General features: G+C 50.5%; 1 protein-coding gene across 4 annotated transcripts; it reads left to right on the top strand.

Moving 5' to 3' along the window:
- The first annotated feature begins 19,120 nt into the window (after positions 1-19,120).
- On the top strand, positions 19,121-92,130 carry ETS1 (ETS proto-oncogene 1, transcription factor). Of its 4 annotated transcripts, XM_032201871.1 has the most exons (10): positions 19,121-19,199; positions 25,841-25,923; positions 28,191-28,335; positions 71,770-71,889; positions 72,543-72,743; positions 76,224-76,301; positions 77,248-77,493; positions 81,102-81,362; positions 91,306-91,424; positions 91,865-92,130. In XM_032201871.1, the coding sequence occupies exons 2-10, from the start codon at positions 25,852-25,854 to the stop codon at positions 92,078-92,080; spliced, it is 1,458 nt and encodes a 485-aa protein (XP_032057762.1). In that variant the 5' UTR covers positions 19,121-19,199; positions 25,841-25,851; the 3' UTR covers positions 92,081-92,130. The 4 variants fall into 4 exon arrangements, with proteins under 4 accessions (XP_032057762.1, XP_032057764.1, XP_032057763.1 ...); XM_032201873.1 differs by lacking the exons at positions 25,841-25,923; positions 28,191-28,335; XM_032201872.1 differs by lacking the exons at positions 19,121-19,199; positions 25,841-25,923; positions 28,191-28,335 and adding an exon at positions 48,175-48,367.
- Positions 92,131-134,240: the final 42,110 nt, after the last annotated feature.

The following is a 134,240-nucleotide window of genomic DNA, read 5'->3' as shown; positions in this document are numbered from 1 at the left end:
CAGTAAAAGTGGTTTACAAGAACATCTGGTTTTGCACACTCCCATACAGTCTGATGGCACTGGGAGCAAAGCAGGGAGATAATGTGCAGCTTTTGTCCACAGGAAGAGACCTCTGGGTGTCAGTGGGGCAAAACCTTGGTCTTGAAGTCCAAGATGAAGTCCAAGCACATCCCCTGTCAGCTATGAGGGGAGCCTGGGATTAAGGATGAAACCCAGCCAGTGGCAGAAGCGGACACATGTCCTCCCTCCAAGGCACAGTCGTGCTTGTCATCAGCTCTCCCAAATGCTTCCTCCTGCTCACCAGTGCTGACTGTCCTGCCTGGGCTGGGGCTCAGCCAGCTGGCCTGTGGCCCAGGGCTGCCTCGCTTGGACACTGTGAGATGCAAACTTGAGCAACCTGGAGAATGACACGGCCCCAGGTGTCCATGTGGCTGCCCCAATTACCTGGTGGTGCTGCGAGCAGCCATCTCCTCCCTGCTGCCCGTGCTTCATGCCTTAGCTTCGAGGTAGGAGGACAGGAAGGTGTCACACGGATGGGGAGGCATGGAGGTGTTTTTGGCAGAGCATCACCTTGTCTCATAGCTGGTGGAGGCTGGAAGGACTAGGGTGGCTACACACTCCCAGGGAAGGCTGCTTGTGAAATGTGTGTGTTTGCAAAATGGGCTGGGTTACTTCTGAAAAAGATAAGCAACTTATAATGAACGTGCGGGCTTGCTGAAGCAACAGCACTGATGGGCTATGAAAGGTGATGCTTGTAGAGGAAAGATCATCTTCAGATAAGTCAAAGAGTAGAGGCACTTTTGGGATGAGATCCTTCTTCAGGGACTGCTTTGTGCTTTTATTTTACTGGAGAGACAGTCGGTGAGCACTTCTTTACCCAGAGAGGCTTCTGACATATAAACCCAGCTCTAAATAGCTTCCTTCTTTATTAGAAATAACCATTGGCACAAGCTGCCACGGGAAGTGATGGATTCTCCATCTCTTGAAGTCTTTAAATCAAGACCGGATGCCTTTTTGGAAGAGATGTATAGCCAAACAGAAATTATTGGGCTCACTGTAGGAATAAGGGGATGGACTCATATGGCCTGTGTTAGACAGGAAGTCAGCCTGGATAATCTATGGTCCTTTCTGGCTTTAAGATCTATGAAAGTTCAGATCTGTAGCCAAAGTATGGGACTCTTCATGTGCCTTTAAAACAAAAGCGCCCCAGGGTGTGGGAGAGCCTCAGAAGTGCTTGGAAAGCACCCATGGCTTTATTTTGACTGGTACCTGAAGCTATGTCATTTCCCTGGAAATTCCCTCTTCCCTCAGATTCGGATGGGGAGAAGAGCCCAGAGGGCCAGCGGGAGGCTGGGAGGCTGTCAGGGCACCGCAGGATTTGCCCTCAGTGGGTCACACTCCCTGCTGGGGAGGTAACGGCTCTGCTGCTATGGGGTAACCACGGGGAGAGCTGGGGCATTGCCCCAGGTGCTGGCAAGTGTCTGGCTCTGCTCCTTGGCTTGCCACAAAGCAAACACCTGCTGCAGGGGGACCCCAGAAGGAAAAGGAGTGAGATGGCTGCTCAGTCTGCCACAGCCAAATGGTAAAGAAAGCAAGGCTTCACTGCTCAGAAACAGGAGGGCAGACAGGCAGGGCTGGGGTTCAGGAATGAGTCAGGGTGAGCTCGGTGCATGCAGCCGGGTATGTCACCGTGCGGGGCCACGTGCTGGGCCCCCTGTCCCCGGCTGTCGTTGCCCCACACCTGCCTCCAGCCCAGGTGGTGGCTGCGGTGGTTGGAGCTGAAGCCAGACCGAGCCTCCACCAAGCTCCCTTCTGCTACCCACCAAAAAAACTCCAAACAATCGTGGCTATGGGCTCCCAGGGTTGTCTCTCAAGCCATGATTGCAACTGTGGCTTCTCAGCCATCCATCCTTTTTCCAGGCCTTTGGCATTTGGGAGCCCCTCTCCTTCACCCCCTTCTTCCAAGTGGTCCCATCTCACAGCAATGACAGCAGTGGAAGCTGGTGCAGAAGTCCTGGTCTTGCAAGCTGAGCAGCCAAAACAAGAGGAGCTCAGAGAATATATTTTTGGCTCCATCACCTCTTTTCAGCACTCAGGAGATGAATGTGGAAGGCAGGCCAGCAAAGCCAGTGGTGAATGAATCCAGTGGGTGAAAAATCAAGATGAAAAGCATGATCCAGATCTGTTAACAGTGACGTTGTGCTTCAGATCTTGCAAAGGTGAACTGAAACAAACGGAGGCCAAAGAGGAGTTTACGAGTTTGCACCCGTTGTGCACATTTAACTGCTGATCTAATAAGAAGGGAGCGTGTTGCCCTGTGACTTTTGCCTCCTGAAGGAGAGCAGGGGACAGCGAGGGACTGTTTCTTCAGCTATGAGTCTGTCTGCACCTGCCAGATCTTGTGATCTCAGCCGGCGAGGAAGGCGGCTTTGCGCTCCCCTTGGCTGGGGCTCGCTCATCCCGAACCTCCCGGCGCCTTTGCTGGCTGCAGCCCAGCGCTTGCAGTGCCGGGCGGGTGGCGGCAGGCGGCTCCCAGGGATGCTTTTCAGGCCACAGCTTGCTGCAGGTTTCACACAAATCCAGAAACGCAGGGAAGCTGAGGGTGTCAAAGCAGAAATGAAAGAATAGGCATATATTTAGTTCTGCAGAAAAAGAAAGCATGCTGAAATGGAAACGTGTGCGTGTTTTCAGCAGAGAGAAGCACCCGGGGTGCACCCGGCTCTTGCTGCAGCTCGGCTGCTGTTTCATGTAGCACGTGTCTTTTAAGTGAAGTCTCCAGATGACAGTTTAGAAACTGTCTTAAAGCACCCAGATCCACCCTAGCCTTACAAACAAGCTTCTTCATTACCAAATAAATGCCTCTGCATTTTCCCCTCCTCTCTTTAATTTAAATGATAACATTATAATGTTGCAACCCAAACACTGCAGCCTTGTGCTAGTAGATGAGAACTTAAAAGTGGCATTGACTCGCTGCTGATAGTAAAAGGAAGTGAAACTGGTTAAAATGTTTTCTTTCATTGCCCAAGCAGAAAGAAAGAAAGAAAGAAAGAAAGAAAGAAAGAAAGAAAGAAAGAGGAATGCATTATGATTTTTTATTTGTAGGAAGGGAAGGGCTTCACTGTAATGCCAGTGAGAATTGTATTTACTTTTAGTTGGACAGTGTGCTATGAATGTACCCAAATTAAGTATCAGAAAAGCATGCTTGCTGCAGGGGGTGCACTGGCAGCATGCTGCACTGAGCCTGGGCAGGTTTCAGAGGTGCCAAGGAATGGGTTTCTGCCCTGCTCAGCAATGGAGGGCAAATCCTTCCTTTTCTTCTTGCTTCAGTTTCCAGCAGCATGAAGGGGAAAACAAAATCCTCATTGTGCACTGAATTGTGCTGAGGATGAGCACTGCAGCAAAACTGAGGATTTGTCCTGCAGGACATTGTGCCCATGGACACGTGGACACACACTCAGAATGCCCTGCATGGACCTGCTGGGAGGTAGGGTCCCTCCAGGTACCACGATGATCTGGCACTGCTCCATGGAGGTGCCCATGCTGGCTCTGCTATTTTTGGAGCAAGTCCCTTGACCCCTCACTGCAGCTCAGCTCCTGACTATTTGGAAAGTAAATCCACTCCTTCCCTGCAGCAGGACCGAGGGCACTTCCCTGCCCTACAGATGTGTAGCGAAGATAAACAGCCTGCAGGCTGTGAGCTTCTCCAGATGCCGTGATGGGGGAGAGTGGAGGCAGAGATAACCCAGAGAAGCAGGATCCTACCCCAGCTGGGCGCTCCAGACTTCCCCAAACATCATTTTTCCTTTAGGCTTGCCTCATTGCAGAACAGTGATTTTATTTGTTTACTTATTTATTTTTTGCTGAAGCAAGGACTTGCTTGTGCACAATACCCCTTCTTTATCAGAGGACCCTGAAGCCCTTGCTTTGCCCCCACAGGGAGCTGTGGGTTGCCTTCAGGAGGCGTGCTTGTACTTTCTGCAGTGCAGCCACCCTACGAGAGAGGTGAAGCAGCGAGGCAATCCCGCCTGCTTACAGCAAAACGTGTCTCGAAAACACAGTGCCTTCACTGCAGGAGTTGTGGCTTTCTGGGAAGGTGCTGCCTGCCACCAGTGTGAATTCAAAAGAAAAAAAAAAAAAAAAAAAAAAAGAAGTGTGCTCATAATGGCAAACTGCAAAGTTTTGAGGTTTTTGAAAAAGGAAAAATACTTCTAGGTAGCCCAAGGGTGGGAGCAAGCTGTGGGCTTCAACACAACAAGTAACTGCGCTGAGGGAGAGCAGAGCTCATTGCCTGTAAGAGGTGGAGATGCTGCTCCAGCTTGGGTGGGGAAGGTGCCCCAAAACGGGTGCCCACTTCTTGCTCGGGTGAAGGCCATGCTCATCTCCACTTCCCAGGCAGGGCAGTTGGCCAGAGGTGTTCATTGTGCTGTGCCCCAAGGTGGCTGTGCTGACCTAACTTGCACCGTCACCTCCATAGGGCGAGACATGCAGAGCGCAGGGAGTGGGAATGGAAATGGGAGAGGGAATTGGCAGCTCCTGAGCATGACTGGAGGAAAAATAAAATTAAACTGGAGAAAGCCCCAGCCCCAGCTCCCCTTGTTGCTGCCCCCATGCTTGGGCAAGGCTGGCTGCTGCATCCCCTCGGTGCTTACAGACCAGCCCCGGCAGTACTTGATCCCATGGGGCCAGGGCTCCACCACGACCCCAGGGAGACGGCCAAGGAGGTGTCCAGGCGAAGCCAGGGGGGTCACATTATTTTTGCTATGACTCCTCTTGATGAAAGCCAGTGGGGCGTTTCACCACTGAGAGAGGAGTGAAAGCAGGGCCGCAGCGTTCGGCTCCTTGTTATTAAATTGCTCGTAATTCTAGGCAATGTCCCAAGGCTTGCCAAAAGGGCTGTATTCATCATACAACAAAATAATAGCCATCATAATGAATAAACTCTAATGGGGAAACACAGAAGCCAGAGCGCAGGTAAGTGACAGGGGCAGAGCATCCTTTTAATGACTGCAGGACTAACGCTGCGCACTTCCCTCGCCGACATCCCACAGACAAACGCACTTCACGCATTTTCCTATCGTTCATGCATTCTTTGCTTACAGCCTTGTCTTTCCATCTGAGAATTGCCTTTGCCATGCTAAAACCAGACAAGAGCTGAGATTTCCAGGGCTGAGGCATGGGATGCATCCATGGCTTCCCTTCCTGGCTGTATCCCCCGTGGTCCTCACCCTTCCCCGCCAGCCCCATCCCCACCATGTCTGGCCCCAGAGCAGGAATGCTTAAAATAAACCTGGTGTGTGCTGCGGTGTTATTGCAGCCAGGCTGGGTAAGGCCAGGGCTGCGTTCTCCTGAGACGAGTCCTGGCCGCCAGCAAAAATCCTCTTAACAATTAATGGCATCTAATTACTCTTTCCTTTGTCTTTTATTTAGCAGCGGGGCTCAGCCCAGGAAGTCCTGGCTTCCACTGTCGGAGTGTTTTGACTCCAGGACTGTGAGCAGCCTCATTTCTTGCACAAACACAGCCACAAATGTCCCCAGACCCTCGCCAGCCCCTTCTGCCAACCATGTACACCCAAGGACCCCGTGCTTGTGGTGAGCCTGGTGTGGGCATGACCCCCTGTGCCATCAGCATCCCCTCTACCACACCGTGTTTCTGCATGGGCCAAGATGGAAAGATTTCCCTGCTTCCCTCCCCAGGTCCCTTTTTGCCTCATGTCCCCCCTGGTGCTGTATCTGTTCAAGGAAGGAAGCCACCAGCTCAGAGGTTTGCGATGAAGCAGTCACATTGGGCCAAACCAGTGGCCCCACTGATGGCTCATACTGGGAGCCAGAGGGGAAATACAAGAAAAGGGCCTGATCTTTCCCTGTTATCCTCTCTGAGCACTGATAACCACAGCACTGGGATTTCCTGACCCCAAAGTGGTTTCTTTAGAGGCCTTCAATGGATTTTTCTTCCTTGACTGTCTTTAGCTGCTTCTTGACCCCATGGCAGCCTTTCATCTCCCCCAGCTCAGTGCTGGGCACCGCGTGTTCCTCGTGCTCCCAGGGCATGTGGGCAGGCTGCGAGGTGGGGTACGGCCAGACCCAGCCCTGGCAGAGCATCTCCACAGACACGGGGTGTGGGAGTGGGACAGTCACCGTGGGGACATGCAGGGACAGAGGACGGCAAGCATCGGCTTTAACCACGTCATTTCGGATGCTGAGCAGCAGCATAGCTGGCACGAGTGGGTATAGGGGTCTGGGGTGCACATGCAGCTCATTGCAGATCACAGTTTTTTTGGGGAAATTAAAAACCCACAAGGTTTTCAGCCCTTAGAGAGGAGAAGGCTGCAGGGATTTGCTGTGCCCTGCAGTGTGCATAGGAAGGGTGCAGGAGTTTGTGCTCCTGCCTCAGTTGACTGGCCTCAATCATTTGGAAAGCAGGAAAATGGGGCAAAATGGTGCCCCGGAGTGGAGGGCAGGAGGCTGACCCCCTTCTGGCTGGAGATGTTGTGGAGGGGGCACGGGAGGAGACGGGCAGGGAGCAGCCACACGTGCAGGCAGGAAGAGGCAGCTAAAATAAGCAGATGGGTGGAAAAGGGAGGAGAGAGTATTAGGGAGATAACACAAAGGTTAGAGAGGAAAGTCAGAGGAAGTGAGCTGAAAACAGCTGAATGTCATGAAAAGGTGAAGCTGAGCCTCACGAGCAGTGCCGAGCAGCGAGATTAGCGGTACCGAGATGCACAAAGATGGGTTGTGGTGCACAAAAAGCTGCCCCCACCATCACCCCCCTTCTGGCACCTCCCAGGGGTCATTTGGAAACTGTCTGCAATGTCCCGGCTGTGCAGGTCCCTCTTGGGCTCCTGGGGCTGTGCAGGTAGCGACACTGTCTGGCCTGCCTGGGATTTCTTGTTTATTCTCCCCGGAAGAAAGTCTGGTGTTAATTTGTGTGCAAAACAGCATTGGCATTTGGGAACGAAGCACAAATAAATGATTGGCTCCAAGCATTTCTCATGTGGGCTGGTTTTTGTTTCAATGGCTCATCCACGTGTGGGAACGGAGCCTGTGTAATGCTTTGCTGCTGCTTCAACAAAAACTGGACATTACTGTGAGCCAGATTCAAATACTCCAGGGCTTTGTGTTTTCCAAATCCAGAGCAAGCTCACGACTAAGCCCCCAGGTGCCATTACCTCATGTTTGTTTGCTTGGGCTGGGAATAACACCAGCAGCAGTTGGTGTCAGAGCCCTGCCAGACACCTTTTTGCTTGATGTAATTCTTGCAGCAGCCACCCCAGCACCGAGGATGCTCTTTGGCCCTTACGGTTTACTCCCATTTCCTGGCTGCCAATCTTCATTTAACTCACTGGGCTCTGCGTCACGCCGCAGCCGAGGGATGAGCCTCGCTCGTGGCCTCGGCAGAGGGTCTGGGGCCGCAGCAGCTGGCGTGAAAGGAAGAGTGGGGACGGGGGGGAGATAAAGCCCCCTGCCCAGCAAGCCTGCGCTGCAGCTGATAAGAGCCCTGACGGGCTGTAATGGGAGCCCTGGCTGCCTGTTTCCTCACAAAGTCATGACTCAGGGATAATTTTCACATCCTCTGAACGGCGAGGGAGCTAAAAATACAGCCAGGAAAACAAGAATGAGCGAGCGAGCATGAATGAGAGCGTGAGTGAGAAATGCACTGGGGAAAAGAGAGAGGAAGCATGAATGAAAGAGGCTGGGAGAGAGAGAGTGAAAACAGCCGGGCCCTTCCAAGTTTCCAAGCTGCAAACCTTCGCCTGCAATCAACGCTCTGGCGGAGGTGCGCTTCGGGAGCACAAGCCCGTGCCGTGAATTCAGCTCTGCGAGGCAGCCTGCGGCCATCCTGCCCCAGGGGCTGAGCCCTTGTGCTGCACCAGGCTGGGGTGCAGCTGGGCAGCCCCCATTCTCCCCCAGGTCCCGTTTCTCCAGCATTTCCCAGTGCTTTTGGGGTGAGATAATTGCTGTGAATTCCTGCCCCACTCTCCCATGCACCCACGTGCACACAAGCTCTCATTCTCCCCCCCAAAAAATGATTTCGCCACTGAGTGTTGCCTTACAATGCCCCTCCTCTCCCCCCCCCCCCCCCCCCCAACATGTTACAAACGGCCCCTGGGGGCTGCAGTGCATTTCACACATCTATTGCAGGGCTGCAGCCTCAGCCCCTTGGTACTTGGTCCAAACGCAGAGGAAAGGATGCTCCTGGTCCTCTGAGCTCTCCAGCTCCCTTCCTGCAAAGCTGCTGTGCATACCTGACCCTTGAAGCATGTCTTTATGTCATGACACCCTTTTTGCCCAGAGTAGGTATATATATATATATATATACAGATACTCACCTGATATGTATATAAATTTATTATATATACCTGAGCAGTGTATAAGAAGTGGTTCTGGGGGCTTTGCAAACACCTACCACCGTCTCTTCCTCTCCATGAAGGGCTTTGGCAAGACTGGCTGGGGTAAAGTTCAGCAGAAAGCAAAGTCTCTGTTGTGTAAGTTCAGTTATGGAGAGGTTTTCCACCAAAATGCCATTTTCTGGTGCTTCCACTGCCTCGGCAGCACCAACCACGTGGGCTGGGGTGGCCAGCGGCAGGTCCCTGCCTGCGACACCCAAAGAGGGCTGGCAGTGAACGGGGTCCCCGACACCTCCTGTCTCCAGCACGGGCTGGAGCCTTGTTTCAATTATTTCCTCCTGGGGATCCGGCCGCTCTGCCACAGGCCTTCGCCTGCCACTTCCTCGCTCCTGGTTTTTGTTCTGAGTTTCTTTTGTCCCAGATTTCCTCCACGGGGTTGGACCGGGAGGGGGAGAACGCAGCCCCTGCATAGCCCTGGGTTTGCCCATGGGATCTGGTCCCTGAGTGCCATTAGGTGTGTGCTGACCATGTTTAACACATCCCTTGGAGCGTGCAGACGTTGCAAGGGTGCTGGGATCAGTAGGAGTCAGGGGCCAAGCTGAAAGATGGGGGAAAGAAATGGGGGGACATGCTGTTATCCTGGCCCTGGCCCCGGGAGCTAATGGCATGGGCATCCTCATGCTGGGTCTGAAAGGTGCTTGGCATCCCCAGCTCATCCAGCTCACCCAGAGAGCCCCAAGCCTCTCTTGGCCTCATGTCCTATTGCTGCATGAACACCAGCATGAACAAGAGGGTTTCTGCCACTGTCTATCTGAGATTTTTCTAATAAGAGCAAATCTAGCCCCAAATATTCTCAAGCCATGTAAAAGAGCAATTCTTGCACACCCCTTCTCCAGAGCTACCCAGAAATGGGTTCCCCCATGCTGTTGGTTTCCTAAGTAACTTTTTTTTTTGGGGGGGGAGGTGGGGGTAGGAGGGTGGGGAAGAAATGGGTAAAAAAGGAGTGCAGACTTCCAAGTCCCACAGGTCATACTGGCACCGCACACCTCTAACAGTGGGAAGTCGCTCCCAGTGATGGCCGGCTGCTGTCTGGCCGCACAGCTCAGTGTACCGGGATGCCAGAGGGTCAGGAGGGACGAGCAGGGCTAAATTCAACCCGTGCTGCAGATGGGAAGTGAGATTAAGCCCTCCTCCGTCACCGCTCCTGTGCCCGGCTCTCCTGACAAAGGCTGGGGGCCGAGCCTGGTGCTAATCCAAGGAGTCAATTTTAGAGCGCATGCCGCAGACAATCTCCAATTGTTTGCCCTGGTTTGAAGTTTTCCCAGCCACACCGTCATCGCATCCTGTGGCTTGGCAGGAAGGGCTTTGCGCAGGCACTGCTGTGCCAAGCAGCCCCCGAGGTGGGACAGCACGGCCCCCCCACTATTCCCTCCACCAGCCTCAGGAAGGGCTGGGTGACCTCTGTGGAGGCAGTGGGGAAAGCACCTTGGAATTGGCTCCGCTGAGGGGACCCCGCGTGGAGGTGGCAGCTCAAGGGCCATGAGGCTGATGTGGGGACCACTGCAGGTGGCTCCAACTGGACACAGCTCTGGGGTGCCTGGGGAAGCCAGGACATGGCCGTGGGATGCTGCAAGGAGCAGGGGGTTTGCCCCTGGGCTGCACATCCATGTGGGAGAGCCATTGCAATCTCAACAGAACTCCTCCCCTTCCTTCTGCTTCAAAATAATGCCTTTTTCCTCCCAGCCCGCTACCAGCCCCGCGCCCCCAGTGCCCTCTGCCCCCTTTTTTTTCTTCCCCTCTGCCCCACCAGCCTCCAGTGCCTGTGTTCCCTTTTGGCTGTCAGCGGTTTTGCCAGCTCTACCCCAAAATGGGGCATGGCCACGGCAGGCAGAGGTACCTGAACCTGCTCCCCACACACTTCTTGTCTGGGCTCAAGATGTTTCAAAGCTTCCCCACTTCTATTTCTATCCTCATTGTCATCCTGCTTTGAGAGGAAGGTCTATTCTTCCCCCCCTCCTTTTCTCTCTACCAAAATGGGACATTGTTTCTTCTTTCTTTGATTCAAAAGCCAAAACAGTTATAGGAAACTGTTCAGCAGATGTTTTACAGTATGAACCTAGAAAAAAAAATAAAAAATAATAAAAAAGCTCTCTGATTTTGCTTGAGGATCTATATTTAGCCTAATGCTTCCTCCGATTCAGGGTTTGTGTTGGCATAGACGAGGCGTAGGTTTAAGCACTTTGATTGTAGTATTTATTTTATTCCTCCCATTTGCTGCATCCATTAAAACCTGGAGCAGGAGCAAAAGCAGCTCAGTCAGTGAGGAGGTAAAGTCAGGCTGCTCTGGGTTTCACCAAGGTCCCTGCAGCCCACAGATGCTGAGGCTGGGACTGAAAAAGAGAATTTCTCATCCCATTTGTATTAGGATAAGTGAGGTTGTGTCCATCATCACTGCGGTGCCTGGTGTTTCTGCCCAGGGTGGCAGCACAGTGGGGGCACAATAAAAACTGCCAGCTGAGTTTTATAAAGTCTCTGGGGGAGGGAGGCTTACAGGCACTGAAGTGAATGGATGTTGTGAGCTCTGGTTCCCTGTGATGTGTTGAAAGTTTCATGCTCTGATTTTTGGAAACGGCTTCAAGCAGGCCAGCCAAAAATCATCCTGCAAGGCAAATCAGCCTTCCTCAGGCCAGACTCCCGCTGACTTCAGAAACCTGGGGAGCTGGTACCGGCTGGGCGGATGGGGCTGGTGTCAGTGACAGCGGCCGCGTGTGTTCGTCGACCAGAAGTGATGGGGGAAACCTCTCACCGTGAGCTTGTAGAAAACTATTGCATGTGGGAAACAGAGCAGCCACCCGCTACCTGTGCCCGTGGGCAGCGATGGCACCTACCACCCTGCGACGTGCCTGACGCACGGTGACAGAGCTGTGACAGTGCAGTGACAGCACAGTGACGCCACGCCGCCGTGCTCTGAATCAGCCCTTCCTGCAAGCCCAGCTCCTTGCTTTCCCAAGCCAAAATTTCCGTCTCCTGCTGCAGGGCATCCGCTCTGAGCTGCTGGCCTCGTCCCGTCTGCCACCGCCCTTAGTCACGGCTGAGCTGGCATTTTTAAATCCTGCCCTTAGGAAAAACCTAAGGGATGTGTGCGTAGGCGGACAAGGCAGCAAGCTGGCTTGCAGAGGTGTAGCGTGCCCCAGATGTGCATTCAGGTCCCTGGATATGGAAGCAGGAGAAAGAGGCTCAGAAGTGCCCTCAGGATGCAGTTTTTTTTCCCATTTTTATGCTGAAAACCCATGGGTTCAGAGTCTATGAATAGAGGGAAGAGTAGGACTTAGTGCTGGGTCTCCTAAGACTGATCTGCAGTGGGACAAAACTATGCAGGAACTGTGCAGTAGAAAATGGAGAATCATCATCAGAAGAAACCTGGGAATTGAATGTTGTTTGAGGGTACATAAAATGCATGTTAATGGAGATTTCTTCTGCAGCTGATGCAGTGACTTAGCTCAGAGATCCTTGGAAAACTTCCTTAACCCAGTGTAGAGCCAAATCTGCGACCAAAACCAAACCCCACACTCACTTCTTGATGGAAGCTTTCAATGAGAAAAGGCCCTGCTGAGGTGTTATCTCCAGGGCTGCAGACCCAAAGCAGGGGGAGCAGAGTGCCCCCAGGTGTAAGGGCAGGGGGGATTGCTCGGTGCTGGGACGTGGGCTGGACCCGAATGGGGCACTGGGCAGAGATCTGTACGGCAGTCTCCAAATCAAAATCAAAGCTATGTTTCCAGACATTAATGGCTTGTTTGTAGTCTAAGATGGTGGAAAACCAGATAAAGTCGTAGCCCAAATGACCTGTTTGATTTCCAATAGGGCATTGTTTGAGCAGTTTCTAAATAGCCTGCATTAGAAAGACAGAGCAATTAAAAAGGCAAACTCACCCAAATTCATGGGCTGTGCTCTGGGATGGTGGAAGGATAAAGATCTAATTCATAGAAACATCTTTGGCTCCTTTATTTAGGGTTTCTGTATATTATATATGCAGACAAGCAGGAATGTCAGTTTTTCCAGACTGCTTTTTGCATAAATTAGGATCGCTCGCTGTTCATCAGCTAACCCTGCCGTGACCCCCTCCCAGCCATCCCCCGTCGCTCTGCCTAAAACCAGTGGGCCCTTGCTGGCTGCTGGGGACTTCTGCAAGCACTGGGCAGGGGGGAGCTGGGGCAGCCCAAGGAGACTTTTTGGAGCTGTGGTAAAGATGGGGAGGTCACTGCACCCCCAAATGGTACAGGTCCCCTGTGTGCCTGCCTTGCCCAGCCTCACAGGATGGCTGCTGGGTTGTTTTCCCCAGGTAGTGCATGGATGAGTGCCTGAGGACATCTGAGTGTGGGGGACATCTGAATTGCCCCCAGAGACGCTTCTCCTTGCACTGTGGTGTGGTAGGGTCCTGTGTGTGCCCCAGCACCCGCTCACCACATCTCTCGGCAGGCTCTGGAGCACAGATGAGCTCCAGCGGCAGCTGGGCGAGGACGCCTTGGGAGATGCGGAGCCTGTGTCTGGGTGGAAACCTGCTCGGGCCGCTGATAAATGAGATGCTGCTGCTTCCCCTCCCACCCACACACTTCCACTTTCACTTCACATGTGGGACCCAGCACTGCGATCTGGAGCCGGGCCGTAAATAACCCTGCCATTAGCAGTCAGCCACAGTGACAGCGCGTGTTATCCTGCCCCTGCGGGCGCTGCTTTTTGTCCTCCTGGGGCGCTCGGTGTCCTGCATGGCCGGGATGGGCACACTACTCCGGGGGTGCCACCTGTGTTCCATTATCTGCCGCTCCCCTGGCAATGGATGGAGGATACAGAAGAGAATCCATCTGAACGTGCTTGGTGGACGACCTAAATATGGGCTTAAATATGAGAAGACACAGCTGCTCACAAAGCCGGCTCCTTTCCCAGTGTCACAGACAAACTTTCCTTGACCTGGAACCATGTGGAAAATAAACAGAGAGGTAAAGGACATGTTAATAACTCATTTCCACAAAACCAAGCCTCACATTTCTGCTACTGTTTCCCCCTCCTCTGCGTGCTGTAACAACAAGAAGCATTTTGTACGACATCCACCTTTTGGCGTTGGCTTGGACGCGCAGCGAGAGCACTGCACCGAAATGTCTCCCGACTGTGCTCAGTGCCTGGGTTCCCTGCACAGTTCCCTGGCCCTCTGGCTCCTTGCATGTCAGCACAGAATGATAATATTTTCTTGGTGCAGTCCAGGCACAGCCTGTTTCTGGTGGTGTGGTGGTACCCAGGAGGGTGCAGATTTTGGCTGGGCCTCCAGAGAGCATTGTAAAAACCACAGCACCGTTGTTACACACCAGTGTGCGTTGTCTGATGGATAACAAAAAGATCTGCTTGATATTGGAAAGAAAATGAGCGTTCCTCAGGTTTATCAGCTAACCATGTAAAAAACTTTTTTTTTTTTACAGCATTTTAACCCAATGATAATCTTATTTTTTAAAAGAAGAGGCAAAGGGAAGCAGTTAAGTGATAGCAACTCATTTTCTGCATTGCTACACCAGCCTGAGAAACGGTTGACTTTTTAAAAATGTCAACATTTTCACCAATGTTTTGAATTTTACTACAGCAAGATGCAGGGAACATTTTATCTGATAAAAGAAAATAAAAATCTCTCTCTTTTTTTTTTTTTTTTTTTTTTTTTTTTTTTTTTTTAATAAAGAGCAAGTAATTATCTGGCTGCTGAATTCATTTGGAAATCTGTCCAGATGTGTTCTAGCAGGAATTATTAGTTGACAGCATTTTGTAAATCTGATTTTTATTTATATGCTTGCCTGGGAAACGAGCACTTCTGAAATCTGGCTTTATAGTCCTAGTTTAAAAGATTTTGGATGAGGATTTTAATTTACAGATTTGAAGAGGTTATGCGTGACACAATCATATCTGCTTTTCTCCCAGTACATCAGATAGTCTAATAAAAGATTCCCCTCCCAGCCAACAGGCCTAATATTTCTTGAAATCAGAACTGGCAAGCGATAACTGATTTTCCAGTTAACATATTCATAAATGATAATGAATTTACCTTTTTATTACAGCCTTCAAGATCTCCTGAGAACCTTTCCCCTGTGTTATTTAATGGCATGAGTGGGGCAGACACCTGCACAAAGGAGATTACACTGATAATATTTATGTTGGCTTTTAGAAAAGTGATTATTCTTTGTGCCTACAAGGCAAAATTTGCAAATTTACATATTAAGGGCACAGACTGGCAATGTTATGGCTAGAACTTCCCTAGAGATGTTGCTTCACTTCAGACTTAGAGCTGAGTGGAAATTTCTCACTTCCTCTTCCAGAATTAAAAGATGGATGGCACTTGGTGTTATTTCTGGTTTTATCATGTGTATATATGTATGCATATTTATAGTCATACGTAGAGAGGGAGATTGTACTAAAAATGAAAACTCAGAGTAGAACGAAGGAATTTTTCTGCACATTGTATCACACACAAGCCAGTCTCACATCTTCAGACACCAGCATTATTTAAAGCTGGTTTCTGCACGGTTCTCATGCCCCTTACAGAAGTAAGATAAACCATGTATGAGCAGGTTTATAGCAATTAACTCAATCCATATGAAGGAGAATTAGCTGTAGCAGCTTCTAACCTAATGTAGACCCACTAAAGTCACGTGTGGACCAGTTTTAAGCATTCAGGATGTTCCTGTGCCCCCAAACTGCCTCTCTTTTTAGTGTATATCCTAAATCCATCACATTATGTCTGAGATGATGGATCTGAGCTCCTGCTTGACCCAAGGATGGAAAAAAAAAAAAGTTCTGTTGAGTTGGGGACAAACATTTCCTCTCGACGTGGGTAAGGCATACCATACACTTGGGCTCCATCCAAGGAGGCAATGAATCGGGTCCTCGTCCCATGCCAGTGGGGCCAAAAGGGCTGAGCCCTGGTGGAGCCTCTGCTTTGCTTTTTGGGCCAGGCAGCAATGGAAAGCCTCAGCACCTGGAGGCCAGATGTGCACAGCTCTTGGGGGACTGCAGCTGAACCATCTGTGGCACAGGCTGTGTGTCATCATCTTGATTTTGAGGAGGGTCAGGAGGGAATGCTGCAGCAGCCTGGACTAACCTGCCAGGACATTCACAAGCACAGACACCACCCTGATCTGACCATATCACCTTTTCCCAAGGCAAACAGTGGCCAGGCAGGTAACCCTCCAAAACAGATCCTCACTTGTTGCTTTCCTGTACTGGGGGTCACCCTGTAATGCCAGCTGAGAGCAGATACTCAAGCACTCAGGGCCCTTTTATCAGTTCCTGCTCTGTTTTTGCAGCATGACATGGAAATGACTATACTTACAGATCCATAAAGTGATGTGGAGGTTTATAACACGCAGCTTCTCACCCTTGGTTGTTTACAGCCCTCTGGTGGACCACGAGTCTGAGGGATCTCTCCCTGGCAAGGAGTCTGGGGGCTGCAGGGGGTGAATCGGGGCAGACATCAGCCAGGGTAGCCCCAGCACTCTGGCTGGGATGAATTTTGCCCAGGGGATCAGTGTTCGTTGTCCAGCTCTGGGACACAAGCTGTGAACTCCCCCAGTCGCAGCCATCCTCAGGGTGATTCTAATCTCACTTTCCATCCATTCCTCTACCTGAAAAGTGCAGATAAGGATTTCTCAGCATACTGGGTTGGAGTTTCCAGGAGGAGCCCAGGGGTCATTTGTGTGCCCCTGAAGTTAATCAGCCTACCTGTGCACAACCTGTAAAACATCCCCGAGACATCTCAGATTCAGTAAAAACATTAATAAATGCTTTAATTAGACACTAATGAATCATTTTATTTTTTTTATGAGTATGAAGAAAATCCAAACCATCTGGAATGGAAAGTACTCTGCGTGCACTACGGTTTTATAAGTTCCATGAACTACCCTAAATTTAACCCGACTTTTTGGTGCCAACTGCAGCACCTGGCTGAAGTGGCAGCAGTGACCCCAAAATCAGCTGGCCACGTGCAAGCAGCGCCTCAGCCGAGTGAGGTGACCTGCACGCAGCAGCCGTGTGCTGCCTCGGAAGAGACACCTCCAGCCAGAAGCCTCTCCATTTTGCAGACACACAGTCGATTGGCCAGCCATAATACAGAGGCTATTAATATATAGATTGCTGTATTGGAAAGACCGTCTGCTGCAGAGCAAAGCCTCCACCCCAGGGAAAGACATCTTGCTCGCAGCTGCCAGCGGGGTTATCCTGCAGCCTCGGGAAGAGTTGCCCAGATAAAAATTGATTGCTGGATGCATTCCACTCCTTTGGCGCTCAGACGTGACCGAGCCTTTGTACCAAAGCCCAGGAGGCTGGAAACCTTCCTGAGAAGATGGAGCCCTGTAAATAATTTCCTGAGTTAAAATAGCTACAGGAGCGATCTGTGCCGTACGGCTGCAAGTTCAGCAGGTAACGTGTGCTCGTGCCACCTGTTGCTGGGCACTTCCAAGTCCCAGCAAAGGCTAACACACAGATCCATTCTTCACTTAGGAGCTTGTGAAAATCCTTGAATGATCCATTAATGGGTTTATGTGCATAAATACTGCGGGTGGGCAGTTTGTTGCTTCCTGCATTTGAGCAACCTGGTTCTCCTGGGCTGGGAGGTGAAGAACAGGAGGGTCCTTCATGCCTGCAAACATGGCAGTTTTGCACATTTGGTTTCTCTGGGAAGCATTTGGCAGTGGTAGATGCCACAGAAGCCTTGTACAGGCAGAAATTAAGAAATTATCCACGTGACAGGTTCTGCAAATATTGTTTCAAACTGTGCTTTGTAAATGTCCACTTAGTTGGGAGTAGCCAAAATACTAGGTTTTGGACTAGGAAAGGAGGTCCCTGAGAGTTACTTCTCTCCGCAGTGTTTCAGTGTTTCAGCCTGGATACCCAGTGATGGCACTTAGATACAAATACTGCTATTATTATTATTATTATTATTATTATTATTATTATTATTATTATTGTTATTATTATTATTATTATTATTATTATTATTATTATTATTATTATTATTATTATTATTATTTTATTGTGAGGATGCTGCAAACTTCCTTGTAAACTGACCTCTTCTGCAAGTTTTCTGGCGTCAGTGCATTGAGGCAATAAAGGCTGAATCCCATGGCTGTGTCCTCGCACTGTTATATTAAACTTTACTACCAGGATTTCAGGGAGAAATCAGAGCAGCTGTTCCTGGCCTCCCATTTTATCCATAAGCAAAATGTCCCAGAATGGCACATTTTGGTGTTTGGGCTGCCAACACTGAGGGGACAGCGAGAGCCTGGGGCTGCTGTAGGACAAGAGCAACCGGGGCAAAGCAGGAGCTGTGCAGAGTGGAGATGGGAACATACCAAAGGGGAAATCAGGTCCTTGGGGGTGATTCTGGGCTGCAGAGCTGAATCTTGTGCCCAGATCCCAGAGGCTCAGCCAGCTGCCCTGTGCTGGCTGGACTGAGGGATGCAAGAGGGGCTGGGACCCCATGCTTTACCCCGCTGCTGGTGCTGCTGGCTGGGGCTCAGCCGAGCAGGAGCTCAGGAAGGCGGTGTGGCAGGGACGTGTGCTGGAGCAGAGCGCATTTCCAGCCTGGAGCCCTCTCCTGGAGGAAAAGGTAGCTCCACAGGACGGGTGCATCCTCCTGCATTCAGGGGCTGGGGGTGGCACTGGGAGCATGGGCATCCCGGCCGGGCTGAGAGGCTTGGGCAGGCCAGGAGAAAGGAGGCAGAGCTGTTTGGAGTAGAGCGGGTAATTTAACCCCAGGTTTTAGGAGTGAGACCGCTGCAACCTGTGTTTCTGCATCGTCCCTTTCTCTGCCCAGCTGGGAGAGCGCTCGCCTGCTCTCCAAGCCCTGGCAGCCTCCTGTCTATGCACAGCATCCCCGGAGAGCCCCTGCCCTCTGGTACTGCCTGGGTTAAAGCCACCTGGGGGGTGATGCAGGATGGAACCATCCACCTCCAGCAGAGGAAGAGGCTGACCCAGGGGCTCCCAGAGCTGCTTGAGTGCTCTCCCCGCTATGGGTCTGTGTGTAAGTGGAGATTGCTCCAGTCTTTATGATTTTAAAAGGAAGCAGCAGCTACCCTGGCTTTTTTTGGCATGCCTGGTACCAGGAGCACACGGTGAGGGTTTTGGGGCACAGCAGGCTCTGCCTGTGGCAGCAGGGGAGCCTGCTGGCTGGAAACTGCCCATGCTTGGGAGTGAGGTGGGCACCCAAAAGCACAGCGGTGCCATGGGGTGTGCGCGGAAACCCAGAGGTGCCCAGGGGACCTTGGAGGAAACAGCAGTTTCTGGCGTCAGGCACTGCCAGGCTGAGCTGAGGTTTTGGGGCTCAGCGCTCGGGCTGTTGCTGGATAAACCTTGCCCAGGTTGTGCCCTGAATGCCTTTTTTCTTAGCCTCCCTGCAAGAATAACTCCCACCTTATGGGGACTCGGTGGGGCCGGCTGACCCCTGCATAGCACATCGAAACCCCAGGACAGCTTTGCAGAAGCCCCCAGCACAGCAGCAGCCGTGTGGACCCAGCAGCCACCGCCGAGGCCGGGCACCCTGCGGTGGGGTCGCGGCGTGACATCTGCCAGAGGTGCTGGCCCTTCCTGGCTGGCGGTGGCGGCCAGAGCGTGAGCGGCGTGGAGCTCGCCTTTCCCACCGCCCTGGATGCGGGGCTGACCACTCCCCCTCCCTTTGAATAGGCGGCCCTGCCGCAAACACTATGGTATTTCCATCCTCTCCAGCTCCAGCGCAGAGGATAGCACCAGGTAGCTGGAGAGAGATCGGAGACAAGTGTGGGAAGCCGTGGAGGACATAAGCTTTTTCCCTGGTCTTCCAGATAAGTAGTAAGTGGCGGTGGGGAGATAGTCGCTTTAAACTCTTCTGTGGGCTGTAGGTACCTGTGTTCATTTTCAGGATACGTCTAAGATTTGTTTTGCCGGTGATTTACTTTTTCTCTCCCCATTCCCAGTTTCACCCAGTAACTGATTGATGTGTTTGCTAATGGTACCGCAGGGTCTTATAAATGTCTGAGCTGATGCTTCCCTTAAAAAATCCTTTTTATTTTTATATAGAGAGTACATAAAGTTTATATGCATGTTTTGGAGAATGCTATTGTGTTCCTCATCTAGGCAGAAGGCTGCGCCTTGGCATTATTACAGTGGATTGCATTTGCAGTTCCTCCTATTTTTTGAGTTAGTTTTTTGTTTTCTGGGTGGTGGTTTCTTGGTTATCGCTGTGAGGAGGGGGAGAAGCGAGGTGCCCGGGCTCAGATGCTCTCTCGGCTCACTGCAGCCAGTGCAGCCGGGGGCACAGACACACGGATGGGGTGCAGACAGGCTGATGTTCACCCCTCAGATGGGGCTCGTTTCTGTCTAGGGAGATGCTATAGGGGGTTCGCTGCTGCAGTTCTGTGCATTTGCAATAGCAATGGCATCCTCCAAAGGGCAGAAAGTGCCACAGGTGCCAGTGTTTGCGTTTGGTAGGGGCTGGAGTAAGGAGCCCTTAGCGTGGCAGCTGTGGGGATTTGCGGCTGTGCCGTTGTGGTTCCTTGGGAAGGGCACAACCCTGCACCCCTTGCCCAGCCACAAGGAGCCAGCAGGAGCCGTGAGTCCCTGAGACATGCACCCAAGGCCTTCCCCCTTCCCTTTAGCCTCCAAATCCTCGCTTTGCATGTGGCCACTCGCTCGGTATTGCAGTTACCATCAACTTCCCATCCTGTGCTGTCAACTGACACCTTTGGGGGCTGTGGGCTGGGTCCGGAGCTGTTTCCTGGTTGCAGCCTCATTCATGCTGCCTCTAATCTGGCTGCATTTTGGAGCTGGCCGCTGCCTGTCTTGTAAACAATTTTCTGGCAAGCCAGATATTTGGGGCTACCCAGATATTTGCACCTTGGGCAGCAGGGAATGACTGCTCTCATCCAGTGGTTGTGAGGTTTTTGGAAGATTGCAGAGCGTTTTGTGCACCTGGCATTAGGACCTGTGCATGTCCCCAGCCCTCAGCTTTACCACTGGGCTTTTGGGGTACCATGCATATCTCCAAACCAGAAAACGCCCCTGCGCTATTGTCACCTTTCTACATCTGGCAATGTGCAGACAAACTGGTTTCTCTTTGCTAACTTTCTACAGCTGTTTGAATATTTAATGCTTAGCATTTTCAAAGCACCAGCAGATTTGGGCAGTCTGGTCCCAAGCATCCTTCCACAGGTCAAACAGAGAGTCTGGAGCAAAACACCAAAGCACAGCTGGGTCTTTGATCCCACAGGGCAGTTTGGGCTCTGTGACATGGGCAGTGCATAATCCTTGTGGCACCAGATCCTTTCCCAGGGTAGGGGACCCCTTGCAGAACAGTCAGAAACAAGTCCTGTTCTTTCCCCATTTGCTTTGCCCCACCTGGGGATCTGGCCCATGACGCTGTGCTGTAAGTCTGTTATTTCACAGAGGGAAATACATGAGTGAAATAACAGATGACCTAATTAACCCCCCCACCCATTCACATCTTCCTGCTGCTGCAGATAGCTGCTCTGATCCAGGAGCAGCAGTGTGATTATTGGCAACCGCCTCCCTGCTTTAGCATCCCACCCAAACCCCCTCCTGAGCACCACCTGCAGGTGTCACTTCGCTATAGATTTGGTGATGCCGTCGACGGTGGCATTACTTTAGCTAGATTTTAATATAGAGGCTTAGTAATAGATGAATGACCAGGGTAAAGGAGAAGTCTGAAGCAGAAAGCAGCCCACACCCAAGCGCAGAGAACAAGGGTGTGTGCGTGTGCCTATGAGACTGATCTGAACCACAACCGTGCTGGTGCTGCCTTGTCAGCAGCCATCCTGCCCAGCTAGGGTTTGTCTGGCCACATAGGTAGGCTGCCGAGCCACCACCAAATCTCCTTCAGGTCTGGCACCTACCGAAAAAAGCAAAGGCATGGCGTTAGCACAGTGAGTTATGTGCAGACAAGCAACCCCCCACCCCATGAACTGCACCAGACCCAGACCCAGCACCGAAAAACTTCTTAGGGCAGCGCCAACCCCGCTGCAGTCACTACTACAAAGTTAAGGTAGAGGCTTAGGGGCACAGATACTCAGTCTCTCACCCTCACTTTCTCTACATGAGCTTGGGCAAGTCCTTTAATTTACTGAAGGTGCAGAAAAGCAATTAATATATTGCTCTATTTACTATAGCACCATTATTTCCCACCCTGCCTGGCTTCCCTTCAGTAAATGAAGTATTATCTTTGAGAACACTGCAAAGTTTCTAAATCAGAATAAATGTAGGAGCCCCTGATATGAAGCAGAGACAGGAGGTGGCCAATCTGTTAAAAAGCATGTTTTGTAAATAGCTGGCAGCAAGAGAAACATGCTCATTTCTATTGCTTGTATCCCTTCACCAGGGATGCTCCTTTTATTTTAAGCTGGTGCCAGGGTTTGATGAATTGAATGAGCTTTTTAACATGCCAGCAGATCAACAAACACTATTCCCCCGGAAAACTGAATTGGCAGGCAGCCTGGAAAGTGTTAGGGTTTCAAGGGTTAAAACCTTGCGGAAGAATGTCATTTCTATGAGCTATTTTCCCCACCCCCTCAAAGATGATAAATTATTACTTGATGAAAAAATAAAATGGCTATCACTAAGCAACTTTGGGGCAGTGAGCTGCCAGCACAGCAGCCCGTGGAGGATGGGCACGTCAGAGGTACTCCTTTGCATTTTTAAAGTCTTCACTCCTGTTCTTGAAAACTAGAAATATTTTGATGAGGTTACTAATGCTGCCCTTTCCTCCTGAATCCCCATCTAACCGCAAGGAAAGGGAACCTTGTTGGTTTACTGGGATGGAAAAAAACACCCAAATACTGATTGCAGCTGTCCCAGTCATGCTGCCCTTCAGTGAGACCTCTGCTGGGCTGCCAGCCTGGGGATGAAGGATATGGCGTGGGCAGAAGCCTAGCATGGGCCAAGAGCTCAGAAACTGTGGAGAACTCTGAGCCACGGGGTCTTACAGAACACAGGGAGACCAGTGCACAGGGTGCTAAACTGGGAAACAGAGATGGGAGTCTCGTCTCTGCCACAGGAAAGTCACCGTGGTCTCACTCGACTTCCCTTTCCCCATTCAAACAATGTAATACTTAGACACTACAAGGGAATCTTGTAAAGGGTCTTCAGATATCCAACAGATACAGTTCACCTTTGCTTTTAAACTTTTCCCTAATGTCACAAAGGTGTGCATTTAACCAAGAGGACAAATCATTTTTCCCCTTTTAAACTAAACTTGGTAATTTGTTTTAAAAACCTCTCATGTAAGGAGGGACAGTTCTCAGGGAAGGATGTTGAAATGAAATTAAAACTTTAATTTGGTTTAGAAATGACCCAAGAGTCTAATAGCTTCGGCTGGTAGTTGATCAAGCCCCAGAATAAATACTGCTTTTCCCACACATGTTTTCACAATAAGACAGGAATAATAAGAGCAAACAATAAGACTGAAGTCAAGCTGTTAAGTCATTAAGGATTTTACCAAATGGCTCTGATTCCTCTCTATTTATTAACAGTCTGCAGCGAGCTGTGGACCTTGATTATCTCAGTGTAAATCTGCAGTGATTTCCTTAATTTTGGCCAACTTACCTGACACAAAGAATGCTATCATTTAATTCAGTTCAGCTGCAAGCTCCTGAGTGGTCATTAAAGCTATCTAATGGCATCCAAGGGGAGGAGAGGAACTATTTAGGCTCTTATTAGAGAAAGCTCAAGAGAAGAAAAATATGGCTTGAACATCAGGGAAACTTGCTGACAGTGAGAGATGTATTGGGCTGTGAAGTAGTTTCCTATGGGAAGTGGTGGAAGTTCTGTTAAAATTAGCCCGGACAAAGCACTCCTGAGCTCCCTTTCTGCTTTTGTCTTGCCTCCTGTTGCTGGCTTTGCACACCTAATTTTCCAGAGCATAATTTGTCTTCTGTCTGCGTGGACTCTGCTCACCTGCCTTTTCCTAGCAGGGCTTGTCTTCCAGCTCTATTTCACTGTCTAAAAATCTGCATCAGGCTGGTGTGTGTGTGTGTGTGTCTGAATTTAACTTGCGTTTGGACTGGAGCCGCCTTAAACTGCCAGGGGTGGAAGTGCGACCGACTACTGAATTTGCACTGTCCTTCTGCACCCCAAATTGTTCTTTCTAGCAGTAAACTTGCCTTGAGCACAGTGTGCAGGGGAAGAAAAACAGAAGAGTAAGCTGTCCTTGGAAATTTATTGGAGGCACCGGACTCTGTCTAGAGATGATAACTCCTCTTTTGCAGTGCAGGGCTCAGGAGGGAGCTGCTGGTACCGTATTGCAGCTGTGTAGCGATCTTATTGATATTCTTTATTGCATGAAGCCTTGTCCCGGGTGTCAGGAGGGGTTAGTGCTTCTCCCATGACTGAGTGTGTATTGCTCTGAGTGTAGACATGTGGTACTTTGCTGGAAGGTTCAACTGGCAACAGTATCTTGAAAAAAAATAAAAAAATCAGTGAGGCATGAAAACAGTTTATGAGAACTGGTGTGACTTAGGTGATTTGATTAAAGGAGAAAAACAAAGCCAAGCCCCAACTGCCTACTGCACAAGCTGCAAAGCAGGAAAAAGAGCTGCTCGTGGGTACTGCTGGTTCAGTGCCGTAACTCCTTGCTCTCAGGCGTGTGTGCTATTGAAGTAGGTGGATTGGGCTGACGATTTCTCTGTTTCCCTTCATTTGCCAATGTCTATCATGTTTTGATGCAAAGAGTTTGGTAGTGCTGAGGCTTCGACTAGCATAAGGGAGATCAGTCATGTCTAGATGAGATGGTTATGCTTGTTTAAGGCTACAAGCAGGGGACAGGCATGTGACTGAACGGGATGAGGTGACTTTCCCTTTGTTAGCTGAGTCACAGAAACAGGCTCCATGTACCTTCTTTGTTTTCTCCAGCTGCAATGAGATTAAGCAAACATGTTTTAACGCCTAGTTAGAGCAGGCTGGGAGGGTGTGCTCAGATGCTAAGATTAGTTAAGGCTTCTCAGCCACAGTAACTTGCAATGTGTGCTTTTGGGTTTGCTCTAAGTGCAAAGAGAAATGGGGTTGCTGTTCTTTCACCACATCGGTAGTTCTCAGCTTTGAGAATTAAAAAGAGAAGTAAAAAAAAAAAAAAAAATGGTGTTAGAGCAAAAGTTAGTAATAATAAGCAGGAAATGATGATAATAATTTAATACGCATACACATGCAGGTGTTTCACATTTGGCAATTAGTCACACTGTGTGGTGGGAGACTCTATCTGCAGTCCCTGGTTGCTGAAGCAGTGAGTGAGGCACAGCAGAGGCAGGCTCTGCCCTTGGCCTCAATGTTTGCTGGCCCGGGCAGCAGCAAAGCCCCCAGCCTTGTGAGCAGGGAAGATGCAGGGGGAGGCTGCCAATGCCTCTGGGGGCTATTTGTGGGTGCTGCTTAGAGGTGGAGGCTGATGGTAGTGTGGCTCTGGCTGGATGACAACTCGGATGAGGGTTTGCACCTGCAGCAGTTACAGGAGGTCTCCAGAAATCCCAGGGCAGGTATTCTGGAGGAGCTGGAGTTGCTGTGTCCTCAGAGCGGTTAAAGCAGCAGCAGCTCCTCTGTCTCTTGGGCTATGCCCTGTATTAGTCTGATGAAAATAGCCATTCCCTTTGGCTCCAAGTCATATCCTGCTTGAGTGAGCCCTTCTGAGCTCAGGCAACTCCCCTTTTACTCTTTCCTCCCAGTGCCTTTATGTTATATCCTTCAAAACACAGAAGGTTCACTGGCCCTTTGTCCTCTGCTGCGTGTTTAAAGGAGAGGAGGTAAAATGACTACTTATTGGAAAACAGAACTAGATTTCAGATACTCAGCTCTGAAAATGGGCTAACCGGTGATTAAAAATTGTATCCAGCAAATAGCACTGGAGGGAGGACTTGCTCAGAGGAGTATGTCCCATGGCAGGAATGACATTAGTCAGGAATATGAACCTAGGTCTCAGCAATACAGAGCTTTAGCAAGGGGGACTGAAGCTAAGTCAGGTAAACAGAAGATATTTCTGGAAAATAGAAGTTTTTTTGGTGAGACGGATTGCTTTTGATGAAAATTTTACAGGAAAGGTGTTGATCTCAACAAATTGGAGGGGGGAAAAAAATTGGCAACAATTTCCCACTAGTTCTCCAGCAAAGGAAATATGATCTCATCCACCCCCAGAGCAGCTCCATCAGCTTCCAGGTGATAATTCATTCAGCATTGTCCGGCTCCCATCAGTTTACACTAATGGATTTGTATTTGCTTTGTTGATATGTACACATCCAATCACAACACCAATTATTAATACAGATTTTTTTCCCCTTTTACGTTTGCAGCTTAAAGTCATTAAGATGATAGCCTGGTCCCACCTTAATATGGTTGTGAGAAAACACAGGTTATGCAGTGGGTCTAGCTGCTGCTGTCAATTTTTATGCCATGCCAGACTCCTGCAGCAGAGCATCTAATGTCTGTCTCCATTTCTGCAGGCACCTCAGAGATGATGAGTTACTATATGGACACAGCCATTGGCAGTGCAGGCCCTTATCCTTTGGCTCGCCCTGGAGTGATGGTAAGAAGAGAGATTGGGTTATTTTTCTATCCCTAGAAGTAGGTTTTCTCTTTGGCTGTTGTGACATTGCGAGACCATTCATTGACACAGCTCAGTGTTGACCGCTAAATCGTTCCAAGGTTTCATGTAGTTCAGAGCAGTGTCCAAATGCTGAGTGTTTACCCAGAGCTTATCTCAACCTCTCGAGCTTGCAAGCCCAAGCTGGAAATAGGATCGCTGCATCGGATTTCCTGTGCTTGTCGTCAGAGGAGGATTGTTAGGGTAACCATTGTCCCGCAGCCTCCGCTCTCCGCACTGACCTTCACCTGCTGTGGATGAATGTAGCGGCATCAGCACAAAGCAGACCAAGCTTTGGAAAAGGTTCAGTTGGTTTGGCTAGAGTTTTTTTGGACAAATACGGGGCTTTCTCTCCCCAGGCAGTTCCTTTCTGTTTGTGCAGTTGACGGGTGGTTGTGTGTAATATACGTTACAGTGTGATGCTGGGCATGCCTGTGCCAACTGCCAGCAGCTGTGGGATGGGTTTGACAGTGCCTTGCGTTGCTCCTGAGCTGGGACTGTGCTTTCTTTGTGCTGCCCGTCATCTTATGTTTATACGTGACTTTTATTTAGAGAAATCACAGTAATGGACATTTGTCCAAAGAAATTATGGCTAGTGTTAAAGATCCTAGATGAGGTTGGATGTAAGCCATAGCTGAGCTGACACAGCAGGGGATACAGACAACTTGCTAGAAAGCAAAATTTTCACCAAATTAGGAAGAAAATGCCACTATGACACATGAAAAATGTCTAATACAGCTCGATATCTTCTTTTTAAATGTTTCCAAGAATTTATTAGGCATTTAAATATTGATTGGAAATGAAGCAAAACTATTTCTGTGGGAAATAATAAATTAAATGACTGAAAGCATCCTGAATTTATTTAGAGGTTTCACTACACATATGTATATGTTATTCTCTTATCAATGTATTCATATATATGTAAAATCCTATGTGGATTTTACATACATGTGGTATACATGCACATACATCTATGTATGTATATATGCCATGTGTTTTTATAGGGTATATGTGTGTGTATATATATATTACAGCTGTATATATAAAATTATATCCTGTTATTATTTCCATATATATATATGTTTGTGTGTGTGTGTATATATAAATTTTTACACATCCATATAAACAAGGATGTGGATTACATATAGCGACGATCACAACCTAGGACTATATGCATGCCTATATAACACATGATCCACACATGTATCTGTGTGGCATAAGTAATGTATATAGGGCATAAGCATGTAACAGTCTATTATGTGAAGTATATGCAATAATACATTTTTATGCACATATATGCATTTATATGCATACCTATCAATAAGATAAATAATTATCACAACAACTAACGAACAATGCACGCATCAATGAATATCAATGCAAGCAACCATGAATGTACAGTGCTGAGGGCCAGCACTTCCCTCACTGTGGGTCCCCCCACAATTTTGGGGAGACTGTTGGATCTTTTGCCTCAAATTGTCCAAAAAACCAAAAGTGTCTAGTTGGCAGGGATGAAATAACAGTCCTTTTTTTGGGGTGTCCTTCAATGGCACCTCAGCTTGCCCTGGGACCCTCTCTGAGGAGGGCAGCAGGCCAGGCCCCTGCCTGCTGCCATTTTGGTCACCACAGCCCCCCCTTCCTCCTCTTTTCCTCCATTTTATTTTTAAAAGGAGCTTTTTGACCTTGTCATGACCTGCTTGCTCCTCAGCTGGGTGAGTTTTGAGGTGAATTACACCAGATGACACTGTTTCTTCAGCTGCTTGACTCCTGGCTGCTCCTTGAGCCTGTTCGGCCCAGGCAGTGCTTTACCTGGGAAACAACCAGGTTTAATAAGAGGGAGCACAACTATGGAAAATAATATTTTCTCTGGAGGTGCAGATAGGTGGAATAAACAGGTTCTGTGGGTGGTGTGGTGGCTACAATTGGCATGTCTGATATCCTGGGGATGGGTCTTGCTGCTCCATTAACTGCTGCGGCTTTGCCTTGCTTGTTGGCAACAAAAATTGTAGAACCATTTAAGTGTGAAAAGACCTCTAAGATCAAGATCGCTGCCAAGTCCACCATTAAAAATGCAAACTCTTCCTCCCATTTGCTGTTATTTTGCACCTGAATGGGTAGGGAAATGCTTTGTGACTTTCAGATAAAGGGGGTGGATGGTTTGGGGTTTGCTTTGCTTGCTGAGGTGACATTTTCCCTTCTCCCATGGCCAGAAGCAAGGTGCTGTCGGCTCCTGTGAGGATCCCTGGATGACCTGCGGGTTCCAGTCTGCCTGCTACCAGCCCAGGGCTTGCTACCCGCTCTGGGATGAGTCTGCCATACAGGAGGTGCCCACCGGCCTGGAGCACTACAGCACGGGTAGGACCCCTCGTCTGGGGGTGTGTGAGGAGGGGTGGCATGTTCCTCCTTTGTTGCTGGGGCTTGGCAGCATGCTCAAGTGGGAAGTTGAGGTTTAAAGTCCTGGTTTAATGTGCTTGAGGAGTGTATATCTCATGAGTCCATAGAAGAGCTAACAGCATCACTTCTGGAAAGCAGATCTCTATCTCCCTTGCTGGCCATCAAGGGTCTCCCTCAGAGGAGATGAGACTAGAAAGTGGATAAAAGCCTTAAAGCTGCTTTGCTTCACTAAAAATTCTCGTGCTGGAAGTGATGTTAGTCCTCCCTGCTTTCAGGTGGGGACTTCTGTGAGGTGTGCAGGGATGTGCACGCACAGACCCTTACATCCAGGGATTGCTGCCCTGTTTTTTTACTCCCTGGGGTCTTGATAGACGCAGGGTTTACAAGAGGATACTGTGTGCTGTAGCAAGGCAGAACTGCCCAGCTTCTGGTTGCATCATCAGTGCTTCTAACGTGTCTAATGGCATTAGCACAGTCTTCAGCTGGTTTCCTTTGAATGATGATGGAGCCTCTGTGGAGCATGGAGTGGAGCCTGGGTCTCCCGAGTTTTAATTCTGCTATTACAATAATTTTGGCTCTCTTGCCCTTGTAGTTCAGATCTGTTCCCTTGCTCCGGGGATGGTGGTGTACAGTATTCAGGTGGTGCAAAATAACCACAACTGGAGCTGTGTGGCCGTGCTGTGCTGTCAGGGTTGGATGGTTGTGGTGTGCGGTACAGTTAAGCCAATTCACTGGCTTTGACTAGATGATACTAGTCTCTAATGCATTCATACTTTCAAAGTTGTTACAAAATCGCCTGTGACTAATTCTTGCCATGCACATCATTCAACCTGTGAATCTCGAAGCAGAGCTTTGCAGTTTGGGCTGCTGCTTATATACTCAGCTGGTAGTGGAGATATCAAATGGGTGGTGAAGGATTTCCCAGAGACAAGGCATGGGCAAAGAGCTTTGGACCTTGGTGCAAGGCCTGTTTCCACTGCAGTGTGGTGTGTTCCCTAACCCTGTGTGCTGCTTTTCTTGGAGGCTTTGCCTGTCCACAGCAGTGTGATTGGTTTTGGGAAGAGCTTCCACCAGATATCACTTCCCCATTTGTGCCGTGGCAAAGGAGAGGGCTTGGGTACACCGTGGCACAAGCCGACCACAAAACTGAGTGAAAGAGCTCAAGTTGCACGAATGTGACCTTTGCCAAGGGCCAATATGAAGTTTATGTTTCACTTAAGTCCCACATAAGCCTATCATGAAGCACATAAATCCCATGTAAGCTTTTGCATGGCATGTGCTGGTCTTCTGTGACTTGTTCCCGGCTCGTTAGTTATGCACATTGGTCCCTTGGGAGGGGAAAAGCCCTGATGTTTAGAGACTTTTTGCAGCTAAAGAGTTCAGCAGAACCAGTAACTGTTGCGGTCAAATGTACAGTTTGAAATCTCTCCTTGGCAAATATTCAGGCATTTTGATTTTTTTTTTTCCTTTGGTGAGCACTTGTGTGTTAGCTGGAGATGGACACAGAGAGCTGTGGCTGGAGAAAAACTCTGCTGTCTATTCCCAGCCGTTCTTATTTCAGCTATTTGCTCAACTCCTGTGGGTGACCTCTCTCAGCGTGATGTCAACTCTGCTCTGATGAAATCTGCCCTTGCAGCATTTGGATTTACTCAAACATTTTGCAAATCTGTGCCTGGAAAGTTTTCTTTTTTTTTTTTTTTTTTTTTCTTTTTTTCTTTTTTTCCTACCCTCTCCCCTTTTCTGTGAAAGTGCTCTCCCCAGGGACCAACGTATCTGCAACCCAGATCTTCATTACCCCATGCTGGGTCTGTGAAATTTCTTGCTGCAAAGTCTGGAGCCTGGTTCAAAGCTCAGTGAAGACAGAAAAAAAAAAAAAGTCATTGTCTTCAACAGGTTTTTGATCCAACTTTCATTACACCGGGACTGGTAGGACAGACCTCTCAATCTCTTGCAATACCTAAGAATTATCTTTCAGTTCTTCGTGTTGCAGTGCAAGGTACTCTTTCTCTGATATTTTTTTAATATACTATCGTTTCTTCACAGTCTAGAGCAGTTTCTAATTTTAAATGAGAGGAAACTCTCATTTGTATACACTGCTAGGAACGGTCTTTCATTTCTCCTTTGTGCACATTAAAACCATTTGTCATCTATTCTTCTGGTGTACTGGAGGCTATTTTGGTTTTCATGGTCCTGGTGTTGGTGAAAGAAACAAGTCAACAAGGAAAATGCAAGTGTGAATATATCCTCTTGTAATAGAAACCCGCAATACTTCTAAAAGTTCTAGAGCTGCTTGCCTTTAGAGAAGGTATTTTGCCTTGGTGTTTATTTATGTTGCACTTAGTCTGCTAAGATTATTTGGTAATAAGTATAAAGGAAAGCTTGATGTGAATTTAGTTTGTCAATAGAGACAAGGAGAGAGTGTTTATTATTATTATTATTACTATTATATTTTTAATTTAGGCAAGAAATCGGAAATGTATGTAGTCAGTTTTATCTGCTACTTTGCTATCACAACCTGCAATGCATAGGTGGGGGCTATTACTGCCCGGAGAACAAACTATGATTGGGTCCATAGCAAGTAAAAAGGCACATCCTCAAGGTGTTAGGAAATAACTAGCAAGAGCTGCTTGGTTATGAAAACTAGCTCCTATGGGAACAGGAGAGTAGAAGCCATTGGTTCTTAGTTGCATTATCTGGTGAGCTAAAATTAAGGGTGCTCTGCATCTACCTGATGCACCAGGGCCACTGAAAGGATGCTGTCACACTTAGCACTCAGATGTTTAGTGCCTGGAGCAATAGTATCCTAATATTACCCTTTGGTAATATTTTTTGGCTGATACAATGTTAGGCACAAAACTGGAGTGGAGGAAAAGATTTGATAGCAGTATCGTAACTTCAGCACTGACATAGTCCTGGCTGCACTGCCTTTTTGAGCCAAGGTCATTTTGACAACCCCTTCCACTATGAACTGGTTTATTTTTCTTAGTGTTAGGGGAGATAAAACTGTTGTTAATGGCAAGAGAAAGATGAAATGACTATAGCGGAAGAAGTTTCTATGATTGTTGTTGTGCTGAGTTAGCATTCTTGGACTGAAGGTGTTTCCAGCATTTTGGACACTACAGGAGCCTTTGGGTGAGTGATTCTGTTTTCACTCAAGCAAATGGGCTTGAGTTTGAGGTTTGCAAGACGAGGAATGGAATTAAAGCTTCTAGAGGAGAAATTAGAGCTGTGGGTCTGACCCTGCTTCTCTAGTTTATGCTGCTGTGAAAGCAATGCTGCTGATTTTGATCAGGCTCCAGGCACTGAGACGCTGTCAGAAATAAAAGGCACCATGTTGGGCTGATCCCCAGCACCCAGAGCAGTTCAGACCAGTGCTGTGGGAGGGCACGGTGCAGAGAGGACAGACTGACCCAGTCTGTGGCCGTGCTGTCTGGCCACATTGCCTTGGTGTCACCTCTCAACCCAGAATGTTTTGGGGTTGTTAGCTTGGGGGCAGTGTGTCCCTAAGGCTGCAAGCCTGCATCCAAGTGGACATCTTAGGTTGGGGGCCTGCAGCCTGGGCCACCGTGGTGTCACAATGGGCTTGGTAGGAAAATAAAGCCCTTGGAGCTGAAACAAAGCATTGCAGCTTGATGCCTTGCCCCATGCAGACAAAGTAGAGATGCCCTTCCCTTTGCACCCACCCTGCTCTGGCTGTGATCTTTCTCGAAGCCCCGCTCTCAGCTCAGACCGGGCTGCAGGCAGAAATCCCCCAGGTGCTGCCTGCATCCATCGCAGGCTGTCCCTGCTTTTCCCCACGTTGCCCTCCTTTGCAGCAAGACCTGCTCTCTCCCCTTCTGGGTCCCGTTGGATATCCCCGGAGGAAAGCTCTTTCTGTGAGCATTTTCTGGGCTGTCTTCCAGGCCCACGCACGGAGGAAGGGAGCCTGGGGAGGGGGAGAGAGGGGGAAGGTGAAAGCCGACCAGGCTCAGCCCGATGGCTTCTCCAGCTGCAGCACATTTTCCAAGTGAAGCTTAAAAAAAAAAAAAAAAATCTGCATTTTTTTCATGTCCTTTTATCCTATTTTTAACTGCGGCCTCCTTCCTTTTCTCAGCCTCCTCCAACACTTCCCCCCTCCCCTGCGCCGCTGCCTCCCCCGCACGCTCTCCGCAGAGATGAATGGGCGTCTTTTCACAGGGCACGCACATCTGCTTGCGGCTGCGAGACCTAGCAGGACTTCTCAGGCAGCTCGTGACGGCTCTGCTGGACCGGCCCGCCTGTCCTCTCCCTCCTAAATAAATGAGGAGCGGGCAAGGGAGGACGTGGAGGAAGGTGAAGGGAAACAGCAGGTGGGGGGAAAAGGAGTGAGCCACCATGGGGAGGGACCAGAGAGTGCCGAGGCGGTGGATGCTAATTCATTTCAAGGCTCAACAAAAGCCATGAACAAAATCCTCTGTGTAGCTGCCTCTGCCCAGCCCATGGCTGCTTGATTCCCCCGCACTTGCAGCTCACCCTGCCTGGTCCTTGGGGTCCTATTGCCACGGGGCATGAACGAGGCCTTTCTGCTGGGCACCGCTGTCATCCTCTGGCCAGTGAGGCAGCGCAGCTTCTTGCAAGCCTTAGGGTCTGGAGCTGTTTATAGCTGGCTGGAATGGTTTTTTTTTGACCCTTTTTCTTCCTGGCAGCCTTTGGGTTTTTCATTGGCTCTAGTTCAAGTCATGTCACATCTACTACAAATGAGTGCTCTGGGTTTGTTGAAGGGCATACACAATTTTCTCCATTAAGAGCACTTACTTGGATCTAGCGGTGAAGAGAAAAGATCCTTCTACGCCTTGTGAATGAATTGTGCCACTGGCTGCCAGGGGTGTCTGCATCTCTCCTGGCCCTTTTACAAGGGCCCTCTGAAGGATGCTGAGCAATTCCTGGTTAGTTCTTCATATTAGTGGGAGCTGAGCAGTTACTGGTTTGCTCTTCACGTTAGTGGGAACTGAACTGAGTGCCAGAGTAGTGTGGATCTTCATTTTGCAGGTGAGGAAAACACATGCAGGCGACCCTTTGATACCTACTTACATTCCCTCTGCACCCCTGCTGTAACCTGCTGCAAGTCGGAACATGGAGAGGTTTATTTGCACTGAAGCAACAGAATGACAAAAATCCAGGCTTTCACTTTTCTATTTGTTTCCTGCCTGACTCTGGAAAAATCCCTGTCTCGCCTCAGAGACAAAACCCCAGGGAGATCCCTGCATGTTGGGTCATCACCAGAGAATGAGCACTGAGTACTTTTCCCACTTGAGCTGCAGACTCGTGTCAGCTGGGGATCGGCTGCCGCGCAGGGAGGAATTGTGCTCTGAACAGGGAGTCGGTGCTGGATGAGGCTGGGAGAAAATGGGAAGGCTGTTGCATGTTTTTGGGGGTGCTACCTGCAGATTTGCTAAGGGTCTCCAGCATAACAGGGGGGCTGGAGCTCAGCACGAGGCAAGGTGTGAGGCTCTGGTAGTGTACTGCACCAGGAACATCATGAAAATGAGCAGCAGCACTGGCAGCTTTGGTATGCTGTGGGGAAGGAGTAACTCGATGCAGAAGGGACTAAGCCACAGGCTGGTCCTTAGTGCCTCGAGGGTGGCTGCAGATGCCTCGTTTGTCATTGCTCTTGGAGTAGCATGGATCCCTCTGTAGGGATGGAGTGAATCTCCCTCTGGATATACTTGTTTCCATCCTGTGCCACCAAACACTTGCTTCAGGAAGGCTATGCAAAGCACAGATGCTTCTTTGAGCTTTCCCAACCCCCTTTGACTGCACAAATGTGCTGAGACCCAGGAGCGTTTGCTTCAGGGGATACTGGGCAGCAGAACACCTTCTCCAGGGAGTTTGGGATGCACATGGCCAGCCCTTCTTGCAGCAGTGCCCTCGGTGGGCTTTGCTGTGCTGACTGGAGCAGGGAGGGCAGCAGGAGCGAGACCAGCTCCTGTTTTCTCTCTGGATGGACAGGGCTGGCTGGGTGATGCTGGGTATGCGCAGGGCACGCAGAGGGGGACGTGGAGAGCATGGGGGGCTGGGACCCTGAAAACAGCCTGTTTCTTTCAGCTCCTGGCAGCGTGAAGCACCTCTCTCTCCCTCCAGATGTTCACTGTGTTTATAGCTGCTGAAGCAAGAGGCTGAACTCTCTCATTAATACATTTCTCTCTCCCTCTCTCACATTGAAGCCAGAAGTCTCAGCTCAGAGGTTGCAGCTGGAAAGGAGCTGGGGGTGAGGGGTGGGAGAGAGAAGGGAGGTGTATGCGAGCCTCCCATCCCATTCAGCTCCCCCCTCCGCTTCCCTCCCCCTGAATCCTCCCAAAATACACATGCCCCGAAAAAAGAAAAACACTGGCAGATTTTTTATTTCAGAAAGTAAACACTTAGGCCATGGGGGTCTGGAGGTTATGGGAAAAGAGGAAACCATTGGGCTAATCAGGCCGGGACACACTTCCCCTGCTGAAATAAACCAGAAATCATTGCATTACAGGGCGCCGCCGCGGTTAACCCTGGTGCTGCCAACACAGCTGAGCGCTGGGGAGCTGCGGAGAGCTCGCACCCTGCCCACGCGTTCCTTCCCTGCTCCCTGGTTTTGAAGCCAGAGCGAAGAGCTGCTGCGGAAGGGGAGCCAGCACTCTGCAGCGGCCCTTTGGCATGCCAGCCCTTTGGGAATGAGTCGTTGGGAATTTTTAGTAGGAAATTAAACCTTTTTTTTCTATGGTTTATGAGCTGTCCTATAGAATTTCATAGCTATTCTTGCCTGAGAACTCTGCCTGACTGCTGCAGACATCTACAGAAAGGAAAGCTGTCTCTGCTTGGGTCAGCAGAATTTGGGGGTAAAGTCTGCAGACCCTCGAACAGTTCTCAGAAAGCTTTCCACCCTTATTAGGATTGCATTAGGTGTATAAATTATGAGATTACTGATTACTTGGTTGCAAACCCTTTGGGAAGGAATCCTTCCTGCTTTCTTTTATGCCTGTGTTTGCAGAGCACACAGCATGTGGGATCTGCCTGTGAGATGGGGGACCCTTGATGCTCCTCAGGCTGAATAGCTGTAGTCCAGGTGTAAGTGAGCTAATTGGCCTTTTGTAGCTACTTCACAAAGAGCTCGATTTTCTCTCTCTAAGCCAGGTGTTGGGCTTCCCCTGGCTCCTTTCACACTCTGAGTTGCGTGCTATAAATGGATACCCGCTACCAGGTCTCACGCATCTTACGACTGCTGCAGCTATCTGGGTTTCAGAAGGGCTGGATCTCTGAGCATGAATGTTTATCACTGTAAATGGGTATTAGAGATCATCTGTTACCACAAGCCCGGGTCAGTTTCATCAGCGCTCCTTGCTGTGATTGCTAATATCCTTTCCATCCTGCCAGGCTGAGATTTCAGAGGAGCCCCGTGTGCTCAGCACGATGCCCATGCTGACACAGTCCTTGGTGGGGTTCGTGGTGCTGCGCTTCGGCACCCTGGGACTGTGCTCTCCCTGCAAGCCTCTGCTGGCAATCACCGGGAGGGAGCACAGCCGAGAGGAAAACCCAGCACAGAGCACTTTGTAGCCAAGGGAAAGTGATCTTCCCAATGACACCGCTGCAGGAGGCTTTACCTCATCTGTTACAGCGTAAGCGCTGGCGGTGAAAGGTGCCGTCACCGGTTCCTTGAGCCGTCAGCCAGGCCCTTGCAGTGTTCCCACCAGAAGGCAAAGCCCCCGATAGCGTACAATAGGGCAGTGCTGCAGACCTGCGTGTCCCACCCCGCTATCTCAAGAATGCATTTGAACAGGAGCTGTTACTGCAGCCTCTGGAGGTCGAAGCTTCAGATGGAAATCAGGCCGTATGGAGATAGTCCCACAGGGCAAATTTCAGAATTTTTCGAGTTGGTGTTCAGCTCAGATAAGCCCTGGAGAGCTCAGATACTTTATCTGAGCCTTATCTGAGCTATTTGCATCACTTCAGTCTGAGAAACCATGCTGTCAGACGTTTGGGGCGGGGGTGAGTTGCCTTAGGATGGTCTGTCTGTCTTTTTTTTATTATTTCTAACACACAGACACCTCCAGGACGGGGCTGTGGTGTGCCATGTGCAGCTCAAAGAGCTTGTGGGTAGGCTGGATAGATGGAGAGCAGGAAGGAGAAATGCCCTGCTCAGATCCATGCGGTTGTAAGGGCAGGGTTAGGACTGATGTTCCCTGAAAGCTCTATGAGGGATGGCATCTCTCTGCTCCTTTGCTAAAATTGAGTAGAAATAAGGTTGAGCTGCCTGTGTGGTCAACTGTGAATGGATGTGATTCCTCCTTTTCAGAGCAGAGCCAGGTCTGAGATTTCTCAAATGTGGTTTGCTTTCTGTGCCTTGTTTCCTAGACCCTGCTTTGTGCAAGTGAAGTTCCTTACCTTGCCCGGAGTTCCTGGGGGCTGTTTGGGGTTGGTGCTCTCTTGTTACTCTTGTAGAATCTCCTTTCTTCGTTCCTGCTTTGCAGCCATGATCTGTTTGACTGAAAGCACCCCAGGGCCCCCAGACTGTATAAAGCACCATCCTCTTCCCTTCCCAGCCTGTTGGGTGGTTTCATTCACCTGAGCTCCCAGTCCTGGTGGCTCTTCCACAACAGTGATCTTCTGGAGGAAGGGTTCTGGGGGAAAAGGAAAGTGGATTTAGGAGATCTGACCGAGTCTAAAAGCTGGAGTTTGGAAGACCTTAGCTACACGACTTAACAGAAAATCTTTAGGCATTTAAACCATGCTGATTTCTATTGGAGTTAGATGCCTCAGTCATTCAGAAGCCTGCCTGTGAGCAGTTTCTCACGTCGGAGATACAGATGATTAATTCATTGCACATTTTATTGCAATGCTTAATTCATTGAGGTCAGGCAAGTGGCTGGAAGTCTCCAGAGAATGGTGTTGTAGAAGTGCTCAATACTGGGAAAAAAACAGAACAGACATCTGAAGTGAAGAGGCACTGGCGGGGCTGTCCCCTTGAAGCTATGTATAGCTGCTGGAACACGTGCTGAAGTTTACGCAGCCCACCGGATGGGCCTTCCCCGGTGGGGATTTGTATCAATAGGCTTTGAAAAAAGTTGCAGCGGGTCAATTGTTGGCTGGTTCACAATGGAGTAAATACCGCTTCTCTCCTGCAGCTGGCTCAGGGAGGGGAGGCTGCCCGTGGCAGGCAGGGCTGTTGAGGCTGAGCGCGTCGGGAGGATGGTTTCTCTGCCAGCAAGCGGAGTTGCCTTGGGGAGCTGCAGTGGGAGGCTCACCGGCTTCCAAGTGGCTCGTGTTAGGTGTGGGAAAGGCTTGGGATGAAGCCTGAGGTGGGATTTGCATGTAGGCTTCTTTGTGGCATGAGGAGATTCTTAGCTGACATGAGTCAGTGCTGGTCCATCCTTCAAGAGCTGCATTTGGAGACCTCTGGTCCCCTCCCCTCTTGGAGGCAGGGTTCCCTCTTGGTGGTTTTCCTTCCCCTGCCATGCTGCAAGGGCAGCTGAAGGTTCAAGGCCAGGATCCAGTCTTGAAACCCCAAAGCCAGCTGTAGCGTGTCTGAAAAGCAGGCCGGCTTCTCCCCGCTCAGTGGGAACGCTGCCATTGATTTCGGTGAAGGGGAGTGGGTGCGTGCACTGCAAAGCAATACAGTGAAGATCAACAGTTCATGGCAGGACTTCCCTTCCTGGAAAGGGAAACAAGGCCGCTGACATGGCATATGCTGTGTGAGCAGCACTACATGGCAAAAACACTTGTAGATATTTGTGCTTCCCGTTGAGGGAGTGGGACGGAGCAAAATAAATTGCTCTGCCAAAGTTGGTTGAGATTTTAAAAAAGCAATGGCTCAAGCTGCTTCTCCCTAACTTATCAGCGATGACTTTTCAGGAGTCAGAAATGCCTTTCTTCCCTGGTTTGCATGATTCACTCTCCACATGTAAAGTTCAAGGGGGCAGAGGGCACTTGGTTTAGCTGGAGCGATGTCAGCATTGAGGTAGAATAGGAAAAAAGGAGGAGGTGCCCCAAGGGAGCCTGCTCATGGAAAATTTCTAATTTGGTCAGCTACAGGCATCTCACTGAGGAGCCTGCGCTTGGGAGATTTCAACCCAGTTTTGCAGGCTGGAGAGGCATGAATAATTATGGAAGGCTGGGATGGAAATTAAGCTGGCATCTTAGTCCTGCCCTGGACCAGCTCTTCACCGCGCTGCAAGCCTGGGGTACCCGTGTGTGCTGTGAGATGGCTCCAGGGGTGCTCAAACCTTCTCTTCCCCTGCTCTGCATCCAGTTACTGCCTCACCCTATGAGACCAGAGGCTCCCTTTGTCTGGCAGCTTTTGTTGTGTTCCTATCCAGGCAAACAGCTACTAGATGAAAGTAGGAGCAGTTTCCCTCGCTTTACAGTAATCGAAGTGACAGGATAACAAGGCAAGTGTGTAGCCTGCTTCGCCTTCCACTTGTGCTGAGTTCCAGGCTGGGTGTCAGCTCTGTCCCTATCTAGATGAAATACTGCTTTTTGTCTTTTTTTTTTTTTTTTTTTTTTTTTTCTCTGTTGTTACTGCCAAAAGTGACGGATTGTTCTGCAGAAATCATCAATGTTTTGTCAAAACGAAATCCAAACATTTCCAGGCAAAACTCAGCGTTTTCTGGTGCTGGCTGAGTTGATGCAAAAGCAAATCTCCGTGGGAAATGCCAACATGGAACAAAAATGGGGAAATACATTGGAGTGCTCTGCAGAATGCTTCCCCTGGCTCTCACGTTTAAATGTGTGTCCGAGGGGCGGTGAGGCTGAGGTGGTTGAACCCAGGAAGTTAATCTGGATCGCTCGGAGTGCTCATTCAGACCAGAGTGGTTCAAGCAGCCCCGCAGGCACACGGGAAGAGCCCAGTCTGTGCCACGAGGTGTGCACAGTGAGCAGCAATGCTCATTCCCTCCTTCCCAGCCACCGGGATGTGAAGCCTCATCCGAGCCACAGCTTCAAGCTATGAGATCCGTTGTTTTTGGGTCTCATCAATCTGTTCCCGCGTTTCTGTGTGTCGCCCCATCTTCCTTTCCCCCACACTCGCACCCCGTGAGACTGTCGGTCCAGCTCTGTGTTTGGTGTAGCAGATGCTTTTTTTACCATCCGTCTTCCAACATGCCTCTGGGGCCTCGCCGGGGAGCAGTGAGCAGCGAGCGGTGGCACCAGGCTGCAGCGGGGGCACTTTGTGCTCCGCACCCACCTGAAGCGAAATGGGTTCATCGGGGCTCTCCCACGCCTGCCAAGTGCATCCTGCCGCTCCCCTCCCCGCCGCTGCTGCTCCTCACTTCATTAGCACTGGAGATGTTTATAAATGGAAGAGATAATATTTTTCGTTTCCAGTTTGGGTTTCCAGGGCAGCCACTTTCTGAAGCACTTAGGAAGTTTAGAGAAGACGAGGTTATATAAACGATTTTTCCCCCCTGGGCTCTTATTAATCAAGTGGCCTGTGGAGCCATTCCCATAGCTTTGGGATAAAGGGCACTAGCTGGGTGAGGGGAGGCAGGCAGTTAACACAAGGCATCTTTTTTTTTTTTCTTCCCCTTTTTTTGTACGTTTCCGATGAGTGGAGCAGTCAGACCTGGCTGCTTGGGTTTGAAAGTGGACAGAGAGCTGAGTGGCATGCTGAGGCTGTGTTTTGGGCTTCACTCCTGTACTAGCCCCTCGTAGGCCTTGAACCAAGTCGTATAGCACCTTTCAATGACAATTTACCCGGCCCTGTTGATAAATCCTTTTAAAATTTGATTATCTGGTGTAAAATGTTAGCATTGCCTGAGCATAGGGGAAATACGGTTTAGATAACAATGAGCTGATCCTTGTGCTTTCTACAATAACACCCTATGGACGTGCACACGCACACAAACACTAATTAATACATTTCCTGGCAAGCTCTGATGTGTTTCCAGAGCTTCCCAGCACTTTCCCACCCAGGCTGCAGCAGCAGCTGCTGCCCAGCATGGCTGCGAGCAGCGAGGGCAGCTCGTGGGTTGGGAAACCAGGAGCAAGCTTCATGTCAGCTCTCCCCGTTCCCATCAGAAGGAAACCAAGCTCTGCCTCCTCCTCCGGGCCCTTCCTCCCACTGCCTCCCCACCAGCAGAGCCGAGGGCTGGGGTCTTTCTGTTTTCCTTGGGTGGAAAGAGCCCTGGCTGTTGCGCGGGTCCAGCTGTTCCAGTCCTGGAGCCGCAGGTCCACAGGAAATCAGCTCATTTGTCTGCTGACCCACATTCCAGTTCTCCAGCCATGCTCTCTTGGTGTGAAAATAATGATTTAAATAGCCAAGGGTGGAAAATAATGATTTAAAGGAGGTAAAGGGAATATTTGCAGCTATTGCTGACTGTAGACTTGGCAGAGAGAAGCTGTATTTCTTCCGGGTCTGGGGAGCGTGTGGGAAGCGGTGGGTTGAGGTGTTGAACATCTGGAGTGATTTAGCAGTTTTGAGCTGTCGTGCAAGGCTGCGGGGTGCAGGAGTAACTCATCCTAAAGAATTGGGGAGGATGAATGGAGAGAAAAGGTGCTCGGCAAGTTCGGCTGGAGCAGGTGCAGGTCGGGCTTGGCAGAAGAGCCGTGGTGATCCCCTCCAGGGACAGGGGATGGGTGGGGGTGGCCCCAGCATCCAGCAGCACCGCTCAGGATGCTTCAGGCAGCTCCTGTGATGTTTGATGATCTCTGAACGACTTGGCTTGCCTGGCCAGAACTGATTTGCAGACTGGGAGGAAACCTCAAGCACCGTGTTACAACGCAGAGCCACGTGTTTTGTTTCATCTCACTCTTGATGCTAAAACATGAATTGGGCTTCCCTGCTGAAAATGCATCTGAGACCTGTCCCTTCCTTGGAAACTTTGGTGAAGTAACTAACAGAGTGCAAAGGGGGCTTGTTAATGGATTATTTTTAATTGACCTTTTTCTTCATTTTGAAATTTCTTCCCATTTGAAAAGTGCAAAAATGAATACTTTGAGCTCAGATGAATGACACGTGATTTTCGTTATTTTCTTTTAGCTACTTTAGCCCAATGAAAAGCGTGTGAAAAAAAAAAATGGTTTGCGTTAACCCAGAACATATTTAGAAAAAACATTTGTGTCTACTTTTTTTTCTTTCTGACTACCAGCAAAGCAAAAAATAAAAAAAAAAAATAAAAAATCAGCTATTTGCACAACTTTGGCTGCAGGCGGTGGGCAAGCGGACATGAAGCAAACCAGTTTGTGTGAAGAACCCCTTGTATCTCTAGATCTCCATTCAACAGCTTTCAGAAGATAATTAAAAAACTGAAATAACGGGTGATGATGATAGCTGTATAATGGGTGACGATGCTTGGAGTCGCAGGCCCCTACCGACCAGCTGTCTCTTGCCCATTTACACCACCGAGGATTTAGGGCTGAGGCGAGCTAATCAGGAGACCCTCATGGGGAGAGAGGCGTGTTATTTAATTAGCTGCACAATGGACTGACTGGGAGGCACGTGGTGGCTCTAATAGAAGGAGATAGATGTCCTTTTAGCTGGGCTAATTGTTAGGAAATAGCAGAGGCTTTGTTCAGCCCCAGCATGTGGCCTGTGATCTCGCAGAGCCTAGGGGCTGCCCGCTTATAATTTTAGACAGATCTATTCAAGCCTGCTCTGCAGCGCGGGGCCAAACAAGACGGGTATTGTTGGAGAGCCAGGACCGCTGTCCAAGAAAACCACCCCGAAAAACCCAAACACGTGTAGAGCGGAATAGTTTCTGTCGTTTATTCACTAGCGGGCCCGGCTGCCAAGTGAAGACAATTGGAAGTGAGGAGGTTTCCGACGCGGGGTGCGGGTTTTGCTCTTTGAAACACACACGCGGGCGAATCCTTCCTCCAAGGAGCACGACAGCATGCAGGAGGAAGGCCCTGCCGGCACAGCGTGCCCTGGGCGGGCGGCTTTGGGTGCCGAGGGGCCCCATCCTGCCACCCCCTCCTGACCAGCCGCCGCTCAGGATGTGACCCTGGTGTGCTGGGCCGACCGGGCCCATCTCCGTGGGTTTGCTGTAGGCACTGCCGTGATCACGGTGGGACGGTTGGTGTGGAGGGACCGTCTCCGTCCTGAGCTGCCCCCTCAAATCTCCCTGTGGCTTGACCCCGTCATGGTCCCCATCCCCTGAGCTTTTCCTTCGGGACCGCTGAGCCGATGCTCCTGACCCTTTGTGAAGCGAGAAAGCAGCCTTCCATTAAAGCAGGGGGATGGAGGCACAAAGGTTTGTAAGAGGTCATGTGGAAATATTGACCAGGAATTAAACTTCCATGTCTTGAGCCTCTCTGTCCTGGCCACAGAGTTAACCTGAGGGTCATCGCACTCCAGGGTTTGATCCTCCCACCGCCAACTGGCTGCGTGCAGGCGCCTTGTTCTTGTGCCTGCTGTTCCTCAGGCTCTCGGTTCGTATCCTAGAGGTTGGCACCGGGCTGACCTTCCCAGGAAGGTGCTTGTGTGGCTTCTGGCACCTCTGTAAAAATAAAATGTTGCTTAATACTTTCTGCAGCTTCGTGTTCTGAAACAGTGGCTTTTCTGCTTGCTGTTGCTTGCAAAAGATGAAAGGAGCAGAGAAATGTTAGTGACTGGTATTTAGCTGTGCAGGAGATTTGCTTTATGGGAGTATTAGCAATGATCCCACTGCCTCTCCTTTGTGATCCCTCACCTCTTTCCAAGGGAAGGGAGTTCAGAGACCAGCAGAAGTCAGTTCAGCAGCCTCTGTTGCCAGAGATCAGTGAATGCCATGGGTGAAGCTGTGAACAGAGATGTGCTGCCTGAGTCTGATCTGACTGCATCTGTTTCTGTTGCGGAGGAGGCTGCCTGGGAGATCTGACCAAAGATGAGAGGCCCTACAAATGAGGTTTGATGTGTACGGGCTGTGCGTGCTCAGGGTAATCGTGAGCATCATGAGTTAAACAGCAAAAGTCCTCAGGTTATGTTTACCAAAAACTCGGTGCTGTTACTTGAGGAGGAGAGGGGAACAAACAGCGCTGGAGAACAGCTTACAAGGATTTTCCATGCAGCCAGCTCTTCCAGCGGGGTAACAAGTGAGTGACAGCACCCCCCGCCAACGAAATTCAAGGCAGAATTACATCGCTTGAGCCCAGATTAGCTAATCAGGTTAAGAAGCAGCGTGGGATCGCTGGGAAACCAATAGCAGGAGACACTCGAAGATGCTTAGGCAGCCTGCGGGAGCACTGATTGAGGTACCCACGGTGTGCCGGCCGGGCTGGGGCTCCGTGGCAGCCGCGCGGGGCTCTGTGAGCTGGGCTCCTGACGCCAAGCTGGCCACAAAGATGCTTTTGTGAGCCATCTCCGCTGGGAAGCTAATGAGAGCAGGAGTCGTGGAGGCTCGGAGGCGGCTTCCTCTGCTCGCGCCTGGAGGGCAATCAGAGGACGTTATTGTGGCAGTGCTGTCTGGGCTGCTCGGGGCTGAAGTCTGCGTCTCCGCAGCGTGAACACAAACTGGCTTTTAGTGCAGGCGCTGCAGAGGACGGGGACCCTCCGTGACTCCGGGCACAGAGCGGCCAGGGGACGCCAGAGGCTGTAGCCATCTGGGTCACGCAGCAGCCAGTGCTCTCGTGATGGCCACCATCTCCTGGCCACGAACGCTGGATGCGAGAGCTGCCTGCCCTCCCCATGGGGAGTGCAGGGGCACCAGCAGTGCGTGCTGGCTGACAGGCTCTACTTCCATGCCAGCCACTGAGCCAACAAGGGGAGGCTGCAGCCGCCAGCTACTAACCCAGCCTCCCTTTACCAGTGTAAAACAACTCCCTCGGATGCTTCCCAGCTCTTGCGGTGCTTGAAAGAATTTCTCATATAATTTTAAATTCCAGGAAAGGTATCTCCCCGGGGAATGGTCATGGCAGCTGCTTGCTCTTTCCTCTCATTGCAGCGGGCCACCTCCACACCCAGAGCCACCTCCCTGCTCCTTCCTTTCTTGGAGTGGTGGCTGCTGCTCTTTCCAACAATGACCCCCTTGCGATAAGTCCTTTCATGTCTCTGCTTCTCCCTGGGATTGCAGGACACTCTTGTGTTATTTTTTTCCTTCCCCTTTGCTCCTGATTTTTGCCTCCTGCCCTCTGGATATTGTTTACTTGACAAAACATCAAACTGAGGCCCTGACCGCTTGCAGTCATTAAAAATCCCATGGCAGTTTTGGGGAAGGCTCCAATTTGGCTAATTACGTTCTGCCATAAATATCCCCCTGCAGTTTTAATTGGCTATGGTGTTCTTCATTTCCTGTCCATAACAGCTGGGCGGTGTTGCTCCGCGTTGGTACGTAGCCCTTGTATTTCACCCCAAAGGTGGCTGCGCTTCAGTGCTAGGAGAGCGCCTTCTTCACTCAGCCAGCAGCCGAGCGGGTGAATCCCAGAAGCCGTCACAGCCACGCCACGTCTGGAGGAGGGCCAGCAGCTGCCAGTTTGCAGAAGGGCCGTGGCAGGAGTGAATTTGGCCCTGCTAAATGGAAAGAGCCAGCCCCAGGTTGGAAAAAGGTGGTGGAAAGGCAGTCCTGCCCTCCCTGAGCCCTTGGACATCACAGCAAAGGCTCTGCAATACCTTTTCTCGGTGCTAAATGAATAATAATTATTATTCTTTTAGACCAAGGTTAGTCAGCGTCCCTGGGAACAATGTGGCATTATTGCCTGTCCTTTCTTTGTTCCAAACTGTTGAAAAACAATCAGACTGCATTGTGGAGAGAGGGCAGATGGTTATCTCCGATCAACGGCAAGATCTTTTGACTATATTAATGGCAGGAGGGCTGTTGTCCACAACCCAGCACCCTCCCTCAACAGGAGAGAGCGCGAATAGATATTAATGGTGAATAACGACAGAATGGAAAAGGAGGGTGAGACTTGGATGTTGAAGAGGAAAGATTTTTCTGAAGGCTGTAAGCAGCAAATAGGAACCAGTTGCTGAGGCAAAGTCATGTTTGGCAGGTCTTGGACTCCAAATGGTCACATCCCAGCTGAAGAAACTAATCAATGGATTCCTTCCATGCCTTCTGCGAACACTGAGCCATTGAGCGGCTCAGCTGGAGTTCAGAGCCAGGGCTTTCATGTTGCAGGCTCTGAAGTGAACACAAATTAAGGCAGCCGCTAGGACGGAGTTGAGTTCGAAGGAGAGATTCAGCTGCCCTGGGAGGAAATTTCTGTCCACAGCCTCTCCATTCTTTTCCCTCTCCTTTCCTCCACTTTGACTTCTTTTGCCCCAGAGGTGCTTCTGGAAATGTTCTCCTGGTCCTGCAGGGAGGGGGGGCTGTGCATCGCAGGAGTAAGATGAAACAGAAATTTGGGGAGCAGGGGTGGGGGCGAGGTGGGGGAGTGGAAGAGCTCAAAGCCTCGCCGCAGCCATGCTGCACCAAGCTGTGGCTTCATGTCATCAGCTTTGCGGGATCAGTGCTGAGCCGGCATGCCAAGAGTGTGTGTATCTTCTCTAATAAAAAACACACAAGCTGCAAGAAAGGTCTTTATTAGAGCCTTTGTACTGGTCCAGAAGAGAAGGAGCCTCATTACAGGTGCATTGGACTCGAGCCAGTCCTTAGGACTGTAACACTCAGAGGCGAGGCCGAGCCAAACACATCAGCCCACGGGAGCAGGGCTGAAGTGCAGGCACTGGAGAGGCAGCTGAAGCCTCTGGTGCAGATTTTTAATCTTTTTTTTTAATCTTAATTTTTAATTTTTATAATCAGCGGCTACTCTGCTCCATGTGGGACCATCTCTGCTGGTGGGAACCTTCTCCTGCACCGTGTCAGCAGCTTGTCCCTATCAGCTTGGGCGCGACACTGCGGCCTCACTGCGTGCCTCGTCTTGTGTGTGTGTCTGGGGACTGTGGTTTGCTGCAGGAGGCTGCGCTCGCTCTGAGCAGCGAGGATTACCAAGCACCACCGAGCCGGGGGAGCAGTCGGGTCATTTCAATACGGTTGGGACCGCAGGTGCTTTCTGATGGCTTCGCCGCCGCAGCCAGCTGCGTAGCTGGGCCCCCCGCGCCCTCCCAGCCCGGCCCCGCTCCCCTCCGTGCACCGCAGCCTGCCTGAGCGGGGACCTGGTGCTCACAGCGCTCCGAGAGAAGTGTGGGAAGGGAAAGGAAGGGAAAGGAAAGGAAGGGCCCTCAGGCTGCAATCGCTGCCTCAGGTTTCTCTTCCCAAGCTGCTCTGGAAGGGCGCCTACAGAGAGGCAGCTGCTGCTTCTGAATCCCCTTTTGGTTTTGAACTAGAAACGTTCTGCTCAGCCTCCTCTCTGCAGTCTCTTCCTTCAGTCACTGCTGTCCATCGTGTATGGGGAAGAGGGGAAAAAAACAAACACAGGACAGGTGCAAGCCCATTATCCTACATGGGGAGAGGCAGTGGGGACCACTCTTTACTCTTGCAGCCATTGTCTTTGCACTCTCAGATTCCTGTGGTGGGTTCCAAACAGGGATGCTCAGCCTTGTGCCCTGCCTGCTGCACCGAGCACAGCTCAGAGGTTCTCCAAAGCATGCAGGGATCCGTGGGGAGCGGTTGTGTACTGGTCACACGGTGAATCACTGGTCCTACCCTGCTGCTGCTGGTTTTCTGTAAGAATGAGGAACTGAACTTGCAAGTGGATGGTGACTGGGAAACAGAGCTGCCTGTAAAATTGGAAATACAAGTGCTTGTCAGCAGGTGAGGCACCTGGAGCTCGCTGCCCCCCTGGCCTTGCCAGCATTGGAGCATCCTGAGTGATCTGCTTAGGTAAAAGCAGCGACTAGCAGCAGGCTCTCACTTTCTGGCCCCGCACCTCACAGCTTCCTTTAGTTACACTGACTTTTCTTCTATAAATACGCCTCAGGCGAATGAGAAAGGCTGCTCTGAAGCAGCTAGAAATAATTCTGAGCTGTAACATTTGCATCCGCAGCCAATCTCTATGTTTGAAGGTTTCTATTGTGCTTGCAAGTGGGACCCTGGCTCCTGCTGGGGGCTGCAGGCGGCCCCAAAGCCCGGCTGCTGACGCACTGGGCCCCGATCACCCCGTTACAGCCGGGACGTTCCCCTGAGCCCAGCTTTGATCAGAGCTGGTCCCTGCCAGCGTCTCGGAGGCTGTTGAGACTTTCTGAGTGAGAGAACCACAAACGCTGGTTGCTAATGTCTTTTTTTTTTTTTTTTTTTTTTTTTTTTTACACTTGTACCGGTAAATTGCCATCTGTGAGTCATAATCTCCTTTCTGCTCTGCCGTTTGTGGTCTGAAGTTTTTGCTACCTAAATATAATAAAACATATTTTGTGTGAAAACCGATATTCTTCTGTTAAGCTCCCGGCCCGCCGGCACGATACTCATCGCGCATCTCTAGGAGCGTTTTTGCCCCGCTTGCTTCCCAAACTTCGCTTTGGCTCCCCCGGCACCGTGTGTGCCCTGAATCCCCCCCGGACCACCCAGGCTCGGGGCGCACCCGTGGGTGGGAGGGGGGCACCCAGAAGCGGGGCAGCACCCACGGAGGGGACAGGGGCGGGGATCGCCACCCGAGCCCTCGTTCCTGCTGGGACCGGGGGGTGGCCTCAGCCCCGCTTCTCGCCCCCCGGCCCCGCTCCGCTCCCCACCGAGCCGGGGCCGCCTCCGGGGCGGGGGCCGGGGCAGGACAGGGGCAGAGGCAGGGCAGGGCAGGGGAGGGGAGGGCCAGGCGGGTCCCTCCCCGCCGCTGTCACCGCTCGGGGCCGGCCCCCAGCGCCCTCCCCTCGGCGGCTCAGCCCGGGCCGGGGCGGCGGCGGCGGCGGCGGCGGGGGGGCGAGGCGGAGCGGAGCCGAGCGGCGAGGAGCGGAGCGGAGGAGAGGGGAGAGAGGGGAGCGAAGGCGCAGGGGAAGGAGGAGGAAGAGGAGGAGGAGGAAGGCGAGGAAGAGGAGGGAGGAGGAGGAAGCAGGCGCCCGGGCGCCCCGCTCCGCGCACGGCGGGGCGCAGCAGCCGCCCCCCGCTCCCGGTCCTGGTCCCGGTCCCAGCCCCAGCCCCAGCCATGAAGGCGGCGGTGGACCTGAAGCCCACCCTGACCATCATCAAGACGGAGAAGGTGGACATCGATCTCTTCCCGTCCGCCGGTAAGCGCCCCATTGCCCCCGGGGGCTGCGGGAATCCCTTCTCGCCTCCCCGCTTCAGCGCCCGGGGAGGCCGGGGGGATGGAGATCTGTGTTTTTTTTTTTTTTTTGGGGGGGGGTCCTTCCGAAGGGGACCCGCGAGCTGCAGGGGAGCGGCGCTGCCCGGCAGCACCGCTGGGGGAAGGCGAAGTTGCTTTCGGAGCACTTTCAAGACTTCCCTCCCTCCTCCAAAAGAAGAACCGCCGCACCCCAGCCGCCTTGTCTCACGCTTTTGGACCCCGAGCGGGGACGGGACAAGCCCCCCGGGGGAGGGAGGGAGGCGACGACGACCCCCGCCGGGCTTTTAGGAGCCCCCACGAAGCGTCCCCAAGGAGGGGGGCGCGGGGAACCCCGGTCCCCGCTGCAAACGCCCCGAGCGGTCCGAGCACGGCTCGGGCGGTGCTGAGGATGCACCGCGTTTAAATCCGGAGAGCCCGAGGCTCTGATTTTTTTTTTTTACTTTTTATTTTCCACCCCTTTCTGAAGAAATGGGTGGAGGAAGGGTGCTGGAGCTCTCGGGGATGATAGCAGCGGGTTACTGCAGCGAGGCGTGTTTTTTTGTTGTTGTTGTCGTCCTAGCGATAAGTTAAGCTGCTGCTGGCTGTGGTTAATGCTGGTAGCTGAGTTTTTACCATAATAAGGGCTGTTGGGCACGTCCTGGTGCCGGCTGACCTCAGGCTCTCAGCGGTGGCTTTTGCCTCGCTCTCGGGGCAGGGAATGGTGCTGGGAGCCTGCAGGGACAGAACTTGGCCTTGGGGACAAGACGCGGTCCCACTGCTTCCCTCTCCCTGCCACAGCTCCCGCAAGGCTCAAGGGGAGGCTGCTGGGTTTTGCACAGCGCTGGTGTGCTGAAGGAAATGAAAACAGAGCTGTGCGTGTCTTTGGCAGTTAGTGAACTTCTAGGAAATCCAGCAAGGGGATCATGTCCCACCAGGCGATGATTTCAGGCTGCCGAGGGGACATGGAGTGACAGCTGGCTGCTGGAGCGCGGGGGGCCGCGGCCGCGCAGCGGTTAGCGCTCAGGCTTAAAATAGAGCCTTGTGTGGGATCAGCTTGTCTGCAGAGAGCCCCAGTAAGTCTGCACACGTCTGTGGGATCCACACCGATGGGCTGCACGGGGTCTGATGTGGGGACAGCATCTTGTGCGTGACCCATCTCACAACAGCAGCACGTAGAGGACCTGGCCGCTGGTTATGGCTGTTGCCCCTGACCAGGCTGAGCCTGGCTTTCAGGTGTGGGCTCCGAAGGGTCAGGCTTCAAAACGCAGTGGAGATGCTGAGGAATAATTTTCCAAAGCACCTTTGCAGGTTAAGCGAGAGGCTCTGGTGCAGCTGAGGGTCTGACTGTGTCTATTTCCTAAAGCTTGGGTTAAAAGAAGGTTTACTGGAGACTCACTGCCGTGCTTCAGGCCGTGACTGCAGGTTTCTTGCTCGCAGAGGAAGAAAATGGGATAGGAAGAACACCTGGTTCATTGGGGCAGGGCCGGGAGGATGTGGGGTTTGTTTGTCTTTCAATTCAGACCAAATATCTGCTGAAATTTAAACATCTCCTGGCATGGGTGACAGCGTGTTACTGAGGCGTCTTTGTTGTTTAGGTGTTGGAGCATGGGATCAATGTAATTGCCTTTTCCCTCAAGTGAGGACACAGCATTTCGTGCTGCCTTAAGTTCATTTTCTTCTGAGAAAGCTCTTTTGCAGCTTATGTCAGCAAGCAGTTTTTAGCGTTGACCCAAAGTTTAAACTTTGGCAGGAAGAGCGCTGAAAAACAAAAACCAAAAAGGTAAAAAAGAGCTGACTCCCTATCGACTTCAGCTGCAGTTGCTTCTGTTTTGGTGGCTGTGCTAACACTGAGCCAGAAAGGTCAGTGTTGTCAATTAGCTGGCTTAACCTCATTTCCCCTGTAACTTTTTAGAGAATGCTGCAGCTTTCTTGCACGGTCGGACTGATGCTGAGAGAGGGAGCATGGATGCTGGCAGCTTCTGTTTCAGGCATCCATAGGAGATAGATGTCAAGTTTTCTCTACTCCTGTCTGTTTGGGAGTGCTGCTGAGCTCTTGCTCACCCAGCCCTTGGTCTCCTTGAGGAATCTGCCACTAAGTGTGCCCATTGTCCTTCTTTTGAAATGGGCATTGGCCTCAAAATGAGTCTGGCCTCTCATTCCTTACATGCCAGCAAGGCAGTGAATCTGCTCCACAGCATCCATAGGGTTAATCCTAGGCAGGGAGAATTGTTCCAGGCAGAGGTTTTCAATTGTGCGAGATGTTTCATGTGCCAGGTGCTTGATGCCCTATAAAACTGTAGAGATGCGTTGGCTGCACTGCAACGTCCCTTCCATGCCTTGAAATAAAAGCCTGCACGTGCAGGCAGCCCCTGTGTGTAGGAGCGAGGTTTGCAGCGTGTCCAAAGGGCTTAAAAATAACCTAAAGGGGATGTGAAGTTTTACAAAGCTCCAAAGCCAAGTTCCCCTGCTGTTGCCAGCAAGAATGTGTGAGGAAGATGAGTAGGTCAGGAACCCAAATACCACAGTGGTGGGCTCCTGCTTTAATGTGCAGGCTGTGTGTGTGGGTTTTCCTCGTAATGGTATGATGGACCGTATGCTAACACAGTTTTGATTGCAAATATGTGGCTGATCCACCAGTGGGTTGGTGGGATTTAGTTTACAGCCTTTTTTTTTGTTTTTTAATCACAGACAGTTGAAAGTTCATCCTCTGAAGTCAGAACCCAAACCAGGTGAAAATCAACCCTAATGGGAACTTAACATTGCAACTGGTAAATGCTGCCTGCTGCAAATCAATTTGTTTCCTCCAGTTCTGCAGAGCTCTGTTTGTTCTCTGCGGTCAGAGTTAAAAGCAGCTCCGCAACCCTCCCTGGAAGCTGGCAGTGTGTAATTGGGACTCCCAAGTGCTGAGAGATAACTGCATTTCTTGCTAATGAGGCTGCTGACTTGCTGCCCCAGGGCTTCCCACAAGGTACTGCAGGAGGGCTGCAATGGCAGGCAGAGATGCTGGGCTCCCTTCTCCTGCATCCACTCCCCTCTCGCTTCCTTCCCCTGTAGGTGCAGCTTGGTGCTGGGCCTGCTCCTGCCTGGCATGAAACCAGGACTCAGTCTGCCTCGAAATCCCAGCTCCAGGAGGCGGCAGGACCCCGTCCATCCCTTTTGGTGCTTCCCATGTGGATCCCAAGGACATCCGGGAGATGGGCGCGTTGTTTCCATTCGCCAGTGTGTGGGTGGGATCCCAGGGGTGTGTTTTTATCTGGCAGGAGCCCTTCCCTCTCTTTGGGGTTTGGGACATGGTCAGTACAGGGCTGAAGCAAGGTAACTCCTGCTGCAGGGTGCAGGGAAGTGGACAGGCTCTGAGCAGTGTGTATTTGGGTGGAGGACCTGCTACATCACACAGCCTCCCCTAGACAGGTCAATCTCTTCTTCTTGTCCTTTGCTTTCACTTTTAACATACACAAATGAGGGAGTTCGTATTTAATGCAAATGTTCTGTCAAGCATCTGCCCACCTGTGCTGTGCCTTGCTGCAGGGAAATAGCCAAGTGCTTTACAAGCCAGAATGTGTCTTCATTACACATCTTAGGATGGCGTCCTGGAGAGCCCAGCTTCCCAAACACGCCTCTGCTCTGCAGTCTGTGTGTGCACAGAACAGGGTCACAGCAGCAGCGACCCATCCGAGGGACTACTCCTATTTCTGCCTGACTCAGTTTCCCTGTTGCTGTCTGGAGACTGGTCCTGGTGGCTTGCATGGCCACGTTCTTGCATACAAGGTGAAACCCAGCAGCAAAAAAAACCAGCAGTTGCCTCTCTCTGCTTCAAGTTATCCTCTAACCCCTCTCTCCTCTGCGTACTGGTGCTGGAGGAGCATTTGCTTGCCTGCACCCATTGGGACAGGCTGTGTGCATGCAAACTGAGAGAGGGTTTGCCTGGAAACCCAGGAAAGCCCGGAGAAAGGAAACGCTGAAGGGTGAAGAGATTTCAGGGCAGCACAGAATTTTATCCGGCATCTTTCTGAATGTTTTTGCATCTGCATTGGCAGCAAAGGTGAGAGCTCCTCTTCGGTTGTGGATTGTTCAGTGTGGGCATGAATCCTCAGCCGGCAAGAGGGAGACTCTAATAAATTGAGGGCCTCTGGCTCCTGAGGTATTTTCGATGCTGATTGCCGGTGGAGGAGGTGAGAATTTGAGCTGAAAAAGAGCAATTATCTTCCTATGCACTTACAAAATGCCCATCACTGTGGTATCCAGCTAGGATGGGGGAACAGTTTCCCAGGAGGGAGGAGACTGCATCTGTCTTTCACCAGCTTTTTTAGTGTCAACTTGTGTCTACTTAAGGAACAAAGCTGTGAAAAGAGCTGGGAAGGGGGCAGCTGATGATGCCCTGTGCAGCCTTCTCTCACCCTTCATCCTTCAGGGATCCACGGCATGAAGTACGCCCCGGACTGCGGCGTTCTTAGCTTCGGTACAGAGGGCAGTGATATTTGCAAGAAAGAGGAGCAAAGCCCCATTTCTTCCTCTTTTTCATCGTGTACTCCCCAAAGCATGTAACAACTGTGCAATTGCAGTGTAGTTACACGAAGTGGCCTCTAATTTGCCATGTAATTATGGCGTGCTATGCTTTGATAAGCCTTATAAAATGAAGGGATAACACAGTCCTGTGCAGGAGCAAGCTCTCCAAAGGGAGCTGAGGAGCAAGCTAGCTGCCATTCCGCTACCCCAAATCCCGAAGAGATTGCTGCAGTTAGACCTGGAGATGCCAGCTTGATGCTGGAGGTGAGATGGAAGGCGGCTTGGTGTCCTCCTGTGCTGTTGTGGTGAGAGCAGACATGTCTCAGGCACTCAGATGCATCTCAGGTGCTACCTCTCAGGGAAGAGGTAGGTGTGAGTCAGAGCAGACTTGTCTGAATCTGGTGTAGGGGTGTAAGCAGGCAGGGCTGTCAGGCCGAGTGACTGCTTTCAGTTGTAGTACTTCAGTCGGGATTTGGGGGAAGAAAGGAACAAATCCATGTGGATTTGTCTCAGGCAATTAAAGAGAGTCTTTTCCTCTCTACACCATTAGCTGGTACCTGCGTGGGCACGTGAGCTGTATTAAGGTGAGCAAACCTTATCTAGGATAGATTTAGGAGAGCAAGTGTCACTGCTATCCCTGGGATGAACTGAAAGGATCGAGCTGCTGGCATCCTACAGGCTTATGCATTTTGCTCAGGGGAAGACCTGAGCTTGGTAGGGTGGTGCCAGGGCACCAACTGAAGTGAAGACGGGAGGGATGATCAGCTTTGCTTGAAGGTGAAGATTCCTCTGGGAGCAGGGGCTGACCATTCATGGCACTGTGAAGCTGGGGATCCCGACAGGAACGGTGGGGACCGACTGAAATCTGTCTTCCCCGGATTCACTTGTCGGCTGTGAGTTACGGGCCAGTTTGCAGCTTGTCCAAATCAGCTTTGCTCTGCTGAAGCCAGGGATATATGCTCTGATCCAGCGTAAAGCCTCAGCGCTGTAGCTGATACAAACTGTACAGCTGTCTGGCAGCCAAAAATTGGGCCTGTGTCCCTTTTTTTTTTTAACCCGCGACATAGTTATGCATCGCAGCTCTTTTGTTCCTCTTCCGTGACTAAGCTGCTCACTGCCTTGTTTCTTCTTCTTCTTTTTTTTTTTTTTTTTTCCTTCGTTGTGTAGTTTATAATCTCCCAACTAGATACAGAAAAAAAAAAATTTGTTTGCAATGCTGGCCAAGAAGGCTCTGGTTTCACTGGCATCGGGCCATGCTTACATCCCCAGTCAAAATACTGCTGGTTAAACAATAAATATTTATTGATTCTCCTACAAGCTTCTACATTTTTCCCAGGTGCGGTGGAATTTGGGGGGGTGGAGAGCACTTGAGTCCCAAAGCGGCTTCTTTTGGGCTGCAGCGGCTGTGCCGGGTTTCTGTGGAATTTACTTTTGCTCCTCCTGATGACAAAACCGTGAGATGGCTCTGGAGATAGCAGCTCTCCTGCGGGCTGGGATGCGAAGGGGAGCCTCGCAGGCTGGTTTTGGTACCGCTCTGTGTCTCCAGGCATTCAGCCTGTAGTTCTGCTCCATTCAGCTGCCTGTCTGGACTGCCCCAGGTTGCAGGATTTGTGCCCGTGACTGCTGCAGGCTCTGGTGGTAATTATGTGAAAATGTGCAAATCTACAAGTCGCTTTATCTGCCTGAATATCTCCTTGAATAAGGGAGTGACTCCTGTCCAGAGGCGATCCGTAGTTCAATGTCTGGTCCAGAGAGATGGCAAAAAATAAAAATGAAAAAAAAAAAAAAACACAAATCAGGGTGGTTTCAGTTAGTAATTTGGTTAAAGGGCTCAGCCTTCATATCTAGACTGTAGAGAACTGCTGGGTCTGAAAGCATGTGCCTGTAACATTAAGAGACTGCAAAAGTTTGCATGCAAAACCTGAGCTTCTGCAGGGCTGTGAGTGTTCAGAAGGCAGCAAAACTCGCGGTGCTTGCGTTCAGAAGTGCTCAGAGTTATTCTGTTCTCTTGTGGTGGGTGGCTCAGTAACTTCTGGCTTATTTAGCTGGGGAGCAAACCCAGGGCTGCTCACCGTTGCTCGCCTCTTTCTGAACTGTGAGGTGAAACTGCACATCTTTGGTGTATTTTTTTTTTTTTAGTTTATTTTTTTGCCACTCAACCGGCAAATATATAAGGTTTGGTTTGGTCTTGGTGACATGAATGGCATCAAGTCACTGACGACGTCTGCCTGTGCAGGGCCATGTTTGCATGATACGTTTTTCCCCATCACCTCCCCGATCTCGCTGATCTTGCACAGCTTTGGGGCATGTCTTGAATTGTGGGTGATGCCCAGCACCCTCCGTTCAGCGCCCTGCTCCAAGCACTGCGTGCCAGCTTTGCTGTATATCTGCAAGAAGCCGGGCTGCTGTGCTGTGCAGTCTTGCATCTGGGTCCTGTGGAGCAAAACATTGGCCTGAAAAATACCCTCCTAGATCTCAGTCGCGTGCAAACACGAGGAATAGATAGCAGCTTTCCTTCCTAGAAAGGAAACCCCCTTGTTTCTGTGGTTCTCTCTGGGATACCACTGTTGTGGGTCTTTAGAGGATTTTGGAGACCTCCTGTGCACGGGGAAGCTGCATCGCAGGTTGTTGGAGTCTCTAGTTTTGACCCATGATCGCTGTGTGCTACATTAGGAAACTGTCCTCACTGGATGTTGGGAGCTTCCACAATCCCCTCTGAAACACCTCTTCAGCTTAATTATAGATCGAGAGGCTGCACCTTTTGCTTGAGATGCTTGATGTAGCAGGGCAGCAGCTTCTCTGCAGGAACAAGTCAGCTGCAAATGAGATGGAGCAGCCATCCCCTGCTCCAGGTGTTCAACTTCTCCTGGCCTTACTGGAAAAGCAGAGCCCTCCATCCATCTCAGGTGGTCGGTGCACGCACTCACGGCACAACTCGGGCTGCGACAAGTGCCTGCGGTGCACCGAGCCCTGCACCCTGGGTGGGTTTGTAGCATGGGACTGGTCCCCTGGAGGATGTGGCCCTGCCCCAGAGCAGTGTAGGAACACCTCCCTCTTGCTGGGATGGCTGCGGAGCTGCAGGCCAGCTCCTCGCCCCAGCTAAGCATTCAGAGCTTGTTAATGAATGAAACGCATTTTCTTACATGGAGGGGATTTTAAATTGGCTCCACATGGATTATGTATGTTGTCGCACTTTCCCGGAGGGTGATGGCATGATTAGGAATGTGGGTTTGATGAAAGAAGCCAGACACTGAGTCAAAAGCCGAGCGGCTCCCCGCTCCCTCCCCTGCCAGTGCCCCCTCTCCCCCCATCTCATTTAAAATATTTGACGTGGTTCCAGGGCATTCTTCAGATGGCTGCAAGAGGAACAAGCCAGTGGGGCTTTGCCGTGTGTTCATGTGTACCATGCATGGGGTGCTCAGCCCCAAAACCTCAGGGGAACTGATTCTGTCATCTGACACCAGAAGATGTCAAGGAGAAGGGCTCAGAGACCTATTTTCTAGGGGAAACTGAGGCACGGTTTCACCATTATGCTGCAGCAAGGGCATGGGGACATCCCCTGCTGCATGCTCCCGGTCACCCCCTGCTTTCCATGTGTAGGTTTTCTGGTTCCCCCTGGGAAGCAAGAGTCCTGCGCAGCAGGATGAGGGCTGTGTGTCCTCTTGGTGGCACTGGGCTGGGATTTGCACTCCCAGAGGTGAGGATGCTGCCTCTGGAGGGAGGTCTGTGGATGAAAAGTGCTGACTAAGGGAAAGCTGCCCCAGAAACTGGAGCCGGACACTGGGAAGTGCTTTGGGGTTTGTTTTGTGTTGCTTTCTTTTCTTTCCTGTTAGCACCATCTATCACAGTAATCAAAATGTGGCTTTTTGACCCACATGAAAGTTTTTTCTCTCTTTTTTTTTTTTTTTTCATAGGTGTCTGCATGTGTTTGTGCAAAACCACTCTGTTTTGGTCAATGTTCTGGAAGTTGTCGAACAGCAAGGCTTTTTTTTTTTTCTCTTTTTTTTCTTTTTTTTACCTTTTAGCTTTGAGAAATTGTTTACCGAAACCTGAACCGTCATAAGAAACAACTTGCAAAAGCTGAGCACTCCTGGCTTTTTCCACTGAAAAAAATTAAAAAAAGCTGTAGTGGAACACGTGAAGTTCAGGCTTTTTTTACACATCATTGTTAGAAGCAGTTTTCCAGCGCAGTGCCAAGTGCTTTCTCTTTTAAACCGCTCAAGGCTCATTACCCATCCCTGCGTCCCTCCAAACAGCTCAGTGGGGTCCGTAAATGCAATTACCCCAGCTTTGGAGCTGGAGCAGGAGAAAAATTCACCTGCTCCATCCTCGTCGGGCAGATGCAGTGGCATTTCTCAGAGCCCTGCCCGTGAAGGGAAGCGGTGAGATCCGGGCTCGCCGTCGCGGTCCCGTCCCCGGTTCTGGGAAGCGCGGTGCCACCACGAAGCCGCGCGCGCCTGGTGCCGCGGTGCTGGGAAAGTTTCGATTTCCAACGTCAGCAGTGGGGTTTCGGGGCTGTCACGGTAGCCGTAGCCCAGCAGGGTACTTAGTCACTGGCGCTGTTTTCCATCCCTTTAAGCGGCTCCAGATTTGGAGCTGGCTCTAAAGCTCGCGACTTGAAAGGCCCCGGCCGTGCGTGTGTTTTGCCTTCAAGCTGGATGACTCTTGCATGTTCCTGCGTTCAAACGGCTGAACCCCGAGCAGCCGCTGCCATATGGATCCTATAGAGTGACCCGGCGTAACCAGCGGAGGAGTGGGTTACGTCAACAGGGCTCGGAGGGACAGGGCTGGCAGGGGCTGCTGGTGCCAGGGCTGCACCAGCACCAAGCCTGCGCCCCTTGGCATCTGCAGGCGTGCTTTGAGTGTGCTTGGGCTGCCAGTCCCAAGCGTTCGTTGAAAGCCTAAAAAAAAAATAAATTAGAAAGGGAAGTTGGAAATAAAAATAAAATCCAGAAAAAGAAGAAAAGCGAAGGGGAGGGATAGTGTGCCTTTAAACAGCTGCGCGCCAGCGCGTGTAGCTGCGCTCGCTAACCCGGTGACTAATTCCCCGCACAGCCCGCGGCCAAGCCCGGCCGTGTCCCGCCGAATGCGTGCGCGGGGCCCGAGGAGTCATCGCAGCCGACCCCTCCCTCCTTTCATCCCGCTGCCGCCCCGCCACTCCCCGTGGCAATTTATTTACTCATCTGGAGGGCACAGCCCGGCGGTCTCTTGACTCAGCAGTCCGGGGCCGATGGGAGCCGCGGGAGCGAATTCCAGGCAAGAAACAATCTCATGACTTGTCTCGGAAAAGATTGCTCCGAAAAGATCCCCTTACGGTCACGGAGTGCTCCATGCCCGCGCCTTCGTCAGAGCCCTGACGAGGATTGTGATTTCCCAACCTTGGGGAGCGAGCCAAGGCAGCCTGGGGCACTTGGTGGGAGTTGCTCCTCGGAAAGGAGAGGGGGAGACAACGGGGCCCTGCAGCCGGTGCCTGTCCCCCCCCCACCCCCGGGGCATGGGGGTGTGGGGATGTAGAGCTGGCTTGCCAGGGCAGGGAGCCCAGAGCCGGGCTTTGTGTTGCTTTTTGGGTCATTCAAACTTTTACTTCCCCCACTTCCCAGGGTTTTTAAAACCCTTCCTTTGCCTCCAGGCAATTTTGTTTCTTCCATCAGTGTTTGCTAGCTGCCTGTCGGGCACCAGCCTTAGGCACCGTGGGCAACTTATGAACCATATTTATGCTTTTTAGCCTTTTTTTTTTTTTTTTTTTTTTTCTTTTGATACTGCATGTCTCTCTCACCCTGGCCATTTCCCCCCACCTCCTCCCCATCGAGTGTCCCTTGAGTCCCATCCTCTTCTGAAAGGCACTTTGGGAGGTCTGCCCAGTGCTTTCCCACTGCCTCTGGGGACGGGCTGGGATGAGACCAGGTCGGTAAGCAAGGACCTTTGCAAACCTGCATTTTGCTGGCCCCATGGGAGGGCAGGGCTGCCGAGCTGACAGCTCTGGGTGCCTCGTCCTCCTCCTGTCCCTGCCTCGAGACTCGGGAGGCTGCAACCTCAGGGACTGTGCCGGCGTCCCTGCTGCCTTTGGAGATGCCTGCAGGCAGGAACCAGCCCGTGGCTCCTGCTCCCTGTACCCTTACTGGTTTCACCCCAGCCCCTGAGCATCCTGGGGCTGAGGGCAGCGGGGATGTTCGCTGCCCCGAGCCACCCAGCCCGGTCCCTGCTGCAGCACCCCAGGGCTTGTTTCGGAGGATTCCCGGAGTTCCTGACACCAGCTCCCGGCTCCTGAGTAGCCGAATGACACCCCCACCCCCTTCTCCATTTGCGGCTCCTCCTAATAGCCTCTTGGCCCGAGCAGCCGAATTCAATCAGCCCTTTCACCATCTGCTCCCAGGCACTTCTGCCGGGGAAGGCTCGGGGCCAGCGAGGCTGTAATTCCTTAATAGCTTCCGGATGCTGCGCGCAGGGTGGATGTGAGGCTGCGAGCATCTCAGCCTCTCCCCCCTCTTCTCCGCAGCCCATGCTGAGGTTTCCAAACTTGGGGCTTCCTCTGGGCAGGTCGGAGCACCTCCAGCCCCCCAGCTTGTCCCTGCCAGCCTTCAGCTGTCCGGGCTGAGGCCAGTAGGTGACATAATCCCCGTCCTGGACAGCCCTTGGCGCCGGGATGGGGATGACTGAAGCCGATGGGGCAGCCCAGCCTGCCTTTGGCTGCCTTCCCCCGCTCACTCCCACCTCCCTCGTCTGGCCCAGTCGCTGCTCTGGTCCCTGTCCCGGTGGGAAGTTTCCTAGAAGTCAGAGCTGGAAGAGGAGACCTTCCTGGGGTCATTTGGGAAAACCCCTGCTCTCCTTCGTGGGACTGCTTGAGAGTCTGCATGGGGCAGCCTGAATGGGGCAAAGCTCTGTGTTTTGGGAGGGCTGTGCTCCTGCCTACCTGGTGTCTGAAACACAGCTGGGGGGAGCGATGGAGGAGGTTTATTTCCAGGGCTTTTCAGCCGCCTTTGTGCTTGGGAAAATCCCCTTGTTCTTTGTCTTTGTTTCCTTGTCTGCTTCAAAACAATAAAACCAGAAGGAGAACTAGAACTGTTCTGGGACATTGTGAAATGAGCTCTGTCTGGCACCAGTGTTCCCGAGGACTGTCCAGCGCGGGCTGGAGAGCTCTGCAGCCTAGGTTTCTCCCAGGGCTGTTTCTGGCCTCCACCACTGCAGGAGCTGAGCTTGGTTCACTCTCCTCTTACCCCAGATGGAAAACCTGTAGTGTGGAGAAAAGAAAGTGGGGCTGGATTCATGCTTCCCGTCTTAAACCAAGGTGATTTCCTGCACACTTGGTCTCCTCCGTGCCTGACACCAACGCAGGGTCCCCTCCAGCGGATGCATCAGCTCTCTGAGGTGGATGGAGAAGAGAAGTCAGGCTCTTTCTGTGGACTTCAGGGAGCTCTGCACAGCTGGGGATGGGAGCGGGCTGTGTGCCAGCCGGCCTGGTGCTGCCCTTGGCCCCGCAGAGGCGCCGTGCGACCCAGCAGCGGGGACAGGGAGGTGAAACAGTGCCCGGCTGGCAGGCAGTGTCCCAGCGTGGCCTTGTCCCTTGTCCCCTCGCTGCCCCAAGGCCAACTGCAGCCGATCCCTGTGCACCTTTCCGCAGCAATACTTTCACTTGTCCGGCTTTTAGCCCAGCCAGAAAAATCCTCCCCGTTTTTTTGGCTGCTGAGATGGTCTGTTGGAGCCTGCCTGTGTCCCGGCTGCTACATGGAAATGTTTTAGCTGCAGCGGGTGTAGGGCACATGTGATTCTTGTTTGTGGGATGGGACGGGACAGCATGGAGCTGGCTGCTGCTGTGGTGCTCGTAGTGCTCATGGAGGTGTCCTTTGGGGCTCAGGACCTCTCGCAGCTGTGGGGTGGCAGTAGTGGAGTCACGGCCCTGAGGGGTTCCTGATTCCTGATGCTTGTGGTGCTGGGGGAGCCCAGGAGATGATTTTTTTTTTTTTGTCCAGGCACCAAGCAAGAGAAGAGCTCCTTTGCTTTGAGGATCTCCAGCCCCTTCTGTTGGGTTGTTTTTTCTCCCCTCCTGTTAAATGATGCTGCTCCGAGGGATGCAGCTAGCTCAGGGGAGATGCGTGGGCCGTGCAATGAACATTGCAAGCTACTTTGGTTTTGATTTCAGTTGCAGGGGGCTGTTGTGTGTATTTGTGAGTCACTGAAAGGGAGGGAGGATACCTCCAGAGTGGAGAGCTCATGGTACTAGCCAATGCAAGCCTTCATTGGCAGTAAATCCAGTGATGCAAAGAAGTAAGTTCACGTACAGAGCAGGGGAGTTGGAGGTATACAGATCGTTACGCTACCTGCGATCTCTTGGCAGCAGCCAGCAGAGTTGACTGTTTGTTCTAAAGAGTTATAAATAATTTTGTAGATTAAAATGATTGATTATCCTTGGTCTAATATTATTTAGTCAGAGCAAACAGTGCTGAGATTTACCAGCCGCGCTCTGACCTCCCAACCCCAATCTGTTTGCCAAAGCCTGTGCAATTATTTGATTTCAAAGCTAAATACTCTAATCTCTCCTCTTCTCCTTTTGTAACTGCATAGCCGGACGGCTCGGCCTGATACGGGAGGGCAGACCTGGAGTCCTCGTGCCCCGTGACAGGTCCCTGGGCAGAGAGGGTCGAGGTGACGCAGCGGGACGGGGTCCTGGTGGTCGCGGTGTGACCGGGCTCCTTGTCCTCCTCCGTGGGTGCTGCCCGTGCTTCCTGGGCTGAGCCAAAACCCTGCTACATGGGGAGAAAAAGATGCTATCACATGCTTAATAATGGACGAAGGGCTTTCTCCGGGTAAGGCAGCGGCGGTCCCTGTGCAATCCACGGGGATGTGATACGCTGCGACTTGCGCTGTCCCGTTGAGCAATCGGCAGCGGTTTATCACAGGCTTGGCTCTGCGTCTGCCTGGCGCTGCCCCGGAGCAAAGGGTTGGCTGGGGAGGTTGCGGAGGTGGGGTGGGCTGGGCGGCAGGAATCTGCAGCTGCAGAGCGATGTGGCAAGCTTCGCCCCCGTACCCTGCTGCCCCGGGGCAGCGTGCGTGCTCGGGAGGTGACCCAGAGCTGCCGAGCCTTCCTTCCTCGCCAGAGGCTTGGTCGCTTCTGGCTGGCTGGCTTCGTGCTTCCTGCATCACGTGGACGTGTCCTGGGCACGAGGAATGCCGTAGGAGTATCCGTAGGCACCTTCCCCTCGAGGTCTGTCTGTGTTTTGCTTTCGCGGACACCAGCACCGAGCTGTCTGCGGCAGGTCCTGCCCTTCAGCTCGGACACGCCGTGGTGTGTGGAGGAGAGCTGGCGAGTGGAGGAGAGCAGCTTTGATGTGGAGGGAGATATTCCAGGGCTCGAACCTTATCCTGGCCCGAGGGCACTTCAGCCTGTGCCATGCCATGTGGGACCCACGTGTCGGGTGTGACGTGGCACCGACACAGCCCGGGGCAAGGGCTGATGCTGAGACACAGAGATCCGTTTACGCAGGACTTGGGCTGGAAATCGAGTGAAGGTTGGGGAATTCCTTGGGACAGATTGGAGGGGAAGGAAAAGCAGACACGCAGCCAAGCCCCTCCTTTCATGTCTAATCCCGTTCTGAGGCCAGGAGAATTCGCGATCCCTTACAGGACCAGTCTGGCAGTGGACTCCCAGTAGCAGGGACATCCTTGGAGTCCGTCTGCACTGTGGGGGTGTCGTGTCCTGGTGCTGGATGGCACAAACGGCCGCTCCATTTTTCATTCTGGGCACAGAGTCATTGCTTGTGACCACGGATATGCAGCAAAACCATCTCGGGTTGTGAGATTGTGTGTAGCTGCTAACAAAACGTGTTGGCACACACATTGTTCAGGTGTGTCGGAGCAGACTTGGGGGTTGGGATCTGTTTGTGGGGTGGTGGAAGGCCTAAACATGACCGAAAGTCCCTTGGCCCGTATCCCTGCTGCGAGAGGACAGCCCTGCCAAGAGATCTCAGCCTTCCCTTTTCACACTTCCTATCCTGACAGCATCTTCCTCACACAACGTACTGCTGATTAACCTCAGCCCTGGCTTGCGACATCGCTGCTCTCCCTTTTTGGGAGGCTGTCACGTGCAGTTTGGCAGCACGATGCCTCCACGGGGCAGATCGGAGCGAGAAGCTGGAGGCGATGTAGCCGAATGCCCACTGCACGTCTGACCTGCCTGCGTGTCCAGGAGGCGGAGGAGAGAGATTGGTATCTGGAGGAGAGAGGCAGGGCTCGTTTGGACGGAGATGTGCATTCTGAACTGCTTGGGTGCAATTACAGCAGTGCCTTGATAGCACCTGTGCGTGCTCGTGCAGTCCCCAACAAATCTGTGCCACGGTGCTGGGGTGCCTCGTGCACCAGGGATGAACCCTCCGGTCATGTCACTTCATCAGGGGTGCCCAAGGTGGCATTGCCAGCCTGAGGCCCGAGGTGAGAACAGCACGAGGCCTGTTTTTCACCTGGTTGGGAAGAAAGGAGGCTCTGGTGGACGGTGGGAAGTGCTGAGCACAGACCTGGACCTCTGTCTCCTCCTTGCAGCGCCCCAGCCCAGACATGGGTTTGTCTTGGGATGGGCTCAGGCCATGCTCCTGTGGGTGCGCAAACCTCAAGGGCCATTAAACCTCGCAGGGCTTCCAGCCGAACCAGCAGTGAGCAGGGAATTTCAAGAGGCTTCTGGGCCCAGGGGTGAGCCATTTGAATACCTTGGGCACCAATCCAAGCAGCGAACGCATATCTGGTTGTTTGCTCAGTCAGAATCACTGGCTTTGGGGAGTGTTTTTTTTTTTTTTTTCCCTTCCCCCCCCTCATTGCTGTTGAGCAATTTGAGCTTTGCTGCAGGGACACGGGGTGTGAGAAGCTGGGTTTTCGCTGCTGGTTTGTGGGGGAGCATCTCCCCGAGCCGGGGCGCTGATGCGGGGCGGCTGACACAGGCGTGACCTGGGCTCGCTATTCACACTTGACCTCCTTCCAGCCGGGGCTGGGTGTCCATTACAGGCTTTGCTGAGCCCACCCCGCGCTCCCATTAGTGTGTGTCTGCCTGTGCATGAGGATTAGAGCTATTTAGCAAAGCGGTTAGTGGGGATTAGAGTGAATTAGCACAGGGGAAACACGTCTCGCAGGAGAGCCTTAGCTTCGGGAGAGGCAGGGAACGTCCTCCCGGCCCTGCTATGGGGGGCTTGAAGGCAAAGCAGCCCACAAGTGAGATGCTAATCCCATAATCAGAGGGATGCCCTGGCTCATGCGATGTTTGCAAGGAAAATTAGGAGTGTGTAGGGTGATAAGGGCCTGACCACCAAATGAAGAGGCTCGCACACCTGGGCAGGAGTGGCTGGGGCACATGGAGAGGATTTTTGCTGGCTCTCTTGGCTGCACCTCTTCTTAGCCTCCCGCCGTGGCCACCTGCGAGGTGCTGACCCGCGGGTTCAGCCTGCACACGCGTGGGCTTTGCACGAGTTGAATGAAACCCGGGCTTTGCGGTCAGGCCAGCCAGCGTGTTCGGGAAAGGCTTGCACAAGTTTTGAATCATGATGCTCTGAGACGTAAAGCCAGAGGAGTTGTTTCGAAGCTGCTTCACGAGTGTTTGTTTGTGGGGGGCTCTCGCTGGGTTGACAGTGATGCTGCTGCAGCTAAACCGCTGCGACCAGCCTGCCTCATAGCGTGGCCTAACCTCTGCCATTGCTTCATCTTGGTGGAAAAATCTTTCTGCTTGCCTTCGCTGACTGCTTTGCATAGTTTTGACGGGTGTCGTTAAACCTTGGCCGCGTTTGCTAACCCCAGAGTTGGCTGCATCTTCTCAGTGCTTGCTCTTAGCCATCTGCACTCCTTCCAGCAGCCGGGACAGGGAGGATGGAGCGACACCCTGCACCAGGGGAAGCCCAGCTCCCAGTTGCTGCAGGAGGACAATCCATAGGTCCTGTGCTGCCTGCTGAGGCGGGGGAAACTTTCCCATAATTGCAGTGAACGTTGACTCAAACCCTGTGGTTTTGCTTTGCTTCAATCCAGGGGTTTCTCTTGTGCTTCTCCCCCATGAAAGCCGGGGAGGAGCGAGCCCCTGTGACTGCAGGGGATGCCACTTTCCCAGGATCTCTGTCCAACACCCACATTATAAAGCTGTGATTGAGGGGAAAAAAAAAAAAAAAAAACATTAACAAGGGCAGCAGGCAGGCTTGGAGGGCGAAGCAGGGTCTGCCGGTGAGCGTGATGGCACTTGAATGGCGGGTGAAGCATCCTTTCACCAGCCGGTGCTGCTGCCTGCTTCCTTGGCAGCCGCACAAAACCAGAGCCAGAAAAATCCTGACACCCCCTCCCTCTCTTTTAGGTTGCTCCGTGTCCCATTTTCCTCTCTATCCTTGCTTTAAAGCTAGTCCTCTTCAGAATGAGGATTTTTGAGCTGAAACACCCTGGTGGTGAGATGGTCTGGGGGGCCATCACCCTGCGGGTGAGAGGGACTTCTTCCCCAAGCCCGTCTGCCTGCGGGGCAGAGCCTGGGATGGCAGGGCTGTTCTTGTGTTTCCTGGGGGCTTTGGTGAGCAGGGCAGGGAGGTGGAAATCCAGCAGGTTTGGAAATCCAGTGCCGGGCAGCTTTTCTCTGAGTGCAGGACGTGGCAGCAGCTGCTAAAGCCCTCCTGCCCCACCGTGCTGCAGTGGGCACACGGCTGCATCGAGTACCCTCTCAGAAGATGCTCTAAGCCCTGTGAGCCCGGCTGCCTGTCGCAGAGGAGTGACACAATTTATCCCAAAGCCTGAGGCTGAACAGCGAGAGCATCCCATCCCAGAGCATCCCACCCCGACAGCCAGTCCCACCCGCCTCTTAACCTTTCCCATTCCCCACTCGCTGTGATGCTCCAAGTGCAAACTTGGAAGAAATGCTTTCATCTGCCTTTAGGAAAGACAAGTTTCCAGGCCCTTTATTTAGTGGGAGAACTGGCCCCCATGACACATGGCATCTCCATAAGAAAGCTGCTGAATGCCGGAAGAAAGCTGGCTTTGTTGTTCTTTTTGCAGCGCTAAGCAGTGCGGGCTTTCGGTTTCCTCTCTTGTTTTTCTCTTCAAGCCCAGCTTTCATCTCAGAGTATTTATTTTTCACTTCTTGAAGGGGAAAAAAAAACTTTATTTTTCTTTTTTTTTAAAAAAATGTATTTATTTTAAATTAAAATAGCAACTCTCAGTCCCTTTTGTGCCATGCCTTGGAGAGAGAACGAGGGCCGGTCTCTGGCAGGGTGCTGCAGGAAGGGGTACCAAGTCTCTCTCCTCTCCCTGCCCTCTGTCCCCAACATCTCCCTGTCCTTGTCCTTCCTCCTCAGTCCTCCTTGTTCCCCAATTTTCCCTCTATTCCTTTTTCCAGCTTTCTGTCCCGTTTTTCCTTTCTTCCCCCTGAGTTTCACTGCCCTTTCGGTCCAAGGAGCCCTAATTGGAACAGGCCGGCTCCGCTCCTGCTTCCTGCGTGGGAGTGAGAGGCTACGCTTGTGAAAACAGTTCAAAAGTGCAGACAAATTTTTGCCTAATCCTGCCTAAATAACTGGGGCTCAGCTGGGGTTATGCGCCAAGGCGCTCCTGCCCTGCTGCTGAGCCGGGTACCTGGGAAAGGCAAACCTTGCCCTGGGGGGGAAAACCTGAGATGGGAGGTGGTGGGAGGTGGTGGGAGGTGATGGGAGATGGTGCTGCCGTGCCCCGGCTGCCTCTGCTCCATCGGGGGGCGTGGGAAGGGTCTCAGCTCCCGGCCCCCCTCTCTCCAGCCTCCTCTCTTCCTGAGAAAGGTTTCTCAGCTGCTGAACCCTGCCAGCTGGGAGACTTTGGGAATTGTCCGTGTTTCAGCCTCCCCCATCACTAGCTCTACCCTAGTTTTGCTCCTGGTGCCTGTGGTAGAGGAGCCCCAGGGTGGTGGGTTTGGGTGAGCTGGAGATGGAGATGGAGAGGGCTGGAGCTGGGTGCTCACAGGCTAAGGTAGGAGAGCAAATCCTCGTGTCTCCTTGCTGGGCCTCTGAGAAACTCATTTCACTCCATCACAGGCATCCAGAAGTGGAGACTTGTGCAGGACTGTGGGCACCTCGAGGTGGGCAGCACTGGGACAACCCAGGGGTGGCAGAAGCCTTTAGCTGAGGAGGACGATGCTGTGAGTGAGGCTTCTGGAGGACACAGCCTCTTTGCTGCCCTGGGGCCTTTGGTTGCCCTCCAGCAGAGCCAAATGGTGCTTGTAGGAGCATCCCGGAGCTCTGGGTGCTCACAGGAGCATCTTGGCTAGCTCAGGACACACGCTGGGGCTCGAGGGCTGAGCTCTTACGAGGAATTCAGGAGTAAATCAGCAGCCGTTGGATGCGTGGTCCTGGAGAGCTGATTTTCTTGACTTGACCTGGTTCGACGCCATCACACACCTTCCCCAAAATTTACCCCATGCCTCCTTCAGGCCTTCAAGGTGCCCCAAATTCTGGCAATGCCAGCAGGCTGTGGGATTTGCCTCCACCCCAGGAGAGGAGGCTGGGCAGGGAGCGGGCTTTTACCTGCGACAGCAGCGTGCTGGGTTCCTGACCCGGGTGTCCATCCATCAGAGCAAGGGCAGGAGGGGGCTGCCGGGTCAGCTGCCCCCGCTCTGACCCGCTGGGCATCCATTTACACGCAGGCTACTGTGTAAAATTGCGGGGACTGGACAAGGCCACACTGGGGCTTTTGATGGGAAACAAAGTGAGTGGCTGCAGGGAGCTTAAAGGGGGCATTGACTCCGAGTGGAAATTCAGGAGAAAAATGACTTTGCTCCCATCCTCCCACTTTTTTTCTTTACTGCCATTTATTTTGCTTATGCAATCAGATGCTAATGTTTTGACGTGCAGCGGAGTCGCTTGTGTTTTAAGGTCAAAATCCCTAAAGTTTGTAAATCGTAGCCCTTTAAAAAGATCAGAAGTGTAGAAATAGTTTATACATGCGGAGCCTGGTGAGAGCAGGATAGGAATTTGGCTGGGAGATGAACTCGGTGATCTTGGCCTCTTGGTCCGTTTGCCATCTGGTTTTCTCACAGGCTCCACGTCCATCTGCCCAACAGCCAGCGCAGCGGGGTGGTGGGTTTGGGGTAGCTCCCCTTTAGCTTAAAAGCCATGTAGGGATGCAGTGCTCTTGGCCGTGGCAGGATTGTTAGCATCCTTTTGCCCTTCTGAAGTTTGGTCCCCAAGGATGTCAGGGAGCTGGAGGAAGAGCAGGGATCTGGTTTTGAGAAGCTTCCATGTCTTAAATTGAGCCCCCAGACCCCTCCTTGCTTTGCAAAGCTGTAGCCACTTGCATAGATGTCCCTCCCTGCTTTCCCACCGTGTAAGGCAAATTACTTATCTCTGCTCTACACATGCTGGAGATGATGTGACATAATTTTCCAGAGTGCCTGCAACTCCTGTTAGTATTTAAAACTCAAACCATAATACCCTGCCTGGTCTCCCAGGAGGAAAATCAAATGCAGTTCCCTGTCGGTACAACGGCAGCAGCAGGAGACGTGGCATCGAGGCAGCATGCTGCACGCGCGAGCCGTGTAGATGAGGCTTTAATGGGCGTCGTAAAAACGAGGCAGCAACCCCAGCCCGGGATGCAAAGCTGGCCCCCGCTGCTGTGCTTGCTTTTCGGATTGAAACTCGACATTTCCCAGCCAGGCTTGGGTGCAGCAGCTGTGCTCAGCGCTGGCCGATGCTCTGTGCCCGTGCGTTCTTCGTGAGCAGCCCGTGTGCATGCACGCGTGTGTGCGTGCGTGTGCTTTGTGGGCAGTGGGAGGTACACGAAAGGGGACATTTTATTTGTGTAAGATTTGATTAAAATCTTGGAAACGGGTTTCAGATGACAGTGAAAGCTGAAACCAGGGGAGCTAAGCCTGGCCTTGCTTTTGTTACCGAAGTTCTGCTTGGCTCTGACCTTTGCACAGCCCAGGCTGCAGGCGAGCGGCTCCTCTGTGGGCGCTGGAGGACAGCACCAGGGCTCGATCCTGCTGCCAGGTCCCTGTGCCCAGCAAAGTCACACCGGGCAGAGCAGGATAAAGCCCTTTGTAATCTTGGCACACACAGGAATCAGCAAAGAAAATGCCACCGAGGTAAATTCAGTATCTCAAAACCAGTGAAGGCAGAACTGAGATAAAAACTGTCCATCCCCCCAGTCCCTCCTCCCCCCCCAGCCGCGATCACGCAGCCAGGACTTGTCCACAAACACGTATGCAGAGCTTTACAAACCCATTTAATTTTACACATGTGAGCTCTTCTATAGATGTGGGACACTGCTGACTAAAATTAGGCTTCTGCAAGCGTTTGCAGGCTTGGGGCTTTTTGGCTGTTTTGTGTTCTGAAGAAATTTCAACTAGCGGTCTAACAGGAAAAAATGCAGATGATGTTTCAATTCTGAATTTTCCCAACGCAACTTGTTTTGAAGGAGAAGCCTCGAAATGCACATTTTGGTTTGTTTTGGTGTTTAAATAGAAAACCTCCTTTGGCACTTGGCCTTTTTTTTGAATTTGAAAATAGGGCGTTTGCTTCTCTGGTGACCTCTCTCTGGGAATCGCTTTTAAGTGTTCCCTGTTTTGACATTTTGTTTGTGCAGAGCTCAGCGTTCACCTAACTAAACCGAAACCCTATCCCCCGCTACTGAAAAACTGAGTCCGCTGGCTCTGTGCAAACCCCAGCGCGTGGATCCTGCAGGAGAAGGCAGGAGCGATGAGCGGTCGGTGCTCGTGTTGCAGAGATGGAGCAATACTTTTGCATGGCCGAAAGCCTTGTCACCCCCCTTGCCTTCATGGTGTGCCTAAGGAGGTCATCTTTGCACAGGTCTTCGTGGGTGATTCAGTGTAAAATGGGGTTAGAAACGTTTTCGTAGCCTAACTCTGACTCATCTTCCCATAGCGACTGGGAGCAGCGAACTGCCGTTTAACCAGCCGCGGAGGGGAGCGGATTCCTGGGTGGTCCCTGTAACCACAGAGCACAGAAAGCAAAGCATTAAAATGTAACATGAGGATGAAGGGAAAGGGGCACTGAACCACTTTCTCCCAGTGTTATCTCAAAGCAGCAGATGGAGAACAGAGATAGGGAGGGTGCCTGCTCATTTTTCCGTGCCCTCTCCAGCCAAATCCAGTAAATAATGAAGTGTAATTTGCCAAATAGCCTTTGAATGTATTATTTGCTTTTGAAGGTCCTGATACTTCCACCATGGCAGGCGATCCTTGATTTATGTGGTGGGGTTGGGGGGAGGATTCAGGCCCCCAGAGGCTCGGTGTCGGGCATTTCACTGGCGCTACCTGAACAAAGAATCATTAGGTGAGGGGATGAGTAAGGTTAGGGGCAGCTGGAAACAGGGGAGCTGATTTTGCAAATCTTTTACTTGGGGACAGTAGGTGGAAGGTGCAGAGATGGAGGCAGGGAAGCAGCTCTGTAGGGCTGGGTAGATTTAGGGTGGCTCTTCAGTGTGGTCAGCCCTGGGCTGTGGGGCCAAACACGGGCGCTTATTGACACAGCCCCAGGTCATCATTTGGGGAAAAAAACCAGCTGTGTGGAGTTTTGGTGATACCTGCAGGTTTGGCTGCCTGTGAGCACAGCAGGACCCCTCTGCTGGGTGGCTGCACCCCAATTCTCCCCGCATCGGGGCCACCGCTCGCAGCCAGCACTGCTGTGCGGGTGTACGGGGTCGCTAAACCAGAGCTTCAGTTGACGCGGGGCAACAGTGGCTAGGGTTTCCACAAACCAGAGAGTACTATGAGTTTTGATGTTCATGTCCAGATGTTGATGAAAACACCAAAAAAGCTTGTGCGTATTGTCATTTTTCCACTGAGAACAGTTTTCATTGAAAAATTTCCAGTAGGCTACAGAGTTAAACCAGCCTCAGGCGGAAGGATTACAATGGGGCTGATAAAGTCCAGTTGTTTGAGATGGTGAATGTAAGAGGCTTTCCTTCTCCGCAAATGATGGTTTTCAGGAATGCCTAAAATATATGAAAAAGAGCCAAACCTTTTATTCAGAATGAGGAGTTGTTTTTTTTTTTTTTAAAGAAAAAAAACAGTTGCTTTTGTTTGTGAAACTCTTTGGCTACGAATATCCACCTCCTTCCAAGTAAATTAGAGAAAGGAAAGAAAGAGAGGAAGACCTTTGCTTCTCATCAGGACTGACTCCAAGGCCCGGCTCTTGGCTTGGCCCCGCGTCTCCTATGGGGGCGGCTGCGCGCTGCTCGGTGACTCACTCCGAATCCGCCGTGCTACGGCCTTGCATGATGTAACTCTGTGCTAATGTGGGATTTTCCAGCTCTTTTGTTTTCCCTCCCTCCTTGAATGGGTTTTCTGCCGGTTCTTCATCATGCCTCATCCTGCTGTGAACTTACTTCTTCCAGGATTGCCTGTTGATTCTTCAAAATTACTTTTTTCCTTTTGCTTTTCTATGGGCCGGGATGCCCAGAAGTGGTGCGGTAATTGGGGGATGTTTTTATCCATGCTGTCTTGTTCACTCTGGTGTGGGACCCTTTACCCTCGTTGGTGTCTGGCACCTCTCAGCTATCTCCCAGGCTTCAGAAGCCACCTGGGTGATGATGCTGGGTAAGCTGTTGTCTGTGCTGGTCTTTGATACCACCGTCAAATTTCCAGTAGCGCATTTGTGGTTGGCTTGCAGGGAGACCACATGCACCGTGTAACCCAGCTTACCAGACAGGGCTCGTCTGTGCCCTTTAAGCACACGATTTTTTTTTCTTCTTTGTGTAAGAAGTCTGGTTATGGACTCTCAGGGCTTAGATTTTGTGCTGGAGGGTGTGAAAAACTTCAAAAGCAAAAAATGAATGGATTGCTCATTTTTTAACAATCCAAAGGACAGTGTAATGAGAGGACTTCTGTTGTCTTTCCCAATCCTTATGAACGTTTTTCTCTCCTGCTTTTTTCAGATATGGAATGTGCAGATGTGCCTTTGTTAACTCCCAGCAGCAAAGAAATGATGTCTCAGGCATTGAAAGCCACCTTCAGCGGCTTTGCAAAAGAGCAGCAGCGGCTGGGAATCCCCAAAGGTAAGACACGGCTTCCTGATGAGCAGCTGTGGTAGGCACAGAGATCGTGTCCGCCTGCCAGGATGCCCTGCCCCACATCTGCCATCCCTTTGACTGGTTCCCTCCATGCAGCATTGCCTCGTTTATAGGCAGCATCAGCTGGAAAAATCCAGACATAGAGGCAAAACCTTTCAGTACTGCTTGCAAGCTGTACCCCTCTGACAGACTGTGCCTGTCTGTCCTGCTAACAGAGTGAGATAACCTCTGCTGCGAGACTGCTCCTGCCACTTTGTTGAGACTGAGATTTCTATTTACAAGTCATGTCCACTATGGAAAAGCAGCTGGGACCCTTTACAAGAGGCTGATAACAGGGAAACAAAGTAAGATGTGGGTGGAAAAAGGAGTCAGAGAAGCGTTAGGATTATTAGAAGTCCCAAACAAATCCAAAGCTCATTCCTTGTATGAAATAAGTCTTCAAATAGGGCTGATCCAAACTGGCTGTAGATGTAGTGTTCCCCCACTGCATATTGCCCTTTTCCAATTGATTTTCGGTCTCTACAGGATGAGGCTGTGCAGGTGCTTATCCACTTGTAGCACCATTAGTGTCCTGTTTTCCTGGAGAAATGGCTTGTGCTTGCTCGTTAATGGATCTTTTCTACAACCCTTTGGTGCAGATCCCCAGCAGTGGACGGAGACGCACGTGCGGGACTGGGTGATGTGGGCAGTGAATGAGTTCAGCCTGAAGGGAGTGGATTTCCAGAAGTTTTGCATGAATGGTGCTGCCCTCTGCGCCCTAGGCAAGGAGTGCTTCCTGGAGCTAGCACCTGACTTTGTGGGAGATATCCTTTGGGAACATCTGGAGATCTTGCAGAAAGGTGAGTCCTGGGGTCTCCAAGGTGAATAGCTCATGCGGTCCTGGCTACTCTGACTTTGGGCCTTTCCAAAGAGCTTGGTTTACAATCTGGCTGTGCAATGAGGTGTTCAGCTTGGGCTGCAATCCCAATAAAAGCGTCTTTGAAAGCCTAGCTTTCCAGTAGGGTTTCAAATGGGCATCCCAACCAGCTATGGGCAGTGCAAATCCTGGCACTCGTTGAAAGAGGAAGGGTGTTTACGCCAGCCGCTTGGCCGGGATCCACAGCAGGCAGGGACACTCTGCCTGCCTGGAAACGACGTTGGGATTTTCCAAAGCATTCTTCATCAGATCGTTCAGCTCCTGCTGTGAATTTTACTATTTCCTCCAGTGCAACTAAGTACAACAATATCACCGAAATCCCACCCTAATTTCCCAGTTGCAATTGGAAGCGGCTTTTCTTTGTTTTATGTCTCATGAGTGTAATGGCAATGAGTTTGAGTGGCTGTGTCCCACACAGGAAGGAATGGCAGAAGCCACCTGCAAGCATTTGAAGGCATTAAATTATTTATTTTAGTTGGGTAGGGGAGATATGCATTGATTTTAGGTGTTGATTTGGATGGCGTGTGGCTGAAGGATGCAGAAGCAACGCTTTTCCCATCTAGGATGGTTCCTACAGAGTAGGTGAAGATTTTAAGACCTTTAACCAAGTCAGGAGCAGGAGCAGCAGCAGCAGATCTGGGTCCTTCTCTAGTGTGTTCCTGTGCAGAGCTAATTGCCTTCCTGGAATATCCCTTGTGCTGCCTTGCTGACCCTGTGTGCTTGTCAGTGGGCTTGTATTGGTGACAGGAAGGGGAGGGGAAACAAAGTTATGCCTTCCAGGAAACCATTGACAGATGGATGTTAATTGCTGATTACTAATTTTACTGCTACCTGTGGTTTGCAAAAGGTAAACATGGCTATTCCCAGGCTCTGTGTATGACAGGCTGTTTTTCTGCTCTTTGTTTGACTCCATATCTGTTCAGTTCTTCTCGTTTTGCATGATTTTTAATGAGTGCTTATATCAACAGCAATCAGAATAACCAAACAAAGCAAAGCGTTGTGGTCAGTCCAGTTTCTACTTGCTGTAAGCCAGTGCTTGTAACACAGCTCTGCCTTCCTGCAACCCTCCTTCATTTGTCTGTGCTGTAACCCACAGCAGCGCGATGTGCTGCAGGTACCAACTGAGGCATCAGGGCTGGGTTTGCTCCCAGCCCTGCTCTTCCTGCAGATCCCCCAAGGCACGCAGATGAACTTGGCGATGCAGATTTGCTAACTGTAAAGTAGGAATCATGTTTCCTGATCACACTGACACATGCGGGTGCTCAGATGCTGCAGTTATGAGGGTGCAAAAGGTGTGAGGTAGATAAGGGCTTTTACAAAGATGCTGGAAATCTTTCCACCTATTGCAGCTTTTCCTCCAGAAGGATGAAAAAGAGTAAGACAATTTGTTTGTGTCAATACTGTTGGTGTAGCCCTGGGAACCGAGAAACCTCCGTTCAATGTTGTTTTACTGGTGACTTTGTCACTTCTTGCGTAAGTTATCTGAGCCTTAGCTTCTATGGTGGGTTCTTAACACATTTCCCAGAGGGGCAATATCTATGAAGTATTTGGAGAGTAACTGAGAAGGGCTTCCAGGAAATAACCAACTTCACCCCAAGGACTAATTCCTGTTGCCTGTAAGTCATGGGACTGTCTTACTTGTGTTACATCTCCAAATGCCAGACAAGGTCTGTTGTGCTGGTGTTCCACAAACAGACTGCAAAATGGCCTCTGCCACATCGCTCTCCATGTGAGACAAGATGTGCCTCTCCGTTTTGCAGCTGGGGATGTGAAACGTGAAGAGATCAACGTTTCCCCAGGCTCACCTATAGCGTCACAGTGCTGGTGAGCCCACAGCAGCCAACTGGCCAGTTCCCATCTCTCCTGCCTTCCCCAGTTGCCCACCATCCTTGCTCAGGGGTGTTGATGCTGAGAGTGGTGGTTAACCCCTCTATGGCTGGCATTACCTGTGGTGGTGTGACTGCTGGAGTGGGGTCATGCTGGGACAGGCTGTGACCTTGTTGTCCCTCCTGCTAACATGCCTCCCTTGTGAGCTCTTTCCGAGAGAGTGACTCATGTACCACAGCCGGCTCAGGGTTTAAAAACGGCAGCAGATGGGCGACTTTTCCCTGCATGGATTTGGGTATTTTCAGGCCTATTTTTCCAAATTTCTTCCTAAAATAAGCTCCTCAGTTACCAGCAGTCAGCAGTGCCCTCCACTTGACTGTAAGCATAGCTGAAGGTTGCTCTCTTTCTCTGTGGTCACCCACCCTGCCCCTTGGCAGACTCCGTGGGGAGAGGAAAAGAGAATTTCTCATTAGGTCTCTCTGTTTGCACAAAACCTCCTTTTGTTAGAGAATATTTTCCACCCTGCAATCCCCAGGAGAGGGCCAAAATTAGGCTCCTTGCAAGCAAACGTGCGTTATCTTCGGTTCACTTCTCTTTAGCTTCAGCAGAAATAAACATAACCCAGAGTTGTCTGTGGTTTTTTATTTATTTTTTATTTTATTTTTATTTTTGTTACCCTCTGCAAAGAAAATAAAATCTCCCATGCTGGTATCTCTGCCCGCATGCCGTGCTGGAATGAGTAAGGTGTTAATGGAAAAACTGGTGAGGGGAGGAACAGTGCGGCTTTTACATGGGAAAGCAAATTCAGCGCCAAGCCCAGGAGTACCAAAGTTCTTGGAAAAAGCAGTGGAAAGCAGAGAATCTGTGCTTTGATGTGATATTTGCTCATTCTCAGTGAGTCACGCCTATAGAAATGTTAAAATTTGCGGTGCTGCCTGTGTATTCCCTATGGAGTGTGCATCAGGAGCTGGTTAATGGGCAGGGTGGCAAAACTGCTCTGAGCATGGGATCCTCCGCTTTCATCAGGTGTAAGGTAAAGGTGCCATGTAGGCTGGGAATTAGCATTAATTTAGGGTTGTAGGAGCTGGTTTGGTATGCGTTAACCCGCTCAATTGCTCACACCTACTGCTGGTCTAAAATAGGGGCTTTGTCAGGAAAGCAGGTGTCCTTGTATGGTGTTTTTTTTTGTTGTTGTTTTTGTTTTTTATGAGCTCATACATGTAACTGTAATCAACAATCCTTAAAAGAAAACAAAAAGAAACAATAAATAATTTCCGTGCTTTCTTTAATTTTTAACTAGCTTTTCAGAACCACCTGGAGCCACTGATTGAGACGGTTGTTGTTTCTACTGTTTTGTTTAAATTTGTGCATGCCTGCAGCAAGAATTCCTGAAGGAACCCAAATGCATCGAGTACATGTTTCAGTGGGATTTCAGCAGCTAACTGTGCACTTCTGTTCTTTGAACGTCCCAGTTTAACCCTGGCAGGGGCATTTTAGGAAGTTTCAACCTTGCAAGTTTTGCAAGGCACGGTATGTCTATGGACATGTGACATTTGCTTCCTTTTCTTCTTTGCAGAAGAGATAAAACCGTATCCCGCAAACGGAGTGAATGCAGCATATCCAGAATCCCGCTATACTTCAGACTACTTCATTAGTAAGTCTCACTTACTGTTATCATTGTGGTGCTTTCAGGTGTAAAAGTGCCCCCTATTAGAGGTTTGTCTGCATCACATGAGGACTGCACCGTGCAGTTACTTCCCCTTCATGGCAGAGTGTGCAAAATGTGTAACTCAGTCTTCCTTGCTGCTTTGGGTTGACTTATGTAGAAGCCATCTTTATTTATTGGTAGCTGCCTTGATATACTGTAATGTGACTTTGCAAGCACTGTTAGTTTGACAGCATATTTCAGCAGACCTGGAAAGCCAGGTCCTCCAGAACGTGGAGAATTTTTAAAAACTTAACAAGAAAGGTGTGGGGTTAGGGGAGGAATGGGGCAAGAAGGCTTAATTCTGGATTTCTAGGTACAAACCTGGCAAAGAAATAGTTGAGTCGTCAGTCCAAACTCCTGCACTGCCCATTGCCATTGATTTGGAGATGTTCTTTAAGAGAAAAGTATTTGAGATTTGTAATGTATTTCATGAACCAGCAAAAGAACCCCAACCAACTAAACAACAACAAAAAAAAATCACTTGAATTGGGATTCCAGGTTCTGGAAGGTGACTTTGGAAGTTACTCATGTATTGCAGTCATCAGTGAAATTTCTCTTACCTATAGCTCTTTGCTGAGAGTATGCTCTTCATGGTTTTTCAGCTTCTCCCACTACCAGCTTGCTTGAGAGGACTTCAGTGTAATTAATGATGTCTTATTTTTTTAAATCACTGCAATTATAAGGCACCATCTGTAAATAGCTTTTAGAAACCTCAGTCAAAAGTATTCCCCAATTGTGCCAGGTGTTTTATATCCAAAGACAGTCTTCTCTTGTGTCACAGACCCTGAGTCTTACTGTGCTGTGGAAGACTGGAGAGGCAGTGAGCAGTGCTCTGGTTTCTTCAAGCTGATCGTGTTTGCGTTGCTTTCTGACACTCCTATCCTGCCAACAGGTTATGGCATAGAGCATGCACAGTGCGTGCCTCCCTCCGAGTTCTCCGAGCCCAGCTTCATCACAGAGTCCTACCAGACCCTCCATCCCATCAGCTCGGAAGAGCTTCTGTCCCTCAAGTACGAGAACGACTACTCAGTCATCCTGCGTGACCCCGTCCAGACGGACTCCCTGCAGACAGACTACTTCACGATCAAGCAAGAAGTAGTAACGCCAGATAACATGTGCATGGGGCGTGCCAGTCGAGGTACAGTTGGGCATCTCCCAGGGCTTGCCTGGGTTCTTGCTTTCTTTACTTATATGAACCTACAAGTGCTGCCTTCCCCTCTGTAGAGATAGTCCTTGACGGGGCCCAAAGCCAACAGGCAGCCGTGCGATGCCAGTAGCGAAGCTGTTTCCCTACATGTATCTCGTATGGGGTTGAACTCCCAGATAATTCCCTCCGGGGGAGACAAGGTGTTCCTTGTCTCTACTCTGCTGCCTGTTTTTACATCTGCGAAAATGTAGCATTTCTGGCTCTGTACTTTGATGTCAAACTTGAGTGACGCTGAAATAGGCTTTAAGGTTATTAGGGAGGACAGACTGCTGCGTGGTTGTATAAATCTCATTTTCCTAGGAGACCAGGCAAAAACCCACAAATCCTTCACAAGTTCTCATCAGGAATTACTGTCTGAGGCTATGAAAGGTTTTACACTTGATGATCCAGTCTTTATGCATTATCTCCACTGAGTTTGATGGCTGTTTGCTTGAACCGATAATCTGTTCCAGTGAACCCAAGCCTTATGCTTTGTTAGGAGACTCGGATGTCATGAGTTGGGTCAATGACAGAGCTGAAGAACCCCCTGAATCCTTGTGCTACAACCCCACATCTCCAAAGAGTTATAATTATAAGTACATGATTCCTGTTTGAGCCGATGGGCTTTAAACACCTAAACACGTTTGAGGATCTGAGGCCAAGTGCCTTTTCAATTAATATTAAATTCTGAACACATGGGGCCCAGATGCCCAACTATTTTGTAATTACATTGCTTAAAACGAGGCTGAGGATCTGGCTCACAGTATATATTCAAAGAAAGAGTTTAATCCATAGAGCTCAAAGTCACTTACAAAGGGGTATCATTATCTCCAGATTCCAGGTAGGGAACCTGAGGCATGGGGAAGAGATCTGACCTGCCTGCGATTGCGCCCTGAATAGAATCCAGATGTCTCTATGCCTAAAATTCATTATACTAACGTGTTGCTGTGAGCTGGGTTTGATGTTGAATATTTAAACCCATTCATTCATCCAGCACCGAGAGCTGAAGATGTGCTGGTTCCCTGTGAAAGCTGGAGCCCCTTTGCAGGCCTGCATCACATATGCCTTGCACAGCGGCGCTCATTTTTTGTTGCTCATTCTTTTTCAAGTCTGGGAGAGCTAATGACAGGAAAGTTATTATTTGTATTATTACCTCTGCTTCTGCTGGTTGAGTGTTAATATGAGAGAGGTGACTTGGATGATATAGTGAATCAAAAGGGTAGTGGTGTTATAATTCTAGGTAAGCTTCTCTTTCTGGGATTACTTTTCTGGCTATCTTTCATCTCTGTCTTTCCCTTTTCTTGAATTCTTTAACATTTGTGATTTTTTAATAATACTCATTGAAATGCAATGATTCAGGAATGCTTTTGCAGTTATGTTCCTACTGGAAAGCCTAACATGGTTCTAAGGGAAGGAAGAAAGAGACCTTAACCTGGCATTGGGGACCAAGTGCCCCTGGTTTTAGCAGGCACTTTAACTTACTGATTGTGGTCGAAGAAATGCAACAGGCCCTGGCCATGCTTACACTAACACTGAATTTTAGCCACCCAGAAGGGCCTTTGGGTGGCATAAATACTCCCAGAGTGGTATAAAGAAGCCTTAATATAAACCAGAGTCCAGCTTATTTATGTTTACATTCACATTTACCTTCCACTCTTTTGTAAGGTTAATCAGTCGCAAAGTCAAACACTTAAGCAAGAGTCAGGGTGAAGGTTTTCCAGACAGTCGCCTTTTGCCTTTCTTTGTGTGGGCAGCAAGAGCTAATTTTGTGATTCCCTGGGAGTTTTTTCACTCTGCCTTATCAGTGAAGGCGTCTGGTTAGAAAGCGTAGCTGCCAAACTCTTAACAAACTTCTCCTGAGTAGGTGCAAGGCGTGATTTGCAAAAGCTCACAGCTAGGTCAAATTTGGGTGAATTTTCAGTGAAACAGCAAAAGTCACGTCCCCAGCACTGAAGCTGTTCATCTGGCAGACTTTTATTTCCTTTTCTAAAAGGGATCGTACCCCAGGACTTCTCAGGGAAGTGGTTATGCCAATGAACGTGCACAAAACGGTGTTATTTTCCCCTTACAGAATTCAAGTATATTTTGTGAAGTCCTTAAACAAAGAAACAAATAAATAAATAAATGAATTTAGCGTGGATATTATCAGGAGAATCATTTTGAAGCGTGGACTCGCTAGAAGTAACTACCAGGAAGGCCTGTAAGGGGAAATGTTGGATGTAAGACTATGTTGAGTCTAGTGAAATCATGCTAAGGGGAAGGTGAACGTAAGCTGGAATCCCAGGCTTACAACACTACTTGATTTGGTTGAAGAGAGAGCATCTTTTTAGGATGAAGGGGAAGATGCCTGTAGCTGAGGCCAGCAATCAGGGCAGAGCTGACTTTTTGGCACAGCTCTGCACCCACAGTAGTTAAGCCTTTTTGCAGCAAGTGCTCTTCAAACTACAGCACAACAAATATTTGGGGGAACGTGCCAGTGTCCTTCCACGTTCCTGTTCCCCTGTGATTTAATATCTGGGCCCAAGCTGTGGGTAGTTCTGCCAATGGAAATTTCTCCAGGAGCTCTTGCACAATCCCAGCAGCTGTTTTTAGCCCAGTTTGGGAAATTAGTGAACTTGAATGATCCTGTTGCACTTAGTTTGTCAGTAAAGATGTTGAGCAATCGTCAGTGTAAGGGAGATCAGAGAGAGCAATTTCAGTTTGTTCTTCGGATCCTTTTTTAGCTCTCTGTTTTAAGTACAGAGGGTATACTTGTGCTGTTTTCTAGAGGGTGTAAATCAGCATAGCATTGCTGAGGATCTGGCCTCTCATGTTCTGCTCTTTACTAAAAATACCCTGGAGAGTAGCCTTGATACAAGCCAGCTGTGCTCACCTTACCAGAACTGGAAAAATAGCTGTTTGAGCTCTCAGCCTTTTGCTCTCCTCCTCCATCAAATCTGCTGCTGTTTGGGGATTTGAAGGTGGAAGTCGGTTGTAACATATGGCAATAAAAGGCTGCTGTAGAGTTTTGTAGGAAATGTGAAAAGTCAAGAAGCCAGGTGTCCGGTGCCCTTGAACATGCCTGAGGAGCACTTGCACAGGGCTGGCAGTTCCAGTATAGGACTTGCTGCAGAAAGATACAGGTCTGCAATATGAGCAAGAGGCCGTGCAGTTCCCATATTTAGGTACCTGAACCAAGCCCCAAATATCTGTCTAAAGCAGTTTGTTTCTCTGCCATTGCCTTTTGAAAGGGAGGGCAATTTCCAGTTAGCCCCCGACATCTCTCTCTGATAGAGTCAGGACTGAGCTTTTCCCCAAATTCTGCCTGCCTTGCTCTGCTGCCTGAACTTTTCCAGGGCTCAGATGGCCCTGCTTTTGAGTTGTGAAGATACCAAAGGTATCCCAGTTACAGGGCTTACTTTTGAGTTTGGTTGGATGTGAGGTGCGGTGTGACAGCAGTGTTTGCCTGGCTGCCTTCTGCCTGTGCTGTGGGCAAATGAAGCATCCCGCTCATAGCCACAGCCAGGTGGAGCATCCCTGTGCTGGCCAAGCACCTCTCACATGCCCTTCCTTCTACCCAGGTAAACTGGGTGGCCAGGACTCCTTTGAGAGCATAGAGAGCTACGACAGCTGCGACCGCCTGACGCAGTCCTGGAGCAGCCAGTCCTCCTTCCAGAGCCTGCAGCGCGTCCCCTCCTACGACAGCTTTGACTCGGAGGACTACCCCGCCGCCCTGCCCAACCACAAGCCCAAGGGCACCTTCAAGGACTATGTTCGAGATCGGGCCGATATGAACAAGGACAAGCCTGTCATTCCTGCTGCTGCCCTCGCTGGCTACACAGGTAGGGTCACGGTCCTCGGGAAAACACCTCTCTGCTGGGCACCTCAGGTAGAACCTCTACTTTGGCAGAGGTCAGAGCTTCCAGGGTCTTGGTTTGCCCAATTTTGCATCATTGTGAGTAAGGGTTTTTGAGATGTCCCAACCACATGCATGTGTGCACACGTGAGAGCACCCCCCAAAGCTGCAGGTCCTTTGAGTGTGGGTACTCCAGCCCTCACGGAGGATCGAGGACACAGCTGAGCACGGGGCAATTGATGCTTTGTGTTTTCGTTTACACCTGGATGCCTCCTGGTTGAGTTTGGTGTAGGAGCTGGTGTCTGGTGTGTATTGTTGAGAACACAAAGTACTAGAGAGCCTTTGTTTCCCCATCCGCCACTTTTATGCAACGTGCTGGCCACGTGCTTGTGGTTTCCCACCTCAGGCAGGAGTGACTGTGTTTCAGCACTGCTGTGCGTGATGCAAAATGATCTTATCCCCTTTCAGCAGCGAGGACGGACTGTGCTCTGCTCTTTGTGTTGGTGAGAGGCAGGAATGGGACAGTGCCAAAGCAGACCCAAATATTTTCCATTCCCTGCGCTGGGAGAGATGAGAAGGTGATAGACCACAGAAACTCTGGCTTTTTATGTGACAGCCCTCCAGCAATCTGGCCATCTCTTCTCCCCAGAAGAGAGAAACCTAGTGGGATAGGGCTTCATGCTAATGTTGGGATAATCCTTTCCAGTCCTTCCGTGCCGTATCTCTTCCCTGAATTGCAGGTAGAATTTGTAGGACAGACTCCTGCCTGTTCCTCTCCCTTGTTCATACTGAGCCCTCCTGCCCCAGCTGGTAGCAGCTGTGGCCCAGAGGAGCCAAGCAGTGGAAATAGTTTGTGCAGATAAAGATCATCAAAAGGTTCAGAGCAGATCCTGAGGTGCGACTGTCCCTGAAATCTCCTCCCACGCACAGCTCGTCTTAGGGCTGATATCTAGTTTTTGTTGGGGGTAAATGCAGAGGGGAGGAGAGGTGGAGAGATAATTTTAGGAGCTATGTGTAAAAAAGGAAGTGGTTTGTTGCTATAGCTTTAGTTAGAAAGAACGCTTAGCCTGGCCTGCTGAATGAGCCAGTTTCAACCAGGTCTATGCAAAATAAAAGTGTGCTCTGCCATTCCTGAATGGTTTTTGGCTGGGGGATGTGGAAGGGAGAAGCACGAGCAGTAGGAGGGGCTATGCCCCCAGACACCATCCTCTGCCCTGCCACAGAAGTTGATGTTCATAAGAAAAGAGACTGGTGAGCACTCCATGCACTTCTTTATTCCTCTTCTCTCCTGATAACGCCTTTCACCAGGGCTGTGGAAGTGTTTTGGGTGCTCAGTGCCTGGCCAGCAGCACTGGTTGCTTTTTAACAGCTGGGGAAACTGAGGCACAGGAGCACTGGCAAAGCTAGGAGCTGTGCTGCCCAAGCTCCTAGCTGCTCCAGGCTGCTTCCCTCCCTGTTTGCTCTGGCTCCTGGAAGAGAAGCGCTGCCCCTGTGGAGAGGCGGCATTCCCACCCCGATCTGCCAGCAAAGAGCTGAAGCTGGAGCCGCTGTTTTGCCAGGGGGTATTAGCACCCCAAAGAGTGTCCTTGGACTCTTGCCGCCAGGAAAGCGAGACCTCAGTTAACGCAGTGCCAGAGCACACTTCCAAAGGCTTTGCGCCACGTAACTTTTTCCCTTGCCTCATTTCAATCCCCGTTTTGAGCTGGGACGATAATCCCTCAGCCCAAGCATTTTGACATGATCAATAAGTTTTTTTCATTGCTTCACTTGAGAAACTTTAAATGGGGGAAAGGAAATTTGGAGGTTTCCAGAAACATCGGCCACTTCCAAATTCTTGGTTGCAGCACTTGCCCCGGAGGCTGCTAAGCAGTGATTCAGTGCTGAAACCACTACAGCCTGCATTCACCATTGGGAAATACCTTTGGACAGATGAGTTTTGCAGATGTGTGACTCCAGGGAAGTCCTCTGTCCCTTTTTAAAGCCTACTGACCTGTCAGCACCTTATATTTTCTGTGCAGAGGGAGCCCAGCATGGGTGCAAGGCAAAGCCAGGCTGCTGTGAAAGCAGGTCACAGCGAGAGCAAGTGAGAACATGTTGCCTTACAGACCATAGGAGGACTGGGCCCTCTTGAAACTGCTTTGCAGTAGCATATTTCTGCAAAAAAAATAAAAAAAAAAATTGAGGCTGGCCGTGAAGAAGTGCTGGACCTCTCCTGGGCCAGCTGAGCAAGGACAGTGGGGACTCTCAGGCAGAACTCCTGGCTTCTTCTTCTTTTTATTTATTACTATTTTTTTTTGATTTGCTTTACTTGCCGTTTACTCAGGGGAGGAAGTGCTGTCTAGTGGCTAGAGCAGAGGAACTTGAATTCTGGGCTCTATGCAGCTTGGTGAGGCAGTGGAGCCTCCAAACGAGCAGAGCAGGGGGTTACCAGCCCAGTGTCACCCCAAAGTGCCTGAGACCCCTGCTTCCCATTTCTGACTCGGGTGATGCCTTGAGCATGTGTCCAGTGCTGGGCATCCCGTCGCCAGCCTTTTGGAGCACCCAGCAGACACACCACGGTGGCTCAGCGTGAGCCTTTTAGGACTCGCAGAGTGAAAACAGGAGGGCAAAGCCTGGCAGACAGCGTCCTTCATCTCCAGGGTCTCTGGGTTCACTTTAGGAACCTGACAATATCGTTTGGGTTTTGTCACCGTGCCTGTTTTGCCCGTGGCCCTGGGAGGTGGCACAGTGCTTTATCGCAGCCGCGGCAGATCGCTGATGGTATCTGCCCTAGGAGGCGCATGCTTTGGTGAGAAGGTGCATTTTGGCGGAAGCGCCATTTGCGTTTGATGTGTTCTTCACCCTGCTCGCAAGCAGCTTTTCAAAGCTGTGTTATCTGCCCCCACATCTTGACCTAATTTAACAAGTTGCCATGGTTGCTCAGATAGAGGTTGATGCAATTTTCTTATCTTTTTTTGAAGGAGAGATGTAACTGCTCCGGAGTTGGTGAACTTCAGTTTCCATAGCTGCAGGGAGGGCCAACTCTGGACACCTTGGGTTTTGGGGCAGCCGCTCTTGGGCTTGGCCAACTTGAGTCTTACAATGAGCCAGTTTTTTTTTTTTTTTTTTTTGTGAAATGACCTAGGAAACGGAGAGAGAATGCATCCGGGGTGCATCAGGACGCATCTGCTCTGCAGGCAGATGTGCTAGGTCTCACATTGACTTATCTGAGCGGGTCTGTGCAGCCGCACAGCGTTTAGCGTGGGCGGGTGGCTCGTGCTAGGTGCACACTGGCACACAGATCCCTCCATACCCGAGCTCAGCTGGGTTAAAGCGAGCTCAGCTTCGCCTCCCTGCCACCTGCACCCTGCCTGGGGCTGCGCTGTAGCCGGATCCTGCAAGCTGCTGGCTCCAACAAGCCACCCTGATCCCTTGTGAGACCTGGTGGATGAACACCAATAGGCCGTAGCAGAGAACAGTGCTGCCTGTGGTGTGGGTCTGACCGCACTGGTCTTCGGCCTTTCTGCCCTGTGTTTATTTTTCCACTCCTCTGACCTACTTGTGCTGCTGTCCTCGGTGGTGCAGGTCCAGCGGAGGTTCTGACCCTGTGCTCCTGTGGTGGTTGGCTATCGCCGCCCTGGGCTGAGTTGCTTTCGGCTTTTCTTGAGCACCTGCGTGGGTTTGGAGCTGAGATGTGCGTGTTGGCTTTGTGGCATGCAGGGCTGTGCAGGCTGGGGCTTTCCATCTCGCAGCACTGCCTGTGTTGCTGCAACGCCCGAGCCCTGCTGCTGAGCTGCGATGTGCTGCTCCAAATAGCCAAACCAGCGGAGCACAGCAATTCCCCTCGGATTTGGGAGGGGAAGGGAGGAAAGAGGGATGAGCAGGGTGAGGTGACTGCAAAGCAGAGCTCGATCCCTTGTCAGCAAGGCCAGTGTTGCATGTGTACTGCAGCCCTTTACTACAGGCCTGGCTAGGGAGTTGCTGAAGCCTTTACAGACAATCTCAGCACCTAGAGAGTTAATGCCTCCTTCCCAGCTAATATCACGCAGGACCTGACCATCTCTCTTAGCGACAGATTGATACTATCTTCATTATCGTGCTGCCCTTAGAGAAGACAGAAAGTAGTGCTGGGAATAGCCGACCCCTCTGAGATGCTATCTGGCCTGAGCACCCAGGAGCGTGTCTGCACAGCTAACGGTTTTGCCTGGGCTGGGTCCAGCCCCGAGCCTTGCTATCAGCACTCATGGCACCGTGTCGATATGGCCCAAATGTGCTGGGTAAACCCGTCTGCCCTGTCCCAAGTGTCTGTGGTGTAGAGCCCGAAGCTGTGCCTTCGACAAGCCTCCGTTTCTGAGCGATGCTTATCTGTGACACAGAAGTGAAAGCACGCAGCTGCTGTTTTGCAAGAAAGTCGAGCTGATGCCAAAGAAAGTGGGTCTCTTTCAAGAGAGCTTGTGTGCTGCTTCTTCCCTTCTTGTTGCTTACGCTGCTGGCCTGCAGCTTCCAGCCAGCGAGCTCCCCAGATGTGCTGCGCTTGTGGGCATCCAAAAATCCACTAGCAGCTGCTTTCCTGGCCCCTCTCCTGCTGTGCTCCGGAGATCCGGGTGTCCTTGGCATCCAGAGCCTGTGCAGTTGCTTTCCTAGAAACATCAGCATCCTTCCTTCCTGCGCCCCGCACTGCTGGAGAAGCGTGCCTCCATGAGCATCCCAGGTGCTTGTAGCTCTGCTTAGGGCAACCCAGAGGTGCAGCCAGCTGGCCCTGGCAGGCAGAAGAAACACAACAGCCCCTCCAGCCCGGGAGATGCAGGTGATGGTGCTAGCTCACTCGTTTTGTGTCCTGTGCTTTACCCGCCCTTGTAGGTGGACTTGAAGTGTGGCCAGCAGCAGCTCCTGATGCTTTTCTGCCTCCCCCACAGCGCCTGTCTGTGCCCCGCAGCCCTTCCCGAGCTGCAGGGTGGGACGCGGGGCTGGTTCAGTGGCTCCTGCTCCACCTGCCAGACATGTGCAAATGACAGTGAAATCAGCCCCACGCACTGCTGCCCGACCGTGACAGCAGCTCAGCTCTCCCCAGCGCTGCTGCAGCCCCCTCAGCAGCTTCGCAGCAGCCTGGAGGTGAGAGCAAAGCAGCAGCTGCTGCTCAGTGCCCCCTTCGGGGCATCACATGGCAGCTTGTGCCGGCAGGACCACCGTCAGGAGGGAGATATGAAGCTTACTGAGCCCCTCATGCTTTGCCAGGATACTCATGGTTCTCCTTGAGATGGAGGAGATGGGTCAGGAAAGCCAAAAAGCACGGAGTGGCCCATCTGGATGTTCCGTAAGCACATGGAGGGAAGGAGCTTTTTGGGTCCTTCCCCACCTCGTTCACACCTGCTCCTCGGAGATGCTTTGATTTGCACCCCGGTGTCCTCTGACCTGCACAAAACCTGCCCTGTGCAGTGGTGTGACCCGGCTGGGCAAGGGCTGGGGCTGACACGGCAGCGTTGGGGCCGAGCTCTGCAATCCTGGCACGGCAAGGGGGGGCTCGGGACCCCGGCACTGCATCGGCACCACAGGGGGCTTGGGCAAGGTGGGCACAAGATGGAGGCGAAGGCTGTTTTGGAGATGTTGCTGTGCCCAGTCGCTCTGTTTGGTTGGAACCACAAACCACAGAGCAAAAAGCATAGGTGTGCTGTGTTTTTTTTTTTTGAAGTTTTTTTTTGTTTTGTTTTGTTTTCCTTCTTTCAAACAGAGGCCGTTGAGAGGGGTGGGGGTGTGAAACCGGCTCGAGAGACGGTGAGGATGGTGCGTTTTGGGCTGGGCCCTCCCGTGCATGGTGCACACGCCTGTCTGTGCCGGCGACGGGGAAAGTGGCTGGCAGGGGTGTGCTAGGCTGGGACGAGGGCCTGGGGCATCGCCTGCCCCAGACTCACTTGCTGCAGGCACAAATACAAAACCAGCTCAGACCTGCCCAAATTTTTGTCTTGGTTGTCCCCTCCCTCTCTGGGAGAGGGCCTTTGAGATGCAAGCAGTTGCATTACACTGCAGAGGCTCCTAAATTCCGTATAAAAACCAGGCGCTGCCACAAATGGCTGTCCAATGGGGCCAACACTTCCAGCTCTCGGAAGGTTTAGGAGTCACTTCTGACATGGGCAGGCTTCTCCAGGTCTGAATTTTAGGATTCAGAGTCACAACCACATTTATTTGATGCCGTGGGGGATTCTTAGGGTGGCAGAGCTGGTTGGTGTGCCCAGCCTGCAGTTTGGGTTAAAGGCTGGAGCTAGCAAAGCACTTCTTGCAGAAGGGCTGGAAGGGTTTTGGAGATGGTGCACTTTAGTTTTAACCTCCAGAGCCAGGGGTAAGAAGGCAGAAGGGGACCTCCAGCCCTGTCCGAGGATGCTGTGAGGACTTTGGAGGACTGGTGCAGCACCAGCCAAGGAGGCCTGAGCAGAGGCCGGTTGTCATCCAGCATGAGAGGCATATTTTCCCCCTGACGTGGGAGAATTCCTGCGGTGTGACACTCCCCAGCGGGCCCTGCTGAAGGACCCTCTTCAGTGCCACCGAGGCGAGACAGGGTCCCCATTGTGGCCCTGCTGGGCGGTGAGCCCCCCGGGCGGGCGCTATTCTTAGCAGCCTCCGTGGGTGCCAGGGGTCGCGGCGGGGCGGGCGTCTTGGTCTGGGAAGTCCCTGGGTGTGCACGGAGAAACTGGCACCATAAAGGGTGGCTTGTGTCCCTGCACCCCACGCTTGGGGCTGCATCCAAGAAAAGGCTGCAGGAGTGCTCCAGTGGGGATTGGTGTAAAATTGGTGTTTGGGGGGGTGAGCAATGCAACAGGGTCTCCTGGTGGGGTGAAGTCACTGAGCTATGCCAGCGGTGGTGTTGGCACATCTCTGCAGCACAGAGAGCTGGACCGGGCATCTGGGTGGGGAGTTGAAGCCTCAGCCAGGGGTGGGAGGATGAGTGTAAGCAGAAGGGATGGAAAATGGGCGCTGCTCCCAGCTGTTGGGGGGGAGGTTCAGGGAGCGGAGATGAGCCCGGCAGCATCACGCTGGGGACGCGCTGTGGGTGGGTGGATGTCTCTGTGCGAGCTAAGTGCCACGGGGAAATCCTCTCCTAGGTGGTGGAAGAAACACTTCCCTGTGCCTTGCTTTGCTGCAGAGCAGGCAAAAGAAACTAAGCTCTGAAGAGAGCCTTCTCAGCACTAATTGCAGCTATTCTGCCCAACCAGCCCATGCACGGACCGCCCAGCACCCCTGCCCTGATCATTTTTCCTTCCTCCACTGACACCACCGCTCCCATGGTCTCCCCAGCACTGTTCTCGGGCACGCAGGCTTGGGCATGTGCTGGGGCTTGGTTCCTGCCACCTCGTGTCAGCCCTGCTGACATCTCAGCATCGTACCCCAGCGGCAACACATCTGCGGGGCCTCCGCTGCCTTCCCCTCTGGCAGGGTGTGTGTTTATAGGAGCTGAGACATGCCTGCGAGCTGTGCAGTAAACACATTCTTGACATAATTGCCTGTCCAACACGGAGGAATTTGGGGTTTTACACTAGTCCCACAGGCGGCTAGGAATAGACCTTGGGAATCCCTCTTCCAAGGCACAAGCCGCTGCATTACACCGCTTCCTTCAAAATCCCAAAATACCCACCAGAGCAGCACCCGGCACAGCGGCAGGAGCCTACCTTGCTCGCTGGAGAGAGGGCGAGGAATTACTGGGTTTCCCAACACCTCCCCACGCCAGCTGGCAGCCGAGCCGCCAGCACTGCGCATAAACCACACCGGCCGCTTGGCTGGGGCATAGCGGCACCTCTCGCATCGAGTCCCCGACACCTCGAAAGCCTCCAGGGTGGCCCAGGGGGATTTCGAAGGGATTCGCTCTCCAGGAAGCTGGTGCCCAAGCGGTGGGTTTCCATCTGTTATATATTAGAGGAGGAGTATTTGTTTTTTCTAGGCAAGAGAGAAATCAGGGTGACAAACCTGGTTGTGCTTCAGTCCTGTGCCCTAGGAGTGTTTCTGTTGACCTGGTTTTGGCACTGGCTGCTCTCCTTACGTGTGTAGGGGATTGGTGTAAAGTGAGATGGGATGAGAAATTGTCCCTGCATGAATTCACCTGCAATTCCCCGTGGAGGGCCTCAGGAGGCTGAAATACCCTGTTGCCCAATAGCTTCCCTGTACGTAGAGCTTGGTGCTGTACATAGGCCAAGTCTTTGAGATGTGATGACATTTTGGGCCGGGCTTTTGCCTCTTCCATTTGGGACACAAGGCGAAGGCGTGAGCTGCATTTCCCCCCTTGCTCTGCTGCGGGTGGTGTGAGGCGGCTCTGCCTCCACCCTGCCGGAGGTCTCGGAGTCAGCCTCTCGGCAAGCTGCAGCTGAGGACAGCAGGCAGGAGCTTCTCCCTGCCAAGTGTCTCCTCATTTACAGCCAGAGATGCTGAGCCCTCTGCTTTGTCCTGCCCACAGCCTGGGCCAGGGTACCAGGGATGAGATGCTGCTGGCCGGCCAGGGCTCATTTGTTCCCCGTGGCTTGGTGGAGGACCCAGAGCCCACAAAACCTGGAGGGATTTCATAGGGGAAAACAGAGCTATGCCCTTCGGGGTGGGCTGGACGGGGCGCAGTGATTCCCCAGTCCCCATGCGCCTGTCCTGGAGCTGTCATTTCCTGCTCGCTACCAGCCTGTCTGCTTTTTGAGTCATTTGAAACATTGTGGAAAAGGGGGAACACCCCTCTCCTCCCTCAGCGGGTTATCCCGCAGCCACAGCACTGACATCTCCATTGTCATCCATGGAAATAGGCTGTTCTCCATCCCTTTTTCTGACTAAATGACTTCTTTCCTCGCTTGAAGCTTGTTCTCATTGGTGTCAGCAGGCGGCTTTACCCCATCCTGCCTGCCATCCTAATCCAGCACAATTTTTTTGGTGATAAATCATTTCCTCTAACCTCTGGCTCTGTTTATTATTATTATTGTCATTATTATTACTGAGATTGTCTAAGCTCCATTTAAAACATTGCAGAATTTTTCCCAGAACACGTTTCCTAGAGCTAAGCACAATATTTCGGCTGTGGCCACATTTGAAAGTTGCTCATCAAAGAGCTTTTGGCTTGAGGGCTTCTTCTCTACCTTTGATTGGGATGCAAGTGCACAGAAAAGATAAGTGTTTTTGTTTTTTGTTTAAATCACTCCACATACACCATTAATCCAGACAAAACCAGGCTGTGAAGCCTTAGTCTCTCAATGCGGTGCACCAGCTACTGCACATTAGGTGTGTTGGGCCCAGGACCCCGAGACAAATTGCTCTTGGCCAAAATCAGCATCCATGTGAAACAGGGAGACCATGGAGCTGTAAAGAGAGGCTGAACAACCGTGGCGAGGGATGCTCTTGCCTTGCTGGGTAAGGAGAACCAGCAGCCCTGGGGAGCGTGGGGCTGAGCCCTGCCTGCCAGAGCCGCCAGCCCCTGCCCATCTCAGTGAGCCAGCGCAGTCTGTGCCTGCAGCAACATGCCCTGGAAAGGGGCCAAATAATTTTCATACCTGGGTCCCCTTTATCTCAGTAAACAGCCACGGAGCAAAGAGTCAAGGTCGGGAAGCAGGAGTCTGCCGGAGTTCATTCAATGGCCAGGAGGTTTTTGGCACGTAGGAAGCGGTGGTGCTCTTGTGCCAAGACAACGACTGCTCGCTGTTTGGGTGCCAGAAAAATAATCCTATTTATGTAACTCGAAGTGAAGCATTCCAGTGCATGAATATTCAGCTCTTACTGCAAATAGGAAGCTCTTTTACCTGCAGGATTTAACTCTCAAGTTGTCATCCCAGCCCAGATCTTGCCCTGCAGCCACTGACTTTTCTTTTCTCATTGGTAGGTTTTATTTTCTTTTCCAGTGAGCACCAATTGCATGTGATTTTTTTCCCCCTTGGGCTAGGATAGAAGGGGCTGTGCTTTCCTGGCATTGATGTCTCATGTTTCCTTTGTCTTTCTAGGCAGCGGACCCATCCAACTGTGGCAATTCCTGCTGGAACTGCTCACTGACAAGTCCTGTCAGTCCTTCATCAGCTGGACGGGTGATGGCTGGGAGTTCAAACTTTCCGATCCAGATGAGGTAGAGTACCCAGGAATTCAGTGCTCAGCCCAAACACCACTAAAATATTTGCTAGGATAATTCTTCTCTCCACCCTTCATGGCTGAGTTTGGGGCAGTCATGTTGTTCTGGTCTTATGTAGGGAAAAACAATGAATTAGAGCCCAGCTGGAAACTTGTTAAAAATTGGGCTGCAGTAATATATATGTCGGAAGCAGTAATACACACCCACATTTGGTGGGAAGTAGCTGAAACAGTAAAGAAAGGCATGGTGACAGAACTTTTCAAATAAGATGTGCAGGTGGGACTTGGGTCTTCCAATTGATTTTGGGAAACGGGTGGGCTGTTCATTCCCTTCCTTGGCTTCTGTACCCAAAGGATGCCCAAGCAAGCCAGAAAGCCCCTCCCTGTCCATCCCCATGCGGTCCTTCCCCTCTCTAACTCTCCCCACCCCTCTCCCAGGTGGCCAGGCGATGGGGCAAGAGGAAAAACAAGCCCAAGATGAACTACGAGAAGCTGAGCCGTGGCCTGCGCTACTACTATGACAAGAACATCATCCACAAGACGGCTGGGAAGCGCTACGTCTACCGCTTCGTCTGCGACCTGCAGAGCCTGCTGGGCTACACGCCGGAGGAGCTCCATGCCATGCTGGACGTCAAGCCGGATGCCGATGAGTGAAGGCAGCCGGCTGGGGTGGCCGATGGCCTCGTGTCATTCTGGAGAGTTGATGGGACTTTATCTTTTTTTTTTTCCTTTTTTTTTTTTTTTTGTTATTTTTTTTGTTGTTAAGAGCAACTCAGATCTAATGCTTTGAGGATGTTGGGAGAGAGGGTGGTGGATGAGTCAAACTTTTCGTCGAAACCTAAAAAGTTTGTTTTGGAGAAGGATGGGCCTTTTTTTTTCTGAAAGCTCCAAGACAGGCTTTTTTGGGGTGAAATTCTGAGTTTTAAGAAAGCCAGAAAAATGTAGCTCACTTTAAAAAAAAGAAAAAAGAAAAAAAAATCCTCCCCATCCCTTGCTGTTTAGAAAACTATTAACAAACGGATCCCTTCGGTTATTGTGCTGTTGGCACAACAAACTGACAGTTCAGGAAATGACAGTATTCCTAAGGATTTGAAGATTTTAAACTTTTTTGGGGGGGAGGGAAAACAAAAGTGGGTGAAACTTCCTGCTTTGGGGAGGGGCAATATAGGAAAAAAACAAGAACTGTTTGTTGTTCTTGTAACATCGCCTTTCTGTCGGTTGTCTTCTTTTATACAAAAGGCAGAATTTTTGCTAGGAGGGATCAAGACTTTTTTTTTTAAATTTGTTAAAGTTTTATTTTATTAAATTTTGTGCCAGTATTTTTTTTAAATAGTCTTAAGCTCTAAGATGGTCTCAGTATTGCAATATTGTGTGTGTTTGTTTCTGTTATGCCAGCAGAGAGTTTTATCACAGTGAGGAAAAAAAACAAAACACAAAGTTTATGTAGACCCCACTGGAGAAGTGTAGCGCTACGACTCGTGATCTCTGAATCGTATGTGAAGGAAAATTAACTCCAAACTGGCTCCTGGTGATGCTGGCTGGGTGTGCCGCTCTTGCTTCGAGTCCCACGCGCTTTGCTCCGCCATTTGCTGATAAAGCTGGTTGAAACAGCGCTTTTTTGTTGTTGTTGCTGTTAAAAATAGGCCCTTTTTTCTTACAGCTGCATTTTGTGCACAAAGTGGCTTTCCAAAATGTACTGAGATTTGCAGTGAAAATGGCTTTCACGTTTTCCAGAGCGCGTTTTCGCTCAAGGAACACTCTGGTGCTTTCAAGATCTTTTTCTTTTTTGGGGGGTCGCAGGGGAGAAATTCCCATATTTTGAATGTGGTAACTGAAAAACATACAAATTGATGAGGGGAAAAAATCCAGAAAACGTTGAAAAACCAAAAGGAAGTGTTTCTTCCTTCCTGTTTTGACCAGCTTTACCTTTATTGCTGTATGTCTTAACCAGCCGGGCACATGCAGAAAGGAAATTGGCCTTGCAAATGGGCTCTTTACTGCCCTTTGTAAGGCTGATCCTGCAAACCGTGTCAGGGTGTGATTAACATGAAGCATATGACTGTTGTCTCTGGGGTAAATGAGAGGCCTCGTGTGCCTGCCCATGCACAAGACCGATGCAGTATCAGTCCTGGGGGGAGCTGCTCCTCCTGTCCTCTGAGCCTTCTGCAGCTGGTTTGCCTGCAGAGCAGCAACTCCTGCTTCATCGAGCAGTCCCTGGGATGCTCTGAGCAAACCGAGGCTGATGCCAGGGCTGGGCTCAATGCGACAAAGAGGACAGGGCAGTAAAAGTTAAAATTCCTAGATATGACCCCAAAGCCGGACCCGTGCGGATCCAGCTGCAGAATCAGGGCTTTTGCCCTGGAAAGCTGTTGGGCATTTTATTTTTAAAGACAGTATTATGCATTTGAACCAAAAGTACCTTGTTTGTGTGTTGTTTGTCTGTCCATCTGTGTGTTTTAGGTAGCTGCGTTAACACAGAGGCACTGTGAGACAGCGGCGCGGGGGCAAGGCAGGGAGAGGCCTTCCAGAGATGCTTGGCAGGCGAGGGCAGGCAGGATGGTGCAGGGGGAAAGCAGCCAGGAGCTTAGGTGAGGGAGGCTGTGGGGTATGCTCATGGGGCTGGGGCTGCACACCGTCCCGCTGAGTGTACGGAAAAGTAGTGGGGTGGATGGAAAGGAAGGAAAAGGGGACGGGAGGAAGGTGAAAGGAGCACCAAAGGAGGAATGAGACGCTGCCTGCTGGGAGGTAAAACTTAAGTGGTCTCCTTAGCTGGAAGGGAGCAGCTTGGAGCTGGAGAGAGGAAAATGTAGACTGGGGGGGAACTGCAGCGAGGCACCACGGCTTTACCTGGCAGGGACCAGCTCGCCAAGGAACAGGCACGGTGCAACAGCACAGAAATGTGCAGCGGGCGAGGAGCACAAGGGCACCCCAATGGGACACACCATCTGGGTGGGGTTTTCAGCAGCCAGCAGTTTCTATAGGCTTTTGGTTGCTGTCTTGCATGCAGCTGCCAAGTGTCCTTAGCTTTTCCTTCAAGGGCTGCTTCCAGCATGGCTTTGAAAGTTGCTCCTTCTGCCCTTGGAAGTCCTGTCTGTGGCACTGTGCTGTGCCCTGGACAGTGCCTCCTGCCATGCCTGGCCCATCAGGTGCTCAGCTGTAGCTGAAGTGCCTTCTTTGAGCAGAAAACAGGGATGACATTTCACTCGAATGGAAGGAAACAGAGTTTCCCATCATTCTGCCAGGCAAAATCCCTCATCTGCTCTGCTCTGCTGATTTTTTGAAGGTTTCCAAAATGAACCTGTTTCACCGACCACAAGAGTTCATGCCCAAGGATCTCGGGAAGACTGATTAAAGGTTAGAAAGGGCAGGTCATGGAGAGTGGCTCTGTTTTCTGGAAGTAGCCCCTAGCCAGAGCTTCCTCACCATTTCTTATGGCTGTTTGCCACCCTGGATCACAGCCTGTGTGTGAGTACAGCAGCAAAGGGGCAGTGCAGTCCTAGGGACATTCTTTAGCCAGGTTCATAATTCACTATTTTCCTCTACTTTTTGTTCCCGTTGTAGAGACCATCCCAGAGAGGGCTGTGTGCTGTTTTTATACACTGGAAATTCGCAGATTTGTTTGTTTTTGTTTTTGTTTCTTTTTATTTTCTCCCGCTTTTTAATTGCATGTTGACTGGTGGAGAGGGATGTGTGAACCAGATGTGCTGGAACCCAAACCCTCTGACCTCCTCTTCTTCGAGGCCACGAAAATTTGGTTAACCCATGCACATGCTGAAGCAGAAGGATGGGTTTGAGAGGGACAAGAGATCTGCCAGGGACGGGGCTCACTCCTGTGCTGGTTTCTCTGTGCAGAGCTGAGCTTCACCCTCAGCAGATACCTGTGGCACTTGGCAGCCGGTAATTGTGTCCTGGTGTGGAACCTCTCCAGTGCATTTGGTGGCTTTGGGTATTTCCTGTGTCCTGCTCGTGACCTGCTGTTCTTGGTGTCTGACCCCCGCAGGGCACGTCTCCCTCTGTCCCCCTCTGTCCACTTCGTCCCCTGGCAGAGCCTGAGCCCAGCCGTGGGGGCGCAGCGCTTACGAGCAGCGTCCCTGGGGTTTGGCAGGCAGCACCCGGCCCTGCTGGGACCTTCCTTTCCCCATTGGCTTTTTAAGGTGCATTTCCCAGAGAACGGGTCATTTCGAACATGAGGGGAAAAGGACCTCAGTAAAAGGTGGAAAACAAACAACAACAACAAAAAAAAGATGAAAAAAAGCAAGCAGATCTATCTGCTGCTGCCTGTGCCTCTCCATTTCATCCCCATGTACAATGAGCAGAACCCGGTGAGTGTGCACGTGTAGATTATTTACACACTACGACCACCCAGCTCCAGGGGCGATCATTCAGCGTGAGGTCGCTCTGGAGAAATGCCCAACAGGGCAAGAATAAAGATATTTTAAGATTTACCCTCCACACCTATTCCCAAAGCACCACCTACTCCAAAAAACGGTCCCAGTAAGCACCAAAAAATTCAGATGCTGCAGAAAGCGTCTCCACCTCCTGCCTATTTCTCTTCTGGAGGGGTTTTCTGCGAGGCTTTGGGGCTTAGTTGCTTCTTTGTCATAAATGTCGCAAATTTCAGATTCCTTGGCGTGCTCTGCTCTCTGGTAGGGTCTATATAACATCCGTGAGCTGTTGTCTACATTCCAAAGAGGTTTAAATAAATGATAAATCTATGTATACGTATATGTTATAATGGAATATCTCCAGGAATTAACTGCCTCAGTTAAAAAAAAAAAAAAAAGTTTTTTTTGTTCTGTTTTGTTTTTACACATGGGATTTTTTTTAAGCTGATAAACATAGAAGAAGAAAAAAAGAGATTGTTATATTGTGCTGTTCGACTATTTTCCAACTTGTATTTTCATATAATTTATATTTTTTAAAAGTGGAAAAAAATTTTAAAAGCAAGATTAAAAAAAAAAAAGGAAAAAGCAGGTGCTTTTTAAAAAAACTGAGCTGAGGTAGCTTAGAGATGTAGCGATGTGTGTGTGTGTCCGTGTGTTGTGTTTTTTTTGTTTTGTTTTGTTTTGTTTTTTAAAAGGATACAAAAAAAGTCCCTCCTACATTGAATACTTAAAGAAGGAGGGGATTGGTTTTGTTTTAATTGCTGATGCTGGCACATCATTTTGCTGGAGAGTTTTTTATATACTGTAGCCTTATTTCATATCGTATTTTAAACCATGTGAAATTAAAAGAAGAATAATTCATAACGCTCGGTCTCCGTGTGCTTATTGAGCCTTTGTTCTTGCTCTGGGTGCTGCCTCTGCTTTTCCTGTTCAGGTGACAGTGGGGACAAGGCGGACCTAGACGTGGCAGGAGCTTTTCCAGCCTCTCCTGCTGCAGCAGGAGGATGTGCAGGTTGTCCTCTCCAGCTCCTCAGAGACTGTCACCGTTCAGCACTGTTGGCCCAGGGGCAAATCCGGCATTTCAGTACATCCTTGCATCTTGAACCACCGCACAATCTGTAAAAAATACATTTTTTAATGCCTTATGTATTTTCCCATTGAGATATATGGCAGCTCAGGTATCACCTTGTCCTCAAGCCAGGAGGAAATCTGTGCTGTGGCACAGGGCTGAGCAGAGCCCATTGGCGTGGAGGCCTCATTAACAGGGTCAGGGTCTTGCAGAGGTTCTTGCAGCCCAGGACACGATACTTATTCATAGGGCTGGTGAGCTTGTGATAGGGAATGTCCATGTTCCTCATGGACAATGTCACTGACGCTCGTTCGCCTGAATCATCACTGAATGCGGTCACTAATGCACGAATCAGACTTGGTGAATACTGAGAAGAGCGGACGAGTCATCAGTGTGCATTGCATCAGGATGCAACAGATGAATCCAGGATAAGGAATATTTATAACAACATTTACAGCAACACCCAGCTTGCAGACGTGCGGGAAGCAAGAAGTCCCAGGGAGGGACTGAAGGCTGAGATGTGGATGGGCAAGAACCACCATACCACTTGCAGCAGCAGTGTGGCCCCAGGCTGCTCCAAAACTTGGATAACCCCTGGGTTTAATTACAGGAGAGCCTGGCAGAGAGGCTTCTCTGACAGGTGAGACCCCAGAACAGGGACGCACCCATGGCAGGTGACCCCCAGATTGCTCCATCTATGGTGGAGGCAGTGAAAAGCAAAAGGGGAGAGGGTGCCCCAGCTCTTTGAGGGCGTTTTGCCCCCTTTGCAGACAGGTGTGCAAGGGGAGTGCCTGCAAAGCTCTGTAGACCACTGCAGGACGTGAGGGTGGTGCTAGGCTGCGATGAAGAGGGAAGGATGGGATTATAGGAATTCAAAAAGAATGGGAAGCTGAGCCTGCGGACACTCAGCCACCCCCTCAGGGCCACCTTGTTCCTCCCCCCCCCCCCCCCCCCCCCCGACAGCACGCACAGCCTGGAGACAACTGCTTTAATGCTTGCACTAAAAATACACACGGGTGGCCTGCTGGGGGAAGCCCCCGTGCACCTGCGACGCTTGCTATGGAAATCACGGCGAGCAGTTAACGTCCACGGCTCCCCCAGAGGAAGCATTGGGGGGTGGTGAATGAAGCAAATGCTCTCCCCTCTTCTGGTGCTCTGCATCAGCATGGGGTGCTGCAAGACCTGCTTAGGAGTTTTGGGAGGAGGAAGCAGAGTTTGGGAAGGGGCTCATGCTGCAGGAGAAGCATCACCACCACTGCCAAAAGCCGTCCGGGCTCATTGCTCGTGGCAGTGATGCACCCAGCTGGCTGCAAGCCAGGAGTTAAAAAAAATGCACCCGCGTTCAGCTTTGTTTCCTCAGGAGGAGAAACAAGCCTGCATGGAGAATGGCACTTTTACGAGGATTTTGCATGGCTTATTGGCCCCCGGTGCTCAGACATACGTGGCTGGAGCAGCACACAGGTTTTCTTTTCCAGGTGACAGCACGGGGACGTGCACAGCCAGCAGCATGACCCTGGGGAGCTGGTTTTGCACTCTAAAAGGTGGACACACAAAGCACCAAGAATGGCTGCTTTAAATAGAGGCCAGGGGCAAACCGGCCTTTTTCAGGTTGGTGTCTTGAAATGAGACATCTGAACTGGTGCTTGAGGGAAATAAGAGAGATTGAAACAGGAACCGAAATTACTGAAGACTAAACTAAGGGAAGGGCTCTCTAGAAATCTCTGAGAGAGAAAAAGAGAGGACTAAGGAGGCTCTTAAAGGGGAGAAATGGGAATATAGGGAATGACGTGGAGAGGGATGGAGAGGGAAGGGTGCAAAGACTGGGCTGGGTGTCCTGGGGGAGCCTGCTAGGACAGGCACCCCTTTGCTGCACTGTTTGCTCAGCTGAGCCCTGTGGCAACGAGCTTTGCTCCATGCCTTGGGCCTTGCACATGCGTGCACACATATGCACACACTTGCATGTGAACGCACACGCCTGCACATCCCTCTGCACATGCAGTGCATGGATGGCCAAGTGCTTGCTGGGGACAGCAAGAACCTTCCACCAGAATATCTGGGGCTGTAGGGCTGGTGCAAGGCACTGGGGCCTCACTTACACCGCCGGGGCTCGCCGTGCCTGGGCGCTGCCTCAGGTGGTGCCGGGGGTGCCAGGGCCACCTCTCGGCATCAGCACTTTCCTCCCCTCGCGCTGTTTGCTTTCCGCGGCCGGCTCCCTCCCGCCGCGCCGAGGCCTCTGAACGCCGTCCAACAGCAACTTTCCGGCTCCTCCAGCGGCCTTTCCCCCGCGCTGCCATTCCCTGGCCCCGCTTGAAAGCCGGCCCCACAATGCGCTATTGTGCCAGGCTGCTCGGGGGGGAGGCAGCGGCCGGGGCCAAAACGCGGCTGCCGGTGGGGGGGGAGAGGGGGGAGGCAGGGCACACGCCCACCAGCACCCAGCCGCCTTGCTGGGGTCCTGGGGCTCGTGGATGGTCCCCAAAATGCTGCATCCCGGGGTGGGGATGCTCCCTGAGATGCTGCATCGCCCTCTTTCCTGCAGCATCCTTTTGGGGGACCGGGGTGGGTGGATTAAGCTGCTGTGAGCTTATTTCTTCCTCGAGGCAGCGCTGTCCTCGCACGGGTGATGCTGCGATGCCCTGATCCACCCCTGAATTACCCTCGGTGGGCACCGTGACCCACCGCCTCCCCCCAACCCCCCCAGCCCTGTGCTGCTCCTTAACTGCCTCCCTGCCCTCCCTTCTTCCCGTCCCCTTCCCCTTCCCTCTCTTGTCCCCCCAGATTCCCCAAACCCTCTGTCCCCACCGCGCTGCCTGCTCGGGGCACAGCCTGGGGCAGCCCCCCCCGCCCCCTCCCTCCCATCCCCTGCCGCTGCAGCACCGGCACCATGGAAAAGGCGTCGTCTCAGGAATGGTGCCATGTATTTTCAGCTTCTATTAATGACATTTACCAGCTGGAAACCGCGAGGCGAAGCCAGCGCCATGCAAGCCGCCGGCTCAGCGCAGACCACCAGCGTGCCCACCGCAGACCACCGGCGAGCCCGCGGCCACGAGCCCAAAACCAAACAGCCCCGGGGGGGCGGGGAGCTGGGTGCAGGGGGAACAGCAGAGAGAAGTGCTCTGCAAACCCCATCGGTTCCCCGCAGACACAGAGGTGCAGAGGAGTGGGTTTCTCTGGGTGGACACACCATCATTATGGGGGTAAGCATGCCAAGAAAATATAAAAGCCCCCACAATGAGCAATGTTTTTTTTTTTTTTTTTTTTTTTTTTTTTTTTTTTTTTCCTTCTTCTTCTTTTCTTCAACGTTTCTATGTTTTTCCCCATCCCAGCTGCTCCTGCAGAAACCTTTGTGCTGGTGATGGCAGTACGTGCCCTGCTCAAGCCAGGGGAGCTTTTGCTAAGTGAGCTCCAGGAGCCAGGCGGGGGATTTGGCAGCAGCAAGGGGGTTGCTGCTGGTCTGAAAGGGCACAAGGGGCTGGCTGCTCTCCAGAGGCATCAGCACAGGGGTCGTATCATGGATTTAGCATGGATTTGGAGGCAGCAGCTGTGTCTTGCAGGGTTGTCACCAAGTTTAGCTTCTTCCACTTCTGTGCCTCAGTTTCCCCAGCTGCAACCCCACTTCCTCCGCTCGGCTTAAAAGCACCATACAAACACAAACACTTCTCCCTGTTTGGGAGCCAGCTGGGTGCTGCTGCTCCTGCCAGCCCTGAGACTCCCACATCTTTTCACCAAATCCTTTCCTCAATTACTCATTGCATCCCACAAGAACAAAGTAGGTGCTGCCAAGGCGCCAGTGCTCACAGCCTCTGGCACCTCAATGATGTGCAAAAAGCAAACCCATCCCCAAAGAGCATCGCTCCATCCTGCTTTGACCCATCTGCTATGGGGGGCTCGGGCACACTCGAAATATTATCAGTGGCTGCACCTCGCCAGGAGCAAAGGCAGATGGAGGCACTATGTCCCCCTGCCAAGGTGGCCCTTCCTCTCCCAGGCGTTTTGCATCCCTTGGAGCAAGCACCATGAGCATCTGTTTCCAATCCGCCTGCCAGCCTGCGCGCCGCCCCCGGCCCCCCCAGAGCCCCTCTCCCCCGCGCCCCCCGTCTGGGCCAGCGGAAGGCCCTTGTCGGAGCAGAGCTCCCCGTAAATCACCGGCAGAGCTGCCGGGCTCTCTATCACCGCAAGCTCGTTTTTCATCGCGAATGCAAAAGAAAAAAGCGAGTGGAGGGCAGCATGGAAAGGGAACGAAATGGCAAAGCACAGCCCCAGTTCCATGTCACCTTTCCCCTTTCCTTCTGAAACCCTGGTCCAGGAGGCTGGGGTGGGCAATATGTGCGTTTTTTACTTATTTATTTAGTTAGCTAGTTGTTGCTTTTCTCCCTTTTGGGGTCATGGTGTTGCTTGTCTGAGATCCGATGCGGCCTCTTTCATGTCAGATCCAATCCCCACCAACAAAAATCATCACTGAGCTCTTTGTGCCAGCTAAGAAGAGAGGAGAAGGGCAGGGGGGATGCAACATAAACCCAGAAAGGGAAGCAAGTGGCCTCACACTCACTGCACTGCCATGGCTATTAATTCAGGGGAAGGTCTCAAATTGTGGGATTTTGTTACTGTCCTTGGGTGGAGGGAGTGAAAGAACCCTTTGCTGGTGAAGATTAGTTGGGCTGTTTGGGGCAAAAAGTGATTTATTTTTTTTTCTTCTGCTAAATGTAAACCCTAAAGCCCACTGCAGTCTGGAAACCTTTGCCACTGCTGGCCTGGCCAGAGGCAGCGCCGAGCTTTTGGCTGGGGCACAGCCCTTGGTCCCTTCAACTTGTTCCAATAAAACCATGGAAGGGGTTAGGTGGGAAGGACCTCAAAGCCCACCTGGTGCCACCCCCTGCCATGGGCAGGGACCCCTCCCACCAGCCCAGGCTGCCCAAATCCCATCCAAGGCCTTGGCCATGGCCGGGGATGGGGCCACCACAGCTCCTTTGGGTGCCTTGGTCAGGGCCTTGCTGCCCTCTGAGTGAAGAATTTTCCCTGACGTCCAGCCCAAATCTGCCCCCTTTTAGTTTGAAGCCATTACCCTGCAGCTCACAGCAGGGACACATGCTGGCACAACTCTGTCCCAGCTGCTCCCCACCAGCCCCACTGAAGGTGCCTGCCCCGTGCCAGGGTCCCACGGCGAAGCTGTCAGAGCCTCTGGGGCTTTCCAGCAATAGCCCTGCCAGGAGAGAACCGATCTTTTTATAACAGAAATATTTACCCCAGAAATGGCTGGATAAAACACTGAAGCACTGGGAGGGGATAGCAGATCAGCAGTGATTTTTGCTTTCCCTTTTTTCTTTCTAAAGAGCTCTCGAGTTGCTTATCAGCAATCTGCCACCAAACAGAGACCCTTTCCAGGTTTTCAGACAATTTATTGTGATCCTGGGCCAGCACACACAGGTTTGCTGGTCACTGCTGTGTGTATCACGGTGCCAGGCTCCAAAACAAGCACATCTGTCCACCATTACAAGTGTAAACGCCCCCTTTGGCTTTACATGGTGCAGATGTAAGGGAGAGACAATGCTCTCATTTTGAGTGCAGATCATGACAACACTGACATCAAGAAGTACTTTTTTTTTTTTTTTTTTTTTTTCTTAATACCTACCTATACATGGGTGTGTTTCTGGGTCAGCATGGGTTTCTGTTACCACTGTCACGCAAGGGTATGAAAGCAATTTGCAAGTTTTAAGGCAGCTTGTGATGTCCACAAGCACTTCCGACACTGATAACCACATGTTATTTCTTCCTAATTCTGGCTTTTCAATAGAAGTGGCATATTTTGACCTATGTAAACATTTTCCCCAAATATATTGGCATTGCAGCTAAAGGGTGGTTTTCAAAATGTGCTGCAAATTTAAGAAAAATTTGATCTGAAACTCCAGCTTCATTTAGAAGTTGCTTTTATGTAAATGTTGCCCTGTAAACATGTCAGTAGCAGACAGAATTTGTCTTAAATGGTAAAACTTTATTATATTGGTAAACTCCAGGGAAAAATACCCATGTCATGGCATGAACTTGTCTGGAGACTGAATTAAACCCCCAGACAAGGCAATATGGCTGGTCAAGGGATTGGTCCCTATTTCAGGATAATCCTAAACCTGAAAATTGAGCAAATGGGTTAAAGCCCAGCAGACAGGTCTCAGACTCTCTAGAAATTCAAAGAACTGAATTCATTTTGGAGTTCTGCAGATGAGTTCTCCGGTTCTGCAAGATTTTGCTTGTAGTTTTGCCCTATGGTGTTTTGCTCTGTGCTGCCGTGGGGTTTGCTGTGTTTTGGTGGGCAGGTGAGATCTGTCCTCAGTTCTGGCGTCCATGTGTCTGATGGCCATCCAGGCTTACTGCTCTGGCATGCATGAGCCTGGAGTTGGGGAGAGAAATTGGGAATATTAGTGAGGAGCAGTCAGGCACATCCCCGCGCTGCCTGGCCGTGGCACAACAGCTTTTGGGCTCCTACAGCACCGCTATTTACAGCTGGAGTCGGGGAGACAGGAAATTTGGAAAGGCTTGGAATGAGGTGGTGGGAGCTCCATCCTACTCCTCATGGGCAGAGAGGGTCTCATGCAGACCCCAGGCTCCCTTCCTCCATGGGGATGAGACATTTGGCAGAGGAGAGATGAGGGATGCAGCAGCAAAGCTGCATGGTGAGGGCTTTACAAGTGGAAGCAAGGAGCACGTGTGCACCAGTGAGGTCCATCAGCCACTGGAGGGACTTGTTGGGGGTTTTCATGGCTCGAACAGACCCTGTGTGGCTTTTAGTTTGCTTTTCTAGCCTTCTAGTTCAACCAAATGAGGTCATGCGTCATAGCAGTGGGCATAGCAGCATGTGTAACAGTTCTTGTGGTGGCACCACCAGGCTGTGAAGGCAGAGGTGCTGACAATAAAAAAAAATAATAATAATAATAAAATAAAATAAATAGAAGAAACCAACAGGGCTTTTCTCATGAATTTTGTGAGCTTTTTTTTTTTTTTTTTTTTTTCTTTTTTCTTTTTTTTCAGCTGAATCTTATTCTGGGCTGGAAACTTATCTCAGTGCCAATGGGAAGCCCATTCCTTGCAAACACCAATATTACAGTGTTGCAGTAGTAACAAGAGGTGATTTTGCACGTTTTCTTTCCTGACTGCCCTGGGTTGCACAAACCCAGCATCAAGCTGGTCCCAGTCCCCAAAACCTCTCAGCCCAAACCCAAAATGGTGGTGGCAGCCAGACATGCAGGGAAAAGCCAGAGTGACGAGGCTGCTGTTGCCTGTTGTGGTGAATCATCAGCAACAAGACTGGTGAGTCTGTGCCAATTGCTTGCTCACCCACCAGCAAAGTAAAAAAAAAAAAAAAACAAACAAGGTGAGCCCAAAAAGTTATCAAAAAGGCATTTGCAAGCCTTCTCCAGGGGCCAGGTGGGAAGAGTCACTTGGTGGACACAGCATGCTGGCAGGGACAGCGATGTGATTTCCATAGGAGCATTCCTGGCTGCAGCCTGGGGATCTGTGCAGTCCTTCTCCATTAAAATTAGCAACGAGGAATGTGCAATCCCTACCGGGATTGCTTATGGAAATGATAAACAGAAACAGAACAAATAAAATTTTATGGCTGGATTTAGAAATCTCAGCAGCTGGAGCATTCGATTCCCCCACCATGAGTATTTGACTTGTAGGAGAGGAGAAAAAAATCGAGTGCAGGCTGCTTCCAGAAGTTGCACATTTTAGCTAAATTAGTTTAATAAACAATTTGGTTTATGATTCAAGCTCGCTTAACCACACAAGCAAAACTGATACAAATCAGTCGTAAGCTGGTATGCGCGCGCCGGATGGGTTTGCACGAATCTGCAAGCCGGTGCGTGCTCCTTCTGTGCATGCATGGACACAGCCCGCCAGCAGATAAGGGCTGGATGAGATTGGGAAAGTGGGTACAAGCAGGATTTGAAGGATTTAGGCCCAAATATTGCCTTGACAATGACCAAAAGGAGATGGTGCAGGAGGAGAAGCAGCAGAGGGTGGGTGATGGTCCTCCAGCCCTGTGCTGTGTGAGGGCTCAGATCCCTTTTGCTGAGCTCAGCCCTCTTGTACCTGGCTGGTCTTTCAAACTTGTTAATGATTTTCTCAAACAGTCATTTTGAGACATCTTCATTTTAGGTTGCTGTAACTACAGAAATAAACACAGGAGTTTCTGGTAGTGGATAAATAACTTGTGTTTTTTTGGCCAACCAACTTCCAGAAGAGGATGGCTTTTGGGAGAGCACTGCCGATGTGTTCTGGGAAAGGCAAGGCTGTTTAAGCCTTTCAAAGTGGGATCCTAAAACTGAGGAGGTGCTGCTGAAGCTACGCAGAGGGCTCTCAGCTTAGTGATATGCATGAAGATGCAACGCAAGAACATGCTGGTGACTTTCCATGTGCAATTCTTATGAATCATGAAGTTGGTCTTCAAGTGTTGATTTGTTCAGAAAACACCTAGTAGATGTGTTTTGCATCCTGGTTGGTATTAGAAGTGCTGACAGGTCTTTAGGTCTTGCCTTCCCTGTTTTCACCCTGAATTCTGAGACTCATTGCAGTACCCAGACTCAGATTTCCATTTTCTTTTCTTGTCGTGCTCAGATGACACAAAGAGGTCCAAACCACACATGTCCCTAACTCTGCTGGACAAACCCATATTGTGAGGTTCATCTCACCCAACTGCAGCCATCATAGTGGCTGGCATGGTCCCTGACTCATCCTTGAAGCCCCAACACAGGGCCTAGATGGATGCTATGAGTGAGGTTGGAGGCTTGGGTTCTGTAGCCCTGTATCTCCAGGTGGAGGGTGATGTTCTCCAGTGGATGAGATCCACCAGCAGCTGTGGTTTTGGGAGCATTCCTTGGAAAACCATCCAAGAAGAAGGCCAACAGATTTCCTTTGGGAAAAGCAAAGCCTGTAGCAGAAAAGCTGGTGGTAAATACATGAAAGTCCAGTAGAGGAACTTGGAGCTGTGAAGATCTCAGCCTGTTAGCAGGGCTGACTAACCCAAACCAGATTTCTGTAGGAAATAACTCCAGGACATTTCCACCACAAACTATGCACTGCTGCTGCTTGGATAAGTCTGTACACCGTCATCCCAGTCTATTTTTTCCTCATCTTCCCTTCCAAGCATTGTTCCAAGCCTGAAGACGCTGCTGCAGCCAGCTGGGTGCCCTGGGAAACAACTTTCCCACCACTTTCTCTCTCCCCATGAAGGACACGGGGGGGAGCAGACAAGAGGTCTCGCCGAAGTCAGCGGGAAGTGCTCGCTTGTGTGTGTGTGTGTTACTATTTAGGAGCACGGCTGGCAGGAGGCAGTGCTGGCACTTCATCCCCAAAACAAGCAGGGTCGAGTTGGTTGCTCGGACCTGCAGGAGTGCGTGGGGTGGGCCAGAAAGCGAGAAGCCTGGTGTGAAAATCTGGATGGAGAAGACAATATCCAACTGCTTTCCAGGGATGGAGGGTGATAAGGACCATGACCTTGGGCAGAGGGAAGTAGTTCAGTATGTGTGTGCTCTTTTCTCCAACACAGCATGCTTGGAGGCACGGGACACCCTGCAGCCCACTGCTCTGCCAACTCCTTGGTCATTGCGACTGCTGAATGAAAGAAAAACCTGAAAGGGGCAGTATCAGCATTCCTGAAAAAGGCAACAATCCCTCAAGACAAATTTCTAGGTGAAGTATAGGATTTGTGATAAATTAGTAGGTTTTTTGTTTGTTTGTTTGTTTGTTTTAAGATGTCTGCTTTCCATAGAAATTATAGGATTGACATTACAAAAGAGTGGAAGGAATCAACACAGACTTACACAGAAATATTGTGTGGGAGTAAACTGGGTAGAGTTTGACTTTTAGCTGAAAAATATCTATTTTCTGGGGGTGGAGAGGAACCAAATAAAAATCAGAACATGTTTTGACCCGCTCTCCAAAAAATCCCAGCATCTTTGTCTCCAAAGGACTTCCCAGTATCAGAGGCCGTACCCCCAGCAGCTCTCCCAGCATGGCAGAGGAGCTCTGTTGTCCACCCTTCCCACATCTTGTAGTCCTTTCTGCTTGCAAAAAGTAAGCTTGGGCCTTGCATTGAGAATAGCAAACCTGCAACAAGATGACTTTGAAAGCTCAGAAACAGATGACCGCAAGTGGGTACAAAGAGCTGTGTCTTCTGAGATGGAGCTGATAAAAAAATGCAGATAAGATTGAAGTGAGAGAGAAGTTGTCCATCACCGGTAGGCAGTGGGAAAAGCAGGTCAGTTAAGTGTTAGCTGTGAAAATCAGATATAATTTGGTCACTGGTGTTTCCCCTGTGTCTGTGAGCAATGCTGATGTCCTGGGCAGCAGAAATCTCTGAGTCTAAAGATGGTCCAGATCCGAAGGAAGGAAAGTGCTTTCAGAAAGAACAGGGGAAGGAAATGAAGAGGGAAAATGTTATGGAAATATCAGCTGCTGGGATTTCTGAAGGGTTAGTGACCCAATGCAATTGCTGGGAGAGGTCGACACCAACGGCTGGATTATGTTGGTGGATCTGTGGCAACTGGGGGCAACTGAGAGGGAAGGACACCTCTGTCTGTCTGTCTGGAGGAGGTGGCCCAACAGATGGTGAGGTCTTGCCGGTACACAGCAGTGCTGCTGATGCACCCCACATAACTCATGCACCTCTGAGGCCAGCTTGCTTTTCTCTCGTGGACAGGGATGTTTGTTTCCAGCCCTGGACATGGGGAACCCCCTGGGTTTTTCCCCACAGGTCCAGGTTGACTGATGGGAGAGCAGCAGGAATTAAATCTGCGAGCAGCTATCAGCCCCTCGATGGCAGCTGCCTTGGCCAGAAGCCTGGGGAAGGATTTATAACGTCAAGAGCAAGAGTGCTGGGTCCATGGATGCCTTTGGGTGAGGAGGAACCAGGGTTGGTGCAGGGGCTCCCAACCCCACGAGTGGTGTGCGTGGGCTGGGTGGGGTTGCTTCCATCCTACAGCCCTGGAGATCTACCCAGCTTTCCCCATTTCTCCTAAAATCCCCCCTTCAGCTACGATATGGGAGCAGTCAGCTCTGGTCTTTGTAATCTGAATAAAGAAACGAGATTTTAAGGACTAAAGAAAGATTGAACATAATGATCCTTTCGGTAGGGAAGGGTGCAAGCAGGGGTTAAGTTAGCTGCAGGGTGCTGGGGCCAGGGCATGAGGAGAGGACAGTCACTGCCCTAAGGTATTGCTGCTGGACAGGGAGGTTTTACCAGAGCTGGGACCCAAGCTCCCTGAGCCCCTGACCAGCACAAAGCCCTGGGAGTCAAAACATGTTCCCTGGCATTAATAACTGGTAATGAAAACCAGAACTGGCTCTTGTCCCCGCTGAGTCAATGCAACCCTTGCAATACGCACGCAGGCTGAGAACGGGGCATGAAAGAAATTCCAGGCAGGGCTCTTTTTTTTTTTTTTTTTTTAATGGAATTTTGAAATTGGAAAAACATAAAGGGAATAAAAATAGAAACAAGAAACAACAACAACAGCAGAAACCTCAGTCCTCCAATGGTCTGCTGGACTCAAACCTTCTTTCTCCATTTCCATCCTCTTCCTCCCTCCTCCACCTCCATCCTCTGCCTCCCCTGCTGCCCCTTCCCACTCCCTACAAGTGGCACCAAGGTTTAGGTGTGCTGGGGGTCCAGGAGGGACCTTGGGCCAGGCAATGCTTCCCATAACCTGGCTGATAAGCTGTATCTGTAGGTCCAGCTGGACCCTTGCAGCACCCTGGAGTAAAGAGTGCTGAGATGAGGTTGTGGGGCACAGCACCCCAAGGGACCCCTGTGAGTCCCACAGCTGCTTCAGGTGCCACCACTTGACACCAGTACAGGGCACCCCAGCCACTTTGCCATGAGAAGCAGAGGTGTCCCCTAGGTTTTGGGTCCAAGTCCCTACTCCCCAGGCACATTGCATTGCCCCAGGGTGCTGATATGAGGGATGAGCTCAGCAAAAGATTGCTGCGGGACTAATTGCAGTCCCAGGGACTGTACAGGCACTTAGGAGAGATGGACTCTCTAAACGCTTAATGAGGTTTCACTGAAATGGCAGCTAAATGAGCTCCTCTCCCCACTATTTAGGAAGTGATCAATACAGGGTCATGATGGGGAGATAAATCTCTCCCCAACTTCATCAGATGGTGCCAAAAAAAACAAAAGATCTTTTAAGCATCTGGAATTGCTGGGGCATTTTGGAGTATCAAGGCTTGACATCCACACAAATAAAATTGCAACGAGGCAAAAATCCCACCCCAAGCCACTACACAACTGTTGTCCCTTGCAGCAGATTTTTCCCACCAGAAGAAATCTTGGCAATTTTATAGAAACCCTGAAAATGTGACGACAATCCCAGCCCCTGCGCAGCCTCAGGACATTCCCTGGAGGGATGCTGAGCTCCAAAAGCCTTGAAAGAGCCCCAGCTCCTGCTCTCGCAGGAATTATCCCTTCAGCAGGGGTTTCAGTGCGTAGCAGGAGCAGTTTCCCTTTCTGTTTAAATTCCTGCTGGCTTGAGGCTGGGCTGACAGGGAGAACGTCACTCCTGGGGACGGCACACAGAAATGATACTTAAAACATTGTTTTGGGGCACAGATTGCAGCATCTCCCCAAGACAAGAAGGGAAATCAAGGCATAGGAATGGGCAGCAGGATTTCCCTCTGCACTGATCCTATGGGGAGAGTGCAGCTGAGGTTGCCCCCTCCTCTTTGTCTTCAGCATCTTCCCCCCTTTCCCCAAAAATGTGAAGAAAAGAGAATGAAAAGCAGTTATTTTATAAAAACTTCATTTTTAAAGGCTCAGCTGAAAGAGCCTGAATAAATAATACAGCCTATTTGCATTAGCGTGGCATCTAAGAGCCTCTCAGAGGGAAGAGGTCATGTTTATATGCGATCTGTGAGAAAAATGGGGCAAAAACCAATGGTTCCTGCCCACGCACTGCAGCACTGAAAGAGATACTCTGTCCCAGATGGATGCAATTAGGGGGAGGCAGCAAGAAAAAATATTACGCAGGTGCTGTGGGATGTTTCTGGAAACTTCAGATGTTGCTTTTCCCAATGCTTGAGATCCTGCTCCTTCTATTTACTGAGTGACTGCAGTTTCCCTGCGTGCCCAGCCCATGCGATCGCTGGTACAGGAGGCTCGAGAAATGCTTGGTTGGTGCTGGGGTATTTGTTACTGGTTTTCTTCCTTTTGCTGCTTTTTCCCTTTTAAGCACAACCCTGTCCCAAAAGTGCGGTTCTTGCAGTTCGGTGGGATGCAGATATGCATGGAGGGGGCAGCCAGGCACTGGCCCCGCCAACAGCACACATTGAGCTCATTTCTCCAGCCAGGAAGATTGCCTTCTCCTGCCAGAATGCAGCGGGCAGCTGCCAGCCACTTTGGGGCACAGGGCTGGCCCTAAACCCTACGGGATGTCTGCGCCCGGGGTGGACAAAGGGTCTTATCTGTGGGGGGGAGAGCTGGAAAAAAACAGGCATCGGTGCAGCCTCCCTTCCTCCATCACCCCTGGATCGTTATGGGGGCAGCAAGATGTTTGGATAATGTAAATCCATCCGGCTTTTGCTTTTATGGCGCCCGGGGGATGCATACATCACCGCGGGGCTTGCAGCGTGCCCTCCCTTCGGGGAGCCGTGAGCCTCCCCGCAGCTCTGTGCTACCTAAAATCACGCTGGAGGGGCTGGCGGTCGGCACAGGTTTCTCCTCCCTGTGGGACTTGTGGCTTTGAAATATGCCCTTTCGTGCTTTTATTGTGCTGCCCAAATAAAACCCCACGTTTTTTTTTCCAGGGACAGCCCTGCGGGGGAGCTGTGTACAGAGGCTCCTCGCTGCCGGCCGGTCACTGCTGGCCGTGAGAACTTGGGCTTTTAGGAGGGAATTTGGCCACTTGGCATATTTGATTTGCTTTTTTTTTTTTTTTTTTTTCCATAGGGTTGCAAGGGGACTTGGGCAGCACAGTGCTGGGTGGCATCGCTCTGGGTGGACACATTGCACGTGTCCACAGGGAGCCAGGCTGCAGTATTTATTTTGGCCAAGATTAGACGGGGGAGCCCAGCTTGCACAAAATGCCTCATCTCTTCCCCAGAAGACAAGGGGGAGAGTGAACATTGTGCCTCAGTTTCCCCATTTTCAAAATTATATTGAAAAGCATTTATATGTCTTTTTTTTGTTGTTTGTTTGTTTGGATTTTTTTTTGGCAGAAGGCATCCCTGAGGCTCTGCACTTTAAACCAAGGGCACGGACATGAACAACATCATTGCAAATGATGGAAAAAATAATAATACTGGGGAAAAAATCCTATTTCCATTCCTATGCACACTGCAAAGCGAGTCCCTGATGGCACCATTTTTGCAGGGACAGGAGGAGCCAGCTTTTCTGCCTCCTGTTTTTTTTAGCAGCTGCCTGCCCTGGCCAGCTCATCCTAATCAGTTAGCTGCCATCCCATGTTAAGAAATTTCAGTGACAATGCATCTTACGTGGGGTCATTTCCTCTGGGGCAGGCTCCTGCTGGCCACAGCAACACTGTGGGCTTCTGTTTAACATCTGGTCCTGCTTCTGCTGTGGCCTTTGGGTCATGGGCTCGGCCCAGCACACCTCCCCTTTCACCCTGGCTTGCTCAGTGGGGACAGGGAGCATGAGCATCGCTCCTACCCCAACCTCTGCCATTTCTGCCTCCAACGCCCTGCAATGAGTTTTGGCATCTTGATGTTCTCCTCGCCCCCACACGAGGTCATCTGTTTGGGTCAAAGGCACTGGCCTTTGACCCATCTCTCCCAGCCATGGCACAAAGAAAGCCGCTTTCCCCATCAGATGACTCCATCCAAATTAGTAAATTAGGTGCAGTGCATCTCTGAGCCTGGTGCTACATGAGCCTGCCTGGCCTCCACCTTCATACCCCACAGTTTGGATCCAGCAGCCAAATTTGTCATGAGCATAGAGGTGTCGGGCTGCAGCGCAAGCTGAACCGCTTATCAGACATCAGAGAATCTCCACTGCAAAGTACACAAGCCAGTCGGAAACTTTGTGGATCCTGCTGTTCCTGCCTGGTAAAACTCAGGGTTTGGCTCCCTACCAGAAGTGATCAGCTTTCTGCTTCCCAATAAAGTGTCTTTGTTAGTAACACAAGAAAATATGGCCCTCAAAGGAGAGGCGCGAGAAGGAGCTTCAGCAGCAAAGTTCATGGCCCTGGAGCTTTGGATTTTCATGAAAACCCAACAAAGCATCCAAAAAATTTCTTCTACATGAGTTTGATATGGAAGTGTCTCACCTGGGCGAAACGCCACCACCGTGACCACGTGGGCTGGAGGATGGGGTATCCCCGGGAAAGGGAGCGCATGGTTTTAATTTTCCTCTTGATCCGCAAAGAAAAGAAAAGCAGGAAGATTTATGGCCTGCCTTCTCCTCCTCCAGGTTTATAAATAGCATTTATCAGGTGCTGGGCACATGGTGGCTTTTGGGGAACGCCGGAGAAGGATCAAAAGCAACGTTTTGTGCCTCCTCCTCTCCCCTTTCAATGTCTAATCTCCTGATCCCATCTATAAGCAGCCACGCTAACCTCTATGGCTCAAAATGAGATTTGCTGTGGGTTTTTGTTGTTTGTAGCCCCTGAAGCCAGCCCCCAGCCCTGTGTGCCAGGCTCCCACTGCTTTCCTCTGGTTTTCTCCAGGTCCCCGCATTGCTGCAGGGAGGCTCCAGTTTTTCCAGTCGAGGGGACCCCACTCCCATGGACACTTGGTTAAAAGGATGCTTGGGGTGAAGGAAGGCAGCTCAGGGAAGGAAAAGATCCCAGAAATAAAACTCAGGGGGATATTTGCACTTTGTCCCCTGGTTATAGCACAGGAGGGAGTTCTTTTCATAATTTTGTTTTGCACCGTTACTTTTCACTTTGCACAGCAATTTCTTTTTACCCTGCTGTTTTCCTGGAACTGGTTTTTCACAACTGAAAACTTTTCTTCTAACAGAAATGTTTGATTTGAAAATGAGAAGGTGAAGCGAGTACACAAGTAACCACACTGTGAAAGGAAAGGCAGCAGAACAAAAAGACAGCAGTGCCAGGGAGGGAAAAGTATTTAAAAAAAAAAAAAAAGAGAAAAAAAAAAAGAGGAGAATAGTTTATGTGCTTTTTGCTTTTTGGCCTGAATTTCTGCACGTGTGTTTAAATGACAGTAGGCAGCCTCTTTGGGATGGTGGAAAGGTAATGCCTGGCATAGCCGGAGTTGTTAGCCTGACTTACCAGGAGAGGGAAAAGCAGATTTTAAATACCAAGAAGCAAGAACCTCTGAGGACACTTTCTAGAGAGAAAATAACAGCAGCTTGAAAAGCCGCAGAGCTCAGGTCCTAAACAACCCTGCTAGCAGGAGCTAGCAGGAGATCCAGGGTTTGCACTGCACCTCGTTTCATTGGACACCCCCCGGCCTTTGTACCAGAGGCAGCCCAAAACCTCTCCTGGAGAAGCCAGCACTAATTTTCTTGCCACATTTTCATGCATTTTTAGACAAAAGAGAGGTTTTTCCCAAAGCAGCGTAAGTGCAAGGGTGGAGAACTTTCTGCTGCGTGCTGCACAAGCATTTGCAGCAAGTCAAGAGCATTTATCTGTTCTTGCTCTGAGGCAATTGTCGCGTGATCTTTATCTTCCACTGCTAAACAGTCACGATGCAAGCACAGCGTAGGGGCTAATACTCCCCATTGCCTTGTTGCGGTGGTGGGCAGCCCTCCGATCCTGGCCCTGATGAGGACGTTTTGCAACAGGACCATGGCTTTCAGAAGGGCTGATGGTGAAGGCTGGGATTAACTTTTTCAGACCCTTCTCTGACTTTGGAGAAGTGGCACAGTTGTGAGTTTGTTTTTGTTTTTTTTTTTTTTTTTTAATTATTATTATTATTTTCAGATGTCAAGCCCAGAAACAAATAGATGAGAGAAGTTTTCCAGCAGCCAATGATTCAAATCTCCTTCCCCTTCCACTTACAAAGTTTTTTTTTTTGCTTTGTTCAGACGCCTTTTCTGATTTCAGTGTAGATTTGCACCAGAGAAGCTGTAAATGGAGGAATCAAAAATCTTCAGTAAACAATGCTGCTCAAAACACATTTGGAGTAGATTTCCAGGTGATATAACTCTATTAACGTCAGCAGGAATGAACACGAGGTTGGAAAATCATGGTCAACAGAGTTGCAAAATGAGCAGCTTCTGGCTCTCTGTTTCTTAAAGCAAAATGATAAAATGGTGGCATTTTAACTCACATTATTGAGTTTTTCATATGTTTATTTGCCTGACTGTTTGGATCCCATGTTAACCCATGTGGGCAGCCCTCCCTTGTGTGCCCAGCCTCTCATTTAACATGTGGCACTGATATGATGGGAACAGGGCGTCTTTGGGGCTCATAACCGGATGAATCACCCACTTTCCACCACTGCCCAGGGCACTGCAGGCACTGCTTTCCCTACCACAGGTTTCCAGCTTGTCTCTGAGCGCCAGCCTCCTAACCAGCTGGATTGAAGGGAAATGAGCCAACTTGCACGACTGTGCCCAAGTCTTGTGTGCTTTGCATCTCTTGTTTTGCACAGTGTTGTCCACATTCATTTTTGACATTTTCTGGGCTGATGCTATCTCTTGGGGCTACCCAACCCCACCACTTTGGGTGCTCCCGGGCAGTAGCTGAGTCCTGCTACCAAACTCATTCATCCAGAGCATGAGGGAAAAGCTTGGGTGTGTGTTTGGCATCACCTCAGTGGTCACCAAGAGCTCGTAGATGTCAAATAAAACCTCCAGTGAGTGATTTCAGTCCATCTGTCTGTCCAATGCATCCTCAGCAGCAGCTCTGGGCTGTGCAATCTCAGGCCATCGCCCCCAACAAGTTCCTTTGAACTCCAACCTGCCGGGCCACGGCGGCCGTGAGCCAGTCTTGTTTGAACATGGTTTTAATCTGGTTGGATATATTTAATGCACCAACATGTCTTAAACTGGAGGAGATCTAAGCCCTGCCTGGCAGGTGTGATGGAAAGCAGACGCCGTCTTCATTGGCTCTCTGGCGTTGGAGGTCCTGGTGGGAAAAGCAGGATCAGAAGCACTTGCCCAGACGTTTTGTTGTACGCAAATATCCGCTAAAGCTGGGTGAGGTGGAGAGAGAAGGCAGAAAGACAAAAAGAGGGGAAAAAAATACAACACACACTGGAAAAGGGAAAGGAAGCAAAGGGGAAAAGGAAGGTAAACAGAGAAGGTCACAGAGAGACAAGATGATGGGGATGAGTTGCTGGTGCCTTGGAGAACCCAGCAGAAGGCACCAGCTCCTTGACAAAAGCCATCACTTTCATGATGATATGTGTTCGGGAACAAACATTTCCAAGAAAAAATTGTATTTTCTATCTCTTTCTTGTTTATCTTCAATAAATGTCTTGTTTACAGCAAAACCCAAAGCCAAACTCCTTTCCTGTGTAAGATGTATTGCAAATAATGCAATTTTTTAGGGAAATTCTTATTTAATGTGAATATCCTCATTTTTCAAGTAGAAGAGAAAAGATAATCCCAGGAAAAGGGGCAGGCAGAAGTTTTGCCTTAAACCCCAAAATGCTTTCAATATAATTGTACATAACCATGGTTTTGATAAATGGGAAATATAGTGGAAAGGGGTTTTTATTCTGTGTAATTCACTGTGGTGCCAGTTTTTGTGGCCTTCAAGGACAAACTATTGAGCTCTGGGGGCTACTGCCTATTTCTGCCCCCTGGTTCTCTCTGGCCTCTTGACTTAGTGTGGATTTACCTGGCTGGGAACAGGGCAAGGAATAGGTCTGGCCCCTGCAAGGTGAACAAGGTAAATCTCAGCTCCCTTTTCTGGCACTCCCACAGCTGCAGTTGTCTCTGCACAAAGTCTGTGCTATCTATTAAAGATCTCAAATAAGGATTTAATTTAGTTTTAATAAGACAGTTTGGGAGATGTTAATTAAATTGAGTTATTAAAAACACATGGGCTGGACTTGGCTAATACATTTCCTTTTTTATTAAGTCCATTAAAAAATAAGGGAAGATGGAAGGAAAATAAAAGCTGTCTTTAGATGCAGAAACTCATTCAGAAGACTTCTTTTCCTTTGCTGAATTAAAAATGTCTGAAGTGTACCAGGCGATGAACCAAAAAAAAAAAATTAAAAAATAACCAACAAGGTGAACTTGAATCCTCCCAGGCTCAGCAAGACATGAGCACAAATCATGCCAAATTGGCTTTGGGATGAAGCCAAAATGTTGAATCCTCTTGAACCCAAGTGTCTGATGGGTCTCTGCAAGCTCAAACCCAGGATTTCCTTGCATCTCCATCTCTGCTGCTGCATGCTGATGGATTATTGATGGGAGCGATGCTGGAGTGATGCAGGAGTCACTGCCATACACCGTTTTATGCTCCAGCTGGGAAAACTGCCCGAATGTTCCTTTTCATCATCTTGCATAATCTGATTTTCCAACCTCTGGCAAAAATGCTGCTGGGAATCTCTTTAGTTCAAGGAATTGTCAGGGTGATTTGGTTAAGCTAAAGAAAAACTCCCATGTGCCTTAAGCATGACAAATATTTTATTACCTGGAAGTGTAACCAACCATAATTAGCTTAGCAGTCCGGAGTTAATAGATTTATAAGCTTTAGAGGGTACAAGGCACTAGTGAGATGATCTGTACTGAACTGCATAGGAAATGTATCCTGTACCTCCTGAATTAACCTACTGTCCTGGCTGGGCTGCACAGACACCCAGAAAGGCTGTGCTCCTGCTGAAGCAGCTTGGAGGATGAGAACCCACTGAGGGTTTATTGCAGCACCCTCCAACCTATGGGGCCATTCAGGGCATTGCGCTATCTCACTTTGCTCCTTAATTTCTCCATTACTTCTTCTTTTTCAAAGCACCTTTTGCTGTTATTAATTCACATTGGCAGCTCACGTCCACCAGCTGGCTTGGCAGATAAATGGCACTGCTGCATCTTCTCCTATCGCTGTATAGGAAGAGATGAGCACCACCAGGAAGAATCTCAGGGACTTGTTTATATCCACCCAAGCTTCGAAATGCACTGGATAGCAAAAGAAAACACTGGAAAAGAAACCAGGACAACCTCCCCTCCCCACGGGGGCTGTCTGACAGCATAAATTTTTTGTCCATCTCCTGCAAAGAGCCTTACAATGGGTTTCTAATGGCTTGTGGTGAGGAGGTGCCCATCTACTCGTTCCTTTTTTATGAATATTAAGATGTTAAATGACAAAGTGGCATTAAAAAGTATATTTTGTATTGAGCTACTGGGCTATGTATGCATTCACTGGTTTGGAATGGAAAACATCATTAGTCCTGGCTTACTGGCTGGCAAACTGAGGCAGGAGCAGGGCAAACTCTCTGCGGGTTGTTTCTCCATGCTAGGTAGCATTACAGTGATGCTGACATGAATACAATGATGAATATTTTTGGAAGAATCCCCCAGGGATAGTGGAGGGGCAGATTTGTGTCTGAGTGAAGACAGCATGGGGACAGCAGATGCTGCTTGATAGGCTGACACCACTGTACCAAGCACATCTCCTCCTCACAACATTGTTTATCCTTCTGTCTAAACAATCTTCTCCTTTTTCTGGTTCTTCGCAGCCTGGACTACCCTGGAGGATACACAGGGGAAGGGAACAGAGCTTTGGAAGGTTTCTGGAAGGGCTGGTGGGGAAGGGCTGGCTACTTTCCTGGTATGGGGAGAGGGATGCTTCCATGCAAATGGCTGTAAGAGGTTTTGGTGAATCTGAAGGAGGTACAGGGATCTGATTTTCATTGAAATCTCATACATTTCCAGGGGGCTAATTTCCTTTCCTACCAAAAGTTATGGTTAATTAGGAAGAAAATAAAATGAAGGGTTTTGCTTTTTGACAAAAATAAGTGAATTTCTTTTAAAAAATGCCCAGCTGGATGGAGTGCCCAGGCTTTGGGCAGAGGCACATAAGGAACCACCACAAAGCCTCCACATCCCATACCGTTGGAGGTAGTCCTCCATTTTCTACCCTCTGGGCTGTTCCTTCCCCCGTACTGGGCACAGGAATCTGCAGCCACCTCCATTTCTGCATGTAATGAAGAATTTATGGAAAACTTCCAAAATGCAGTACTGCCTTCGGTCTGGAGCAGCTTCCAGCTGAGGAAGGCAAAAGAGAAGCTTATGGGGAAAAAAATAGGGTGGGAGTTTGTGGGATTTGGCATTTGCACTGTTTTTCCAGCTTCTAGATGTCAACAAACATTCCCACAAATCCATGTGGTTGGCTGCTTCCCATCCTTGCCTCTCACATCTCCTGGCTGGGTTTTGCCCAGTGTGCCTGGAGCTCTCCTCCTCCCTACTTTTCCCACCGAATCCCCATGATGTCCATGTTTACCCCGGAGATTCACTACAGGCTTCGCCAGGAGCAGAGCAGCACTCAGGCTGTTTATAGGAAGGAAAACCCATCCCATAAATGACAAGGCTTCCCCTGTCACTGGTGAAATAAATCATACCCAAAGACTCTGGATTGCCCTGGGGAAGCAGATCCTGGAAATATTCCATGGATGCAGCAGCTTGCAGAAACCAGCAGAACCATCCCAGAGCATCCACCGTGGGCTTCCCATGGTCTGGCATTTCCTACCCTGCTTCATTGCTGTAGCTGTCTCTTCCCCACCTTTGCAAGTGCTGAAGTAGTAGATGAAGCTGCTGGTTTTTCCAACCATGCTGCTGGCAGCCCTGCTGGTGATGGCCACGTATGAGGCTGCGGCACCGCTCTGTGTGGGTGCTGGCTTGGGATGTGTGGTGAGACATAGCTGGGAGACCCTGGGTAGAAGGGAGACCGAGATGAACTGAGCTCCATGGGCATTGTTGTAGAGCTTAGATTTATTTCATCTTTGTCTCAGGAAAGGCTGGAGGCTGGGGGAAGACCCTCTGTGTCCCAGAAGTTTTCTCCCTGTTTGAGGAATGTGGTAAGGATGTGGTGCAGGGGAACACCTCCAAGCTCACCTCCACCCAACAGCCGCTTAATCAGCCTCAGTGGTTGTAAAACCCTCTCAAGCTGCTCAAATAATTTCAGGAAGCTGATTTTGGGGCTATGTGTCCATGTCCTCCAGGGCATTAGTCCTCCAGAGACAGCTCAGTGCAAGATGACCTGCAGCAAGCAAGGTGGATCTCATGCTTTGCAAGCAAGCATGAGTGTGAGCTTCCTGGTGTGCTTGTCTTACTCTGTCCACCCTTTCATCTAGATGCCCAGGAGATAACGAAACCCACAACTCAGAATGTTTCTTTCTAATGACCTGAATATAAATACAGGGAAATTCCATTTCTCGTAGCTACAGCCTTGCTGCCTCCACTAACCAGACAAAGAACTTTTCCTCTCCAACCACTTTGTTTCATATCTTGCGTAGATGTTCAACACAAACCCATGTCCCATGGTACATGAAGGCTTTGGAAAATCTTCTTTGGACATGGAAGAACTGTGGTTTTCTTCAATTATATTATCAGCGTGTAACCTGTCCTCTCTCTACTTCTCCTTATTAATTAGAGGTGAAATTTCTCTCCCCTGACTGTATGTTCCAGATTTTGGTAGGAAAAATATTTTTCCTCTGAAGGAGGGACAAAAAGAAAGTGACAGGGCATCTCCAGAGACCAGGTCAGTGATTCTGGGAACACTGATATCACCAGGGTCTTGTGTAAGGACTCAGACAGGGAGAAAAAATGCCGAGAGAAAACTTTGGTGTAAACCCTTGCAGGATCTTGTGGCTCTTCCAGGAGCACCTGGCATGGTAGCAGAAGAAGGTGAAGCCTCCTCAGCTGCATCAGCCTTGCAGTAACTTCCCAGCTCTTCTCAGGTGGGTCACCAACATCTTGCTTGCTTATTTTCCAGAAAAAGCACATTCCCTTCCACTCCTGTATCACAGAATCCCCCATATTCCTTGATGCACAATTTCTTTCAGCATACAGTGCCACACAGCTAAGAAATAACTCTCCTTCCCAGCTGCTGCCAGTCTGCAGGAGGAGTTTCATGGGGATGAAAGCAACCCAGAGCAGGATTTACAGCAGATGGGTGCACAGTGCCAAGGGAAAGCTCGCTTTGCAGGGATTGATCAGGTCGAGTGGGTGAGCAAATAGCCATAGCACCGAGCAACCAGCAGCAGGGCATGGGTGGGATACTCTGGAGCTGGTTCTCCAGCTTCAGCTTGGAGGTGCTGGTGTTGAGACATGGGCCTTTCATGGAAAAGGCATACACTATTAGGCTTATTTAATTCAGTGAAATAAAATAAAAGGAAGTTAATTTAGGAGCAGAAAACTAAAATATTTTTGAAGGCAAAGAGGAGGGTTTGGACATTGTTAAAGGTCTGGTTTTTTAATTTTTCTCCCTAAAACCAATTTTACCAAAATCCACGCATCCAAATCATGCCAGGAGTTGCTTTTGTCCCTAGCCATGAACCAGATGACGTGCAAGCACAATCCTGCAGCTGTTTTGCCATCTCATTACTAACCCCTGCAAAGGAAATTTTGTTTCCTTGCCAAGGCCAGCGCTGGTGAACACCATCATGACATGGGGACATTTCTATCAACTCCCTTATGGGGCATAATTCCGCTTCTCCACCCCTTTTTCCTCTCTCAACCCCACAAATCACGACAGTCACCACCTGACAGGCAAGATTTTATTTTATTATTATTAATTAATAGGAGTTGTATTGATTTTTCTTTTACACTTCTCCTAACCTTTTGTGAAGGCCTGATATGTGCAGGCAGCTGCTCCCTCCTCACAGACAAGCCCACCGCCAGCCTGGCTGAATGGACAGCCCAGTGCCGAAAAAGCCCAAACCCTCGGTCCCAGCTCTGGGTAGGAAACATCTGGAAATACACTCGCCTTGCCTGTCACAGCCAGATAAAGAACAAGTGTTAAGTGACAGCCCGTGGGGCCACGAGCCTCACACATCTGATGGCTCCAGGTGGGATTTTGGAGGGAATTCTCCACTGGTGGCTGGGGGACAGGGAAAAAACAAACCTTGCAGCATCGCGAGCTGCAGCACGGCCAGGGCTGCCCCAGCTGCTGTCGGCTGACGCCAGGCTATTGTTTGCACGCTGCTGTTTGCACGTCGGAGGGGAAAAAACTCCCGGTGTTCCTCCAGTGATGACTGGACACAGGGAGTGACGTCCCCACCTGGACCCCAAGGTTGCGGGCTGGGGAAGTGGAGTCCAGCAGCAAAGATAATTATTTATACAGCGCTTGACTAATGAATGGCTTTGAATGGGGGCTTCCTGGAGCGCTCGCTCCACCCAGCTTTTGCAAGGGCGAGATTAACACTGGGAGGTTTCTTGTTTTGCTTTGTTTGATTCCCGCTGCCGGGGCTGCGCGGTGGGAGCAGACTTTGCTGACAGTTATGGCTGTACAGGGCACAGGGCGGGTAAAATTTCCTAATGATGGGGCTACCACTTAGGCCAAAAACGGGGGAAAAATGGGGATGAATCATAGGATGGTGATGGTAATAGGACAGCTTGTGCCCTTAAGTCAGAGCCCTGTCCTGCTTGGGGCTGGCTCCATCACAGGGGTCACCGCAGGGAAACGCCTCTGCCTTCTTGGCAAGTGCAAGCCCTTTGCCAGCACTGCTGATTTGCCTCCCTAAACAATAAAAGGTATTTGGGCAAAAGGTCCCTCCTGCTGTAATAAACTGTTTTGCTGATGATATCAGAGCAAAACGTGTAGAGGTTTTTTCCTTCATAGCAAATCATGTGGACAAACCTTGCCTGAGTTGAAGCATGGCCATGCATTCAGTACCAATGGTGTTCCACATTCTGCTTGTTATTGGAGAGAACAAAAAGGCAATTCAGGGACCAAATCTGAGTCTGGATGTTGTTTTAGGGTTAAACAGCATTGCATGGAGGTGGCTCAAACCCCACAGCTTCATGTGAAGAATATGTGTCCTGCAAGAAACTCAGCAGCAGCACATTTGATTCAAGAGATAGATAAGAAATGTGGGAGATGTTCTGCTGCTAGCAGTACTCATTTTTCCTCTGCTTTGGGTCACCATTCTCAGGACAAACCCATCAACTCAGGACAAACCCATACAAATGTGTGCCCCAATTGTAGCTGGGCAATAACATCCCCCTCTCCACCCAACCCTTCCCAAATTTTGGAGGCCTAAGGTACCATCCAGACACGTCTCTTGCCACGAGAAGGACAAAGAGGAATTTCACAGAGGCAGCTGAGGAGTGCCTGGGTCTGGCTCCTCCCGAGCCCCGTAAACAGGAAGGCGAGGAAACGCGGCGTCGAGCCCCGGCTCATCCAGGACGCGGGGTGCACACAATGCGGTGCCGGAAAGAGGGGTTATAAATACACGGGGTCAGGGCCAGGCTCCATGAACAATAGGGACAGGGAGGGGGGAAGAGGCCAGCAGGGACGAGCCAAGGCCACTGAGACGTCTGCTAACACAGCTCAGCTCCAGGGGGCTGCAGGAGCACAGTGCTGCATGCTCTTGGGTCTTCCCAAAGCTGCAGGGTGAATCCCGGCAGCAGAGTTGGGCTGCTTTCTTTGCAGCATTGCGTAGGTTGAAGAGGTGTCACTTTGGCAGTTGGATCCCATCCGCTGCCTGCCCTGGAGTTTCCACTCCCATTCCCTAAATAGAGTGGGATGCTGTTTTGCCGTGATGGGGTGGGACAAAGCAGCTGGTTAGGGCTGGCAGGGGGATCTAAGATACTAGTGGCTGGAGTATATGGACACAAGCCCTCTGTGGTGTTTTGGGTACCATGTGTTCAAATGGGGTGCAAAACCCTGCATTTGGCCCCGATGGACTTGCTGGTCCCTTGCCATCCCTCCTGAGAAAGGCTTTTGGTGGGGGGTGGCTTCACGCTGAGCATCCCCAGGGCAGCCAGGCAGGACTGGGTGTGCAAGGAGATGCCAGATGAGCCAGGACCTCACATCAGTGACATTTCAAGGAGAGGCAGCTGTCAGCAAGGAGCGGCTCATGATCACTGTGGGTATCTTAGGTTGCTCTCCCTGAGCGTGGCAATGCTGTCTGGAGGCAGGCAGGTTTCCCACCCTGACCCAGTGTTTCCTTGGGTTATCTCTGCATGCTGCCACGATTCCTGAGCATGCAGGAGGCTGCGGCTCTGTCTGACCCATCCCATGAAGCCACCTCTGCTCTGCACTCAGACGTCAAAGGAAGCGAGCGTCGTGGGCAGATAAAATGGGACAGGGAGGCTGCCGGCTGGCCAGTGCACGGGGAAGGTCAGTGATAGCTGGCCCCTCGCTCGATAACGAAAGCCAGGTCAGGGCATGGCCGTCACAGCGAGAATCACAGGAAACATCTTCGCCGCTCGTGACCGCTGGTGAGAGCATCGTGTGGGGCTGCAGGGAGCCCAGCTCCTTCCTGCAGGGGGGATGGAGCTTGGTGCACTGGTGCAGGCATCTTCCCTGACAAGCTGGGATGCTCAGGGAGCTGCTTTAGGGACAGCAGTGTTTCAGTGCCCTACTACGCACTGCTGGCTCTTTGGGAGGTGCACCAGGCATCAAAATATCCCCCCATACTTGTTCTTCAGCCTGAAAAGACTCTTCAGCCACTTTTATGTGGAGGTGCCCAAGTAGTGCTGCTGGCAGCACTCAGAGTGCAGTTTGGCCCCAGGATCCCCTTATTTCAGGGAGATGCTGGGGTCATTGCCTGGGCTTTGTCCAGTGGCAGCTCAGCTTGGAGCCTGCGTGCTGGAGCACCCTGACTTGTGTAGAAATGGTGTCCTGCATGAGGCTGGCACCAAAGTACCATCTGCTCTGCTTCCCCCCGACTGCAGACTCAGACTTTTCATGGCTCAAAACTCCTCGGGAGCAGGGCTGTGCTTGCTTGCCCATGCCCACATTTCCCTGGGCTGAGCAGCAGCAGCGCAGTGAGGTCGCCTTCTCCAGGGTAGGTAAATCCATCCTCACCCCCTCCCCTCTCTCCTTCAGCTCTCCCCTCATTACTGCCCCTATTAGTGATTGCATTTCCCAGCTCTCTGCCTTAATGGCGTCCCCGAGGAGATGTCGCTCGCTGTTAATGCCTCTGCCCCCCTGGGAATTAGCCAAATGATGGGGTTAATTTGCAAAGGGGCAGAGGGGGCTGGAGGTGCAGCTCCAGGAGACAGCAATTAGTGGTGACAGCTCGTGAAGGGCTCAGCTCCCACAGCCCCGCCTCCGAGGCATCACTTCGGGACCTCATTGTAGGGGCCAAATTGCAGACACCCTGGGATCCCTGCTTCTGTGGGGTCAAGGAGGGCTTGTCCAGAGCCCAGAAATCCGGGGGTGGTTTGAGGCAAAACCATGTTCTGTGCCCACTTTCTGCCAATTGCACAGCCCTCTGCATGGGTAGCTACCCATTTTGGTGCTGCAGGAAGATGGGAACACACAGAGATGGGGTCATGTCTCAGAGCCTCCCCGCCTCAAGGGACACAGGGATTTAAATTGATATTCTGCTCAGGGCCCGCAGCGTGCTGCAATCAATACAGCAGAGACTGAAGGCGATTTAATTGCAGCCAAAGCAAGCAAAGAGTATCAACCCTGCACCCTGAGGAGATGCTTGTGAATGGAAGTGGAGGAATTTCCTCAGGTCTGTGCAGGGGTGGGCAGTAGGATGAGTCCCAGCTCAGAGACTTTTTTCCTTCTTTGGAAGAAAAATGTCTCTTCACCTCTATTTTTTCCCCTTAACTTGAAAATCACCATCTATTCTTCAAAACAGAACGGGCAGCCAAATATTGCAAACGGCATTATTCCAGGAAAAGCTGTTCCCTTTTTCACTGCGGAGAGGAATTTGGGAAAGCAATTCAAAAAGCCCATGAGAAATAATCATCAATTTTCGGCCACAGCAGCCTGGAGCCAGGGTGGCATTTGTGGGGTCAGTGTGGGGCTGGCAGAGCTGAACCCACCTCTGAGAGGGGCAGCGCCATTGCTGCGAGCAATGCTCCTGCAAAGCAACTTCAGACAGGTGAGAATACAACTGGAATGCAGATTGTAAATAGATATAAATGTTCTGGCAGCTTCCAAAGAGGTCTGAAGTGCATGAGTTGGGTGCTACAAGTTTATGAACTTCTCTGATGCTTATAATGAAATCCTTCTGAATAACCACCGGTGCCTTTCTCATTTCAATTCTCTTTTGACTGTTTCTTCTGACTGTTTTTTTAACTGTAATTCTTTTGGAGGGAGTGGTCGATGCCATTTTTATGGTGACGGTTATCAGTAGCATGTAGAGGAGGAAGGCACCAGCATCACCTGAAACACTTTTTTGGGCCCTCTAGTGGTGCTTGTAGTGCTAAGGGCCAGATCTTCCTCAAAAAACATGTCTTTGTTCCACGAAAAAAAAAAATAATAAAAAATTAAGATCAGTACTTTCTCTATTATTTTTCTCCAAAAGCCACCTTCCCCTTACCCCCCCCCCCCCCCCCCCCCCCCCCTTTGTTTTTTCTTTTTCTTAAATAAACCTATGAAAAGAGCAGTGCACCAGCCTGGTTAAAACCTTCTCTGCCCCTTTTGAACCAACAAATATGTGTGAACATTCATTTCAAAACTGAAAATCCCTTTTGAAAAGACAAAGGTGGGCTGATGTAGTGTGGGTACGAGCTGGGCAATAAGGGGACCAGTCTCTTTTTCTAATATCTATTTGTCTTTCCTGTGATTTCCAAAAGAACTGATGTTACAGGGATCTTATCTGGGAGTTAAGAGGGATCAAGTTATTAGGAAAAAGCCTACATGCTTCTTTCCAAGCCATGTTTCTAAAACAAATAGCTGTTTATTTTGGTTGTAAGGGAAAAATATCAGAGTTTGATTTCCTGTCTGTGCTGGAAACAGCAAACATTTTAACAAAGGGAGAATGGGAAAAGGTGACTTGAAAAGCACCCTCCTTGTATATTTGGGCTTTGCTTATTAGATAAACCACATGTAACAGCATAACCCCTCCAGTCAGCCTGCCTGCCATACCCGGGCTAATTTTTCATGGGGAACATGTGGCTTTATCATCTGACCATGCCCTAACTACCCCACAAGGTTATTTGTGCTGCTGCAGCTTTGTCAGTTATGGGTGTGATTTTTGACCAAAATAGCTGTTTCTGGTACTTGTAGCAGGCGTAGGCAGTGGCACCACTTTTAGCGTGGGCTGCTGAAGGTTTCAGAATGGATTTCTACCCTCTGGGCATCCATCCTTCCATTTGATTTTTGGCATCTTCACAGGCTGACAGGCTTGTCCAGGAGGTAAAGACAAGGGGCATGGGGCATTAGGATGGGTAGCCAGGGAGAAAAGCTCTCATGGAGACCCTTAGCCCATGCCCAGAGGGATTTCAGAGTAGGTTTAAGAGAAGTCTCCCCTGCTGTATTGATTTACCAGCCCAAGCAGTGCTCTGCCAGCCCTTGGGATGCTGGGGCAGCAGGACCCGGTGCCAGCCAGTGTATGACATGAGCTGGGTCAGTCCTCAGCAGCTCCCGTGGGCGTTCAATCGATGCCGAGACCTGCAGAGCCCAGGCAGAGCCTGACAGCAGTGCCTGAGGTGTCATCTCACCTGCCTGTGTTCAGCCCTGTATTTTTCCACTGCAATTCAGTGTGCACACCCCAGGGGAATGCTCTAGAAGGCCCAGTGTAAGGGACCCCATATCCAAAATCCTTCACCTCACCATCCTGAGCCCTAGCCTGCTGTTCTGACTGATTTACAAATGCAAACCAGTTTGGCCATGCTACTCTGGGAGCTTCACACCAGTATCCTGATCATGTTCACAAGGTTTGGGTGCTGGAGCCCTGTAAACTGCTTTGAGCAACTCACATTGAAAACAACAGGGCAAGACCCGTGAGGATGAAGGGATGCTCTCCTCTCCTTAATTACAATAATGGTCGATGCTAGGAGTAACACTGACAGGAATGATAACTGTAGGTGAATGCAGAAGTGGCTGGGTAGCGCTGAGCATCACACCGACCCACAGAGCAATGGTGCCCGACCACGGCGCCACACCAAGTGATGAATGAGCAAAATGGAAAGAGCAGATAAGGGAGATGGGATGCCAAAAAAGGTGTGCTTGGGGCAGGGGGGGGTGCGTTTGCCTGCACACCCACTTCTGGAGGCTGGCATCTCAGGCTGAGTCAGGGCTCCCAAGATGAGTGTGTCGGCAGGCCTGGTAGCCCGCGGCTCCCCCGGGCATTTGCCTCCCTCTCTGCTCTCTGCAGCACACAGGCAGCTGTCGCATGCACACATATGCCCTTTCCTTCGAGAAAAAGGAAAGCTGAGGTTAACACATATTTTTTTTTTTTTTCACAATGCCTCGTTGTAGAAGGACTGGAAAAACTGCTGAGCTGCAGTGCCTGATCAGCTCTCCTTTGTAGGAGCATCATCTGAGATCTGCCTCAGCATCAGCACTTAGAGACCATCCTGTCCCTTGGTGCATTCCTTGAACAGGTTTTCTGTGGAAACTTCCCAGATTTGGCTTTCTAGTGGCCTGCAGCTTCTCCATGAGAAGAGAAATACCTGTGCATACCCTCACACCAGCCTCTAATGCTGATCAGCTGCTGACTGCATGCATGGGGGGAGATGGGAGAAAGAGCCTCACTAATGCCACCAGTCCCTTGCTTTAAAGACAAGGGCAGAAGTTTTCTTACAGATGGAAGAAAACTAGAAGAATAGGTGCAAACAGCCCCCCTCGCACTGCGGTGTTTCACTGAATTCACCATTACCAAGTGAATTGTCACCATCTGCCCCCCCCCCCCCCCCCCATCTGGACATGGCTCACGGTGGATGGGGAGTGAATCAAAAGCTAGCAAGAGCTTCCCCTCCCCCCCCACCCCAATTTTTTTTTTTTTTATAAAGAAAATACTCCACAGCTCCATTTTCTTTTCACTGAGGTGAATCCATAGGGGCATGCATCTGGCCCAGCACCTGCACTGAAGTGTAGATTTTTTTGGATGGAAGAGCCCAAAGCCAGATGTTGTAACTATCTCTTTGGGGGCAAAGCCACTTTATGATACTCCCACCCTCACATGCTTCATTTTGCTATAACTAGGAGGCTCTTTATGTATGTAACACACAGGAACAGTGGCTTTGGGACACATATACATATAGGTATAGATACACATGTAGATACAGATAAATCTTCCTATTGATCATGGGTGATGTTGGTCCTGCACCATGGGGCGGGTGTTTCAGGTCCTCCTCTGTGCACGGGGCATGGGGAGACCCGCTGTGCTGTTATTTTGGGATTGCATTACACATCTCCCCAGATGGAAAGCCTCGCTCCCTGGCGGGCTATAAAACCAAAAAGAAAAAAAAAAAAAAGAAAGGTCCTGACCCCATCAGTAAAACAGTAACTGCATTTCTTGGGGAGAAATCCTTTTACGAGGCAAAGAGGAGGAAGTTTGGGGCTGGGGGATGGAGCCAGAGGCAAAACAGGGATCAAAAGCACTAAGCCCATTCATTTTGGGACTGGTGAGGGTTACGGTAGCGTGAGGTGGGCATACATTTACAGCAGGGCTTCATTAACAAACTGCAGCTCCACACACAAAGATGGGAAGAAGGTGAAATCCCCAGCCTGCAGGATGCTCTGGCCACTAAGCACTGGCAAAATGGGCTGAGAAAGATGGAGGAGCTTTGCTTTTTTACTGGTATTTGCATCAAATTGAGTACATCTTGCTCCTTTCTTTTGAGAGCTTTAAAATATTTTCTCATGGAGGGAAAAGCCTCATGGCTGATCAAAAACCAAAAATGTATCGGTTGAAATTGGGGATGTTATTGAACACAAATTGTCACTGGAGTTCATTGCTTTCCTTCAGCATTTCCCTTAAAAAAAGAACCTTTTGCTTCAACAAATGGAGGCCTGGAGGCCTCTGGTTTCTAAAGAAAAGCCTGTTCTGGGGAGAAAAAAATGAAAAAGGAGGGGAAGCAGGGAGGGGGCTCATGACACCGGTGTTCACCCGTTTCAGCTCGTTCTCAATTGAAAACCTTTAAACCTTTGTTTATCTTCGGGTTTTTATGTGATTCTGTTTTTTGTTTGCCTGTTTGTTTTGGTCTGCATGGGGTTTGGGAGGATTTCTTTCTGCTTGAACTCCTTTATATGATATTTTTTAGGATACTTGAACAGTTTTTAAGACTTCTCTTTATTGGGTGAAATACCGCTGTACAGAGGAAAATATCAGCCTCCTTCAAAAAATGGTGACTTTGTCAAAATACAGAACAGTTTGCATTTTTGGAGATGATTTTGACCTTTTCACCACAGTTTCCTCCCCTGACTCACTTGCAGTCAAAATTTCCCTGGACACAAAAGAAATTTCTTGCTGGCTTGCTTACCAACCCCTCATCTACTCTACCAAAGACATAACAACGAGCTCCAAAATCCTCCAGTAAGTGTGAAATGTCAAAGCTGCTATCACTTGTCCTGTGCACACAAGCAGGGCATGTCCCCTTGCCACAGTTTCCCTCTTTATATAAATAGAGAATATACAAACATAAATTTCACCATTGCAAAGCATCCTTTGAATTTCAAAGCTGCCAAGGACCAAATGTGACAGTTTTGTGTCTGTGTTTATAGCCACCCATACCACTAGAGCAGGATGCGAACCAGCCCCATTGCACACGCAGCGCGGATGCTGCAGGGTTTGCTTTGGGAAGTGAAGGCAAAGCTTCTGCTAAAAGCAAAAAAAGGTTTGCAGCAGGGAATGTGGGCAGACAGATGCAGGGAGGAGGGAGACTGTTTATTTAAGAGCGTGCGGATTAATTGCATCAGGTCTTGGTTTTAAACCAATATTTAGTCTCGGACACTTCACTCTCCCCATTCCCATGCCTGCTGCTGCCCGCTCGTTGCTCTGATGGTAGGATGATGTGGAGGCTTGGCAGGCAAGGTGGTGAAATCACCGGGGGTGAAATGTCTGAGATTTCCTCCATTTTATCTTCTGACACCTGCAAGTGATTTTTTTCCCTTCCCATTAGCTATTACCTCCTTAGAAAAATGATGCAATTAAAAGCTTTGATCTGCAAAAGGATTAAAATCTGCCTACAGAAAGTGTATCTCATCTCTGACCTCAGCTCCTCTCCACCAATTTGCATTGATCTGCGAGTCGCCACAGAGAAGATGCTCCATCCCTATTGCTAAATATCATCCGGAGGGAGGAAGGACTTTGAGCCCATAAAGCCATTTTCTCCGCTGGGCTGTCGCAGATGAATTGTCCCCAGATTTCCCCCCCATGCAACCGCTCAAGAGTCAGTGCAGGAGCCTCAGCCACCTCCACCCTGCATTCGCTCTTGCCACCGACAGCTGCGGTTCCTAGCTCTCTGCACCTATTTATTTTGTTTTTCCTATTGCAGGGTCTCTGGTGCTATTCAGCCTTTATCTTGATCGCAAGTGCTGCTCAGCTTCTGGGTGAAGCGCCTGCAAAACAAAACAAAACAAAGCCAAGCAAGGTGAAGAAAAGCGCTGCTGCCTTTACAATGGGCTGCTCCCAACCCACCCCGCGCGCACAAGTGAGACGGGGAGCTCTTCTCACGTGTACTTGAAACTGATATCACACATAACTGAGTCACCACACTGTTTGCCTTGGTTTTGCGGGTGTTCATGGCAACACTCAGAATCCCAGCCCGGGCAGACTCAGAGAAATCTCTTTGCTGCTTGTATTTGATTTTCAGAGAGGTGCAGCACAGGAGAGAGCTTTGAAGCAGCGACGCACCCAAAGGCCTCCTCTGCTCAAGTGCTGAGAAGCACCAAGAAGTCTTTTAAGAAATGCTGGTCCTTTCTTGACTCCTGCAGATGCAAATCTGTGAGCCACGCATGAGGTGCACCAATCTGAAAAGCTTCAGGCTGCAGCAAAAGCTCACAGTCTCAGGAGCTTTGGTCTTGACCAGCCAGATATTTGCTCTGGTGCCGGACTTCTCCTCAGTCCCAGGTGGTGGGACATCACAAGGTTGAGCTGAGCACTTCTTTGTTCACTCTGTCTCCATTTTTTTTTCCTTTTTTCTGTTAACACATTACCTGCAGGATGGTTTCGGGGCAGCCACATGGGTGTGTGACTCAGGAACGCCTTTCAGTCCGTGGGCTTGCAGCAAGCTGCTCCTTGGGCGTGGGGTTTGCAGAGGTGCAATCAAAGCCTTTAGGACTTGGGCAGCTTAGTGCCACTGCCACCCTGAAACCCTCCCACGGCAGCCACAGGTGGGAGGTTTTGCAAACTCCCCCCCCTCTTTTTTTTTCCTTTGGAGCACAAGTACAATTTTGAGGGGGGTTCAACACCTAAATCATCCGGAAACCTCAATGCTTCTTACTATATGGTCCTCATAATATCTGTGTTTTACTGTGGGTTGTTACTACTATTCCCCAAGTGACACACTGATTTACCTGCTGGTGTTGACATGAGCAATATCCTCATGAATTCCTGCATAAACCTCTCTTTTTGGTAAAATTGTCTTCTCAGCTGGCTAAATTAACTGGAGGAAAGAAAAAATGTTGACCTACCCCAGTATTTTGGTGGCCACAGCATTATGAGGGAGGAACTGAGATTAGTTTCAGAGATGCCATTGCCACCCACAGTGCCCTCGATGGCTTTTCGGTGGGCCTGGCTCAGGCAAGGGACAGATATTTGTTTTCAAAAGTCTTTCATCTCAGTAGGAAAAAAAAAAAAAAAAAGCAACATTTTAGCCCCAAGAATTTGTTGGGTGGCAATTTGCTGCTGATGGGAAACTTCATCCTCTTTTTTTTTTTTTTTTCTTTTTTAATTTTTATTTTATGTATTTAATTATTTATTTTAAAGAAAAAGAGCCATGGGAGTCTGTTTTGCTGAGCTATCCCTTCTCACAAGCTACCTGCACGGGGCAGTTGAGATTCCTGACCAGTTCCAAGTCCCTGGGAGAAGCACAGTGTTAATAACTGCACGCCTCCCTGAGCTCAAGCACGGTTATTTCGGCTGTGCCTTCTCATACCATCAGTTTTTTTCTCCTCTCTCCCTCCTACGCTTACATTTTTGTCCCCAAGCAGCCTAATGCTGCTTGACATCCCTGCAGTGGATCAGCCCTTTTTAAGCCCCACTTTTTTTCCTTTATCCTCCCCCGTTCTGCAAATATATCTACCCAGGGCTGTAATCCCAAACCACGGGAGGGCTGAAGATGCTGGAGAAGACTGTGGGAAAGCGGGATGAAAGGCAGCAGAGCTGGAGTTGTAGCCCTCACTTGGGTGTTTTTTGCTTCTCCAGCCTTTTCCCACCCTGTGCAGCAAACTAAAGCCGTACGTTAATAAGAAACATCCTCAGCAGTGCTGGGGAGGAGGGTGAGAGGAGGCGTTTGCAGAATACTAAGCTCCTGATATTTGCCCCATCAGCTGCTATGCACCTTCCTCATGGGATCAGATGGGATCCTGTCCCACTGGATCCTTGGGAAATCTCTGTGTTAACCTTTTCCTGGCTGCTGCTCAGGATCACAACTGCTTTGTGGAGCCCAGCTCCCAGCGGGATGCTCAGCACCCCACACACCAGCAGGAGAGCAAACCCACCCCGCAGTGTGCATGAGGGACCAGCCCAGAGCATCAGCCCTGAGTTTCCATCCACACCTGATTTTATTTTCAGATATATCTGCACCCCTGAAAGCACTGCACGCCTACAACTGGCCGCTGAGCCGTGCACCAAATATGCACTGGCAAAACACTTGGCTGAATCTGCCACTAGGCAACAACATCAGCCAAAAACATAAATGAACAGGGAGGAAAACAATTCCTGCTTGCGCCTATTTTTAAAACTGCGGCTCCACAAGGTGGTTAATTATAGCAAGCAGCTGGAAGCAGTGCCAGCCACCCTGCACTGCTGTGTTTTCAGGGGGTTTCTGTGCCCTGGCTGTGAGGGAAGGATGCTGCTCGGCTGGAAGCCAGCACCCGGAGGATATGGGCTGTGAGTGGCCGGGGTGCCGCTGGCAAATGCCGGCTGCGGCGCTGCGGGGAGGCCGCCGTGGGGCTCGGGTCCTGTTTATTGGCAGGGTCCTGACCTCCCCTGTTTATGACCCCCCTGGGACCTCAGCATGGAAACGGGATTTGTAACGTAACACTAACAATAACACAGCACAGACAGCCGTGACAGGGGCATTTTCTCCTACATGCCGCAGCTGGCTTCTAAGGATGGAAAGGCGCGGGCGCAGGAGCGAGGAGGAGGATGCTCGGCACGCTTCGAGGGTCGGGCATCCCGGCAGCGAAGGGGAGGAAAAGAGCTCATTAATGGAGGCTTTGAGCTCCTGTTTGACTTGCTTTTAAAGAGAGAAAAGCAGCGGAGCAGCACGCAGCCCAGCCGTGGAGCTTCTCCGCTGCTTGCTGAGCCCTGCCTGGGTGACCGGGCGACAAAAAAAGAGCTTCCCTCGAGGGCTCCGCCTTGGCCTGGTGAGCAAGTTCAAGTGGTTCCTTCTCTGGAAATGCACTGCTCTTCCACCCCATTGCTGCTGGGCTGATTGTAAGATAAGGGAGGGAAAAAAAAAAAAAAAAAGTGAGAAGAAAATGCCAAACCCAGCCTAGTGCTGCTTTTGCCTTGATTTTCCAGCCCAGGAGGAGAAAGCAAACCCCAGGACTGACAAAGAGAAAAGGAGAAAGAGCTGCCCATGCTGCAGGCAAATTTTTCTCCCCTATTAGGTGGGAAATATGTGGGTAAAGGGTGCTTTGCCCCTTTACTTTTGCCAAGGAGCTGTGCCACCATACAGCCCAAGCATTCCATGCCTCAGTTTCCCCAGGAGAGCACCATGTGCATCCCATCCCTTCACCCCCATGTGCACCCTGCATTACTCACTGATCTCTGTTATTGCATTGGAGAGGGTGACGGGTGACCCACTGGAAATCCAATGCTTCTGCTTTTTTTTTTTTTTTTTTTTTTTTTTTTTCTGCACTATTGGTCTCTTTCCATAATCCAGTTGGACACTGAAGCCTGTACATGTGAATGCATGGCTCAAGGTGCTGAGTCTGACCCGACCAAGCCACAGGATCCCTCCCAAGGCAAAAAGTGAAAGGCAAATGAGAACCCCATCGTGGGCCCTCCCATCTTCCCCCAGCATGGAGGGGACCTCAAAGCTCCTGAGCCCATTTTATGCAACCTCTGGGAATGGCCACAACTTTCTGAGCCTCTAAGGTGTCTCAAGCTCAGGTTTTTGAGATGGAGCCAGCTCTGATAGCTCTAGAAGCTCCCTAAATAAAGAAATAAAGTGAAGAAAGCTGAGGCTCATCTGTAAGCATGGGATTCCGGGAACCAAGTCTCTTAGGAGAACCAGAAATAAGTGCGAGACACAAAGTCATGCAGCTTGACACAGATGGGCAAATTCAGCAGGCTGACAGATACAGAGAAATTTCACTTGGCTTTTGCATTTTCAAACTTCTAGCTTTCATTGAAATGAAGCCAAATGAGGTTTTCTTTTGATCTTGCACTACAACTGAAAGATGTGGCCCAA

Source organism: Aythya fuligula, chromosome 22, assembly GCF_009819795.1.
Source record: "Aythya fuligula isolate bAytFul2 chromosome 22, bAytFul2.pri, whole genome shotgun sequence".
NCBI lineage: Eukaryota > Metazoa > Chordata > Aves > Anseriformes > Anatidae > Aythya > Aythya fuligula.
This window is presented reverse-complemented; position numbering and strand designations above follow the sequence as displayed.

Coding starts and splice junctions, on each gene's coding strand:
- ETS1 (XM_032201871.1), top strand. CDS start 25,852: ATGATGAGTTACTATATGGACACAGCCATTGGCAGTGCAGGCCCTTAT. Junction 77,494..81,101: donor CATGGGGCGTGCCAGTCGAG/GTACAGTTGGGC, acceptor CCTTCTACCCAG/GTAAACTGGGTGGCCAGGAC. Junction 91,425..91,864: donor AACTTTCCGATCCAGATGAG/GTAGAGTACCCA, acceptor CCCCTCTCCCAG/GTGGCCAGGCGATGGGGCAA.